Source organism: Schistocerca gregaria, chromosome 9 (genome assembly GCF_023897955.1).
Source record: "Schistocerca gregaria isolate iqSchGreg1 chromosome 9, iqSchGreg1.2, whole genome shotgun sequence".
In the NCBI taxonomy this organism is placed as follows: domain Eukaryota; kingdom Metazoa; phylum Arthropoda; class Insecta; order Orthoptera; family Acrididae; genus Schistocerca; species Schistocerca gregaria.
The window spans coordinates 50,972,562-51,116,740 of record NC_064928.1 but is presented as its reverse complement, the minus strand read 5'-3'; positions in this window follow the sequence as shown (position 1 = coordinate 51,116,740).

The window sequence follows — 144,179 nt, the reverse complement described above, 5'->3', positions numbered from 1 at the left end:
AATGTCCACAGATTACAGAATGCCTCCAGATGTGAATCGGAAACTACTACTGGTCCTCCAGGGAATGATCAAAGCGTAGACTGTTTGCGACATTACTCCCATGGAGGAAAGTGGGCATGGAGACTGTTGTATTCAATCCCGATGCAATTTCTGTGTTTCATCAACACTCAGATAGTCCACAGATTACAGAATGGCTCCAGATGTGCATCGGAAACTACTACTGGTCTTCCAGGGAACGATCAAATCGTAGACTGTTTGCGACATTACTCCCATGGAGGAAAGTGGGCATGGTGACTGTTGTAATCAATCCCGATGCACTTTCTGTGTTTCATCAACACTTTGAAGGTCCACAGATTACAGAATGCCTCCAGATGTGCATCAGAAACTACTACTGGTGTTCCAGGGTACGATCAAAACTTAGACAGTTTGATACATTACTCCCATGGAGGAAAATGCGAATGATGACTGTTGTATTCAATCCCGAGGCATTTTCTGTGCTTCATCAACACTTTGAAGGTCCACAGATAACAGAATGCCTCCAGATGTGCATCGGAAACTACTACTGGTCTTCCAGGGAACGATCAAACCGTAGACTGTTTGAGATATTACTCCCATGGAGGAAAGTGCGCATGGTGACTGTTGTATTCAATCCCGATGCAATTTCTGTGTTTCATCAACACTCCGATAGTCCACAGATTACAAAATGCCTCCAGATGTGCATCAGAAACTACTACAGGTCTTCCAGGGAACGATCAAAGCGTAGACTGTTTGAGACATTACTCCCATGTAGGAAAGTGCGCATGGTGACTGTTGTATTCAATCGCGATGCAATTCCTGTGTTTCATCAACACTTTGAAGGTCCACAGATTACAGAATGACTCCAGATGTGCATCGGAAACTACTACTGGTCTTCCAGGGAACGATCAGAGCGTAGACTGTTTGAGACATTACTCACATGGAGGAAAGTGCGCAAGGTGGCTGTTGTATTCAATCCCGATGCAATTTCTGTGTTTCATCAACACTTTGAAGGTCGACAGGTTACAGAATGCCTCCAGATGTGAATCGGAAACTACTACTGGTCTTCCAGGGAACGATCAAAACGTAGACAGTTTGAGACATCACTCCCATGAAGGAATGTGCGCATGGTAACTTTTGTATTCTATACCGATATAATTTCTGTGTTTCATCAACACTTTGAAGATCCACAGATTACAGAATGCCTCCAGAAGTGCATCGGAAACTACTTCTGGTCTTCCAGGGAACGATCAAAGCGTAGACTGTTTCAGACATTACTCCTATGGAGGAAAGTGCTCATGGTGACTGTTGGATTCAATCTCGATGCAGTTTCTGTGTTTCATCAACACTCTGATAGTCCACAGATTACAGAATGCCTCCAGATGTGCATCGGAAACTACTACTGGTTTTCAAGGGAACGATCAAAGCGTAAACAGTTTGAGACATTACTCCCATGGAGAAAAGCCAGCATGGTGCCTGTTTTATACAATCCCGATGCACGTTCTGTGTTTCATCAACACTTTGAAGATCCACAGATTACAGAATGCCTCCAGAAGTGCATCGGAAACTACTTCTGGTCTTCCAGGGAACGATCAAAGCGTAGACTGTTTGAGACATTACTCCTATGGAGGAAAGTGCGCATGGTCACTGTTGTATTCAATCCCGATGCTATTTCTGTGTTGCATCAACACTCTGATAGTCCACACAATACAGAATGTCAGAAGATGTGCATCGGAAACCACTACTGGTCTTCCAGGGAACGATCAAAGCGTAAACTGTTTGAGACATTACTCCCATGGAGGAAAGTGCGCATGGTGACTGTTGTATTCAATCCCGATGCTATTTCTGTGTTTCATCAACACTCTGATAGTCCACAGATTACAGAATGCCTCCAGATGTGCATCGGAAACTACTACTGGTCTTCCAGGGAACGATCAAAACGTAGACTGTTTGTGACATTACTCATATGGAGGAAAGTGCGCATGGTGACTGTTGTATTCAATCCCGATGCAATTTCTGTGTTTCATCAACACTTTTAAGGTCCACAGATTACAGAATGCCTCCAGATGTGCATCGGAAACTACTACTGGTCTTCCAGGGAACGACCAAAGCGTAAACTGTATGAGACATTACACCAATGGAGGAAAGTGCGCATCGTGACTGTTGTATTCAATCCCGATGCAATTTCTGTGTTTCATCAAGACCCTGATAGTCCACAGATTACAGAATGCCTCCAGATGTGCATCGGAATTTACTACTGGTCTTCCAGGGAACGATCAAAACGTAGACTGTTTGTGACATTACTCATATGGAGGAAAGTGCGCATGGTGACTGTTGTATTCAATCCCGATGCAATTTCTGTGTTTCATCAACACTTTGAAGGTCCACAGATTACAGAATGCCTCCAGATGTGCATCGGAAACCACTACTGGTCTTCCAGGGAACGATCAAAGCGTAAACTGTTTGAGACATTACTCCCATGGAGGAAAGTGCGCATGGTGACTGTTGTATTCAATCCCGATGCTATTTCTGTGTTTCATCAACACTCTGATAGTCCACAGATTACAGAATGCCTCCAGATGTGCATCGGAAACTACTACTGGTCTTCCAGGGAACGATCAAAACGTAGACTGTTTGTGACATTACTCATATGGAGGAAAGTGCGCATGGTGACTGTTGTATTCAATCCCGATGCAATTTCTGTGTTTCATCAACACTTTTAAGGTCCACAGATTACAGAATGCCTCCAGATGTGCATCGGAAACTACTACTGGTCTTCCAGGGAACGATCAAAGCGTAAACTGTTTGAGACATTACACCAATGGAGGAAAGTGCGCATCGTGACTGTTGTATTCAATCCCGATGCAATTTCTGTGTTTCATCAAGACTCTGATAGTCCACAGATTACAGAATGCCTCCAGATGTGCATCGGAAATTACTACTGGTCTTCCAGGGAACGATCAAATCGTAGACTGTTTGTGACATTACTCATATGGAGGAAAGTGCGCATGGTGACTGTTGTATTCAATCCCGATGCTATTTCTGTGTTTCATCAACACTCTGATAGTCCACAGATTACAGAATGCCTCCAGATGTGCATCGGAAACCACTACTGGTGTTCCAGGGAACGATCAAAGCGTAAACTGTTTGAGACACTACTCCCATGGAGGAAAGTGCGCATGGTGACTGTTGTATTTAATCCCGATGCTATTTCTGTGTTTCATCAACACTCTGATAGTCCGCAGATTACAGAATGCCTCCAGATGTGCATCGGAAACTACTACTGGTCTTCCAGGGAACGATCAAAACGTAGAGTGTTTGTGACATTACTCATATGGAGGATAGTGCGCATGGTGACAGTTGCATTCAATCCCGATGCAATTTCTGTGTGTCATCAACACTTTGAAGGTACACAGATTACAGAATGCCTCCAGATGTGCATCGGAAACTACTACTGGTCTTCCAGGGAACGATCAAACCGTAAACTGTTTGAGACATTACCCCAATGGAGGAAAGTGCGCATGGTGACTGTTGTATTCAATCCCGATGCAATTTCTGTGTTTCATCAAGACTCATATAGTCCACAGATTACAGAATGCCTCCAGATGTGCATCGGAAATTACTACAGGTCTTCAGGGAACGATCAAAGCGTAGACTGTTTGAGACATTACTCACATGGAGGATAGTGCGCATGGTGATTGTTGTATTGAATCCCGATGCAATTTCTGTGTTTCATCAACACTTTGAAGGTACACAGATTACAGAATGCCTCCAGATGTGCATCGGAAACTACTACTGGTCTTCCAGGGAACGATCAAAGCGTAGACAGTTTGAGACATTACTCCCACGGAGGAAAGTGCGCACGGTGACTGTTGTATTCCATGCCGATGCAATTTCTGTGATTCATCAACACTTTGAATGTCCACAGATTACAGAATGCCTCCAGATGTGAATCGGAAACTACTACTGGTCCTCCAGGGAATGATCAAAGCGTAGACTGTTTGAGACATTACTCCCATGGAGGAAAGTGGGCATGGTGACTGTTGTAATCAATCCCGATGCACTTTCTGTGTTTCATCAACACTTTGAAGGTCCACAGATTACAGAATGCCTCCAGATGTGCATCAGAAACTACTACTGGTGTTCCAGGGTACGATCAAAACTTAGACAGTTTGATACATTACTCCCATGGAGGAAAATGCGAATGATGACTGTTGTATTCAATCCCGAGGCATTTTCTGTGCTTCATCAACACTTTGAAGGTCCACAGATTACAGAATGCCTCCAGATGTGCATCGGAAACTACTACTGGTCTTCCAGGGAACGATCAAACCGTAGACTGTTTGAGATATTACTCCCATGGAGGAAAGTGCGCATGGTGACTGTTGTATTCAATCCCGATGCAATTTCTGTGTTTCATCAACACTCCGATAGTCCACAGATTACAAAATGCCTCCAGATGTGCATCAGAAACTACTACAGGTCTTCCAGGGAACGATCAAAGCGTAGACTGTTTGAGACATTACTCCCATGTAGGAAAGTGCGCATGGTGACTGTTGTATTCAATCGCGATGCAATTCCTGTGTTTCATCAACACTTTGAAGGTCCACAGATTACAGAATGACTCCAGATGTGCATCGGAAACTACTACTGGTCTTCCAGGGAACGATCAGAGCGTAGACTGTTTGAGACATTACTCACATGGAGGAAAGTGCGCAAGGTGGCTGTTGTATTCAATCCCGATGCAATTTCTGTGTTTCATCAACACTTTGAAGGTCGACAGGTTACAGAATGCCTCCAGATGTGAATCGGAAACTACTACTGGTCTTCCAGGGAACGATCAAAACGTAGACAGTTTGAGACATCACTCCCATGAAGGAAAGTGCGCATGGTAACTTTTGTATTCTATACCGATATAATTTCTGTGTTTTATCAACACTTTGAAGATCCACAGATTACAGAATGCCTCCAGAAGTGCATCGGAAACTACTTCTGGTCTTCCAGGGAACGATCAAAGCGTAGACTGTTTCAGACATTACTTCTATGGAGGAAAGTGCTCATGGTGACTGTTGGATTCAATCTCGATGCAGTTTCTGTGTTTCATCAACACTCTGATAGTCCACAGATTACAGAATGCCTCCAGATGTGCATCGGAAACTATTACATTAACTTCCAGGGAACGATAAAGCGTAGACTGTTTGAGAGATTACTCTCATGGAGCAAATTGCGCATGGTGACTGTTGTGTTCAATCCCGATGCAATTTCTGTGTTTCATCAACACTCTGATAGTCCACAGATTACAGAATGCCTCCAGATGTGCATCGGAAACTACTACTGGTTTTCAAGGGAACGATCAAAGCGTAAACATTTTGAGACATTACTCCCATGGAGAAAAGCCGGCATGGTGCCTGTTTTATACAATCCCGATGCACGTTCTGTGTTTCATCAACACTTTGAAGATCCACAGATTACAGAATGCCTCCAGAAGTGCATCGGAAACTACTTCTGGTCTTCCAGGGAACGATCAAAGCGTAGACTGTTTGAGACATTACTCCTATGGAGGAAAGTGCGCATGGTCACTGTTGTATTCAATCCCGATGCTATTTCTGTGTTGCATCAACACTCTGATAGTCCACACAATACAGAATGTCAGAAGATGTGCATCGGAAACCACTACTGGTCTTCCAGGGAACGATCAAAGCGTAAACTGTTTGAGACATTACTCCCATGGAGGAAAGTGCGCATGGTGACTGTTGTATTCAATCCCGATGCTATTTCTGTGTTTCATCAACACTCTGATAGTCCACAGATTACAGAATGCCTCCAGATGTGCATCGGAAACTACTACTGGTCTTCCAGGGAACGATCAAAACGTTGACTGTTTGTGACATTACTCATATGGAGGAAAGTGCGCATGGTGACTGTTGTATTCAATCCCGATGCAATTTCTGTGTTTCATCAACACTTTTAAGGTCCACAGATTACAGAATGCCTCCAGATGTGAATCGGAAACTACTACTGGTCTTCCAGGGAACGACCAAAGCGTAAACTGTATGAGACATTACACCAATGGAGGAAAGTGCGCATCGTGACTGTTGTATTCAATCCCGATGCAATTTCTGTGTTTCATCAAGACCCTGATAGTCCACAGATTACAGAATGCCTCCAGTTGTGCATCGGAAATTACTACTGGTCTTCCAGGGAACGATCAAAACGTAGACTGTTTGTGACATTACTCATATGGAGGAAAGTGCGCATGGTGACTGTTGTATTCAATCCCGATGCAATTTCTGTGTTTCATCAACACTTTGAAGGTCCACAGATTACAGAATGCCTCCAGATGTGCATCGGAAACCACTACTGGTCTTCCAGGGAACGATCAAAGCGTAAACTGTTTGAGACATTACTCCCATGGAGGAAAGTGCGCATGGTGACTGTTGTATTCAATCCCGATGCTATTTCTGTGTTTCATCAACACTCTGATAGTCCACAGATTACAGAATGCCTCCAGATGTGCATCAGAAACTACTACTGGTCTTCCAGGGAACGATCAAAACGTAGACTGTTTGTGACATTACTCATATGGAGGAAAGTGCGCATGGTGACTGTTGTATTCAATCCCGATGCAATTTCTGTGTTTCATCAACACTTTTAAGGTCCACAGATTACAGAATGCCTCCAGATGTGCATCGGAAACTACTACTGGTCTTCCAGGGAACGATCAAAGCGTAGACTGTTTGAGACATTACTCACATGGAGGATAGTGCGCATGGTGACAGTTGCATTCAATCCCGATGCAATTTCTGTGTTTCATCAACACTTTGAAGGTACACAGATTACAGAATGCCTCCAGATGTGCATCGGAAACTACTACTGGTCTTCCAGGGAACGATCAAACCGTAAACTGTTTGAGACATTACCCCAATGGAGGAAAGTGCGCATGGTGACTGTTGTATTCAATCCCGATGCAATTTCTGTGTTTCATCAAGACTCATATAGTCCACAGATTACAGAATGCCTCCAGATGTGCATCGGAAATTACTACAGGTCTTCAGGGAACGATCAAAGCGTAGACTGTTTGAGACATTACTCACATGGAGGATAGTGCGCATGGTGATTGTTGTATTGAATCCCGATGCAATTTCTGTGTTTCATCAACACTTTGAAGGTACACAGATTACAGAATGCCTCCAGATGTGCATCGGAAACTACTACTGGTCTTCCAGGGAAGGATCAAAGCGTAGACAGTTTGAGACATTACTCCCACGGAGGAAAGTGCGCACGGTGACTGTTGTATTCCATGCCGATGCAATTTCTGTGATTCATCAACACTTTGAAGGTCCACAGATTACAGAATGCCTCCAGATGTGAATCGGAAACTACTACTGGTCCTCCAGGGAATGATCAAAGCGTAGACTGTTTCCGACATTACTCCCATGGAGGAAAGTGGGCATGGAGACTGTTGTATTCAATCCCGATGCAATTTCTGTGTTTCATCAACACTCAGATAGTCCACAGATTACAAAATGCCTCCAGATGTGCATCGGAAACTACTACAGGTCTTCCAGGGAACGATCAAAGCGTAGACTGATTGCGACATTACTCCCATGGAGGAAAGTGGGCATGGTGACTGTTGTAATCAATCCCGATGCACTTTCTGTGTTTCATCAACACTTTGAAGGTCCACAGATTACAGAATGCCTCCAGATGTGCATCAGAAACTACTACTGGTGTTCCAGGGTACGATCAAACCTTAGACAGTTTGATACATTACTCCCATGGAGGAAAATGCGAATGATGACTGTTGTATTCAATCCCGAGGCATTTTCTGTGTTTCATCAACACTTTGAAGGTCCACAGATTACAGAATGCCTCCAGATGTGCATCGGAAACTACTACTGGTCTTCCAAGGAAAGATCAAACCGTAGACTGTTTGAGATATTACTCCCATGGAGGAAAGTGCGCATGGTGACTGTTGTATTCAATCCCGATGCAATTTCTGTGTTTCATCAACACTCCGATAGTCCACAGATTACAAAATGCCTCCAGATGTGCATCGGAAACTACTACAGGTCTTCCAGGGAACGATCAAAGCGTAGACTGTTTGAGACATTACTCCCATGTAGGAAAGTGCGCATGGTGACTGTTGTATTCAATCGCGATGCAAATCTTGTGTTTCATCAAAACTTTGAAGGTCCACAGATTACAGAATGCCTCCAGAAGTGCATCGGAAACTACTTCTGGTCTTCCAGGGAACGATCAAAGCGTAGACTGTTTCAGACATTACTCCTATGGAGGTAAGTGCTCTTGGTGACTGTTGCATTCAATCTCGATGCAATTTCTGTGTCTCATCAAGACTCTGATAGTCCACAGATTACAGAATGCCTCCAGATGTGCATCGGAAACTACTACTGGTCTTCCAGGGAACGATCAAAGCGTCGATTGTTTGCGACATTACTCCCATGGAGGAGAGTTAGCATGGTGACTGTAGTATTCAATCCCGATGCAATTTCTGTGTTTCATCAACACTCTGATAGTCCACAGATTACAGAATGCCTCCAGATGTGCATCGGAAACTACTACTGGTCTTCCAGGGAACGATCAAAGCGTAAACTGTTTGAGACATTACACCCATGGAGGAAAGTGCGCATGGTGACTGTTGTATTCAATCCCGATGCAATTTCTGTGTCTCATCAAGACTCTGATAGTCCACAGATTACAGAATGCCTCCAGATGTGCATCGGAAACTACTACTGGTCTTCCAGGGAACGATAAAAGTGTAAACTGTTTGAGACATTACTCGCATTGCGGAAAGTGCGCATGGTGAGTGTTGTATTCAATCCTGATGCAATTTTTGTGTTTCATCAAAACTCTGATAGTCCACACATTACAGAATGCCTCCAGATGTGCATCGGAAACCACTAGTGGGTTTCCAGGGAACGATCAAAACGTAGATTGTTTGTGACATTACTCATATGGAGGAAAGTGCGCATGGTGACTGTTGTATTCAATCCCGATGCAATTTCTGTGTTTCATCAACACTTTGAAGGTCCACAGATTACTGAATGCCTCCAGATGTGCATCGGAAACTTCTACTGGTCTTCCAGGGAACGATCAAAGCGTAAACTGTTTGAGACATTACATCCATGGAGGAATGTGCGCATGGTGACTGTTGTATTCAATCCCGATGCAATTTCTGTGTCTCATCAAGACTCTGATAGTCCACAGATTACCGAATGCCTCCAGATGTGCATCGGAAACTACTACTGGTCTTCCAGGGAACGATCAAATCGTAAACTGTTTGAGACATTACAACCATGGAGGAAAGTGCGCATGGTGACTGTTGTATTCAATCCCAATGCAATATCTGTGTGTCATTAACACTCTGATAGTCCACAGATTACAGAATGCCTCCAGATGTGCATCGGAAACTACTACTGGTCTTCCAGGGAACGATCAAAGCGTAAACTGTTTGAGACATTACACCAATGGAGGAAAGTGCGCATGGTGACTGTTGTATTCAATCCCGATGCAATTTCTTTGTTTCATCAAGACTCTGATAGTCCACAGATTACAGAATGCCTCCAGATGTGCATCGGAAACTACTACTGGTCTTCCAGGAAACGATCAAAGCGTAGACTGTTTGAGACATTACTCACATGGAGGATAGTGCGCATGGTGACAGTTGCATTCAATCCGGATGCAATTTCTGTGTTTCATCAACACTTTGAAGGTACACAGATTACAGAATGCCTCCAGATGTGCATCGGAAACTACTACTGGTCTTCCAGGGAACGATCAAAGCGTAAACTGTTTGAGACATTACCTCAATGGAGGAAAATGCGCATGGTGACTGTTGTATTCAATCCCGATGCAATTTCTGTGTTTCATCAAGACTCATATAGTCCACAGATTACAGAATGCCTCCAGATGTGCATCGGAAATTACTACTGGTCTTCCAGGGAAAGATCAAAGCGTAGACTGTTTGAGACATTACTCGCGTGGAGGATAGTGCGCATGGTGATTGTTGTATTCAATCCCGATGCAATTTCTGTGTTTCATCAACACTTTGAAGGTACACAGATTACAGAATGCCTCCAGATGTGCATCGGAAACTACTACTGGTCTTCCAGGGAACGATCAAAGCGTAGACAGTTTGAGACATTACTCCCACGGAGGAAAGTGCGCACGGTGACTGTTGTATTCCATGCCGATGCAATTTCTGTGATTCATCAACACTTTGAAGATCCACAGATTACAGAATGCCTCCACATGTGAATCGGAAACTACTACTGGTCTTCCAGGGAATGATCAAAGCGTAGACTGTTTGCGACATTACTCCCATGGAGGAAAGTGGGCATGGAGACTGTTGTATTCATTCCCGATGCAATTTCTGTGTTTCATCAACACTCAGATAGTCCACAGATTACAGAATGGCTCCAGATGTGCATCGGAAACTACTACTGGTCTTCCAGGGATCGATCAAATCGTAGACTGTTTGCGATATTACTCCCATGGAGGAAAGTGGGCATGGTGACTGTTGTAATCAATCCCGATGCACTTTCTGTGTTTCATCAACACTTTGAAGGTCCACAGATTACAGAATGCCTCCAGATGTGCATCAGAAACTACTACTAGTGTTCCAGGGTACGATCAAAACTTAGACAGTTTGATACATTACTCATATGGAGGAAAATGCGAATGATGACTGTTGTATTCAATCCCGAGGCATTTTCTATGTTTCATCAACACTTTGAAGGTCCACAGATTACAGAATGCCTCCAGATGTGCATCGGAAACTACTACTGGTCTTCCAGGGAACGATCAAACCGTAGACCGTTTGAGATATTACTCCCATGGAGGAAAGTGCGCATGGTGACTGTTGTATTCAATCCCGATGCAATTTCTGTGTTTCATCAACACTCTGATAGTCCACAGATTACAAAATGCCTCCAGATGTGCATCGGAAACTACTACAGGTCTTCCAGGGAACGATCGAAGCGTAGACTGTTTGAGACATTACTCATATGTAGGAAAGTGCGCATGGTGACTGTTGTATTCAATCGCGATGCAATTCCTGTGTTTCATCAACACTTTGAAGGTCCACAGATTACAGAATGACTCCAGATGTGCATCGGAAACTACTACTGGTCTTCCAGGGAACGATCAGAGCGTAGACTGTTTGAGACATTACTCACATGGAGGAAAGTGCGCAAGGTGGCTGTTGTATTCAATCCCGATGCAATTTCTGTGTTTCATCAACACTTTGAAGGTCGACAGGTTACACAATGCCTCCAGATGTGCATCGGAAACTATTACATTAACTTCCAGGGAACGATAAAGCGTAGACTGTTTGAGAGATTACTCTCATGGAGGAAATTGCGCATGGTGACTGTTGTATTAAATCCCGATGCAATTTCTGTGTTTCATCAACACTCTGATAGTCCACAGATTACAGAATGCCTCCAGATGTGCATCGGAAACTACTACTGGTTTTCAAGGGAACGATCAAAGCGTAAACTGTTTGAGACATTACTCCTATGGAGGAAAGTGCGCATGGTCACTGTTGTATTCAATCCCGATGCTATTTCTGCGTTGCATCAACACTCTGATAGTCCACACAATACAGAATGTCAGAAGATGTGCATCGGAAACCACTACTGGTCCTCCAGGGAACGATCAAAGCGTAAACTGTTTGAGACATTACTCCCATGGAGGAAAGTGCGCATGGTGACTGTTGTATTCAATCCCGATGCTATTTCTGTGTTTCATCAACACTCTGATAGTCCACAGATTACAGAATGCCTCCAGATGTGCATCGGAAACTAGTACTGGTCTTCCAGGGAGCGATCAAAACGTAGACTGTTTGTGACATTACTCATATGGAGGAAAGTGCGCATGGTGACTGTTGTATTCAATCCCGATGCAATTTCTGTGTTTCATCAACACTTTGAAGGTCCACAGATTACAGAATGCCTCCAGATGTGCATCGGAAACTACTACTGGTCTTCCAGGGAACGATCAAAGCGTCGACTGTTTGCGACATTACTCCCATGGAGGAGACTGGGCATGGTGACTGTAGTATTCAATCCCGATGCAATTTCTGTGTTTCATCAACACTCTGATAGTCCACAGATTACAGAATGCCTCCAGATGTGCATCGGAAACTACTACTGGTCTTCCAGGGAATGATCAAAGCGTAGACTGTTTGCGACATTACTCCCATGGAGGAAAGTGGGCATGGAGACTGTTGTATTCAATCCCGATCCAATTTCTGTGTTTCATCAACACTCAGATAGTCCACAGATTACAGAATGGCTCCAGATGTGCATCGGAAACTACTACTGGTATTCCAGGGATCGATCAAATTGTAGACTGTTTGCGACATTACTCCCATGGAGGAAAGTGCGCATGGTGACTGTTGTATTCAATCCCGATGCAATTTCTGTGTCTCATCAAGACTCTGATAGTCCACAGATTACAGAATGCCTCCAGATGTGCATCGGAAACTACTACTGGTCTTCCAGGGAACGATCAAAGCGTAAACTGTTTGAGACATTACTCGCATTGCGGAAAGTGCGCATGGTGACTGTTGTATTCAATCTTGATTCAATTTCTGTGTTTCATCAACACTCTGATAGTCCACACATTACAGAATGCCTCTAGATGTGCATCGGAAACCACTAGTGGGCTTCCAGGGAACGATCAAAACGTAGATTGTTTGTGACATTACTCATATTTAGGAAAGTGCGCATGGTGACTGTTGTATTCAATCGCGATGCAATTCCTGTGTTTCATCAACACTTTGAAGGTCCACAGATTACAGAATGACTCCAGATGTGCATCGGAAACTACTACTGGTCTTCCAGGGGACGATCAAAGCGTAAACTGTTTGAGACATTACATCCATGGAGGAATGTGCGCATAGTGACTGTTGTATTCAATCCCGATGCAAATTCTGTGTCTCATCAAGACTCTGATAGTCCACAGATTACCGAATGCCTCCAGATGTGCATCGGAAACTACTACTGGTCTTCCAGGGAACGATCAAATCGTAAACTGTTTGAGACATTACAACCATGGAGGAAAGTGCGCATGGTGACTGTTGTAATCAATCCCAATGCAATATCTGTGTTTCATTAACACTCTGATAGTCCACAGTTTACAGAATGCCTCCAGATGTGCATCGGAAACTACTACTGGTCTTCCAGGGAACGATCAGAGCGTAGACTGTTTGAGACATTACTCACATGGAGGAAAGTGCGCAAGGTGGCTGTTGTATTCAATCCCGATGCAATTTCTGTGTTTCATCAACACTTTGAAAGTCGACAGGTTACAGAATGCCTCCAGATGTGCATCGGAAACTATTACATTAACTTCCAGGGAACGATAAAGCGTAGACTGTTTGAGAGATTACTCTCATGGAGGAATTTGCGCATGGTGACTGTTGTATTCAATCCCGATGCAATTTCTGTGTTTCATCAACACTCTGATAGTCCACAGATTACAGTATGCCTCCAGATGTGCATCGGAAACTACTACTGGTTTTCAAAGGAACGATCAAAGCGTAAACTGTTTGAGACATTACTCCCATGGAGAAAACCCTGCATGGTGCCTGTTGTATACAATCCCGATGCACCCTCTGTGTTTCATCAACACTTTGAAGATCCACAGATTACAGAATGCCTCCAGAAGTGCATCGGAAACTACTTCTGGTCTTCCAGGGAACGATCAAAGCGTAGACTGTTTGAGACATTACTCCTACGGAGGAAGGTGCGCATGGTCACTGTTGTATTCAATCCCGATACTATTTCTGTGTTGCATCAACACTCTGATAGTCCACACAATACAGAATGTCAGAAGATGTGCATCGGAAACCACTACTGGTCTTCCAGGGAACGATCAAAGCTTAAACTGTTTGAGACATTACTCCCATGGAGGAAAGTGCGCATGGTGACTGTTGTATTCAATCCCGATGCTATTTCTGTGTTTCATCAACACTCTGATAGTCCACAGATTACAGAATGCCTCCAGATGTGCATCGGAAACTAGTACTGGTCTTCCAGGGAACGATCAAAACGTAGACTGTTTGTGACATTACTCATATGGAGGAAAGTGCGCATGGTGACTGTTGTATTCAATCCCGATGCAATTTCTGTGTTTCATCAACACTTTGAAGGTCCACAGATTACAGAATGCCTCCAGATGTGCATCGGAAACTACTACTGGTCTTCCAGGGAACGATCAAATCGTCGACTGTTTGCGACATTACTCCCATGGAGGAGAGTGGGCATGGTGACTGTAGTATTCAATCCCGATGCAATTTCTGTGTTTCATCAACACTCTGATAGTCCACAGATTACAGAATGCCTCCAGATGTGCATCGGAAACTACTACTGGTCTTCCAGGGAACGATCAAAGCGTAAACTGTTTGAGACATTACACCCATGGAGGAAAGTGGGCATGGAGACTGTTGTATTCAATCCCGATGCAATTTCTGTGTTTCATCAACACTCAGATAGTCCACAGATTACAGAATGGCTCCAGATGTGCATCGGAAACTACTACTGGTATTCCAGGGATCGATCAAATCGTAGACTGTTTGCGACATTACTCCCATGGAGGAAAGTGCGCATGGTGACTGTTGTATTCAATCCCGATGCAATTTCTGTGTCTCATCAAGACTCTGATAGTCCACAGATTACAGAATGCCTCCAGATGTGCATCGGAAACTACTACTGGTTTTCAAGGGAACGATCAAAGCGTAAACTGTTTGAGACATTACTCCTATGGAGGAAAGTGCGCATGGTCACTGTTGTATTCAATCCCGATGCTATTTCTGCGTTGCATCAACACTCTGATAGTCCACACAATACAGAATGTCAGAAGATGTGCATCGGAAACCACTACTGGTCCTCCAGGGAACGATCAAAGCGTAAACTGTTTGAGACATTACTCCCATGGAGGAAAGTGCGCATGGTGACTGTTGTATTCAATCCCGATGCTATTTCTGTGTTTCATCAACACTCTGATAGTCCACAGATTACAGAATGCCTCCAGATGTGCATCGGAAACTAGTACTGGTCTTCCAGGGAGCGATCAAAACGTAGACTGTTTGTGACATTACTCATATGGAGGAAAGTGCGCATGGTGACTGTTGTATTCAATCCCGATGCAATTTCTGTGTTTCATCAACACTTTGAAGGTCCACAGATTACAGAATGCCTCCAGATGTGCATCGGAAACTACTACTGGTCTTCCAGGGAACGATCAAAGCGTCGACTGTTTGCGACATTACTCCCATGGAGGAGACTGGGCATGGTGACTGTAGTATTCAATCCCGATGCAATTTCTGTGTTTCATCAACACTCTGATAGTCCACAGATTACAGAATGCCTCCAGATGTGCATCGGAAACTACTGCTGGTCTTCCAGGGAATGATCAAAGCGTAGACTGTTTGCGACATTACTCCCATGGAGGAAAGTGGGCATGGAGACTGTTGTATTAATCCCGATGCAATTTCTGTGTTTCATCAACACTCAGATAGTCCACAGATTACAGAATGGCTCCAGATGTGCATCGGGAACTACTACTGGTATTCCAGGGATCGATCAAATCGTAGACTGTTTGCGACATTACTCCCATGGAGGAAAGTGCGCATGGTGACTGTTGTATTCTATCCCGATGCAATTTCTGTGTCTCATCAAGACTCTGATAGTCCACAGATTACAGAATGCCTCCAGATGTGCATCGGAAACTACTACTGGTCTTCCAGGGAACGATCAAAGCGTAAACTGTTTGAGACATTACTCGCATTGCGGAAAGTGCGCATGGTGACTGTTGTATTCAATCTTGATTCAATTTCTGTGTTTCATCAACACTCTGATAGTCCACACATTACAGAATGCCTCTAGATGTGCATCGGAAACCACTAGTGGGCTTCCAGGGAACGATCAAAACGTAGATTGTTTGTGACATTACTCATATGGAGGAAAGTGCGCATGGTGACTGTTGTATTCAATCGCGATGCAATTCCTGTGTTTCATCAACACTTTGAAGGTCCACAGATTACAGAATGACTCCAGATGTGCATCGGAAACTACTACTGGTCTTCCAGGGGACGATCAAAGCGTAAACTGTTTGAGACTTTACATCCATGGAGGAATGTGCGCATAGTGACTGTTGTATTCAATCCCGATGCAAATTCTGTGTCTCATCAAGACTCTGATAGTCCACAGATTACCGAATGCCTCCAGATGTGCATCGGAAACTACTACTGGTCTTCCAGGGAACGATCAAATCGTAAACTGTTTGAGACATTACAACCATGGAGGAAAGTGCGCATGGTGACTGTTGTAATCAATCCCAATGCAATATCTGTGTTTCATTAACACTCTGATAGTCCACAGATTACAGAATGCCTCCAGATGTGCATCGGAAACTACTACTGGTCTTCCAGGGAAAGATCAGAGCGTAGACTGTTTGAGACATTACTCACATGGAGGAAAGTGCGCAAGGTGGCTGTTGTATTCAATCCCGATGCAATTTCTGTGTTTCATCAACACTTTGAAAGTCGACAGGTTACAGAATGCCTCCAGATGTGCATCGGAAACTATTACATTAACTTCCAGGGAACGATAAAGCGTAGACTGTTTGAGAGATTACTCTCATGGAGGAATTTGCGCATGGTGACTGTTGTATTCAATCCCGATGCAATTTCTGTGTTTCATCAACACTCTGATAGTCCACAGATTACAGTATACCTCCAGATGTGCATCGGAAACTACTACTGGTTTTCAAGGGAACGATCAAAGCGTAAACTGTTTGAGACATTACTCCCATGGAGAAAAGCCTGCATGGTGCCTGTTGTATACAATCCCGATGCACCCTCTGTGTTTCATCAACACTTTGAAGATCCACAGATTACAGAATGCCTCCAGAAGTGCATCGGAAACTACTTCTGGTCTTCCAGGGAACGATCAAAGCGTAGACTGTTTGAGACATTACTCCTACGGAGGAAAGTGCGCATGGTCACTGTTGTATTCAATCCCGATACTATTTCTGTGTTGCATCAACACTCTGATAGTCCACACAATACAGAATGTCAGAAGATGTGCATCGGAAACCACTACTGGTCTTCCAGGGAACGATCAAAGCTTAAACTGTTTGAGACATTACTCCCATGGAGGAAAGTGCGCATGGTGACTGTTGTATTCAATCCCGATGCTATTTCTGTGTTTCATCAACACTCTGATAGTCCACAGATTACAGAATGCCTCCAGATGTGCATCGGAAACTAGTACTGGTCTTCCAGGGAACGATCAAAACGTAGACTGTTTGTGACATTACTCATATGGAGGAAAGTGCGCATGGTGACTGTTGTATTCAATCCCGATGCAATTTCTGTGTTTCATCAACACTTTGAAGGTCCACAGATTACAGAATGCCTCCAGATGTGCATCGGAAACTACTACTGGTCTTCCAGGGAACGATCAAAGCGTCGACTGTTTGCGACATTACTCCCATGGAGGAGAGTGGGCATGGTGACTGTAGTATTCAATCCCGATGCAATTTCTGTGTTTCATCAACACTCTGATAGCCCACAGATTACAGAATGCCTCCAGATGTGCATCGGAAACTACTACTGGTCTTCCAGGGAACGATCAAAGCGTAAACAGTTTGAGACATTACACCCATGGAGGAAAGTGCGCATGGTGACTGTTGTATTCAATCCCGATGCAATTTCTGTGTCACATCAAGACTCTGATAGTCCACAGATTACAGAATGCCTCCAGATGTGCATCGGAAACTACTACTGGTCTTCCAGGGAACGATCAAAGCGTAAACTGTTTGAGACATTACTCGCATTGCGGAAAGTGCGCATGGTGACTGTTGTATTCAATCCTGATACAATTTCTGTGTTTCATCAACACTCTGACAGTCCACACATTACAGAATGCCTCTAGATGTGCATCGGAAACCACTAGTGGGCTTCCAGGGAACGATCAAAACGTAGATTGTTTGTGACATTACTCATATGGACGAAAGTGCGCATGGTGACTGTTGTATTCAACCCCGATGCAATTTCTGTGTTTCATCAACACTTTGAAGGTCCTCAGAATACTGAATGCCTCCAGATGTGCATCGGAAACTACTACTGGTCTTCCAGGGAAAGATCAAAGCGTAAACTGTTTGAGACATTACATCCATGGAGGAATGTGCCCATAGTGACTGTTGTATTCAATCCCGATGCAAATTCTGTGTCTCATCAAGACTCTGATAGTCCACAGATTACCGAATGCCTCCAGATGTGCATCGGAAACTACTACTGGTCTTCCAGGGAACGATCAAAGCGTAAACTGTTTGAGACATTACACCAATGGGGGGAAGTGCGCATGGTGACTGTTGTATTCAATCGAGATGCAATTTCTGTGTTTCATCACGACTCTGATAGTCCACAGATTACAGAATGCCTCCAGATGTGCATCGGAAACTACTACTGGTCTTCCAGGGAACGATCAAAGCGTAGACAGTTTGAGACATTACTCCCACGGGGGAAAGTGCGCACGGTGACTGTTGTATTCCATGCCGATGCAATTTCTGTGATTCATCAACACTTTGAAGGTCCACAGTTTACAGAATGCCTCCAGATGTGAATCGGAAACTACTACTGGTCTTCCACGAAATGACCAAAGCGTACACTGTTTGCGACATTACTCTAATGGAGGAAAGTGGGCATGGAGACTGTTGTATTCAATCCCGATGCAATTTCTGTGTTTCATCAACACTCAGATAGTCCACAGATTACAGAATGGCTCCAGATGTGCATCGGAAACTTCTACTGGTCTTCCAGGGAACGATCAAATCGTAGACTGTTTGCGACATTACTCCCATGGAGGAAAGTGGGCATGGTGACTGTTGTAATCAATCCCGATGCACTTTCTGTGTTTCATCAACACTTTGAAGGTCCACAGATTACAGAATGCCTCCAGATGTGCATCAGAAACTACTACTGGTGTTCCAGGGTACGATCAAAACTTAGACAGTTTGATACATTACTCCCATGGAGGAAAATGCGAATGATAACTGTTGTATTCAATCCCGAGGCATTTTCTGTGTTTCATCAACGCTTTGAAGGTCCACAGATTACAGAAAGCCTCCTGATGTGCATCGGAAACTACTACTGGTCTTCCAGGGAACGATCAAACCGTAGACTGTTTGAGATATTACTCCCATGTAGGAAAGTGCGCATGGTGACTGTTGTATTCAATCCCGATGCTATTTCTGTGTTTCATCAACACTCTGATAGTCCACAGATTACAAAATGCCTCCAGATGTGCATCAGAAACTACTACAGGTCTTCCAGGGAACGATCAAAGCGTAGACTGTTTGAGACATTACTCCCATGTAGGAAAGTGCGCATGGTGACTGTTGTATTCAATCGCGATGCAATTCCTGTGTTTCATCAACACGTTGAAGGTCCACAGATTACAGAATGACTCCAGATGTGCATCGGAAACTACTACTGGTCTTCCAGGGAACGATCAGAGCGTACACTGTTTGAGACATTACTCACATGGAGGAAAGTGCGCAAGGTGGCTGTTGTATTCAATCCCGATGCAATTTCTGTGTTTCATCAACACTTTGAAGGTCGACAGGTTACAGAATGCCTCCAGATGTGAATCGGGAACTACTACTGGTCTTCCAGGGAACGATCAAAACGTAGACAGTTTGAGACATCACTCCCATTTAGGAAAGTGCTCATGGTACCTTTTGTATTCTATACCGATATAATATCTGTGTTTCATCAACACTTTGAAGATCCACAGATTACAGAATGCCTCCAGATGTGCATCGGAAACTACTTCTGGTCTTCCAGGGAACGATAAAGCGTAGACTGTTTGAGAGATTACTCTCATGGAGGAAATTGCGCATGGTGACTGTTGTATTCAATCAAAATTCAATTTCTGTGTTTCATCTACACTCTCATAGTCCACAGATTACAGAATGCCTCCAGATGTGCATCGGAATCTACTACTGGTCTTCAAGGGATCGATCAAAGCGTAAACCGTTTGAGACATTACCCCCATGGAGAAAAGCCTGCATGGTGCCTGTTGTATACAATCCCGATGCACTTTCTGTGTTTCATCAACACTTTGAAGATCCACAGATTACAGAATGCCTCCAGAAGTGCATCGGAAACTACTTCTGGTCTTCCAGGGAACGATCAAAGCGTAGACTGTTTGACACATTACTCCTATGGAGGAAAGTGCGCATGGTCACTGTTGTATTCAATCCCGATGCTATTTCTGTGTTGCATCAACACTCTGATAGTCCACACAATACAGAATGTCAGAAGATGTGCATCGGAACCCACTACTGGTCTTCCAGGGAACGATCAAAGCGTAAACTGTTTGAGACATTACTCCCATGGAGGAAAGTGCGCATGGTGACTGTTGTATTCAATCCCGATGCTATTTCTGTGTTTCATCAACACTCTGATAGTCCATAGATTACAGAATGCCTCCAGATGTGCATCGGAAACTACTTCTGGTCTTCCAGGGAACGATCAAAACGTAGACTGTTTGTGACATTACTCATATGGAGGAAAGTGCGCATGGTGACTGTTGTATTCAATCCCGATGCTATTTCTGTGTTGCATCAACACTCTGACAGTCCACACAATACAGACTGTCAGAAGATGTGCATCGGGAACCACTACTTTTCTTCCAGGGAACGATCAAAGCGTAAACTGTTTGAGACATTACTCCCATGGAGGAAAGTGCGCATGGTGACTGTTGTATTCTATCCCGATGCTATTTCTGTGTTTCATCAACACTCTGATAATCCACAGATTACAGAATGCCTCCAGATGTGCATCGGAAACTACTACTGGTCTTCCAGGGAACGATCAAAACGTAGACTGTTTGTGACATTACTCATATGGAGGAAAGTGCGCATGGTGACTGTTGTATTCAATCCCGATGCAATTTCTGTGTTTCATCAACAATTTGAAGGTCCACAGATTACAGAATGCCTCCAGATGTGCATCGGAAACTACTACTGGTCTTCCAGGGAACGATCAAAGCGTCGACTGTTTGCGACATTACTACCATGGAGGAGAGTGAGCATGGTGACTGTAGTATTCAATACCGATGCAATTTCTGTGTCTCATCAACACTCTGATAGTCCACAGATTACAGAATGCCTCCAGATGTGCATCGGAAACTACTACTGGTCTTCCAGGGAACGATCAAAGCGTAGACTGTTTGAGACATTACTCCTACGGAGGAAAGTGCGCATGGTCACTGTTGTATTCAATCCCGATACTATTTCTGTGTTGCATCAACACTCTGATAGTCCACACAATACAGAATGTCAGAAGATGTGCATCGGAAACCACTACTGGTCTTCCAGGGAACGATCAAAGCTTAAACTGTTTGAGACATTACTCCCATGGAAGAAGGTGCGCATGGTGACTGTTGTATTCAATCCCGATGCTATTTCTGTGTTTCATCAACACTCTGATAGTCCACAGATTACAGAATGCCTCCAGATGTGCATCGGAAACTACTACTGGTCTTCCAGGGAACGATCAAAGCGTAAACTGTTTGAGACATTACACCCATGGAGGAAAGTGCGCATGGTGACTGTTGTATTCAATCCCGATGCAATTTCTGTGTCACATCAAGACTCTGATAGTCCACAGATTACAGAATGCCTCCAGATGTGCATCGGAAACTACTACTGGTCTTCCAGGGAACGATCAAAGCGTAAACTGTTTGAGACATTACTCGCATTGCGGAAAGTGCGCATGGTGACTGTTGTATTCAATCCTGATGCAATTTCTGTGTTTCATCAACACTCTGACAGTCCACACATTACAGAATGCCTCTAGATGTGCATCGGAAACCACTAGTGGGCTTCCAGGGAACGATCAAAACGTAGATTGTTTGTGACATTACTCATATGGAGGAAAGTGCGCATGGTGACTGTTGTATTCAACCCCGATGCAATTTCTGTGTTTCATCAACACTTTGAAGGTGCTCAGATTACTGAATGCCTCCAGATGTGCATCGGAAACTACTGCTGGTCTTCCAGGGAAAGATCAAAGCGTAAACTGTTTGAGACATTACATCCATGGAGGAATGTGCCCATAGTGACTGTTGTATTCAATCCCGATGCAAATTCTGTGTCTCATCAAGACTCTGATAGTCCACAGATTACCGAATGCCTCCAGATGTGCATCGGAAACTACTACTGGTCTTCCAGGGAACGATCAAATCGTAAACTGTTTGAGACATTACAAGCATGGAGGAAAGTGCGCATGGTGACTGTTGTATTCAATCCCAATGCAATATCTGTGTTTCATTAACACTCTGATAGTCCACAGATTACAGAATGCCTCCAGATGTGCATCGGAAACTACTACTGGTCTTCCAGGGAACGATCAAAGCGTAAACTGTTTGAGACATTACACCAATGGAGGGAAGTGCGCATGGTGACTGTTGTATTCAATCCCGATGCAATTTCTGTGTTTCATCAAGACTCTGATGGTCCACAGATTACAGAATGCCTCCAGATGTGCATCGGAAACTACTACTGGTCTTCCAGGGAACGATCAAAGCGTAGACAGTTTGAGACATTACTCCCACAGAGGAAAGTGCGCACGGTGACTGTTGTATTCCATGCCGATGCAATTTCTGTGATTCATCAACACTTTGAAGGTCCACAGATTACAGAATGCCTCCAGATGTGAATCGGAAACTACTACTGGTCTTCCAGGGAATGACCAAAGCGTACACTGTTTGCGACATTACTCTAATGGAGGAAAGTGGGCATGGAGACTGTTGTATTCAATCCCGATGCAATTTCTGTGTTTCATCAACACTCAGATAGTCCACAGATTACAGAATGGCTCCAGATGTGCATCGGAAACTTCTACTGGTCTTCCAGGGAACGATCAAATCGTAGACTGTTTGCGACATTACTCCCATGTAGGAAAGTGGGCATGGTGACTGTTGTAATCAATCCCGATGCACTTTCTGTGTTTCATCAACTCTTTGAAGGTCCACAGATTACAGAAAGCCTCCAGATGTGCATCGGAAACTACTACTGGTCTTCCAGGGAACGATCAAACCGTAGACTGTTTGAGATATTACTCCCATGTAGGAAAGTGCGCATGGTGACTGTTGTATTCAATCGCGATGCAATTCCTGTGTTTCATCAACACGTTGAAGGTCCACAGATTACAGAATGACTCCAGATGTGCATCGGAAACTACTACTGGTCTTCCAGGGAACGATCAGAGCGTACACTGTTTGAGACATTACTCACATGGAGGAAAGTGCGCAAGGTGGCTGTTGTATTCAATCCCGATGCAATTTCTGTGTTTCATCAACACTTTGAAGGTCGACAGGTTACAGAATGCCTCCAGATGTGAATCGGGAACTACTACTGGTCTTCCAGGGAACGATCAAAACGTAGACAGTTTGAGACATCACTCCCATTTAGGAAAGTGCTCATGGTAACTTTTGTATTCTATACCGATATAATATCTGTGTTTCATCAACACTTTGAAGATCCACAGATTACAGAATGCCTCCAGAAGTGCATCGGAAACTACTTCTGGTCTTCCAGGGAACGATCAAAGCGTAGACTGTTTGAGACATTACTCCTATGGAGGAAAGTGCTCATGGTGATTGTTGTATTCAATCTCGATGCAGTTTCTGTGTTTCATCAACACTCTGATAGTCCACAGATTACAGAATGCCTCCAGATGTGCATCGGAAACTATTACATTAACTTCCAGGGAACGATAAAGCGTAGACTGTTTGAGAGATTACTCTCATGGAGGAAATTGCGCATGGTGACTGTTGTATTCAATCCCAATTCAATTTCTGTGTTTCATCTACACTCTGATAGTCCACAGATTACAGAATGCCTCCAGATGTGCATCGGAATCTACTACTGGTCTTCAAGGGATCGATCAAAGCGTAAACCGTTTGAGACATTACCCCCATGGAGAAAAGCCTGCATGGTGCCTGTTGTATACAATCCCGATGCACTTTCTGTGTTTCATCAACACTTTGAAGATCCACAGATTACAGAATGCCTCCAGAAGTGCATCGGAAACTACTTCTGGTCTTCCAGGGAACGATCAAAGCGTAGACTGTTTGACACATTACTCCTATGGAGGAAAGTGCGCATGGTCACTGTTGTATTCAATCCCGATGCTATTTCTGTGTTGCATCAACACTCTGATAGTCCACACAATACAGAATGTCAGAAGATGTGCATCGGAACCCACTACTGGTCTTCCAGGGAACGATCAAAGCGTAAACTGTTTGAGACATTACTCCCATGGAGGAAAGTGCGCATGGTGACTGTTGTATTCAATCCCGATGCTATTTCTGTGTTTCATCAACACTCTGATAGTCCATAGATTACAGAATGCCTCCAGATGTGCATCGGAAACTATTTCTGGTCTTCCAGGGAACGATCAAAACGTAGACTGTTTGTGACATTACTCATATGGAGGAAAGTGCGCATGGTGACTGTTGTATTCAATCCCGATGCTATTTCTGTGTTGCATCAACACTCTGACAGTCCACACAATACAGACTGTCAGAAGATGTGCATCGGGAACCACTACTTTTCTTCCAGGGAACGATCAAAGCGTAAACTGTTTGTGACATTACTCCCATGGAGGAAAGTGCGCATGGTGACTGTTGTATTCTATCCCGATGCTATTTCTGTGTTTCATCAACACTCTGATAATCCACAGATTACAGAATGCCTCCAGATGTGCATCGGAAACTACTACTGGTCTTCCAGGGAACGATCAAAACGTAGACTGTTTGTGACATTACTCATATGGAGGAAAGTGCGCATGGTGACTGTTGTATTCAATCCCGATGCAATTTCTGTGTTTCATCAACACTTTGAAGGTCCACAGATTACAGAATGCCTCCAGATGTGCATCGGAAACTACTACTGGTCTTCCAGGGAACGATCAAAGCGTCGACTGCTTGCGACATTACTACCATGGAGGAGAGTGAGCATGGTGACTGTAGTATTCAATCCCGATGCAATTTCTGTGTCTCATCAACACTCTGATAGTCCACAGATTACAGAATGCCTCCAGATGTGCATCGGAAACTACTACTGGTCTTCCAGGGAACGATCAAAGCGTACACTGTTTGCGACATTACTCTAATGGAGGAAAGTGGGCATGGAGACTGTTGTATTCAATCCCGATGCAATTTCTGTGTTTCATCAACACTCAGATAGTCCACAGATTACAGAATGGCTCCAGATGTGCATCGGAAACTTCTACTGGTCTTCCAGGGAACGATCAAATCGTAGACTGTTTGCGACATTACTCCCATGTAGGAAAGTGGGCATGGTGACTGTTGTAATCAATCCCGATGCACTTTCTGTGTTTCATCAACTCTTTGAAGGTCCACAGATTACAGAAAGCCTCCAGATGTGCATCGGAAACTACTACTGGTCTTCCAGGGAACGATCAAACCGTAGACTGTTTGAGATATTACTCCCATGTAGGAAAGTGCGCATGGTGACTGTTGTATTCAATCGCGATGCAATTCCTGTGTTTCATCAACACGTTGAAGGTCCACAGATTACAGAATGACTCCAGATGTGCATCGGAAACTACTACTGGTCTTCCAGGAAACGATCAGAGCGTACACTGTTTGAGACATTACTCACATGGAGGAAAGTGCGCAAGGTGGCTGTTGTATTCAATCCCGATGCAATTTCTGTGTTTCATCAACACTTTGAAGGTCGACAGGTTACAGAATGCCTCCAGATGTGAATCGGGAACTACTACTGGTCTTCCAGGGAACGATCAAAACGTAGACAGTTTGAGACATCACTCCCATTTAGGAAAGTGCTCATGGTAACTTTTGTATTCTATACCGATATAATATCTGTGTTTCATCAACACTTTGAAGATCCACAGATTACAGAATGCCTCCAGAAGTGCATCGGAAACTACTTCTGGTCTTCCAGGGAACGATCAAAGCGTAGACTGTTTGAGACATTACTCCTATGGAGGAAAGTGCTCATGGTGATTGTTGTATTCAATCTCGATGCAGTTTCTGTGTTTCATCAACACTCTGATAGTCCACAGATTACAGAATGCCTCCAGATGTGCATCGGAAACTATTACATTAACTTCCAGGGAACGATAAAGCGTAGACTGTTTGAGAGATTACTCTCATGGAGGAAATTGCGCATGGTGACTGTTGTATTCAATCCCAATTCAATTTCTGTGTTTCATCTACACTCTGATAGTCCACAGATTACAGAATGCCTCCAGATGTGCATCGGAATCTACTACTGGTCTTCAAGGGATCGATCAAAGCGTAAACCGTTTGAGACATTACCCCCATGGAGAAAAGCCTGCATGGTGCCTGTTGTATACAATCCCGATGCACTTTCTGTGTTTCATCAACACTTTGAAGATCCACAGATTACAGAATGCCTCCAGAAGTGCATCGGAAACTACTTCTGGTCTTCCAGGGAGCGATCAAAGCGTAGACTGTTTGACACATTACTCCTATGGAGGAAAGTGCGCATGGTCACTGTTGTATTCAATCCCGATGCTATTTCTGTGTTGCATCAACACTCTGATAGTCCACACAATACAGAATGTCAGAAGATGTGCATCGGAACCCACTACTGGTCTTCCAGGGAACGATCAAAGCGTAAACTGTTTGAGACATTACTCCCATGGAGGAAAGTGCGCATGGTGACTGTTGTATTCAATCCCGATGCTATTTCTGTGTTTCATCAACACTCTGATAGTCCATAGATTACAGAATGCCTCCAGATGTGCATCGGAAACTATTTCTGGTCTTCCAGGGAACGATCAAAACGTAGACTGTTTGTGACATTACTCATATGGAGGAAAGTGCGCATGGTGACTGTTGTATTCAATCCCGATGCTATTTCTGTGTTGCATCAACACTCTGACAGTCCACACAATACAGACTGTCAGAAGATGTGCATCGGGAACCACTACTTTTCTTCCAGGGAACGATCAAAGCGTAAACTGTTTGTGACATTACTCCCATGGAGGAAAGTGCGCATGGTGACTGTTGTATTCTATCCCGATGCTATTTCTGTGTTTCATCAACACTCTGATAATCCACAGATTACAGAATGCCTCCAGATGTGCATCGGAAACTACTACTGGTCTTCCAGGGAACGATCAAAACGTAGACTGTTTGTGACATTACTCATATGGAGGAAAGTGCGCATGGTGACTGTTGTATTCAATCCCGATGCAATTTCTGTGTTTCATCAACACTTTGAAGGTCCACAGATTACAGAATGCCTCCAGATGTGCATCGGAAACTACTACTGGTCTTCCAGGGAACGATCAAAGCGTCGACTGCTTGCGACATTACTACCATGGAGGAGAGTGAGCATGGTGACTGTAGTATTCAATCCCGATGCAATTTCTGTGTCTCATCAACACTCTGATAGTCCACAGATTACAGAATGCCTCCAGATGTGCATCGGAAACTACTACTGGTCTTCCAGGGAACGATCAAAGCGTAAACTGTTTGAGACATTACACCCATGGAGGAAAGTGCGCATTGTGACTGTTGTATTCAATCCCGATGCAATTTCTGTGTCTCATCAAGACTCTGATAGTCCACAGATTACAGAATGTCTCCAGATGTGCTTCGGAAACTACTACTGGTCTTCCAGGGAACGATCAAAGCGTAAACTGTTTGAGACATTACACCAATGGAGGTAAGTGCGCATGGTGACTGTTGTATTCAATCCCGATGCAATTTCTGTGTTTCATCAACACACTGATAGTCCACAGATTACAGAATGCCTCCAGATGTGCATCGGAAACTACTACTGGTCTTCCAGGGAACGATCAAAGCGTGGACAGTTTGAGACATTACTCCCATGGCGGAAAGTGCGCATGGTGACTGTTGTATTCAATCCCGAGGCAATTTCTGTGTTTCATCAACACTTTCAAAGTCCACACATTACAGAACGGCTCCAGATGTGCATCGGAAACTACTACTGATCAAGCAGGGAACGATCAAAGCGTAGTCTGTTTGAGACATTACTCCCATGGAGGAAAGTGTTCTTGTTGACTGTTGTATTCAATCCTGATGCAATTTCTGTGTTTCATCAACACTCTGATAGTCCACACATTACGGAATGCCTCCAGATGTGCATCGGAAACTACTACAGGCCTTCCAGGGAACGATCAAAGCGTAGACTGATTGAGACATTACTCCCAAGGAGGAAAGTGCGCATGGTGACTGTTGTATTCAACCCCGAAGCAATTTTTGTGTTTCATCAACACTTTGAAGGTCCACAGATTACAGAATGCCTCCAGATGTGCATCGGAAACTACTACTGGTCTTGCAATGAACGATCAAAGCGTAGACTGTTTGAGACATTACTCCCATGGAGGAAAGTGTGCATGGTGACTGTTGTATTCAATCCCGATGCAATTTCTGTGTTTCATCAACACTCTGATAGTCCACACATTACAGAATGCCCACAGATGTGCATCGGAAACTACTACTGGTCTTCCAGGGAACGATCAAAACGTAAACTGTTTGAGACATTACTCACATTGCGGAAAGTGCGCATGGTGACTGTTGTATTCAATCCTGATGCAATTTCTGTGTTTCATCAACACTCTGATAGTCAACACATTACAGAATGTCAGAAGATGAGAATCGGAAACTACTACTGGTCTTCCAGGGAACGATCAAAGCGTAAACTGTTTGAGACATTACTCCCATGGAGGAAAGTGAGCATGGTGACTGTTGTATTCAATCCCGATGCAATTTCTGTGTTTCATCAACTCTCTGATAGTCCACAAATTACAGAATGCCTCCAGATGTGCATCGGAAACTACTACTGGGCTTCCAGGGAACGATCAAATCGTAGACTGTTTGTGACATTACTCATATGGAGGAAAGTGCGCATGGTGACTGTTGTATTCAATCCCGATGCAATTTCTGTGTTTCATCAACACATTGAAGGTCCACAGATTACTGAATGCCTCCAGATGTGCATCGGAAACTACTACTGGTTTTCCAGGGAACGATCAAAGCGTAAACTGTTTGAGACATTACACATATGGAGGAAAGTGCGCATGGTGACTGTTGTATTCAATCCCGATGCAATTTCTGTGTCTCATCAAGACTCTGATAGTCCACACATTACAGAATGCCCACAGATGTGCATCGAAACTACTACTGGTCTTCCAGGGAACGATCAAAACGTAAACTGTTTGAGACATTACTCGCATTGCGGAAAGTGCGCATGGTGACTGTTGTATTCAATCCTGATGCAATTTCTGTGTTTCATCAACACTCTGATTGTCCACACATTACAGAATGTCAGAAGATGTGCATCGGAAACTACTACTGGTCTTCCAGGGAACGATCAAAGCGTAAACTGTTTGAGACATTCCTCCCATGGAGGAAAGTGAGCATGGTGTCTGTTGTATTCAATCCCGATGCAATTTCTGTGTTTCATCAACACTCTGATAGTCCACATATTACAGAATGCCTCCAGATGTGCATCGGAAACTACTACTGGGCTTCCAGGGAACGATCTAATCTTGGACTGTTTGTGACATTACTCATAATGAGGAAAGTGCGCATGGTGACTGTTGTATTCAATCCCGATGCAATTCCTGTGTTTCATCAACACTTTGAAGGTCCGCAGATTACAGAATGACTCCAGATGTGCATCGGAAACTACTACTGGTCTTCCAGGGAACGATCAGAGCGTAGACTGTTTGAGACACTACTCACATGGAGGAAAGTGCGCAAGGTGGCTGTTGTATTCAATCCCGATGCAATTTCTGTGTTTCATCAACACTTTGAAGGTCGACAGGTTACAGAATGCCTCCAGATGTGAATCGGAAACTACTACTGGTCTTCCAGGGAACGATCAAAACGTAGACAGTTTGAGACATCACTCCCATGGAGGTAAGTGCTCATGGTAACATTTGTATTCTATACCGACATAATTTCTGTGTTTCATCAACACTTTCAAGATCCACAGATTACAGAATGCCTCCAGAAGTGCATCGGAAACTACTTCTGGTCTTCCAGGGAACGATCAAAGCGTAGACTGTTTGAGACATTACTCCTATGGAGGAAGGTGCTCATGGTGACTGTTGTATTCAATCTCGATGCAGTTTCTGTGTTTCATCAACACTCTGATAGTCCACAGATTACAGAATGCCTCCAGATGTGCATCGGAAACTATTACATTAACTTCCAGGGAACGATAAAGCGTAGACTGTTTGAGAGATTACTCTCATGGAGGAAATTGCGCATGGTGACTGTTGTATTCAATCCCGATGCAATTTCTGTGTTGCATCAACACTCTGATAGTCCACAGATTACAGAATGCCTCCAGATGTGCATCGGAAACTACTACTGGTCTTCAAGGGAACGATCAAAGCGTAAACTGTTTGAGACATTACTCCCATGGAGAAAAGCCTGCATGGTGCCTGTTGTATACAATCCCGATGCACTTTCTGTGTTTCATCAACACTTTGAAGATCCACAGATTACAGAATGCCTCCAGAAGTGCATCGGAAACTACTTCTGGTCTTCCAGGGAACGATCAAAGCGTAGACTGTTTGAGACATTACTCCTATGGAGGAAAGTGCGCATGGTCACTGTTGTATTCAATCCCGATGCTATTTCTGTGTTGCATCAACACTCTGATAGTCCACACAATACAGAATGTCAGAAGAAGTGCATCGGAACCCACTACTGGTCTTCCAGGGAACGATCAAAGCGTAAACTGTTTGAAACATTACTCCCATGGAGGAAAGTGCGCATGGTGACTGTTGTATTCAATCCCGATGCTATTTCTGTGTTTTATCAACACTCTGATAGTCCACAGATTACAGAATGCCTCCAGATGTGCATCGGAAACTACTACTGGTCTCCCAGGGAACGGTCAAAACGTAGACTGTTCGTGACATTACTCATATGGAGGAAAGTGCGCATGGTGACTGTTGTATTCAATCCCGATGCAATTTCTGTGTTTCATCAACACTTTGAAGGTCCACAGATTACAGAATGCCTCCAGATGTGCATCGGAAACTACTACTGGTCTTCCAGGGAACGATCAAAGCGTCGACTGTTTGCGACATTACTCCCATGGAGGAGAGTGGGCATGGTGACTGTAGTATTCAATCCCGATGCAATTTCTGTGTTTCATCAACACTCTGATAGTCCACAGATTACAGAATGCCTCCAGATGTTCATCGGAAACTACTACTGGTCTTCCAGGGAACGATCAAAGCGTAAACTGTTTGAGACATTACACCCATGGAGGAAAGTGCGCATGGTGACTGTTGTATTCAATCCCGATGCAATTTCTGTGTCTCATCAAGACTTTGATAGTCCACAGATTGCAGAATGCCTCCAGATTTGCTTCGGAAACTACTACTGGTCTTCCAGAGAACGATCAAAACGTAGACAGTTTGAGACATCACTCCCATGGAGGAAAGTGCGCATGGTAACTGTTGTATTCTATACCGATATAATTTCTGTGTTTCATCAACACTTTGAAGATCCACAGATTACAGAATGCCTCCAGAAGTGCATCGGAAACTACTTCTGGTCTTCCAGGGAACGATCAAAGCGTAGACTGTTTGAGACATTACTCCTATGGAGGAAAGTGCTCATGGTGACTGTTGTATTCAATCTCGAGGCAGTTTCTGTGTTTCATCAACACTCTGATAGTCCACAGATTACAGAATGCCTCCAGATGTGCATCGGAAACTATTACATTAACTTCCAGGGAACGATAAAGCGTAGACTATTTGAGAGATTACTCTCATGGAGGAAATTGCGCATGGTGCCTGTTGTATTCAATCCCGATGCAATTTCTGTGTTTCATAAACACTCTGATAGTCCACAGATTACAGAATGCCTCCAGATGTGCATCGGAAACTAATACTGGTCTTCAAGGGAACGATCAAAGCGTAAACTGTTTGAGACATTACTCCCATGGAGAAAAGCCTGCATGGTGAATGTTGTATACAATCGCGATTTACTTTCTGTGTTTCATCAACACTTTGAAGATCCACAGATTACAGAATGCCTCCAGAAGTGCATCGGAAACTACTTCTGGTCTTCCAGGGAACGATTAAAGCGTAGACTCTTTGATACATTACTCCTATGGAGGAAAGTGTGCATGGTCACTGTTGTATTCAATCCTGATGCAATTTCTGTGTTTCATCAACACTCTGATAGTCCACACATGATAGAATGCCTCCAGATGTGCATCGGAAACTACTACTGGTCTTCCAGGGAACGATCAAAGCGTAAACTGTTTGAGACATTACAACCATGGAGGAAAGTGCGCATGGTGACTGTTGCATTCAATCCCAATGCAATATCTGTGTTTCATCAACACTCTGACAGTCCACAGATTACAGAATGCCTCCAGATGTGCATCGGAAACCACTACTGGTCTTCCAGGGAAGGATCAAAGCGTAAACTGTTGAGACATTACTCCCATGGAGGAAAGTGAGCATGGTGACTGTTCTATTCAATCCCGATGCTATTTCTGTGTTGCATCAACACTCTGATAGTCCACACAATACAGACTGTCAGAAGATGTGCATCGGAAACTACTACTGGTCTTCCAGGGAACGATCAAAACGTAGACTGTTTGTGACATTACTCATATGGAGGAAAGTGCGCATGGTGACTGTTGTATTCAATCCCGATGCAATTTCTGTGTTTCATCAACACTTTGAAGGTCCACAGATTACAGAATGCCTCCAGATGTGCATCGAAAACTACTACTGGTCTTCCAGGGAACGATCAAAGCGTCGACTGTTTGCGACATTACTCCCATGAAGGAGAGTGAGCATGGTGACTGTAGTATTCAATCCCGATGCAATTTCTGTGTCTCATCAACACTCTGATAGTCCACAGCTTACAGAATGCCTCCAGATGTGCATCGGAAACTACTACTGGTCTTCCAGGGAACGATCAAACGTGGACAGTTTGAGACATTACTCCCATGGCGGAAAGTGCGCATGGTGACTGTTGTATTCAATCCCGATGCAATTTTTGTGTTTCATCAACACTTTGAAGGTCCACAGATTACAGAATGCCTCCAGATGTGCATCGGAAACTACTACTGGGCTTCCAGGGAACGATCAAATCGTAGACTGTTTGTGACATTACTCATATGGAGGAAAGTGCGCATGGTGACTGTTGTATTCAATCCCGATGCAATTTCTGTGTTTCATCATCACATTGAAGGTCCACAGATTACTGAATGCCTCCAGATGTGCATCGGAAACTACTACTGGTCTTCCAGGGAACGATCAAAGCGTAAACTGTTTGAGACATTACACATATGGAGGAAAGTGCGCATGGTGACTGTTGTATTCAATCCCGATGCAATATCTGTGTCTCATCGAGACTCTGATAGTCCACAGATTACCGAATGCCTCCAGATGTGCATCGGAAACTACTACTGGTCTTCCAGGGAACGATCAAAGCGTAAACTGTTTGAGACATTACAACCATGGAGGAAAGTGCGCATGGTGACTGTTGTATTCAATCCCAATGCAATATCTGTGTTTCATCAACACTCTGATAGTCCACAGATTACAGAATGCCTCCAGATGTGCATCGGAAACTACTACTGGTCTTCCAGGGAAGCATCAAAGCGTAAACTGTTGAGAGATTACTCCCATGGAGGAAAGTGCGCATGGTGACTGTTGTATTCAATCCCGATCCTATTTCTGTGTTTCATCAACACTCTGATAGTCCACACAATACAGAATATCAGAAGATGTGCATCGGAAACCACTACTGGTCTTCCAGGGAACGATCAAAGCGTAAACTGTTTGAGACATTACTCCCATGGAGAGAAGCCTGCATGGTGCCTGTTGTATACAATCCCGATGCACTTTCTGTGTTTCATCAACACTTTTAAGATCCACAGATTACAGAATGCCTCCAGAAGTGCATCGGAAACTACTTCTGGTCTTCCAGGGAACGATCAAAGCGTAGACTGTTTGAGACATTACTCCTATGGAGGAAAGTGTGCATGGTCACTGTTGTATTCAATCCTGATGCAATTTCTGTGTTTCATCAACACTCTGGTAGTCCACACATTATAGAATGCCTCCAGATGTGCATCGGAAACTACTACTGGTCTTCCAGGGAAGGATCAAAGCGTAAACTGTTTGAGACATTACTCACAAGGAGGAAAGTGCGCATGGTGACTGTTGTATTCAATCCCGATGCTATTTCTTTGTTTCATCAACACTCTGATAGTCCACAGATTTCAGAATGCCTCCAGATGTGCATCGGAAACTACTACTGGTCTTCCAGGGAACGATCAAAACGTAGACTGTTTGTGACATTACTCATATGGAGGAAAGTGCGGATGGTGACTGTTGTATTCAATCCCGATGCAATTTCTGTGTTTCATCAACACTTTGAAGGTCCACAGATTACTGAATGCCTCCAGATGTGCATCGGAAACTACTACTGGTCTTCCAGGGAACGATCAAAGCGTCCACTGTTTGCGACATTACTCCCACGGAGGAGAGTGGGCATGGTGACTGTAGTATTCAATCCCGATGCAATTTCTGTGTTTCATCAACACTCTGATAGTCCACAGATTACAGAATGCCTCCAGATGTGCATCGGAAACTACTACTGGTCTTCCAGGGAACGATCAAAGCGTAAACTGTTTGAGACATTACACCCATGGAGGAAAGTGCGCATGGTGACTGTTGTATTCAATCCCGATGCAATTTCTGTGTCTCATCAAGACACTGATGGTCCACAGATTACAGAATGCCTCCAGATGTGCATCGGAAACAACTACTGTTCTTCCAGGGAACGATCAAAGCGTAAACTGTTTGAGACATTACACCAATGGCGGAAAGTGCGCATGGTGACTGTTGTATTCAATCCCGATGCAATTTCTGTGTTTCATCAACACTCTGATAGTCCACAGATTACAGAATGCCTCCAGATGTGCATCGGAATCTACTACTGGTCTTCCAGGGAACGATCAAAGCGTAGACAGTTTGAGACATTACTCCCATGGCGGAAAGTGCGCATGGTGACTGTTTTATTCAATCCCGAGGCAATTTCTGTGTTTCATCAACACTTTGAAAGTCCACACATTACAGAACGGCTCCAGATGTGCATCGGAAACTACTACTGATCAAGCAGGGAACGATCAAAGCGTAGACTGTTTGAGACATTACTCCCATGGAGGAAAGTGTTCATGTTGACTGTTGTATTCAATCCTGATGCAATTTCTGTGTTTCATCAACACTCTGATAGTCCACACATTATGGAATGCCTCCAGATGTGCATCGGAAACTACTACAGGTCTTCCAGGGAACGATCAAAGCGTAGACTGATTGAGACATTAACCCCATGGAGGAAAGTGCGCATGGTGACTGTTGTATTCAATCCCGATGCAATTTTTGTGTTTCATCAACACTTTGTAGGTCCACAGATTACATAATGCCTCCAGATGTGCATCGGAAACTACTACTGATCTTGCAATGAACGATCAAAGCGTATACTGTTTGAGACATTACTCCCATGGAGGAAAGTGCGCATGGTGACTGTTGTATTCAATCCCGATGCAATTTCTATGTTTCATCAACACTCTGATAGTCCACACATTACAGAATGCCCACAGATGTGCATCGGAAACTACTACTGGTCTTCCAGGGAACGATCAAAGCGTAAACTGTTTGAGACATTACTCGCATTGCGGAAAGTGCGCATGGTGACTGTTGTATTCAATCCTGATGCAATTTCTGTGTTTCATCAACACTCTGATAGTCCACACATTACAGAATGTCAGAAGATGTGCATCGGAAACTACTACTGGTCTTCCAGGGAACGATCAAAGCGTAAACTGTTTGAGACATTACTCCCATGGAGGAAAGTGAGCATGGTGACTGTTGTATTCAATCCCGATGCAATTTCTGTGTTTCATCAACACTCTGATAGTCCACAGATTACAGAATGCCTCCAGATGTGCATCGGGATCTACTACTGGGCTTCCAGGGAACGATCAAAACGTAGACTGTTTGTGACATGACTCATATGGAGGAAAGTGCGCATGGTGACTGTTGTATTCAATCCCGATGCAATTTCTGTGATTCATCAACACATTGAAGGTCCACAGATTACTGAATGCCTCCAGATGTGCATCGGAAACTACTACTGGTCTTCCAGCGAACGATCAAGCGTAAACTGTTTGAGACATTACACCAATGGAGGAATGTGCGCATGGTGACTGTTGTATTCAATCCCGATGCAATTTCTGTGTCTCATCATGACCCTGATAGTCCACAGATGACTGAATTCCTCCAGATGTGCATCGGAAACTACTAATGGTCTTCCAGGGAACGATCAAAGCGTAAACTGTTTGAGACATTACAACCATGGAGGAAAGTGCGCATGGTGACTATTGTATTCAATCCCAATGCAGTATCTGTGTTTCATCAACACTCTGATAGTCCACAGATTACAGAATGCCTCCAGATGTGCATCGGAAACTACTACTGGTCTTCCACGGAAGGATCAAAGCGTAAACTGTTGAGACATTACTCCCATGGAGGAAAGTGCGCATGGCGACATTTGTATTCAATCCCGATCCTTTTTCTGTGTTTCATCAACACTCTGATAGTCCACACAATACAGAATGTCAGAAGTTGTGCATCGGAAACCACTACTGGTCCTTAAGGGAACGATCAAAGCGTAAACTGTTTGAGACATTACTCCCATGGAGGGAAGTGGGCATGGTGACTGTTGTATTCAATCCCGATGCTATTTCTGTGTTTCATCAACACTCTGATAGTCCACAGATTACAGAATGCCTCCAGATGTGCATCGGAAACTACTACTGGTCTTGCAATGAACGATCAAAGCGTATACTGTTTGAGACATTACACCCATGGAGGAAAGTGCGCATGGTGACTGTTGTATTCAATCCCGATGCAATTTCTGTGTCTCATCAAGACTCTGATAGTAAACAGATTACAGAATGCCTCCAGATGTGCATCGGAAGCTACTACTGGTCTTCCAGGGAACGATCAAAACGTAGACTGTTTGTGACATTACTCATATGGAGGAAAGTGCGCATGGTGACAGTTGTATTCAATCCCGATGCAATTTCTGTGTTTCATCAACACTTTGAAGGTCCACAGATTACAGAATGCCTCCAGATGTGCATCGGAATCTACTACTGGTCTTCCAGGGAACGATAAAGCGTCGACTGTTTGCGACATTACTCCCATGGAGGAGATGTGGCATGGTGACTGTAGTGTTCAATCCCGATGCAATTTCTGTGTTTCATCAACACCCTGATAGTCCACAGAATACAGAATGCCTCCAGACGTGCATCGGAAACTACTACTGGTCTTCCAGGTAACGATCAAAGCGTAAACTGTTTGAGACATTACACCCATGGAGGAAAAAGCGCATGGTGACTGTTGTATTCAATCCCGATGCAATTTCTGTGTCTCATCAAGACTTTGATAGTCCACAGATTACAGAATGCCTCCAGATTTGCTTCGGAAACTACTACTGGTCTTCCAGAGAACGATCAAAACGTAGACAGTTTGAGACATCACTCCCATGGAGGAAAGTGCGCATGGTAACTGTTGTATTCTATACCGATATAACTTCTGTGTTTCATCAACACTTTGAAGATCCACAGATTACAGAATGCCTCCAGAAGTGCATCGGAAACTACTTCTGGTCTTCCAGGGAACGATCAAAGCGTAGACTGTGTGAGACATTACTCCTATGGAGGAAAGTGCTCATGGTGACTGTTGTATTCAATCTCGATGCAGTTTCTGTGTTTCATCAACACTCTGATAGTCCACAGATTACAGAATGCCTCCAGATGTGCATCGGAAACTATTACATTAACTTCCAGGGAACGAAAAAGCGTAGACTGTTTGAGAGATTACTCTCATGGAGGAAATTGCGCATGGTGACTGTTGTATTCAATCCCGATGCAATTTCTGTGTTTCATCAACACTCTGATAGTCCACACATGATAGAATGCCTCCAGATGTGCATCGGAAACTACTACTGGTCTTCCAGGGAACGATCAAAGCGTAAACTGTTTGAGACATGACAACCATGGAGGAAAGTGCGCATGTTGACTGTTGTATTCAATCCCAATGCAATATCTGTGTTTCATCAACACTCTGACAGTCCACAGATTACAGAATGCCTCCAGATGTGCATCGGAAACCACTACTGGTCTTCCAGGGAAGGATCAAAGCGTAAACTGTTGAGACATTACTCCCATGGAGGAAAGTGAGCATGGTGACTGTTGTATTCAATCCCGATGCTATTTCTGTGTTGCATCAACACTCTGATAGTCCACACAATACAGACTGTCAGAAGATGTGCATCGGAAACTACTACTGGTCTTCCAGGGAACGATCAAAACGTAGACTGTTTGTGACATTACTCATATGGAGGAAAGTGCGCATGGTGACTGTTGTATTCAATCCCGATGCAATTTCTGTGTTTCATCAACACTTTGAAGGTCCACAGATTACAGAATGCCTCCAGATGTGCATCGAAAACTACTACTGGTCTTCCAGGGAATGATCAAAGCGTCGACTGTTTGCGACATTACTCCCATGAAGGAGAGTGAGCATGGTGACTGTAGTATTCAATCCCGATGCAATTTCTGTGTCTCATCAACACTCTGATAGTCCACAGCTTACAGAATGCCTCCAGATGTGCATCGGAAACTACTACTGGTCTTCCAGGGAACGATCAAAGCGTGGACAGTTTGAGACATTACTCCCATGGCGGAAAGTGCGCATGGTGACTGTTGTATTCAATCCCGATGCAATTTTTGTGTTTCATCAACACTTTGAAGGTCCACAGATTACAGAATGCCTCCAGATGTGCATCGGAAACTACTACTGGGCTTCCAGGGAACGATCAATTCGTAGACTGTTTGTGACATTACTCATATGGAGGAAAGTGCGCATGGTGACTGTTGTATTCAATCCCGATGCAATTTCTGTGTTTCATCAACACATTGAAGGTCCACAGATTACTGAATGCCTCCAGATGTGCATCGGAAACTACTACTGGTCTTCCAGGGAACGATCAAAGCGTAAACTGTTTGAGACATTACACATATGGAGGAAAGTGCGCATGGTGACTGTTGTATTCAATCCCGATGCAATATCTGTGTCTCATCAAGACTCTGATAGTCCACAGATTACCGAATGCCTCCAGATGTGCATCGGAAACTACTACTGGTCTTCCAGGGAACGATCAAAGCGTAAACTGTTTGAGACATTACAACCATGGAGGAAAGTGCGCATGGTGACTGTTGTATTCAATCCCGATCCTATTTCTGTGTTTCATCAACACTCTGATAGTCCACACAATACAGAATGTCAGAAGATGTGCATCGGAAACCACTACTGGTCTTCCAGGGAACGATCAAAGCGTAAACTGTTTGAGACATTACTCCCATGGAGAGAAGCCTGCATGGTGCCTGTTGTATACAATCCCGATGCACTTTCTGTGTTTCATCAACACTTTTAAGATCCACAGATTACAGAATGCCTCCAGAAGTGCATCGGAAACTACTTCTGGTCTTCCAGGGAACGATCAAAGCGTAGACTGTTTGAGACATTACTCACAAGGAGGAAAGTGCGCATGGTGACTGTTGTATTCAATCCCGATGCTATTTCTTTGTTTCATCAACACTCTGATAGTCCACAGATTACAGAATGCCTCCAGATGTGCATCGGAAACTACTACTGGTCTTCCAGGGAACGATCAAAACGTAGACTGTTTGTGACATTACTCATATGGAGGAAAGTGCGGATGGTGACTGTTGTATTCAATCCCGATGCAATTTCTGTGTTTCATCAACACTTTGAAGGTCCACAGATTACTGAATGCCTCCAGATGTGCATCGGAAACTACTACTGGTCTTCCAGGGAACGATCAAAGCGTAAACTGTTTGAGACATTACACCAATGGAGGAAAGTGCGCATGTTGACTGTTGTATTCAATCCCGATGCAATTTCTGTGTTTCATCAACACTCTGATAGTCCACAGATTACAGAATGCCTCCAGATGTGCATCGGAAACTACTACTGGTCTTCCAGGGAACGATCAAAGCGTAGACAGTTTGAGACATTACTCCCATGGCGGAAAGTGCGCATGGTGACTGTTGTATTCAATCCCGAGGCAATTTCTGTGTTTCATCAACACTTTGAAAGTCCACACATTACAGAACGGCTCCAGATGTGCATCGGAAACTACTACTGATCAAGCAGGGAACGATCAAAGCGTAGACTGTTTGAGACATTACTCCCATGGAGGAAAGTGTTCATGTTGACTGTTGTATTCAATCCTGATGCAATTTCTGTGTTTCATCAACACTCTGATAGTCCACACATTATGGAATGCCTCCAGATGTGCATCGGAAACTACTACAGGTATTCCAGGGAACGATCAAAGCGTAGACTGATTGAGACATTACTCCCATGGAGGAAAGTGCGCATGGTGACTGTTGTATTCAATCCCGATGCAATTTTTGTGTTTCATCAACACTTTGTAGGTCCACAGATTACAGAATGCCTCCAGATGTGCATCGGAAACTACTACTGGTCTTGCAATGAACGATCAAAGCGTATACTGTTTGAGACATTACTCCCATGGAGGAAAGTGCGCATGGTGACTGTTGTATTCAATCCCGATGCAATTTCTGTGTTTCATCAACACTCTGATAGTCCACACATTACAGAATGCCCACAGATGTGCATCGGAAACTACTACTGGTCTTCCAGGGAACGATCAAAGCGTAAACTGTTTGAGACATTACTCGCATTGCGGAAAGTGCGCATGGTGACTGTTGTATTCAATCCTGATGCAATTTCTGTGTTTCATCAACACTCTGATAGTCCACACATTACAGAATGTCAGAAGATGTGCATCGGAAACTACTACTGGTCTTCCAGGGAACGATCAAAGCGTAAACTGTTTGAGACATTACTCCCATGGAGGAAAGTGAGCATGGTGACTGTTGTAATCAATCCCGATGCAATTTCTGTGTTTCATCAACACTCTGATAGTCCACAGATTACAGAATGCCTCCAGATGTGCATCGGGAACTACTACTTGGCTTCCAGGGAACGATCAAAACGTAGACTGTTTGTGACATGACTCATATGGAGGAAAGTGCGCATGGTGACTGTTGTATTCAATCCCGATGCAATATCTGTGATTCATCAACACATTGAAGGTCCACAGATTACTGAATGCCTCCAGATGTGCATCGGAAACTACTACTGGTCTTCCAGGGAACGATCAAGCGTAAACTGTTTGAGACATTACACCAATGGAGGAATGTGCGCATGGTGACTGTTGTATTCAATCCCGATGCAATTTCTGTGTCTCATCATGACTCTGATAGTCCACAGATGACCGAATTCCTCCAGATGTGCATCGGAAACTACTAATGGTCTTCCAGGGAACGATCAAAGAGTAAACTGTTTGAGACATTACAACCATGGAGGAAAGTGCGCATGGTGACTATTGTATTCAATCCCAATGCAATATCTGTGTTTCATCAACACTCTGATAGTCCACAGATTACTGAATGCCTCCAGATGTGCATCGGAAACTACTACTGGTCTTCCACGGAAGGATCAAAGCGTAAACTGTTGAGACATTACTCCCATGGAGGAAAGTGCGCATGGCGACATTTGTATTCAATCCCGATCCTTTTTCTGTGTTTCATCAACACTCTGATAGTCCACACAATACAGAATGTCAGAAGTTGTGCATCGGAAACCACTACTGGTACTTAAGGGAACGATCAAAGCGTAAACTGTTTGAGACATTACTCCCATGGAGGAAAGTGGGCATGGTGACTGTTGTATTCAATCCCGATGCTATTTCTGTGTTTCATCAACACTCTGATAGTCCACAGATTACAGAATGCCTCCAGATGTGCATCGGAAACTACTACTTGTCTTGCAATGAACGATCAAAGCGTATACTGTTTGAGACATTACACCCATGGAGGAAAGTGCGCATGGTGACTGTTGTATTCAACCCCGATGCAATTTCTGTGTCTCATCACGACTCTGATAGTCCACAGATTACAGAATGCCTCCAGATGTGCATCGGAAACTACTACTGGTCTTCCAGGGAACGATCAAAACGTAGACTGTTTGTGACATTACTCATATGGAGGAAAGTGCGCATGGTGACAGTTGTATTCAATCCCGATGCAATTTCTGTGTTTCATCAACACTTTGAAGGTCCACAGATTACAGAATGCCTCCAGATGTGCATCGGAAACTACTACTGGTCTTCCAGGGAACGATAAAGCGTCGAATGTTTGCGACATTACTCCCATGGAGGAGATGTGGCATGGTGACTGTAGTGTTCAATCCCGATGCAATTTCTGTGTTTCATCAACACCCTGATAGTCCACAGATTACAGAATGCCTCCAGACGTGCATCGGAAACTACTACTGGTCTTCCAGGTAACGATCAAAGCGTAAACTGTTTGAGACATTACACCCATGGAGGAAAAAGCGCATGGTGACTGTTGTATTCAATCCCGATGCAATTTCTGTGTCTCATCAAGACTCTGATAGTCCACACATTACAGAATGCCTCCTAATGTGCATCGGAAACTACTACTGGTCTTCCAGGGAAAGATCAAAGCGTAAACTCTTTGAGACATTACAACCATGGAGGAAAGTGCGCTAGGTGACTGTTGTATTCAATCCCAATGCCTTATCTGTGTTTCATCGACACTCTGATTGTCCACAGATTGCAGAATGCCTCCAGATGTGCATCGGAAACTACCACTGGTCTTCCAGGGAACGATCAAAGCGTAAACTGTTTGAGACATTACACCAATGGAGGAAAGTGCGCATGGTGACTGTTGTATTCAATCCCGATGCAATTTCTGTGTTTCATCAACACTCTGATAGTCCACAGATTACAGAATGCCTCCAGATGTGCATCGGAAACTACTACTGGTCTTCCAGGGAACGATCAAAGTTTAGACTGTTTGCGCCATTACTCCCGTGGAGGAAAGTGGGCATGGTGACTGTTGTATTCAATCGCGATGCAATTTCTGTGTTTCATCAACATTCTGATAGTCCACAGATTACAGAATGCATCCAGATGTGCATCAGAGACTACTACTGGTCTTCCAGGGAACGATCAAAGCGTAAACTGTTTGAGACATTACACCCATGGAGGAATGTGCGCATGGTGACTGTTGTATTCAGTCCCGATGCAATTTCTGTGTCTCATCAAGACTCTGATAGTCCACAGATTACCGAATGCCTCCAGATGTGCATCGGAAACTACTACTGGTCTTCCAGGGAACGATCAAAGCGTAAACTGTTTGAGACATTACAACCATGGAGGAAAGTGCGCATGTTGACTGTTGTATTCAATCCCAATGCAATATCTGTGTTTCATCAACACTCTGATAGTCCACAGATTACAGAATGCCTCCATATGTGCATCGGAAACTACTACTGGTCTTCCAGGGAAGGATCAAAGCGTAAACTGTTGAGACATTACTCCCATGGAGGAAAGTGCGCATGGTGACTGTTGTATTCAATCCCCATGCTATTTCTGTGTTTCATCAACTCTCTGATAGTCCACACAATACAGAATGTCAGATGATGTGCATCGGAAACCACTACTATTCTTCCTGGGAACGACCAAAGCGTAAACTGATTGAGACATTACTCCCATGGAGGAAAGTGCGCATGGTGACTGTTGTATTCAATCCCGATGCTATTTCTGTGTTTCATCAACACTCTGATAGTCCAAAGATTACAGAATGCCTCCAGATGTGCATCGGAAACTACTACTGGTCTTCCAGGGAACGATCAAAACGTAGACTGTTTGTGACATGACTCATATGGAGGAAAGTGCGCATGGTGACTGTTGTATTCAATCCCGAGGCAATTTCTGTGTTTCATCAACACTTAGAAAGTCCACACATTACAGAACGGCTCCAGATGTGCATCGGAAACTACTACTGATCAAGCAGGGAACGATCAAAGCGTAGACTGTTTGAGACATTACTCCCATGGAGGAAAGTGTTCATGTTGACTGTTGTGTTCAATCCTGATGCAATTTCTGTGTTTCATCAACACTCTGATAGTCCACACATTATGGAATGCCTCCAGATGTGCATCGGAAACTACTACATGTCGTCCAGGGAACGATCAAAGCGTAGACTGATTGAGACATTACTCCCATGGAGGAAAGTGCGCATGGTGACTGTTGTATTCAATCCCGATGCAATTTTTGTGTTTCATCAACACTTTGAAGGTCCACAGATTACAGAATGCCTCCAGATGTGCATCGGAAACTACTACTGGTCTTGCAATGAACGATCAAAGCGTAGACTGTTTGAGACATTACTCCCATGGAGGAAAGTGCGCATGGTGACTGTTGCATTCAATCCCGATGCAATTTCTGTGTTTCATCAACACTCTGATAGTCCACACATTACAGAATGCCCACAGATGTGCATCGGAAACTACTACTGGTCTTCCATTGAACGATCAAAGCGTAAACTGTTTGAGACATTACTCGCATTGCGGAAAGTGCGCATGGTGACTGTTGTATTCAATCCTGATGCAATTTCTGTGTTTCATCAACACTCTGATAGTCCACACATTACAGAATGTCAGAAGATGTGCATCGGAAACTACTACTGGTCTTCCAGGGAACGATCAAAGCGTAAACTGTTTTAGACATTACACCCATGGAGGAAAGTGCGCATGGTGTCTGTTGTATTCAATCCCGATGCAATTTCTTTGTCTCATCAAGACTCTGATAGTCCACAGATTACAGAATGCCTCCAGATGTGCATCGGAAACTACTACTGGTCTTCCTGGGGACGATCAAAGCGTAAACTGTTTGGACATTACAACCATGGAGGAAAGTGCGCATGGTGACTGTTGTATTCAATCCCAATGCAATATCTGTGTTTCATCAACACTCTGATAGTCCACAGATTACAGAATGCCTCCAGATGTGCATCGGAAACTACTACTGGTCTTCCAGGGAACGATCACAGCGTAGACTGTTTGAGACATTACTCCCATGGAGAAAAGTGCGCATGGTGACTGTTGTATTCAATCCCAATGCAATATCTGTGTTTCATCAACACTCTGATTGTCCACACATTACAGAATGCCCAAATATGTGCATCGGAAACTACTACAGGTCTTCCAGGAAACGATCAAAGCGTATACTGATTGAGACATTACTCCCATGGAGGAAAGTGCGCATGGTGACTGTTGTATTCAATCCCGATGTAATTTCTGTGTTCCATCAACACTTTGAAGCTCCACAGATTACAGAATGCCTCTAGATGTGCATCGGAAACTACTACTGGTCTTGCAATGAACGATCAAAGCGTAGACTGTTTGAGACATTACACCCTAGGACGAATGTGCGCGTGGTGACTGTTGTATTCAATCCCGATGCAATTTCTGTGTCTCATCAAGACTCTGATAGTCCACAGATTACAGAATGCCTCCAGATGTGCATCGGAAACTACTACTGGTCTTCCAGGGAACGATCAAAGCGTAAACTGTTTGATACATTACACCCATAGAGAAAAGTGCGCATGGTGACTGTTGTATTCAATCCCGATGCAATTTCTGTGTCTCATCAAGACTCTGATAGTCCACAGATTACAGAATGCCTCCAGATGTGCATCAGAAACTACTACTGGTGTTCCAGGGTACGATCAAAATTTAGACAGTTTGATACATTACTCCCATGGAGGAAAATCCGAATGATGACTGTTGTATCCAATCCCGAGGCATTTTCTGTTTTTCATCAACACTTTGAAGGTCCACAGATTACAGAATGCCTCCAGATGTGCATCGGAAACCACTACTACTGGTCTTCCAGGGAACGATCAAAACGTAGACTGTTTGTGACATTACTCATATGGAGGAAAGTGCGCATTGTGACTGTTGTATTCAATCCCGATGCAAGTTCTGTGTTTCATCAACACTTTGAAGGTCCACAGATTACAGAATGCCTCCAGATGTGCATCGGAAACTACTACTGGTCTTCCAGGGAACGATCAAAGCGTCGACTCTTTGCGACATTACTCCCATGGAGGAGAGTGGGCATGGTGACTGTAGTATTCAATCCCGATGCAATTTCTGTGTTTCATCAACACTCTGATAGTCCACAGATTACTGAATGCCTCCAGATGTGCATCGGAAACTACTACTGGTCTTCCAGGGAACGATCAAAGCGTAAACTGTTTGATACATTACACCCATGGAGGAAAGTGCGCATGGTGATTGTTGTATTCAATCCCGATGCTATTTCTGTGTCTCATCAAGACTCTGATAGTCCACAGATTACAGAATGCCCCCAGATGTGCATCGGAAACTACTACTGGTCTTCCAGGGAACGATCAAAGCGTAAACAGTTTGAGACATTTCACCAATGGAGGAAAGTGCGCATGGTGACTGTTGTATTCAATCCCGATGCAATTTCTGTGTTTCATCAACACTCTGATAGTCCACAGATTACAGAATGCCTCCAGATGTGCATCGGAAACTACTACTGGTCTTCCAGGGAACGATCAAACCATAGACAGTTTGAGACATTACTCCCATGGCGGAAAGTGCGAATGGTGACTGTTGTATTCAATCCCGAGGTAATTTCTGCGTTTCATCAACACTTTGAAAGTCCACACACTACAGAACGGCTCCAGATGTGCATCGGAAACTACTATTGATCAAGCAGGAAACGATCAAAGCGTAGACTGTTTGAGACATTACTCCCATGGAGGAAAGTGTTCATGTAGACTGTTGTATTCAATCCTGATGCAATTTCTGTGTTTCATCTACACTCTGATAGTCCACACATTATGGAATGCCTCCAGATGTGCATCGGAAACTACTACAGGTCTTCCAGGGAACGATCAAAGCGTAGACTGATTGAGACATTACTCCCATGGAGGAAAGTGCGCATGGTGACTGTTGTATTCACTCCCGATGCAATTTTTGTGTTTCATCAACACTTTGAAGGTCCACAGATTACAGAATGCCTCCAGATGTGCATCGGAAACTACTACTGGTCTTGCAATGAACGATCAAAGCGTAGACTGTTTGAGACATTACTCCCATGGAGGAAAGTGCGCATGGTGACTGTTGTATTCAATCCCGATGCAATTTCTGTGTTTCATCAACACTCTGATAGTCCACACATTACAGAATGCCCACAGATGTGCATCGGAAACTACTACTGGTCTTCCATTGAACGATCAAAGCGTAAACTGTTTGAGACATTACTCGCATTGCGGAAAGTGCGCATGGTGACTGTCGTATTCAATCCTGATGCAATTTCTGTGTTTCATCAACACTCTGATAGTCCACACATTACAGAATGTCAGAAGATGTGCATCGGAAACTACTACTGGTCTTCCAGGGAACGATCAAAGCGTAAACTGTTTTAGACATTACACCCATGGAGGAAAGTGCGCATGGTGTCTGTTGTATTCAATCCCGATGCAATTTCTTTGTCTCATCAAGACTCTGATAGTCCACAGATTACAGAATGCCTCCAGATGTGCATCGGAAACTACTACTGGTCTTCCTGGGAACGATCAAAGCGTAAACTGTTTGGACATTACAACCATGGAGGAAAGTGCGCATGGTGACTGTTGTATTCAATCCCAATGCAATATCTGTGTTTCATCAACACTCTGATAGTCCACAGATTACAGAATGCCTCCAGATGTGCATCGGAAACTACTACTGGTCTTCCAGGGAACGATCAAAGCGTAGACAGTTTGAGACATTACTCCCATGGAGGAAAGTGCGCATGGTGACTGTTGTATTCAATACCGAGGCAATTTCTGTGTTTCATCAACACTTTGAAAGTCCACACATTACAGAACGCCTCCAGATGTGCATCGGGAACTACTACTGGTCAAGCAGGGAACGATCACAGCGTAGACTGTTTGAGACATTACTCCCATGGAGAAAAGTGCGCATGGTGACTGTTGTATTCAATCCCAATGCAATATCTGTGTTTCATCAACACTCTGATTGTCCACACATTACAGAATGCCCAAATATGTGCATCGGAAACTACTACAGGTCTTCCAGGAAACGATCAAAGCGTATGCTGATTGAGACATTACTCCCATGGAGGAAAGTGCGCATGGTGACTGTTGTATTCAATCCCGATGTAATTTCTGTGTTCCATCAACACTTTGAAGCTCCACAGATTACAGAATGCCTCTAGATGTGCATCGGAAACTACTACTGGTCTTGCAATGAACGATCAAAGCGTAGACTGTTTGAGACATTACACCCTAGGACGAATGTGCGCGTGGTGACTGTTGTATTCAATCCCGATGCAATTTCTGTGTCTCATCAAGACTCTGATAGTCCACAGATTACAGAATGCCTCCAGATGTGCATCGGAAACTACTACTGGTCTTCCAGGGAACGATCAAAGCGTAAACTGTTTGATACATTACACCCATAGAGAAAAGTGCGCATGGTGACTGTTGTATTCAATCCCGATGCAATTTCTGTGTCTCATCAAGACTCTGATAGTCCACAGATTACAGAATGCCTCCAGATGTGCATCAGAAACTACTACTGGTGTTCCAGGGTACGATCAAAATTTAGACAGTTTGATACATTACTCCCATGGAGGAAAATCCGAATGATGACTGTTGTATCCAATCCCGAGGCATTTTCTGTTTTTCATCAACACTTTGAAGGTCCACAGATTACAGAATTCCTCCAGATGTGCATCGGAAACCACTACTACTGGTCTTCCAGGGAACGATCAAAACGTAGACTGTTTGTGACATTACTCATATGGAGGAAAGTGCGCATTGTGACTGTTGTATTCAATCCCGATGCAAGTTCTGTGTTTCATCAACACTTTGAAGGTCCACAGATTACAGAATGCCTCCAGATGTGCATCGGAAACTACTACTGGTCTTCCAGGGAACGATCAAAGCGTCGACTCTTTGCGACATTACTCCCATGGAGGAGAGTGGGCATGGTGACTGTAGTATTCAATCCCGATGCAATTTCTGTGTTTCATCAACACTCTGATAGTCCACAGATTACAGAATGCCTCCAGATGTGCATCGGAAACTACTACTGGTCTTCCAGGGAACGATCAAAGCGTAAACTGTTTGATACATTACACCCATGGAGGAAAGTGCGCATGGTGATTGTTGTATTCAATCCCGATGCTATTTCTGTGTCTCATCAAGACTCTGATAGTCCACAGATTACAGAATGCCCCCAGATGTGCATCGGAAACTACTACTGGTCTTCCAGGGAACGATCAAAGCGTAAACAGTTTGAGACATTACACCAATGGAGGAAAGTGCGCATGGTGACTGTTGTATTCAATCCCGATGCAATTTCTGTGTTTCATCAACACTCTGATAGTCCACAGATTACAGAATGCCTCCAGATGTGCATCGGAAACAACTACTGGTCTTCCAGGTAACGATCAAACCATAGACAGTTTGAGACATTACTCCCATGGCGGAAAGTGCGCATGGTGACTGTTGTATTCAATCCCGAGGTAATTTCTGCGTTTCATCAACACTTTGAAAGTCCACACACTACAGAACGGCTCCAGATGTGCATCGGAAACTACTATTGATCAAGCAGGAAACGATCAAAGCGTAGACTGTTTGAGACATTACTCCCATGGAGGAAAGTGTTCATGTAGACTGTTGTATTCAATCCTGATGCAATTTCTGTGTTTCATCTACACTCTGATAGTCCACACATTATGGAATGCCTCCAGATGTGCATCGGAAACTACTACAGGTATTCCAGGGAACGATCAAAGCGTAGACTGATTGAGACATTACTCCCATGGAGGAAAGTGCGCATGGTGACTGTTGTATTCACTCCCGATGCAATTTTTGTGTTTCATCAACACTTTGAAGGTCCACAGATTACAGAATGCCTCCAGATGTGCATCGGAAACTACTACTGGTCTTGCAATGAACGATCAAAGCGTAGACTGTTTGAGACATTACTCCCATGGAGGAAAGTGCGCATGGTGACTGTTGTATTCAATCCCGATGCAATTTCTGTGTTTCATCAACACTCTGATAGCCCACACATTACAGAATGCCCACAGATGTGCATCGGAAACTACTACTGGTCTTCCATTGAACGATCAAAGCGTAAACTGTTTGAGACTTTACTCGCATTGCGGAAAGTGCGCATGGTGACTGTTGTATTCAATCCTGATGCAATTTCTGTGTTTCATCAACACTCTGATAGTCCACACATTACAGAATGTCAGAAGATGTGCATCGGAAACTACTACTGGTCTTCCAGGGAACGATCAAAGCGTAAACTGTTTGAGACATTACTCCCATGGAGGAAAGTGAGCATGGTGACTGTTGTATTCAATCCCGATGCAATTTCTATGTTTCATCAACACTCTGATAGTCCACAGATTACAGAATGCCTCCAGATGTGCATCGGAAACTACTACTGGGCTTCCAGGGAACGATCAAAACGTAGACTGTTTGTGACATGACTCATATGGAGGAAAGTGCGCATGGTGACTGTTGTATTCAATCCCGATGCAATTTCTGTGTTTCATCAACACATTGAAGGTCCACAGATTACTGAAGGCCTCCAGATGTGCATCGGAAACTACTACTGGTCTTCCAGGGAACGATCAAGCGTAAACTGTTTGAGACATTACACATATGGAGGAATGTGCGCATGGTGACTGTTGTATTCAATCCCGATGCAATTTCTGTGTCTCATCAAGACTCTGATAGTCCACAGATTACCGAATGCCTCCAGATGTGCATCGGAAACTACTACTGGTCTTCCAGGGAACGATCAAAGCGTAAACTGTTTGAGACATTACAACCATGGTGGAAAGTGCGCATGGTGACAATTGTATTCAATCCCAATGCAATATCTGAGTTTCATCAACACTCTGATAGTCCACAGATTACAGAATGCCTCCAGATGTGCATCGGAAACTACTACTAGTCTTCCAGGGAAGGATCAAAGCGTAAACTGTTGAGACATTACTCCCATGGAGGAAAGTGCGCATGGCGACATTTGTATTCAATCCCGATCCTTTTTCTGTGTTTCATCAACACTCTCATTGTCCACACAATACGGAATGTCAGAAGATGTGCATCGGAAACCACTACTGGTCTTCCAGGGAACGATCAAAGCGTAAACTGTTTGAGACATTACTCCCATGGAGGAAAGTGGGCATGGTTATTGTTGTATTCAATCCCGATGCTATTTCTGTGTTTCATCAACACTCTGATAGCCCACAGATTACAGAATGCCTCCAGATGTGCATCGGAAACTACTACTGGTCTTCCAGGGAACGATCAAAACGTAGACTGTTTATGACATTACTCATATGGAGGAAAGTGCGCATGGTGACTGTTGTATTCAATCCCGATGCAATTTCTGTGTTTCATCAACACTTTGAAGGTCCACAGATTACAGAATGCCACCAGATGTGCATCGGAAACTACTACTGGTCTTCCAGGGATCGATCAAAGCGTCGACTGTTTGCGACATTACTCCCATGGAGGAGGGTGGGCATGGTGACTGTAGTGTTCAATCCCGATGCAATTTCTGTGTTTCATCAACACTCTGATAGTCCACAGATTACAGAATGCCTCCAGACTTGCAACGGAAACTACTACTGGTCTTCCAGGTAACGATCAAAGCGTAAACTGTTTGAGACATTACACCCATGGAGGAAAGTGCGCATGGTGACTGTTGTATTCAATCCCGATGCAATTTCTGTGTCTCATCAAGACTCTGATAGTCCACACATTACAGAATGACTCCAGATGTGCATCGGAAACTACTACTGGTCTTCCAGGGAAAGATCAAAGCGTAAACTGTTTGACACATTACAACCATTTAGGAAAGTGCGCAAGGTGACTGTTGTATTCAATCCCAATGCCTTATCTGTGTTTCATCAACACTCTGATTGTCCACAGATTACAGAATGCCTCCAGATGTGCATCGGAAACTACTACTGGTCTTCCAGGGAACGATCAAAGCGTAAACTGTTTGAGACATTACACCAATGGAGGAAAGTGCGCATGGTGACTGTTGTATTCAATCCCGATGCAATTTCTGTGTTTCATTTACACTCTGATAGTCCACAGATTACAGAATGCCTCCCGATGTGCATCGGAAACTACTACTGGTCTTCCAGGGAACGATCAAAGTTTAGACTGTTTGCGACATTACTCCCGTGGAGGAAAGTGGGCATGGTGACTGTTGTATTCAATCGCGATGCAATTTCTGTGTTTCATCAACACTCTGATAGTCCACAGATTACAGAATGCATCCAGATGTGCATCGGAGACTACTACTGGTCTTCCAGGGAACGATCAAAGCGTAAACTGTTTGAGACATTACACCCATGGAGGAATGTGCTCATGGTGACTGTTGTATTCAATCCCAATGCAATATCTGTGTCTCATCAAGACTCTGATAGTCCACAGATTACAGAATGCCTCCAGACGTGCATCGGAAACTACTACTGGTCTTCCAGGTAACGATCAAAGCGTAAACTGTTTGAGACATTACAACCATGGAGGAAAGTGCGCATGGTGACTGTTGTATTCAATCACGATGCAATTTCTGTGTTTCATCAACACTTTGAAGGTACACAGATTACAGAATGCCTCCTGATGTGCATCGGAAACTACTACTGGTCTTCCAGGGAACGATCAAAGCGTAGACAGTTTGAGACATTACTCCCACGGAGGAAAGTGCGCACGGTGACCGTTGTATTCCATCCCGATGCAATTTCTGTGATTCGTCAACACTTTGAAAGTCCACAGATTACAGAATGCCTCCAGATGTGCATCGGAAACTACTACAGGTCTTCCAGGGAATGATCAAAGCGTAGACTGTTTGCGACATTACTCCCATGGAGGAAAGTGGGCATGGAGACTGTTGTATTCAATCCCGATGCTATTTCTGTGTTTCATCAACACTCAGATAGTCCACAGATTACAGAATGGCTCCAGATGTGCATCGGAAACTACTACTGGTCTTCCAGGGAACGATCAAATCGTAGACTGTTTGCGACATTCCTCCCATGGAGGAAAGTGGGCATGGTGACTGTTGTAATCAATCCCGATGCACTTTCTGTGTTTCATCAACACTTTGAAGGTCCACAGATTACAGAATGCCTCCAGATGTGCATCACAAACTACTACTGGTGTTCCAGGGTACGATCAAAACTTAGACAGCTTGATACATTACTCCCATGGAGGAAAATCCGAATGATGACTGTTGTATCCAATCCCGAGCCATTTTCTGTTTTTCATCAACACTTTGAAGGTCCACAGATTACAGAATGCCTCCAGATGTGCATCGGAAACTACTACTGGTCTTCCAGGGAACGATCAAACCGTAGACTGTTTGAGATTTTACTCCCATGGAGGAAAGTGCGCATGGTGACTGTTGTATTCAATCCCGATGCAATTTCTGTGTTTCATCAACACTCTGATAGTCCATAGATTACAAAATGCCTCCAGATGTGCATCGGAAACTCCTACAGGTCTTCGAGGGAACGATCAAAGCGTAGACTGTTTGAGACATTACTCCCATGTAGGAAAGTGCGCATGGTGACTGTTGTATTCAATCGCGATGCAATTCCTGTGTTTCATCAACACTTTGAAGGTCCACAGATTACAGAATGCCTCCAGATGTGCATCGGAAACTACTAGTGGTCTTCCAGGGAACGATCAAAACGTAGCCACTTTGAGACATCACTCCCATTTAGGAAAGTGCGCATGGTAACTGTTGTATTCTATACCGATATAATTTCTGTGTTTCATCAACACTTAGAAGATCCACAGATTACAGAATGCCTCCAGAAGTGCATCGGAAACTACTTCTGGTCTTCCAGGGAACGATCAAAGCGAAGACTGTTTGAGACATTACTCCTATGGAGGAAAGTGCTCATGGTGACTGTTGTATTCAATCTCGTTGCAGTTTCTGTGTTTCATCAACACTCTGATAGTCCACAGATTACAGAATGCCTCCAGATGTGCATCGGAAACTATTACATTAACTTCCAGGGAACGATAAAGCGTAGACTGTTTGAGACATTACTCCTATGGAGGAAAGTGCTCATGGTGACTGTTGTATTCAATCTCGATGCAGTTTCTGTGTTTCATCAACACTCTGATAGTCCACAGATTACAGAATGCCTCCAGATGTGCATCGGAAACTATTACATTAACTTCCAGGGAACGATAAAGCGTAGACTGTTTGAGAGATTACTCTCATGGAGGAATTTGCGCATGGTGACTGTTGTATTCAATCCCGAAGCAATTTCTGTGTTTCATCAACACTCTGATAGTCCACACTATACAGAATGTCAGAAGATGTGCATCGGAAACCACTACTGGTCTTCCAGGGAACGATCAAAGCGTAAACTGTTTGAGACACTACTCCTATGGAGGAAAGTGCTCATGGTGACTGTTGTATTCAATCCCGATGCAGTTTCTGTGTTTCATCAACACTCAGATAATTCACAGATTACAGAATGCCTCCAGATGTGCATCGGAAACTATTACATTGACTTCCAGGGAATGATCAAAGAGTAGACTGTTTGAGACATTACTCCCATGGAGGAAAGTGGGCATGGAGACTGTTGTATTCAATCCCGATGCAATTTCTGTGTTTCATCAACACTCAGATAGTCCACAGATTACAGAATGGCTCCAGATGTGCATCGGAAACTACTACTGGTCTTCCAGGGAACGATCAAATCGTAGACTGTTTGCGACATTACTCCCTCGGAGGAAAGTGGGCATGGTGACTGTTGTAATCTATCCCGATGCACTTTCTGTGTTTCATCAACACTTTGAAGGTCCACAGATTACAGAATGCCTCCAGATGTGCATCAGAAACTACTACTGGTGTTCCAGGGTACGATCAAAACTTAGACAGTTTGATACATTACTCACATGGAGGAAAATCCGAATGAAGACTGTTGTATCCAATCCCGAGGCATTTTCTGTTTTTCATCAACACTTTGAAGGTCCACAGATTACAGAATGCCTCCAGATGTGCATCGGAAACTACTACTGGTCTGCCAGGGAAAGATCAAACCGTAGACTGTTTGAGATATTACTCCCATGGGGGAAAGTGCGCATGGTGAATGTTGTATTCAATCCCGATGCAAATTCTGTGTTTCATCAACACTCTGATAGTCCACAGATTACAAAATGCCTTCAGATGTGCATCGGAAACTATTACATTAACTTCCAGGGAACGATAATGCGTAGACTGTTTGAGAGATTACTCTCATGGAGGAAATTGCGCATGGTGACTGTTGTATTCAATCCCGAAGCAATTTCTGTGTTTCATCAACACTCTGATAGTCCACACAATACAGAATGTCAGACGATGTGCATCGGAAACCACTACTGGTCTTCCAGGGAACGACCAAAGCGTAAACTGTTTGAGACATTACTCCTATGGAGGAAAGTGCTCATGGTGACTGTTGTATTCAATCCCGATGCAGTTTCTGTGTTTCATCAACACTCAGATAATTCACAGATTACAGAATGCCTCCAGATGTGCATCGGAAACTATTACATTGACTTCCAGTTAACGATCAAAGAGTAGACTGTTTGAGACATTACTCCCATGGAGGAAAGTGGACATGGAGACTGTTGTATTCAATCCCGATGCAATTTCTGTGTTTCATCAACACTCAGATGGTCCACAGATTACAGAATGGCTCCAGATGTGCATCGGAAACTACTACTGGTCTTCCAGGGAACGATCAAATCGTAGACTGTTTGCGACATTACTCCCATGGAGGAAAGTGGGCATGGTGACTGTTGTAATCAATCCCGATGCACTTTCTGTGTTTCATCAACACTTTGAAGGTCCACAGATTACAGAACGGCTCCAGATGTGCATCGGAAACTACTACTGGTCTTCCAGGGAACGATCAAATCGTAGACTGTTTGCGACATTACTCCCATGGAGGAAAGTGGGCATGGTGACTGTTTTAATCAATCCCGATGCATTTTCTGTTTTTCATCAACACTTTGGAGGTCCACAGATTACAGAATGCCTCCAGATGTGCATCGGAAACTACTACTGGTCTTCCAGGGAACGATCAAACCGTAGACTGTTTGAGATATTACTCCCATGGAGGAAAGTGCGCATGGTGACTGTTGTATTCAATCCCGATGCAAATTCTGTGTTTCATCAACACTCTGATAGTCCACAGATTACAAAATGCCTCCAGATGTGCATCGGATACTCCTACAGGTCTTCGAGGGAACGATCAAAGCGTAGACTGTTTGAGACATTACTCCCATGTAGGAAAGTGCGCGTGGTGACTGTTGTATTCAATCGCGATGCAATTCCTGTGTTTCATCAACACTTTGAAGGTCCACATATTACAGAATGCCTCCAGATGTACATCGGAAACTATTACTGGTCTTCCAGGGAACGATCAGAGCGTAGACTGTTTGAGACATTACTCACATGGAGGAAAGTGCGCAAGGTGGCTGTTGTATTCAATCCCGATGCAATTTCTGTGTTTCATCAACACTTTGAAGGTCGACAGGTTTCAGAATGCCTCCAGATGTGAATCGGAAACTACTACTGGTCTTCCAGGGAACGATCAAAGCGAAGACTGTTTGAGACATTACTCCTATGGAGGAAAGTGCTCATGGTGACTGTTGTATTCAATCTCGATGCAGTTTCTGTGTTTCATCAACACTCTGATAGTCCACAGATTACAGAATGCCTCCAGATGTGCATCGGAAACTATTACATTAACTTCCAGGGAACGATAAAGCGTAGACTGTTTGAGAGATTACTCTCATGGAGGAAATTGCGCATGGTGACTGTTGTATTCAATCCCGAAGCAATTTCTGAGTTTCATCAACACTCTGATAGTCCACACAATACAGAATGTCAGAAGATGTGCATCGGAAACCACTACTGGTCTTCCAGGGAACGATCAAAGCGTAAACTGTTTGAGACATTACTCCTATGGAGGAAAGTGCTCATGGTGACTGTTGTATTCAATCCCGATGCAGTTTCTGTGTTTCATCAACACTCAGATAATTCACAGATTACAGAATGCCTCCAGATGTGCATCGGAAACTATTACATTGACTTCCAGGGAACGATCAAAGAGTGGACTGTTTGAGACATTACTCCCATGGAGGAAAGTGGGAATGGAGACTGTTGTATTCAATCCCGATGCAATTTCTGTGTTTCATCAACACTCAGATAGTCCACAGATTACTGAATGGCTCCAGATGTGCATCGGAAACTACTACTGGTCTTCCAGGGAACGATCAAATCGTAGACTGTTTGCGACATTACTCCCATGGAGGAAAGTGGGCATAGTGACTGTTGTAATCAATCCCGATGCACTTTCTGTGTTTCTCAACACTTTGAAGGTCCACAGATTACAGAATGCCTCCAGATGTGCATCAGAAACTACTACTGGTGTTCCAGGGTACGATCAAAACTTAGACAGTTTGATACATTACTCCCATGGAGGGAAATCCGAATGATGACTGTTGTATCCAATCCCGAGGCATTTTCTGTTTTTCATCAACACTTTGAAGGACCACAGATTACAGAATGCCTCCAGATGTGCATCGGAAACTATTACTGGTCTTCCAGGGAACGATCAAAGCGAAGACTGTTTGAGACATTACTCCTATGGAGGAAAGTGCTCATGGTGACTGTTGTATTCAATCTCGATGCAGTTTCTGTGTTTCATCAACACTCTGATAGTCCACAGTTTACAGAATGCCTCCAGATGTGCATCGGAAACTATTACATTAACTTCCAGGGAACGATAATGCGTAGACTGTTTGAGAGATTACTCTCATGGAGGAAATTGCGCATGGTGACTGTTGTATTCAATCCCGAAGCAATTTCTGGGTTTCATCAACACTCTGATAATCCACAGATTACAGAATGCCTCCAGATGTGCATCGGAAACTACTACTGGTGTTCCAGGGAACGATCAAAACGTAGACTGTTTGTGACATTACTCATATGGAGGATAGTGCGCATGGTGACTGTTGTACTCAATCCCGATGCAATTTCTGTGTTTCATCAACACTTTGAAGGTCCACAGATTACAGAATGCCTCCAGATGTGCATCGGAAACTACTACTGGTCTTCCAGGGAACGATCAAAGCGTCGACTGTTTGCGACATTACTCCGATGGAGGGGAGTGGGCATGGTGTCTGTAGTATTCAATCCCGATGCAATTTCTGTGTTTCATCAACATTCTGATAGTCCACAGATTACAGAATGCCTCCAGATGTGCATCGGAAAGTACTACTGGTCTTCCAGGGAACGATCAAAGCGTAAACTGTTTGAGACATTACACCCATGGAGGAAAGTGCGCATGGTGACTGTTGTATTCAATCCCGATGCAATTTCTGTGTCTCATCAAGACTCTGATAGTCCACAGATTACAGAATGCCTCCAGATGTGCATCGGAAACTACTACTGGTCTTCCAGGGAACGATCAAAGCGTAAACTGTTTGAGACTTTACACCAATGGAGGAAAGTGCGCATGGTGACTGTTGTATTCAATCCCGATGCAATTTCTGTGTTTCATCAACACTCTGATAGTCCACAGATTACAGAATGCCTCCAGATGTGCATCGGAAACTACTACTGGTCTTCCAGGGAACGATCAAAGCGTAGACAGTTTGAGACATTACCCCCATGGCGGAATGTAGGCATGGTGACTGTTGTATTCAATCCCGAGGCAATTTCTGTGTCTCATCAAGACTCTGATAGTCCACAGATTACAGAATGCCTCCAGATGTGCATCGGAAACTATTACATTGACTTCCAGGGAACGATCAAAGAGTGGACTGTTTGAGACATTACTCCCATGGAGGAAAGTGGGCATGGAGACTGTTGTATTCAATCCCGATGCAATTTCTGTGTTTCATCAACACTCAGATAGTCCGCAGATTACAGAATGGCTCCAGATGTGCATCGGAAACTACTACTGGTCTTCCAGGGAACGATCAAATCGTAGACTGTTTGAGACATTACTCCCATGGAGGAAAGTGGGCATAGTGACTGTTGTAATCAATCCCGATGCACTTTCTGTGTTTCATCAACACTTTGAAGGTCCACAGATTACAGAATGCCTCCAGATGTGCATCAGAAACTACTACTGGTGTTCCAGGGTACGATCAAAACTTAGACAGTTTGATACATTACTCCCATGGAGGGAAATCCGAATGATGACTGTTGTATCCAATCCCGAGGCATTTTCTGTTTTTCATCAACACTTTGAAGGTCCACAGATTACAGAATGCCTCCAGATGTGCATCGGAAACTCCTACAGGTCTTCGAGGTAACGATCAAAGCGTAGACTGTTTGAGACATTACTCCCATGTAGGAAAGGGCGCATGGTGACTGTTGTATTCAATCGCGATGCAAATCCTGTGTTTCATCAACACTTTGAAGGTCCACAGATTACAGAATGCCTCCAGATGTGCATCGGAAACTATTACTGGTCTTCCAGGGAACGATCAGAGCGTAGACTGTTTGAGACATTACTCACATGGAGGAAAGTGCGCAAGGTGGCTGTTGTATTCAATCCCAATGCAATTTCTGTGTTTCATCAACACTTTGAAGGTCGACAGGTTTCAGAATGCCTCCAGATGTGAATCGGAAACTACTACTGGTCTTCCAGGGAACGATCAAAACGTAGACAGTTTGAGACATCACTCCCATGGAGGAAAGTGCGCATGGTAACTGTTGTATTCAATCTCGATGCAGTTTCTGTGTTTCATCAACACTCTGATAGTCCACAGTTTACAGAATGCCTCCAGATGTGCATCGGAAACTATTACATTAACTTCCAGGGAACGATAATGCGTAGACTGTTTGATAGATTACTCTCATGGAGGAAATTGCGCATGGTGACTGTTGTATTCAATCCCGAAGCAATTTCTGGGTTTCATCAACACTCTGATAATCCACAGATTACAGAATGCCTCCAGATGTGCATCGGAAACTACTACTGGTGTTCCAGGGAACGATCAAAACGTAGACTGTTTGTGACATTACTCATATGGAGGATAGTGCGCATGGTGACTGTTGTACTCAATACCGATGCAATTTCTGTGTTTCATCAACACTTTGAAGGTCCACAGATTACAGAATGCCTCCAGATGTGCATCGGAAACTACTACTGGTCTTCCAGGGAACGATCAAAGCGTCGACTGTTTGCGACATTACTCCGATGGAGGAGAGTGGGCATGGTGTCTGTAGTATTCAATCCCGATGCAATTTCTGTGTTTCATCAACACTCTGATAGTCCACAGATTACAGAATGCCTCCAGATGTGCATCGGAAACTACTACTGGTCTTCCAGGGAACGATCAAAGCGTAAACTGTTTGAGACTTTACACCAATGGAGGAAAGTGCGCATGGTGACTGTTGTATTCAATCCCGATGCAATTTCTGTGTTTCATCAACACTCTGATAGTCCACAGATTACAGAATGCCTCCAGATGTGCATCGGAAACTACTACTGGTCTTCCAGGGAACGATCAAAGCGTAGACAGTTTGAGACATTACCCCCATGGCGGAATGTGCGCATGGTGACTGTTGTATTCAATCCCGAGGCAATTTCTGTGTTTCATCAACACTTTGAAAGTCCACACATTACAGAACGGCTCCAGATGTGCATCGGAAACTACTACTGATCAAGCAGGGAACGATCAAAGCGTAGACTGTTTGAGACATTACTCCCATGGAGGAAAGTGCGCATGGTGACTGTTGTATTCAATCCCGATCCAATTTCTGTGTTTCATCAACACTCTGATAGTCCACACATTACAGAATGCCCACAGATGTGCATCGGAAACTACTACTGGTCTTCCAGGGATCAATCAAAGCGTAAACTGTTTGAGACATTATTCGCATTGCGGAAAGTGCGCATGGTGACTGTTGTATTCAATCCTGATGCAATTTCTGTGTTTCATCAACACTCTGATAGTCCACACATTACAGAATGTCAGAAGATGTGCATCGGAAACTACTACTGTTCTTTCAGGGAACGATCAAAGCGTAAACTGTTTGAGACATTACTCCCATGGAGGAAAGTGAGCATGGTGACTGTTGTATTCAATCCCGATGCAATTTCTGCGTTTCATCAACACTCTGATAGTCCACAGATTACGGAATGCCTCCAGATGTGCATCGCAAACTACTACTGGGCTACGAGGGAACGATCGAAACGTAGACTGTTTGTGACATTACCCATATGGAGGAAAGTGCGCATGGTGACTGTTGTATTCAATCCCGATGCAATTTCTGTGTTTCATCAACACTTTGAAGGTCCACAGATTACTGAATGCCTCCAGATGTGCATCGGAAACTACTACTGGTCTTCCAGGGAACGATCAAAGTGTAAACTGTTTGAGACATTACACCCATGGAGGAATGTGTGCATGGTGACTGTTGTTTTCAATCTTGATGCAATTTCTGTGTCTCATCAAGACTCTGATAGTCCACAGATTACCGAATGCCTCTAGATGTGCATCGGAAACTACTACTGGTCTTCCAGGGAACGATCAAAGCGTAAAGTGTTTGAGACATTACAACCATGGAGGAAAGTGGGCATGGTGACTGTTGTATTCAATCCCAATGCAATATCTGTGTTTCATCAACACTCTGATAGTCCACAGATTGCAGAATGCCTCCAGATGTGCATCGGAAACTCCTACAGGTCTTCGAGGTAACGATCAAAGCGTAGACTGTTTGAGACATTACTCCCATGTAGGAAAGTGCGCATGGTGACTGTTGTATTCAATCGCGATGCAAATCCTGTGCTTCATCAACACTCTGAAGGTCCACAGATTACAGAATGCCTCCAGATGTGCATCGGAAACTATTACTGGTCTTCCAGGGAACGATCAGAGCGTAGACTGTTTGAGACATTACTCACATGGAGGAAAGTGCGCAAGGTGGCTGTTGTATTCAATCCCAATGCAATTTCTGTGTTTCATCAACACTTTGAAGGTCGACAGGTTTCAGAATGCCTCCAGATGTGAATCGGAAACTACTACTGGTCTTCCAGGGAACGATCAAAACGTAGACAGTTTGAGACATCACTCCCATGGAGGAAAGTGCGCATGGTAACTGTTGTATTCTATACCGATATAATTTCTGTGTTTCATCAACACTTTGAAGATCCACAGATTACAGAGTGCCTCCAGATGTGCATCGGAAACTATTACTGGTCTTCCAGGGAACGATCAAAGCGAAGACTGTTTGAGACATTACTCCTATGGAGGAAAGTGCTCATGGTGACTGTTGTATTCAATCTCGATGCAGTTTCTGTGTTTCATCAACACTCTGATAGTCCACAATTTACAGAATGCCTCCAGATGTGCATCGGAAACTATTACATTAACTTCCAGGGAACGATAATGCGTAGACTGTTTGAGAGATTACTCTCATGGAGGAAATTGCGCATGGTGACTGTTGTATTCAATCCCGAAGCAATTTCTGGGTTTCATCAACACTCTGATAGTCCACACGAAACAGAATGTCAGAAGATGTGCATCGGAAACCACTACTGGTCTTCCAGGGAACGATCAAAGCGTAAACTGTTTGAGACATTACTCCCATGGAGGAAAGTGCGCATGGTGACTGTTGTATTCAATCCCGATGCTATTTCTGTGTTTCATCAACACTCTGATAATCCACAGATTACAGAATGCCTCCAGATGTGCATCGGAAACTACTACTGGTCTTCCAGGGAACGATCAAAACGTAGACTGTTTGTGACATTACTCATATGGAGGATAGTGCGCATGGTGACTGTTGTACTCAATCCCGATGCAATTTCTGTGTTTCATCAACGCTTTGAAGGTCCACAGATTACAGAATGCCTCCAGATGTGCATCGGAAACTACTACTGGTCTTCCAGGGAACGATCAAAGCGTCGACTGTTTGCGACATTACTCCGATGGAGGAGAGTGGGCATGGTGTCTGTAGTATTCAATCCCGATGCAATTTCTGTGTTTCATCAACACTCTGATAGTCCACAGATTACAGAATGCCTCCAGATGTGCATCGGAAAGTACTACTGGTCTTCCAGGGAACGATCAAAGCGTAAACTGTTTGAGACATTACACCCATGGAGGAAAGTGCGCATGGTGACTGTTGTATTCAATCCCGATGCAATTTCTGTGTCTCATCAAGACTCTGATAGTCCACAGATTACAGAATGCCTCCAGATGTGCATCGGAAACTACTACTGGTCTTCCAGGGAACGATCAAAGCGTAAACTGTTTGAGACTTTACACCAATGGAGGAAAGTGCGCATGGTGACTGTTGTATTCAATCCCGATGCAATTTCTGTGTTTCATCAACACTCTGATAGTCCACAGATTACAGAATGCCTCCAGATGTGCATCGGAAACTACTACTGGTCTTCCAGGGAACGATCAAAGCGTAGACAGTTTGAGACATTACCCCCATGGCGGAATGTGCGCATGGTGACTGTTGTATTCAATCCCGAGGCAATTTCTGTGTTTCATCAACACTTTGAAAGTCCACACATTACAGAACGGCTCCAGATGTGCATCGGAAACTACTACTGATCAAGCAGGGAACGATCAAAGCGTAGACTGTTTGAGACATTACTCCCATGGAGGAAAGTGCGCATGGTGACTGTTGTATTCAATCCCGATGCAATTTCTGTGTTTCATCAACACTCTGATAGTCCACACATTACAGAATGCCCACAGATGTGCATCGGAAACTACTACTGGTCTTCCAGGGAACAATCAAAGCGTAAACTGTTTGAGACATTATTCGCATTGGGAAAGTGCGCATGGTGACTGTTGTATTCAATCCTGATGCAATTTCTGTGTTTCATCAACACTCTGATAGTCCACACATTACAGAATGTCAGAAGATGTGCATCGGAAACTACTACTGTTCTTTCAGGGAACGATCAAAGCGTAAACTGTTTGAGACATTACTCCCATGGAGGAAAGTGAGCATGGTGACTGTTGTATTCAATCCCGATGCAATTTCTGCGTTTCATCAACACTCTGATAGTCCACAGATTACGGAATGCCTCCAGATGTGCATCGCAAACTACTACTGGGCTACGAGGGAACGATCGAAACGTAGACTGTTTGTGACATTACCCATATGGAGGAAAGTGCGCATGGTGACTGTTGTATTCAATCCCGATGCAATTTCTGTGTTTCATCAACACTTTGAAGGTCCACAGATTACTGAATGCCTCCAGATGTGCATCGGAAACTACTACTGGTCTTCCAGGGAACGATCAAAGTGTAAACTGTTTGAGACATTACACCCATGGAGGAATGTGTGCATGGTGACTGTTGTTTTCAATCCTGATGCAATTTCTGTGTCTCATCAAGACTCTGATAGTCCACAGATTACCGAATGCCTCTAGATGTGCATCGGAAACTACTACTGGTCTTCCAGGGAACGATCAAAGCGTAAACTGTTTGAGACATTACAACCATGGAGGAAAGTGCGCATGGTGACTGTTGTATTCAATCCCAATGCAATATCTGTGTTTCATCAACACTCTGATAGTCCACAGATTGCAGAATGCCTCCAGATGTGCATCGGAAACTACTACTGGTCTTCCTGGGAACGATCAAAGCGTAAACTGTTTGAGACATTACACCAATGGAGGAATGTGCGCATGGTGACTGTTGTATTCAATCCCGATGCAATTTCTGTGTTTCATCAACACTTTGAAGGTCCACAGATTACTGAATGCCTCCAGATGTGCATCGGAACCTACTACAGGTCTTCCAAGGAACGATCAAAGCGTAGACTCTTTGAGACTTTACTCCCATAGAGGAAAGTGCGTATGGTGACTGTTGTATTCAATCCCGATGCAATTTCTGCGTTTCATCAACACTCTGATAGTCCACAGATTACAGAATGCCTCCAGATGTGCATCGCAAACTACTACTGGGCTACCAGGGAACGATCAAAACGTAGACTGTTTGTGACATTACTCATATGGAGGAAAGTGCGCATGGTTACTGTTGTATTCAATCCCGATGCAATTTCCGTGTTTCATCAACACTTTGAAGGTCCACAGATTACTGAATGCCTCCAGATGTGCATCGGAAACTACTACTGGTCTTCCAGGGAACGTTCAAAGCGTAGACTGTTTGAGACATTACTCACATTTGGGATAGTGCGCATGGTGACAGTTGTATTCATCCCGATGCAATTTCTGTGTTTCATCAACACTTTGAAGGTACACAGATTACAGAATGCCTCCAGATGTGCATCGTAAACTACTACTGGTCTTCCAGGGAACGATCAAAGCGTAAACAGTTTGAGACATTACACCAATGGAGAAAAGTGCGCATGGTGATTGTTGTATTCAATCCTGATGCAATTTCTGTGTTTCATCAAGACTCATATAGTCCACAGATTACAGATTGCCTCCAGATGTGCATCGGAAACTACTACTGGTCTCCCAGGGAACGATCAAAGCGTAAACTGTTTGAGACATTACTCCCATGGAGGAAAGTGCGCATGGTGACTGTTGTATTAAATCCCGATGCAATTTCTGTGTTTCATCAACACTTTGAAGGTCCACAGATTACAGAAGGCCTCCAGATGTGCATCGGAAACTACTACTCGTCTTCCAGGGAACGATCAAAGCGTAAACTGTTTGAGACATTACAACCGTGGAGGAAAGTGCGCATGGTGACTGTTGTATTCAATCCCAATGCAATATCTGTGTTACATAAACACTCTGATAGTCCACAGATTACAGAATGCCTCCAGATGTGCATCGGAAACTACTACTGGTCTTCCAGCTAACGATCAAAGCGTAAACTGTTTGAGACATTACAACAATGGAGGAGAGTGCACATGGTGACTGTTGTATTCAATCCCGAGGCAATTTCTGTGTTTCATCAACACTTTGAAAGTCCACACATTACAGAACGCCTCCAGATGTGCATCGGAAACTACTACTGGTCAAGCAGGGAACGATCAAAGCGTAGACTGTTTGAGACATTACTCCCATGGAGGAAAGTGCGCATGGTGTCTGTTGTATTCAATCCCGATGCAATTTCTGTGTTTCATCAACACTCTGATAGTCCACACATTACAGAATGCCCCCATATGTGCTTCGGAAACTAATACTGGTCTTCCAGGGAAGGATCAAAGCGTAAACTGTTGAGACATTACAACCATGGAGGAAAGTGCGCATGTTGACTGTTGTATTCAATCCCAATGCAATATCTGTGTTTCATCAACACTCTGATAGTCCACAGATTACAGAATGCCTCCAGATGTCCATCGGAAACTACTACTGGTCTTCCAGGGAACGATCAAAGCGTAAACTGTTTGAGACATTACAACCATGGAGGAAAGTGCGCATGTTGACTGTTGTATTCAATCCCAATGCAATATCTGTGTTTCACCAACACTCTCATAGTCCACAGATTACAGAATGCCTCCAGATGTGCATCGGAAACTACTACTGGTCTTCCAGGGAGCGATCAAAGCGTAAACTGTTTGAGACATTACACCAATGGAGGAAAGTGCGTATGGTGACGGTTGTATTCAATCCCGATGCAATTTCTGTGTTTCATCAACACTCTGACAGTCCACAGATTATAGAATGCCTCCAGATGTGCATCGGAAACTACTACAGGTCTTCCAGGGAATGATCAAAGCGTAGACTGATTGAGACATTACTGCCATGGAGGAAAGTGCGCATGGTGACTGTTGTATTCAATCCCGATGCAATTTCTGTATTTCATCAACACTTTGAAGGTCCACAGATTACAGAATGCCTCCAGATGTGCATCGGAAACTACTACTGGTCTTCCAGGGAACGATCAAATCGTAGACAGTTTGAGACATTACTCCCATGGAGGATAGTGCGCATGGTGACTGTTGTATTCAATCCCGAGGCAATTTCTGTGTTTCATCAACACTTTGAAAGTCCACACATTACAGAACGCCTCCAGATGTCCATCGGAAACTACTACTGGTCAAGCAGGGAACGATCAAAGCGTAGACTGTTTGAGACATTACTCCCATGGAGGAAAGTGCGCATGGTGACTGTTGTATTCAATCCCGATGCAATTTCTGTGTTTCATCAACACTCTGATAGTCCACAGATTACAGAATGCCTCCAGATGTGCATCGAAAACTACTACTGGTCTTCAAGGGAACGATCAAAGCGTAAACTGTTTGAGACATTACTCCCATGGAGGAAAGTGCGCATGGTGACTGTTGTATTCAATCCCGATGCAATTTCTGTGTTTCATCAACACTCTGATAGTCCACAGATTACAGAATGCCTCCAGATGTGCATCGAAAACTACTACTGGTCTTCAAGGGAACGATCAAAGCGTAAACTGTTTGAGACATTACTCCCATGGAGAAAAGCCTGCATGGTGCCTGTTGTATACAATCCCGTTGCACTTTCTGTGTTTCATCAACACTTTAAAGGTCCACAGATTACAGAATGCCTCCAGATGTGCATCGGAAACTACTATTGGCGTTCCAGGGAACGATCAAAACGTAGACAGTTTTAGACATTACTCCCATGGAGGAAAATGCGAATGATGACTGTTGTATTCAATCCCGATGCAATTTCTGTGTTTCATCAAAACTCTGATAGTCCACAGATTACAGAATGCTTCCAGATGTGCATCGGAAACTACTACTGGTCTTGCAGATAACGATCAAACCGTAGACTGTTTGAGACATTACTCCCATGGAGGAAAGTGCGCATGGTCACTGTTGTATTCAATCCTGATGCAATTTCTGTGTTTCATCAACACTCTGATAGTCCACACATTATAGAATGCCCCTAGATGTGCATCGGAAACTACTACTGGTCTTCCAGGGAACGATAAAATCGTAAACTCTTTGAAACAATACTCCCATGGAGAAAAGTGCACATGGTGACTGTTGTATTCAATCCCGATGCAATTTCTGGGTTTCATCAACACTCTGATAGTCCACAGATTACAAAATGAATCCTGATGTGCATCGGAACCTACTACAGGTCTTCCAAGGAACGATCAAAGCGTAGACTCTTAGAGACTTTACTGCCATGGAGGAAAGTGCGCATGGTGACTGTTGTATTCAATCTTGATGCAATTTCTGTGTTCATCAACACTTTGAAGGTCCACAGATTACAGAATGCCTCCAGATGTGCATCGGAAACTACTACTGGTCTTCCAGGGAACGATCAAAGCGTAAACTGTTTGAGACATTACACCCATATAGGAAAGTGCGCATGGTGACTGTTGTATTCAATCCCGATGCAATTTCTGTGTTTCATCAAGACTCTGATAGTCCACAGATTGCAGAATGCCTCCAGATGTGCATCGGAATCTACTACTGGTCTTCCAGGGAACGATCAAAGCGTAGACTGTTTGAGACATTACTCACATGGAGGGTAGTGCGTATGGTGACTGTTGTATTCAATCGCGATGCAATTTCTGTGTTTCATCAACACTTTGAAGGTCCACAGATTACAGAATGCCTCCAGATGTGCATCGGAAACTACTACTGGTCTTGCAATGAACGATCAAAGCGTAGACTGTTTGAGACATTACTCCCATGGAGGAAAGTGCGCATGGTGACTGTGCTATTCAATGCCGATGCAATTTCTGTGTTTCATCAACACTCTGATACTCCACACATTACAGAATGCCCACAGATGTGCATCGGAAACTACTACTGGTCTCTAAGGGAACGATCAAAGCGTAAACTGTTTGAGACATTACTCCCATGGTGGAAAGTGCGCATGGTGACTGTTGTATTCAATCCTGATGCAATTTCTGTGTTTCATCAACACTCTGATAGTCCACACATTACCGAATGTCAGAAGATGTGCATCGGAAACTACTACTGGTCTTCCAGGGAACGATCAAAGCGTAGACTGTTTGAGACATTACTCCCATGGAGGAAAGTGCGCATGGTGACTGTTGTATTCAATCCAGATGCAATTTCTGTGTTTCATCAACACTCTGATAGTCCACAGACTACAGAATGCCTCCAGATGTGCATCGGAAACTACTACTGGTCTTCCAGGGAAGGAAAAAGCGGAGACAGTTTGAGACATTACTCCCATGGAGGAAAGTGCGCATGGTGACTGTTGTATTCAATCCTGATGCAATTTCTGTGTTTCATCAAGACTCTGATAGTCCACAGATTACAGAATGCCTCCAGATGTGCATCGGAAACTACTACTGGTCTTCCAGGGAACGATCAGAGCGTAGACTGTTTGAGACATTACTCACATGGAGGGTAGTGCGCATGGTGACTGTTGTATTCAATCGCGATGCAATTTCTGTGTTTCATCAACACTTTGAAGGTCCACAGATTACAGAATGCCTCCAGATGTGCATCGGAATCTACTACTGGTCTTGGAATGAACGATCAAAGCGTAGACTGTTTGAGACATTACTCCCATGGAGGAAAGTGCGCATGGTGACTGTTCTATTCAATGTCGATGCAATTACTGTGTTTCATCAACACTCTGATAGTCCACACAATACAGAATGCCCACAGATGTGCATCGGAAACTACTACTGGTCTTCCAGGGAACGATCAAAGCGTAAACTGTTTGAGACATTACTCCCATGGTGGAAAGTGCGCATGGTGACTTTTGTATTCAATCCTGATGCAATTTCTGTGTTTCATCAACACTCTGATAGTCCACACATTACAGAATGTCAGAAGATGTGCATCTGAAACTACTACTGGTCTTAAAGGGAACGATCAAAACGTAAACTGTTTGAGACATTACTCCCCTGGAGGAAAGTGCGCATGGTGACTGTTGTATTCAATCCCGATGCATTTTCTGTGTTTCATCAACACTTTGAAGGTCCACTGATTACAGAATGCCTCCAGATGTGCATCGGAAACTACTACTGGTCTTGCAATGAACGATCAAAGCGTAGACTGTTTGAGACATTACTCCCATGGAGGAAAGTGCGCATGGTGACTGTTGTATTCAATCCCGATGCAATTTCTGTGTTTCATCAACACTCTGATATTCCACACATTACAGAATGTCAGAAGATGTGCATCGGAAGCTACTAGTGGTCTTCCAGGGAACGATCAAAGCGTAAACTCTTTGAGACATTACTCCCATGGAGGAAAGTGCGCATGGTGACTGTTGTATTCAATCCCGAAGCAATTTCTGTGTTTCATCAACACTCTGATAGTCCACAGATTACAGAATGCGTCAGATGTGCATCGGAAACTACTACTGGTCTTCCAGGGAACGATCAAAGCGTAAACTGTTTGAGACATTACACCAATGGAGGAAAGTGCGCATTGTGACTGTTGTATTCAATCCCGATGCAATTTCTGTGTTTCATCAAGACTCATATAGTCCACAGATTCCAGAATGCCTCCAGATGTGCATCGGAAACTACTACTGGTCTTCCAGGGAACGATCAAAGCGTAGACTGTTTGAGACATTACTCACATGGAGGATAGTGCGCATGGTGACTATTGTATTCAATCCCGATGCAATTTCTGTGTTTCAACAACACTTTGAAGGTACACAGATTACAGAATGCCTCCAGATGTGCATCGGAAACTACTAATAGTCTTCCAGGTAACGATCAGAGCGTAGACAGTTTGGGACATTACTCCCACGGAGGAAAGTGCGCATGGTGACTGTTGTATTCCATCCCGATGGAATTTCTGTGTTTCATCAACACTTTGAAGGTCCACAGATTACAGAATGCCTCCAGATGTGCAACGGAAACTACTACTGTTCTTCCAGGGAATGATCAAAGCGTAGACTGTTTGCGACATTACTCCCATGGAGGAAAGTGGGCATGGAGACTGTTGTATTCAATCCCGATGCAATTTCTGTGTTTCATCAACACTCAAATAGTCCACAGACTACAGAATGCCTCCAGATTTGCATCGGAAACTACTACTGGTCTTCAAGGGAACGATCAAAGCGTAAACTGTTTGAGACATTACTCCCATGGAGAAAAGCCTGCATGGTGCCTGTTGTATACAATCCCGATGCACTTTCTGTGTTTCATCAACACTTTGAAAGTCTACAGATTACAGAATGCCTCCATATGTGCATCGGAAACAACTACTGGTGTTCCAGGGAACGATCAAAACGTAGACAGTTTGAGACATTACTCCCATGGAGGAAAGTGCGCATGGTGACTGTCGTATTCAATCCTGATGCAATTTCTGTCTTTCATCAACACTCTGATAGTCCACACATTATAGAATGCCCAAAGACGTGCATCGGAAACTACTACAGGTCTTCCAGGGAACGATCAAAGCGTAGACTGTTTGAGACATTACTCCCATGAAGGAAAGTGTGCAAGGTGGCTGTTGTATTCAATCCCGATGCAATTTCTGTGTTTCATCAACACTTTGAAGGTCGACAGGTTACAGAATGACTCCAGATGTGCATCGGAAACTACTACTGGTCTTCCAGGGAACGATCAAATCGTAGACAGTTTGAGACATTACTCCCATGGAGGAAAGTGCGCATGGTGACTGTTGTATTCCATACCAATGCAATTTCTGTGTTTCATCAACACATTGAAGATCCACAGATTACAGAATGCCTCCAGATGTGCATCGGAAACTACTACTAGTCTTCCAGGGAACGATCAAAGCGTAGACTGTGTGAGTCATTAATCCTATGGAGGAAAGTGCTCATGGTGACTGTTGTATTCAATCCCGATGCAGTTTCTGTGTTTCATCAACACTCAGATAGTTCACAGATTACTGAATGCCTCCAGATGTGCATCGGAAACTATTACATTGACTTCCAGGGAACAATCAAAGCGTAGACTGTTTGAGACTTGACTCCCATGGAGGAAATTGCGCATGGTGACTGTTGTATTCAATCCCGATGCAATTTCTGTGTTACATCATCACTCTGATAGTCAACAGATTACAGAATGCCTCCAGATGTGCATCGGAAACTACTACAGGTCTTCAAGGGAACGATCAAAGCGTAAACTGTTTGAGACATTACTCCCATGGAGAAAAGCCTGCATGGTGCCTGTTGTATACAATCCCGATGCACTTTCTGTGTTTCATCAACACTTTGAAGGTCCACAGATTACAGAATGCCTCCAGATGTGCATCGGAAACTACTACTGGTGTTCCAGGGAACGATCAAAACGTAGACAGTTTGATACATTACTCCCATGGAGGAAAATGCGAATGATGACTGTTGTATTCAATCCCGAGGCAATTTCTGTGTTTCATCAACACTTTGAAGGTTAACAGATTACAGAATGCCTCCAGATATGCATCGGAAACTACGACTGGTCTTCCAGGGAACGACCAAAGCGTAAACTGTTTGAGACATTACTCCCATGGAGAAAAGTGCACATGGTGACTGTTGTATTCAATCCCGATGCAATTTCTGTGTGTCATCAACACTCTGATAGTCCACAGATTACAAAATGCCTCCTGATGTGCATCGGAAATTACTACAGGTCTTCCAGGGAACGATCAAAACGTAGACTGTTTGAGACATTACTCGCATGGAGGAAAGTGCGCATGGTGACTTTTGTATTCAATCTCGATGCAATCTCTGTGTTTCATCAACACTTTGAAGGTCCACAGATTACACAATGCCTCCAGATGTGCATCGGTAACTACTACTGGTCATCCAGGGAACGATCAAAGCGTAGACTGTTAGAGACATTACTCACGTGCAGGAACGTGCGCAAGGTGGCTGTTGTATTCAACCCCGATGCAATTTATGTGTTTCATCAACACTTTGAAGGTCCACAGATTACAGAATGACTCCAGATGTGCATCGGAAACTACTACTGGTGTTCCAGGGTACGATAAAATCTTATACAGTTTGAGACATTACTCCCATGGAGGAAAATGCGAATGATGACTGTTGTATTTAATCCCGAGGCAATTTCTGTGTTTCATCAACACTCTGATAGTCCACAGATTACAAAATGCCTCCAGATGTGCATCGGAAACTATTACATTGTCTTCCAGGGAACGATCAAAGAGTAGACTGTTTGAGAGATTACTCTCATGGAGGAAATTGCGCATGGTGACTGTTGTATTCAATCCCGATGCAATTTCTGTGTTTCATCAACACTCTGATAGTCCACAGATTACAGAATGCCTCCAGATGTGCATCGAAAACTACTACTGGTCTTCAAGGGAACGATCAAAGCGTAAACTGTTTGAGACATTACTCCCATGGAGAAAAGCCTGCATGGTGCCTGTTGTATACAATCCCGATGCACTTTCTGTGTTTCATCAAAACTCTGATAGTCCACAGATTACAGAATGCTTCCAGATGTGCATCGGAAGCTACTACTGGTCTTGCAGGGAACGATCAAACCGTAGACTGTTTGAGACATTACTCCCATGGAGGAAAGTGCGCATGGTCACTGTTGTATTCAATCCTGATGCAATTTCTGTGTTTCATCAACACTCTGATAGTCCACACATTATAGAATGCCCCAGATGTGCATCGGAAACTACTACTGGTCTTCCAGGGAACGATCAAATCGTAAACTCTTTGAGACATTACTCCCATGGAGAAAAGTGCACATGGTGAGTGTTGTTTTCAATCCCGATGCAATTTCTGGGTTTCATCAACACACTGATAGTCCACAGATTACAAAATGCCTCCTGATGTGCTTCGGAACCTACTACAGGTCTTCCAAGGAACGATCAAAGCGTAGACTCTTTGAGACTTTACTCCCATGGAGGAAAGTGCGCATGGTGACTGTTGTATTCAATCTCGATGCAATTTCTGTGTTCATCAACACTTTGAAGGTCCACAGATTACAGAATGCCTCCAGATGTGCATCGGAAACTACTACTGGTCTTCCAGGGAACGATCAAAGCGTAAACCGTTTGAGACATTACACCCATGGAGGAAAGTGCGCATGGTGACTGTTGTGTTCAATCCCGATGCAATTTCTGTGTTTCATCAAGACTCTGATAGTCCACAGATTACAGAATGCCTCCAGATGTGCATCGGAAACTACTACTGGTCTTCCAGGGAATGATCAAAGCGTAGACTGTTTGCGACATTACTCCCATGGAGGAAAGTGCGCATGGTGACTGTTGTATTCAATCCAGACGCAATTTCTGTTTTTCATCAACACTCTGATAGTCCACAGATTACAGAATGCCTCCAGATGTGCATCGGAAACTACTACTGGTCATCCAGGGAACGATCAAAGCGTAGACAGTTTGAGACATTACTCCCATGGAGGAAAGTGCGCATGGTGACTGTGCTATTCAATGCCGATGCAATTTCTGTGTTTCATCAACACTCTGATACTCCACACATTACAGAATGCCCACAGATGTGCATCGGAAACTACTACTGGTCTCTAAGGGAACGATCAAAGCGTAAACTGTTTGAGACATTACTCCCATGGTGGAAAGTGCGCATGGTGACTGTTGTATTCAATCCTGATGCAATTTCTGTGTTTCATCAACACTCTGATAGTCCACACATTACCGAATGTCAGAAGATGTGCATCGGAAACTACTACTGGTCTTCCAGGGAACGATCAAAGCGTAGACTGTTTGAGACATTACTCCCATGGAGGAAAGTGCGCATGGTGACTGTTGTATTCAATCCAGATGCAATTTCTGTGTTTCATCAACACTCTGATAGTCCACAGATTACAGAATGCCTCCAGATGTGCATCGGAAACTACTACTGGTCTTCCAGGGAACGATCAGAGCGTATACTGTTTGAGACATTACTCACATGGAGGGTAGTGCGCATGGTGACTGTTGTATTCAATCGCGATGCAATTTCTGTGTTTCATCAACACTTTGAAGGTCCACAGATTACAGAATGCCTCCAGATGTGCATCGGAAACTACTACTGGTCTTGGAATGAACGATCAAAGCGTAGACTGTTTGAGACATTACTCCCATGGAGGAAAGTGCGCATGGTGACTGTTCTATTCAATGTCGATGCAATTACTGTGTTTCATCAACACTCTGATAGTCCACACAATACAGAATGCCCACAGATGTGCATCGGAAACTACTACTGGTCTTCCAGGGAACGATCAAAGCGTAAACTGTTTGAGACATTACTCCCATGGTGGAAAGTGCGCATGGTGACTTTTGTATTCAATCCTGATGCAATTTCTGTGTTTAATCAACACTCTGATAGTCCACACATTACAGAATGTCAGAAGATGTGCATCTGAAACTACTACTGGTCTTAAAGGGAACGATCAAAACGTAAACTGTTTGAGACATTACTCCCCTGGAGGAAAGTGCGCATGGTGACTGTTGTATTCAATCCCGATGCAATTTCTGTGTTTCATCAACACTTTGAAGGTCCACAGATTACAGAATGCCTCAAGATGTGCATCGGAAACTACTACTGGTCTTGCAATGAACGATCAAAGCGTAGACTGTTTGAGACATTACTCCCATGGAGGAAAGTGCGCATGGTGACTGTTGTATTCAATCCCGATGCAATTTCTGTGTTTCATCAACACTCTGATATTCCACACATTACAGAATGTCAGAAGATGTGCATCGGAAGCTACTACTGGTCTTCCAGGGAACGATCAAAGCGTAAACTCTTTGAGACATTACTCCCATGGAGGAAAGTGCGCATGGTGACTGTTGTATTCAATCCCGAAGCAATTTCTGTGTTTCATCAAGACTCTGATAGTCCACAGATTGCAGAATGCCTCCAGATGTGCATCGGAATCTACTACTGGTCTTCCAGGGAACGATCAAAGCGTAGACTGTTTGAGACATTACTCACATGGAGGGTAGTGCGTATGGTGACTGTTGTATTCAATCGCGATGCAATTTCTGTGTTTCATCAACACTTTGAAGGTCCACAGATTACAGAATGCCTCCAGATGTGCATCGGAAACTACTACTGGTCTTGCAATGAACGATCAAAGCGTAGACTGTTTGAGACATTACTCCCATGGAGGAAAGTGCGCATGGTGACTGTGCTATTCAATGCCGATGCAATTTCTGTGTTTCATCAACACTCTGATACTCCACACATTACAGAATGCCCACAGATGTGCATCGGAAACTACTACTGGTCTCTAAGGGAACGATCAAAACGTAAACTGTTTGAGACATTACTCCCATGGTGGAAAGTGCGCATGGTGAATGTTGTATTCAATCCTGATGCAATTTCTGTGTTTCATCAACACTCTGATAGTCCACACATTACCGAATGTCAGAAGATGTGCATCGGAAACTACTACTGGTCTTCCTGGGAACGATCAAAGCGTAGACTGTTTGAGACATTACTCCCATGGAGGAAAGTGCGCATGGTGACTGTTCTATTCAATGTCGATGCAATTACTGTGTTTCATCAACACTCTGATAGTCCACACAATACAGAATGCCCACAGATGTGCATCGGAAACTACTACTGGTCTTCCAGGGAACGATCAAAGCGTAAACTGTTTGAGACATTACTCCCATGGTGGAAAGTGCGCATGGTGACTTTTGTATTCAATCCTGATGCAATTTCTGTGTTTCATCAACACTCTGATAGTCCACACATTACAGAATGTCAGAAGATGTGCATCTGAAACTACTACTGGTCTTAAAGGGAACGATCAAAACGTAAACTGTTTGAGACATTACTCCCCTGGAGGAAAGTGCGCATGGTGACTGTTGTATTCAATCCCGATGCAATTTCTGTGTTTCATCAACACTTTGAAGGTCCACAGATTACAGAATGAATCCAGATGTGCATCGGAAACTACTACTGGTCTTGCAATGAACGATCAAATCGTAGACTGTTTGAGACATTACTCCCATGGAGGAAAGTGCGCATGGTGACTGTTGTATTCAATCCCGATGCAATTTCTGTGTTTCATCAACACTCTGATATTCCACACATTACAGAATGTCAGAAGATGTGCATCGGAAGCTACTACTGGTCTTCCAGGGAACGATCAAAGCGTAAACCCTTTGAGACATTACTCCCATGGAGGAAAGTGCGCATGGTGACTGTTGTATTCAATCCCGAAGCAATTTCTGTGTTTCATCAACACTCTGATAGTCCACAGATTACAGAATGCGTCAGATGTGCATCGGAAACTACTACTGGTCTTCCAGGGAACGATCAAAGCGTAAACTGTTTGAGACATTACACCAATGGAGGAAAGTGCGCATTGTGACTGTTGTAATCAATCCCGATGCAATTTCTGTGTTTCATCAAGACTCATATAGTCCACAGATTCCAGAATGCCTCCAGATGTGCATCGGAAACTACTACTGGTCTTCCAGGGAACGATCAAAGCGTAGACTGTTTGAGACATTACTCACATGGAGGATAGTGCGCATGGTGACTATTGTATTCAATCCCGATGCAATTTCTGTGTTTCAACAACACTTTGAAGGTACACAGATTACAGAATGCCTCCAGATGTGCATCGGAAACTACTACTAGTCTTCCAGGTAACGATCAGAGCGTAGACAGTTTGGGACATTACTCCCACGGAGGAAAGTGCGCATGGTGACTGTTGTATTCCATCCCGATGGAATTTCTGTGTTTCATCAACACTTTGAAGGTCCACAGATTACAGAATGCCTCCAGATGTGCAACGGAAACTACTACTGTTCTTCCAGGGAATGATCAAAGCGTAGACTGTTTGCGACATTACTCCCATGGAGGAAAGTGGGCATGGAGACTGTTGTATTCAATCCCGATGCAATTTCTGTGTTTCATCAACACTTAAATAGTCCACAGACTACAGAATGCCTCCAGATTTGCATCGGAAACTACTACTGGTCTTCAAGGGAACGATCAAAGCGTAAACTGTTTGAGACATTACTCCCATGGAGAAAAGCCTGCATGGTGCCTGTTGTATACAATCCCGATGCACTTTCTGTGTTTCATCAACACTTTGAAAGTCTACAGATTACAGAATGCCTCCATATGTGCATCGGAAACAACTACTGGTGTTCCAGGGAACGATCAAAACGTAGACAGTTTGAGACATTACTCCCATGGAGGAAAGTGCGCATGGTGACTGTCGTATTCAATCCTGATGCAATTTCTGTCTTTCATCAACACTCTGATAGTCCACACATTATAGAATGCCCAAAGACGTGCATCGGAAACTACTACAGGTCTTCCAGGGAACGATCAAAGCGTAGACTGTTTGAGACATTACTCCCATGAAGGAAAGTGTGCAAAGTGGCTGTTGTATTCAATCCCGATGCAATTTCTGTGTTTCATCAACACTTTGAAGGTCGACAGGTTACAGAATGACTCCAGATGTGCATCGGAAACTACTACTAGTCTTCCAGGGAACGATCAAAGCGTAGACTGTGTGAGTCATTAATCCTATGGAGGAAAGTGCTCATGGTGACTGTTGTATTCAATCCCGATGCAGTTTCTGTGTTTCATCAACACTCAGATAGTTCACAGATTACTGAATGCCTCCAGATGTGCATCGGAAACTATTACATTGACTTCCAGGGAACGATCAAAGCGTAGACTGTTTGAGACTTGACTCCCATGGAGGAAATTGCGCATGGTGACTGTTGTATTCAATCCCGATGCAATTTCTGTGTTACATCATCACTCTGATAGTCAACAGATTACAGAATGCCTCCAGATGTGCATCGCAAACTACTACTGGTCTTCAAGGGAACGATCAAAGCGTAAACTGTTTGAGACATTACTCCCATGGAGAAAAGCCTGCATGGTGCCTGTTGTATACAATCCCGATGCACTTTCTGTGTTTCATCAACACTTTGAAGGTCCACAGATTACAGAATGCCTCCAGATGTGCATCGGAAACTACTACTGGTGTTCCAGGGAACGATCAAAACGTAGACAGTTTGATACATTACTCCCATGGAGGAAAATGCGAATGATGACTGTTGTATTCAATCCCGAGGCAATTTCTGTGTTTCATCAACACTTTGAAGGTTAACAGATTACAGAATGCCTCCAGATATGCATCGGAAACTACGACTGGTCTTCCAGGGAACGACCAAAGCGTAAACTGTTTGAGACATTACTCCCATGGAGAAAAGTGCACATGGTGACTGTTGTATTCAATCCCGATGCAATTTCTGTGTGTCATCAACACTCTGATAGTCCACAGATTACAAAATGCCTCCTGATGTGCATCGGAAATTACTACAGGTCTTCCAGGGAACGATCAAAACGTAGACTGTTTGAGACATTACTCGCATGGAGGAAAGTGCGCATGGTGACTTTTGTATTCAATCTCGATGCAATCTCTGTGTTTCATCAACACTTTGAAGGTCCACAGATTACAGAATGCCTCCAGATGTGCATCGGTAACTACTACTGGTCATCCAGGGAACGATCAAAGCGTAGACTGTTTGAGACATTACTCACGTGCAGGAACGTGCGCAAGGTGGCTGTTGTATTCAACCCCGATGCAATTTATGTGTTTCATCAACACTTTGAAGGTCCACAGATTACAGAATGACTCCAGATGTGCATCGGAAACTGCTACTGGTGTTCCAGGGTACGATAAAATCTTATACAGTTTGAGACATTACTCCCATGGAGGAAAATGCGAATGATGACTGTTGTATTTAATCCCGAGGCAATTTCTGTGTTTCATCAACACTCTGATAGTCCACAGATTACAAAATGCCTCCAGATGTGCATCGGAAACTATTACATTGACTTCCAGGGAACGATCAAAGAGTAGACTGTTTGAGAGATTACTCTCATGGAGGAAATTGCGCATGGTGACTGTTGTATTCAATCCCGATGCAATTTCTGTGTTTCATCAACACTCTGATAGTCCACAGATTACAGAATGCCTCCAGATGTGCATCGAAAACTACTACTGGTCTTCAAGGGAACGATCAAAGCGTAAACTGTTTGAGACATTACTCCCATGGAGAAAAGCCTGCATGGTGCCTGTTGTATACAATCCCGATGCACTTTCTGTGTTTCATCAAAACTCTGATAGTCCACAGATTACAGAATGCTTCCAGATGTGCATCGGAAGCTACTACTGGTCTTGCAGGGAACGATCAAACCGTAGACTGTTTGAGACATTACTCCCATGGAGGAAAGTGCGCATGGTCACTGTTGTATTCAATCCTGATGCAATTTCTGTGTTTCATCAACACTCTGATAGTCCACACATTATAGAATGCCCCAGATGTGCATCGGAAACTACTACTGGTCTTCCAGGGAACGATCAAATCGTAAACTCTTTGAGACATTACTCCCATGGAGAAAAGTGCACATGGTGAGTGTTGTTTTCAATCCCGATGCAATTTCTGGGTTTCATCAACACTCTGATAGTCCACAGATTACAAAATGCCTCCTGATGTGCTTCGGAACCTACTACAGGTCTTCCAAGGAACGATCAAAGCGTAGACTCTTTGAGACTTTACTCCCATGGAGGAAAGTGCGCATGGTGACTGTTGTATTCAATCTCGATGCAATTTCTGTGTTCATCAACACTTTGAAGGTCCACAGATTACAGAATGCCTCCAGATGTGCATCGGAAACTACTACTGGTCTTCCAGGGAACGATCAAAGCGTAAACTGTTTGAGACATTACACCCATGGAGGAAAGTGCGCATGGTGACTGTTGTGTTCAATCCCGATGCAATTTCTGTGTTTCATCAAGACTCTGATAGTCCACAGATTACAGAATGCCTCCAGATGTGCATCGGAAACTACTACTGGTCTTCCAGGGAATGATCAAAGCGTAGACTGTTTGCGACATTACTCCCATGGAGGAAAGTGCGCATGGTGACTGTTGTATTCAATCCAGACGCAATTTCTGTGTTTCATCAACACTCTGATAGTCCACAGATTACAGAATGCCTCCAGATGTGCATCGGAAACTACTACTGGTCATCCAGGGAACGATCAAAGCGTAGACAGTTGGAGACATTACTCCCATGGAGGAAAGTGCGCATGGTGACTGTTGTATTCAATCCTGATGCAATATCTGTGTTTCATCAAGACTCTGATAGTCCACAGATTACAGAATGCCTCCAGATGTGCATCGGAAACTACTACTGGTCTTCCAGGGAACGATCAAAGCGTAGACTGTTTGAGACATTACTCACATGGAAGGTAGTGCGCATGGTGACTGTTGTATTCAATCGCGATGCAATTTCTGTGTTTCATCAACACTTTGAAGGTCCACAGATTACAGAATGCCTCCAGATGTGCATCGGAAACTACTACTGGTCTTGCAATGAACGATCAAAGCGTAGACTGTTTGAGACATTACTCCCATGGAGGAAAGTGCGCATGGTGACTGTTCTATTCAATGCCGATGCAATTTCTGTGTTTCATCAACACTCTGATAGTCCACACATTACAGAATGCCCACAGATGTGCATCGGAAACTACTACTGGTCTCTAAGGGAACGATCAAAGCGTAAACTGCTTGAGACATTACTCCCATGGTGGAAAGTGCGCATGGTGATTGTTGTATTCAATCCTGATGCAATTTCTGTGTTTCATCAACACTCTGATAGTCCACACATTACAGAATGTCAGAAGATGTGCATCGGAAACTACTACTGGTCTTCCAGGGAACGATCAAAGCGTAAACTGTTTGAGACATTACTCCCATGGAGGAAAGTGCGCATGGTGACTGTTGTATTCAATCCAGACGCAATTTCTGTGTTTCATCAACACTCTGATAGTCCACAGATTACAGGATGCCTCCAGATGTGCATCGGAAACTACTACTGGACATCCAGGGAACGATCAAAGCGTAGACAGTTTGAGACATTACTCCCATGGAGGAAAGTGCGCATGGTGACTGTTGTATTCAATCCTGATGCAATATCTGTATTTCAACAAGTCTCTGATAGTCCACAGATTACAGAATGCCTCCAGATGTGCATCGGAAACTACTACTGGTCTTCCAGGGAACGATCAAAGCGTAGACTGTTTGAGACATTACTCACATGGAAGGTAGTGCGCATGGTGACTGTTGTATTCAATCGCGATGCAATTTCTGTGTTTCATCAACACTCTGATAGTCCACAGATTACAGAATGCCTCCAGATGTGCATCGGAAACTACTACTGGTCTTGCAATGACGATCAAACCGTAGACTGTTTGAGACATTACTCCCATGGAGGAAAGTGCGCATGGTTACTGTTGTATTCAATCCCGATGCATTTTCTGTGTTTCATCAACACTCTGATAGTCAACAGATTACAGAATGCCTCCAGATGTGCATCGGAAACTACTACTGGTCTTCAAGGGAACGATCAAAGCATAAACTGTTTGAGACATTACTCCCATGGAGAAAAGCCTGCATGGTGCCTGTTGTATACAATCCCGATGCACTTTCTGTGTTTCATCAACACTTTGAAGGTCCACAGGTTACAGAATGCCTCCAGATGTGCATCGGAAACTACTACTAGTCTTCCAGGTAACGATCAGAGCGTAGACAGTTTGAGACATTACTCCCACGGAGGAAAGTGCGCATGGTGACTGTTGTATTCCATACCGATGCAATTTCTGTGTTTCATCAACACATTGAAGATCCACAGATTACAGAATGCCTCCAGATGTGCATCGGAAACTACTACTGGTCTTGCAATGACGATCAAAGCGTAGACTGTTTGAGACATTACTCCCATGGAGGAAAGTGCGCATGGTTACTGTTGTATTCAATCCCGATGCATTTTCTGTGTTTCATCAACACTCTGATAGTCAACAGATTACAGAATGCCTCCAGATGTGCATCGGAAACTACTACTGGTCTTCAAGGGAACGATCAAAGCATAAACTGTTTGAGACATTACTCCCATGGAGAAAAGCCTGCATGGTGCCTGTTGTATACAATCCCGATGCACTTTCTGTGTTTCATCAACACTTTGAAGGTCCACAGATTACTGAATGCCTCCAGATGTGCATCGGAAACTATTACATTGACTTCCAGGGAACGATCAAAGCGTAGACTGTTTGAGACATAACTCCCATGGAGGAAATTGCGCATGGTGACTGTTGTATTCAATCCCGATGCAATTTCTGTGTTACATCATCACTCTGATAGTCAACAGATTACAGAATGCCTCCAGATGTGCATCGGAAACTACTACTGGTCTTCAAGGGAACGATCAAAGCATAAACTGTTTGAGACATTACTCCCATGGAGAAAAGCCTGCATGGTGCCTGTTGTATACAATCCCGATGCACTTTCTGTGTTTCATCAACACTTTGAAGGTCCACAGGTTACAGAATGCCTCCAGATGTGCATCGGAAACTACTACTGGTGTTCCAGGGAACGATCAAAGCGTAGACATTTTGATACATTACTCCCATGGAGGAAAATGCGAATGATGACTGTTGTATTCAATCCCGAGGCAATTTCTGTGTTTCATCAACACTTTGAAGGTTAACAGATTACAGAATGCCTCCAGATGTGCATCGGAAACTACTACTGGTCTTGCAGGGAACGATCAAACCGTAGACTGTTTGAGACATTACTCCCATGGAGGAAAGTACGCATGGTCACTGTTGTATACAATCCTGATGCAATTTCTGTGTTTCATCGACACTCTGATAGTCCACACATTATAGAATGCCCCCAGATGTGCATCGGAAACTACGACTGGTCTTCCAGGGAAAGTTCAAAGCGTAAACTGTCTGAGATATTACTCCCATGGAGAAAAGTGCACATGGTGACTGTTGTATTCATTCTGGATGCAATTTCTGTGTGTCATCAACACTCTGATAGTCCACAGATTACAAAATGCCTCCTGATGTTCATCGGAAATTACTACAGGTCTTCCAGGGAACGATCAAAACGTAGACTGTTTGAGATATTACTCACGTGCAGGAACGTGCGCAAGGTGGCTGTTGTTTTCAACCCCGATGCAATTTCCGTGTTTCATCAACACTTTGAAGGTCCACAGATTACAGAATGCCTCCAGATGTGCATCGGTAACTACTACTGGTCTTCCAGGGAACGATCAAAGCGTAGACTGCTTGAGACATTACTCCTATGGAGGAAAGTGCTCATGTAGACTGTTGTATTCAATCCCGATGCAGTTTCTGTGTTTCATCAACACTCTGAAGGTCCACAGATTACAGAATGCCTCCAGATGTGCATCGGAAACTATTACATTGACTTCCAGGGAACGATCAATGCGTAGACTGTTTGAGACATTACTCCCATGGAGGAAATTGTGCATGGTGACTGTTGTATTCAATCCCAGTGCAATATCTGTGTTTCATCAACACTCTGATAGTCCACAAATTACAGAATCCCTCCAGATGAGAATCGGAAACTACTACTGGTCTTCCAGGGAACCATCAAAGCATAGACTGTTTGAGACATTACTCCCATGGAGGAAAGGGCTCATGGTAACTGTTGTATTCAATCCCAATGCAATTTCTGTGTTTCATCAACACTCAGATAGTCCACAGATTACAGGATGCCTCCAGATGTGCATCGGAAACTACTACTGGTCTTCCAGGGAACGATCAAAGCGTAGACTGTTTGAGACATTACTCCCATGGAGGAAAGTGCGCATTGTGGCTGTTGTATTCAATCCTGATGCAATTTCTGTGTTTCATCAACACTTTGAAGGTACACAGATTACAGAATGCATCCAGATGTGCATCGGAAACTACTACTAGTCTTCCAGGTTACGATCAAAGCGTAGACAGTTTGAGACATTACTCCCATGGAGGAAAGTGGGCATGGAGACTGTTGTATTAAATCCCGATGCAATTTCTGTGTTTCATCAACACTCTGATAGTACACAGATTACAGAATGCCTCCAGATGTGCATCGGAAACTACTACTGGTCTTCAAGGGAACGATCAAAGCGTAAACTGTTTGAGACATTACTCCCACGGAGAAAAGCCTGCATGGTGCCTGTTGTATACAATCCCGATGCACTTTCTGTGTTTCATCAACACTTTGAAGGTCCGCAGATTACAGAATGCCTCCAGATGTGCATCGGAAACTACTACTGGTCTTCCAGGGAACGATCAAAGCGTCGACTGTTTGCGACATTACTCCCATGGAGGAGAGGGGGCATGGTGACTGTAGTATTCAATCCCGATGCAATTTCTGTGTTTCATCAACACTCTGATAGTCCACAGATTACAGAATGCCTCCAGATGTGCATCGGAAACTACTACTGGTCTTCTAGGAACGATCAAAGCGTAGACTGTTTGAGACATTACTCCCATGGAGGAAATTGTGCATGGTGACTGTTGTATTCAATCCCGATGCAATTTCTGTGTTTCATCAACACTCAGATAGTCCACAAATTACAGAATCCCTCCAGATGAGAATCGGAAACTACTACTGGTCTTCCAGGGAACCATCAAAGCATAGACTGTTTGAGACATTACTCCCATGGAGGAAAGGGCTCATGGTAACTGTTGTATTCAATCCCGATGCAATTTCTGTGTTTCATCAACACTCAGATAGTCCACAGATTACAGGATGCCTCCAGATGTGCATCGGAAACTACTACTGGTCTTCTAGGAACGATCAAAGCGTAGACTGTTTGAGACATTACTCACATGGAGGGTAGTGCGCATGGTGAAATGGTTCAAATGGCTCTGAGCACTATGGGACTTAACTGCTGTGGTCATTTGTCCCCTAGAACTTAGAACTACTTAAACCTAACTAACCTAAGGACATCACACACATCCATGCCCGAGGCAGGATTCGAACCTGCGACTGTAGCAGTCGCACGGTTCCGGACTGCGCGCCTAGAACCGCGAGACCACCGCGGCCGGCCGCGCATGGTGACTGTGTATTCAATCACGATGCAATTTCCGTGTTTCATCAACACTTTGAAGGTCCACAGTTTACAGAATGCCTCCATATGTGCATCGGAAACAACTACTGGTGTTCCAGGGAACGATCAAAACGTAGACAGTTTGAGACATTACTCCCATGGAGGAAAGTGCGCATGGTGACTGTCGTATTCAATCCTGATGCAATTTCTGTGTTTCATCAACACTTTGATAGTCCACACATTATAGAATGCCCAAAGATGTGCATCGGAAACTACTACTGGTCTTCCAGGGAACAATCAAAGCGTAGACTGTTTGAGACATTACTCCCATGAAGGAAAGTGCGCATGGTGAATGTTGTATTCAATCCCGATGCAATTTCTGTTTTACATCAACACTCTGATAGTCCACAGATTACAGAATGGCTCCAGATGTGCATCGGAAACTACTACTGGTTTCCAGGGAACGATCAAAGCGTAGACTGTTTGAGACATTACTCACATGGAGGAAAGTGTGCAAGGTGGCTGTTGTATTCAATCCCGATGCAATTTCTGTGTTTCATCAACACTTTGAAGGTCGACAGGTTACAGAATGCTTCCAGATGTGCATCGGAAACTACTACTGGTCTTCCAGGGAACGATCAAATCGTACACAGTTTGAGACATTACTCCCATGGAGGAAAGTGCGCATGGTGACTGTTGTATTCCATACCGATGCAATTTCTGTGTTTCATCAACACATTGAAGATCCACAGATTACAGAATACCTCCAGATGTGCATCGGAAACTGCTACTAGTCTTCCAGGGAACGATCAAAGCGTAGACTGTCTGAGTCATTAATCCTATGGAGGAAAGTGCTCATGGTGACTGATGTATTCAATCCCGATGCAGTTTCTGTGTTTCATCAACACTCAGATAGTCCACAGATTACAGAATGCCTCCAGATGTGCATCGGAAACTACTACTGGTCTTCTAGGAACGATCAAAGCGTAGACTGTTTGAGACATTACTCACATGGAGGGTAGTGCGCATGGTGACTGTGTATTCAATCACGATGCAATTTCCGTGTTTCATCAACACTTTGAAGGTCCACAGTTTACAGAATGCCTCCATATGTGCATCGGAAACTACTACTGGTGTTCCAGTTAACGATCAAAACGTAGACAGTTTGAGACATTACTCCCATGGAGGAAAGTGCGCATGGTGACTGTCGTATTCTATCCTGATGCAATTTCTGTGTTTCATCAACACTTTGATAGTCCACACATTATAGAATGCCCAAAGATGTGCATCGGAAACTACTACTGGTCTTCCAGGGAACAATCAAAGCGTAGACTGTTTGAGACATTACTCCCATGAAGGAAAGTGCGCATGGTGACTGTTGTATTCAATCCCGATGCAATTTCTGTTTTACATCAACACTCTGATAGTCCACAGATTACAGAATGGCTCCAGATGTGCATCGGAAACTACTACTGGTTTCCAGGGAACGATCAAAGCGTAGACTGTTTGAGACATTACTCACATGGAGGAAAGTGTGCAAGGTGGCTGTTGTATTCAATCCCGATGCAATTTCTGTGTTTCATCAACACTTTGAAGGTCGACAGGTTACAGAATGCCTCCAGATGTGCATCGGAAACTACTACTGGTCTTCCAGGGAACGATCAAATCGTAGACAGTTTGAGACATTACTCCCATGGAGGAAAGTGCGCATGGTGACTGTTGTATTCCATACCGATGCAATTTCTGTGTTTCATCAACACATTGAAGATCCACAGATTACAGAATACCTCCAGATGTGCATCGGAAACTGCTACTAGTCTTCCAGGGAACGATCAAAGCGTAGACTGTTTGAGTCATTAATCCTATGGAGGAAAGTGCTCATGGTGACTGTTGTATTCAATCCCGATGCAGTTTCTGTGTTTCATCAACACTCAGATAGTTCACAGATTACTGAATGCCTCCAGATGTGCATCGGAAACTATTACATTGACTTCCAGGGAACGATCAAAGCGTAGACTGTTTGAGACATAACTCCCATGGAGGAAATTGCGCATGGTGACTGTTGTATTCAATCCCGATGCAATTTCTGTGTTACATCATCACTCTGATAGTCAACAGATTACAGAATGCCTCCAGATGTGCATCGGAAACTACTACTGGTCTTCAAGGGAACGATCAAAGCATAAACTGTTTGAGACATTACTCCCATGGAGAAAAGCCTGCATGGTGCCTGTTGTATACAATCCCGATGCAATTTCTGTGTTTCATCAACACTTTGAAGGTCGACAGGTTACAGAATGCCTCCAGATGTGCATCGGAAACTACTACTGGTGTTCCAGGGAACGATCAAAGCGTAGACAGTTTGATACATTACTCCCATGGAGGAAAATGCGAATGATGACTGTTGTATTCAATCCCGAGGCAATTTCTGTGTTTCATCAACACTTTGAAGGTTAACAGATTACAGAATGCCTCCAGATGTGCATCGGAAACTACTACTGGTCTTGCAGGGAACGATCAAACCGTAGACTGTTTGAGACATTACTCCCATGGAGGAAAGTACGCATGGTTACTGTTGTATACAATCCTGATGCAATTTCTGTGTTTCATCGACACTCTGATAGTCCACACATTATAGAATGCCCCCAGATGTGCATCGGAAACTACGACTGGTCTTCCAGGGAAAGATCAAAGCGTAAACTGTCTGAGACATTACTCCCATGGAGAAAAGTGCACATGGTGACTGTTGTATTCATTCTGGATGCAATTTCTGTGTGTCATCAACACTCTGATAGTCCACAGATTACAAAATGCCTCCTGATGTGCATCGGAAATTACTACAGGTCTTCCAGGGAACGATCAAAACGTAGACTGTTTGAGACATTACTCACGTGCAGGAACGTGCGCAAGGTGGCTGTTGTTTTCAACCCCGATGCAATTTCCGTGTTTCATCAACACTTTGAAGGTCCACAGATTACAGAATGCCTCCAGATGTGCATCGGTAACTACTACTGGTCTTCCAGGGAACGATCAAAGCGTAGACTGCTTGAGACATTACTCCTATGGAGGAAAGTGCTCATGTAGACTGTTGTATTCAATCCCGATGCAGTTTCTGTGTTTCATCAACACTCTGAAGGTCCACAGATTACAGAATGCCTCCAGATGTGCATCGGAAACTATTACATTGACTTCCAGGGAACGATCAAAGCGTAGACTGTTTGAGACATTACTCCCATGGAGGAAATTGTGCATGGTGACTGTTGTATTCAATCCCAGTGCAATATCTGTGTTTCATCAACACTCTGATAGTCCACAAATTACAGAATCCCTCCAGATGAGAATCGGAAACTACTACTGGTCTTCCAGGGAACGATCAAAGCGTAGACTGTTTGAGACATTACTCACATGGAGGGTAGTGCGCATGGTGACTGTGTATTCAATCACGATGCAATTTCTGTGTTTCATCAACACTTTGAAGGTAGACAGATTACAGAATGCCTCCAGATGTGCATCGGAAACTATTACTGGTCTTGCAATGAACGATCAAAGTGTAGACTGTTTGAGACATTACTCCCATGGAGGGTAGTGCGCATGGTGACTGTGTATTCAATCACGATTCAATTTCCGTGTTTCATCAACACTTTGAAGGTCCACAGATTACAGAATGCCTCCATATGTGCATCGGAAACTACTACTGGTGTTCCAGGGAACGATCAAAACGTAGACAGTTTGAGACATTACTCCCATGGAGGAAAGTGCGCATGGTGACTGTCGTATTCAATCCTGATGCAATTTCTGTGTTTCATCAACACTTTGATAGTCCACACATTATAGAATGCCCAAAGATGTGCATCGAAAACTACTACTGGTCTGCCAGGGAACAATCAAAGCGTAGACTGTTTGAGACATTACTCCCATGGAGGAAAGTGCGCATGGTGACTGTTGTATACAATCCCGATGCAATTTCTGTTTTACATCAACACTCTGATAGTCCACAGATTACAGAATGCCTCCAGATGTGCATCGGAAACTACTACTGGTCTTCCAGGGAACGATCAAAGCGTAGACTGTTTGAGACATTACTCACATGGAGGAAAGTGTGCAAGGTGGCTGTTGTATTCAATCCCGATGCAATTTCTGTGTTTCATCAACACTTTGAAGGTCGACAGGTTACAGAATGCCTCCAGATGTGCATCGGAAACTACTACTGGTCTTCCAGGGAACGATCAAATCGTAGACAGTTTGAGACATTACTCCCATGGAGGAAAGTGCGCATGGTGACTGTTGTATTCCATACCGATGCAATTTCTGTGTTTCATCAACACATTGAAGATCCACAGATTACAGAATACCTCCAGATGTGCATCGGAAACTGCTACTAGTCTTCCAGGGAACGATCAAAGCGTAGACTGTTTGAGTCATTAATCCTATGGAGGAAAGTGCTCATGGTGACTGTTGTATTCAATCCCGATGCAGTTTCTGTGTTTCATCAACACTCAGATAGTTCACAGATTACTGAATGCCTCCAGATGTGCATCGGAAACTATTACATTGACTTCCAGGGAACGATCAAAGCGTAGACTGTTTGAGACATAACTCCCATGGAGGAAATTGCGCATGGTGACTGTTGTATTCAATCCCGATGCAATTTCTGTGTTACATCATCACTCTGATAGTCAACAGATTACAGAATGCCTCCAGATGTGCATCGGAAACTACAACTGGTCTTCAAGGGAACGATCAAAGCATAAACTGTTTGAGACATTACTCCCATGGAGAAAAGCCTGCATGGTGCCTGTTGTATACAATCCCGATGCACTTTCTGTGTTTCATCAACACTTTGAAGGTCCACAGGTTACAGAATGTCTCCAGATGTGCATCGGAAACTACTACTGGTGTTCCAGGGAACGATCAAAGCGTAGACAGTTTGATACATTACTCCCATGGAGGAAAATGCGAATGATGACTGTTGTATTCAATCCCGAGGCAATTTCTGTGTTTCATCAACACTTTGAAGGTTAACAGATTACAGAATGCCTCCAGATGTGCATCGGAAACTACTACTGGTCTTGCAGGGAACGATCAAACCGTAGACTGTTTGAGACATTACTCCCATGGAGGAAAGTACGCATGGTCACTGTTGTATACAATCCTGATGCAATTTCTGTGTTTCATCGATACTCTGATAGTCCACACATTATAGAATGCCCCCAGATGTGCATCGGAAACTACGACTGGTCTTCCAGGGAAAGATCAAAGCGTAAACTGTCTGAGACATTACTCCCATGGAGAAAAGTGCACATGGTGACTGTTGTATTCATTCTGGATGCAATTTCTGTGTGTCATCAACACTCTGATAGTCCACAGATTACAAAATGCCTCCTGATGTGCATCGGAAATTACTACAGGTCTTCCAGGGAACGATCAAAACGTAGACTGTTTGAGACATTACTCACGTGCAGGAATGTGCGCAAGGTGGCTGTTGTTTTCAACCCCGATGCAATTTCCGTGTTTCATCAACACTCAGATAGTCCACAGATTACAGGATGCCTCCAGATGTGCATCGGAAACTATTACATTGACTTCCAGGGAACGATCAAAGCGTAGACTGTTTGAGACATTACTCCCATGGAGGAAATTGTGCATGGTGACTGTTGTATTCAATCCCAGTGCAATATCTGTGTTTCATCAACACTCTGATAGTCCACAAATTACAGAATCCCTCCAGATGAGAATCGGAAACTACTACTGGTCTTCCAGGGAACCATCAAAGCATAGACTGTTTGAGACATTACTCCCATGGAGGAAAGGGCTCATGGTAACTGTTGTATTCAATCCCGATGCAATTTCTGTGTTTCATCAACACTCAGATAGTCCACAGATTACAGGATGCCTCCAGATGTGCATCGGAAACTACTACTGGTCTTCCAGGGAACGATCAAAGCGTAGACTGTTTGAGACATTACTCACATGGAGGGTAGTGCGCATGGTGACTGTGTATTCAATCACGATGCAATTTCTGTGTTTCATCAACACTTTGAAGGTCCACAGATTACAGAATGCCTCCAGATGTGCATCGGAAACTACTACTGGTCTTCAAGGGAACGATCAAAGCGTAGACTGTTTGAGACATTACTCACATGGAGGGTAGTGCGGATGGTGACTGTGTATTCAATCACGATGCAATTTCTGTGTTTCATCAACACTTTGAAGGTCCACAGATTACAGAATGCCTCCAGATGTGCATCGGAAACTATTACTGGTCTTGCAATGAACGATCAAAGTGTAGACTGTTTGAGACATTACTCCCATGGAGGAAAGTGCGCATTGTGGCTGTTGTATTCAATCCTGATGCAATTTCTGTGTTTCATCAACACTTTGAAGGTACACAGATTACAGAATGCATCCAGATGTGCATCGGAAACTACTACTAGTCTTCCAGGTTACGATCAAAGCGTAGACAGTTTGAGACATTACTCCCATGGAGGAATGTGGGCATGGAGACTGTTGTATTCAATCCCGATGCAATTTCTGTGTTTCATCAACACTCTGATAGTCCACAGATTACAGAATGCCTCCAGATGTGCATCGGAAACTACTACTGGTCTTCAAGGGAACGATCAAAGCGTAAACTGTTTGAGACATTACTCCCACGGAGAAAAGCCTGCATGGTGCCTGTTGTATACAATCCCGATGCACTTTCTGTGTTTCATCAACACTTTGAAGGTCCGCAGATTACAGAATGCCTCCAGATGTGCATCGGAAACTACTACTGGTGTTCCAGGGAACGATCGAAGCGTCGACTGTTTGCGACATTACTCCCATGGAGGAGAGGGGGCATGGTGACTGTAGTATTCAATCCCGATGCAATTTCTGTGTTTCATCAACACTCTGATAGTCCACAGATTACAGAATGCCTCCAGATGTGCTTCGGAAACTACTACTGGTCTTCTAGGAACGATCAAAGCGTAGACTGTTTGAGACATTACTCCCATGGAGGAAATTGTGCATGGTGACTGTTGTATTAAATCCCGATGCAATTTCTGTGTTTCATCAACACTCTGATAGTCCACAAATTACAGAATCCCTCCAGATGAGAATCGGAAACTACTACTGGTCTTCCAGGGAACCATCAAAGCATAGACTGTTTGAGACATTACTCCCATGGAGGAAAGGGCTCATGGTAACTGTTGTATTCAATCCCGATGCAATTTCTGTGTTTCATCAACACTCAGATAGTCCACAGATTACAGGATGCCTCCGGATGTGCATCGGAAACTACTACTGGTCTTCCAGGGAACGATCAAAGCGTAGACTGTTTGAGACATTACTCACATGGAGGGTAGTGCGCATGGTGACTGTGTATTCAATCACGATGCAATTTCCGTGTTTCATCAACACTTTGAAGGTCCACAGATTACAGAATGCCTCCAGATGTGCATCGGAAACTATTACTGGTCTTGCAATGAACGATCAAAGCGTAGACTGTTTGAGACATTACTCCCATGGAGGAAAGTGCGCATTGTGGCTGTTGTATTCAATCCTGATGCAATTTCTGTGTTTCATCAACACTTTGAAGGTACACAGATTACAGAATGCATCCAGATGTGCATCGGAAACTACTACTAGTCTTCCAGGTTACGATCAAAGCGTAGACAGTTTGAGACATTACTCCCACGGAGGACAGTGCGCATGGTGACTGTTGTATTCCATCCCGATGCAATTTCTGTGTTTCATCAACACTCAGATAGTCCACAGATTACAGGATGCCTCCAGATGTGCATCGGAAACTACTACTGGTCTTCCAGGGAACGATCAAAGCGTAGACTGTTTGAGACATTACTCACATGGAGGGTAGTGCGCATGGTGACTGTGTATTCAATCACGATGCAATTTCTGTGTTTCATCAACACCTTGAAGGTCCACAGATTACAGAATGCCTCCAGATGTGCATCGGAAACTATTACTGGTCTTGCAATGAACGATCAAAGTGTAGACTGTTTGAGACATTACTCCCATGGAGGAAAGTGCGCATTGTGGCTGTTGTATTCAATCCTGATGCAATTTCTGTGTTTCATCAACACTTTGAAGGTACACAGATTACAGAATGCATCCAGATGTGCATCGGAAACTACTACTAGTGTTCCAGGTTACGATCAAAGCGTAGACAGTTTGAGACATTACTCCCATGGAGGAAAGTGGGCATGGAGACTGTTGTATTCAATCCCGATGCAATTTCTGTGTTTCATCAACACTCTGATAGTCCACAGATTACAGAATGCCTCCAGATGTGCATCGGAAACTACTACTGGTCTTCAAGGGAACGATCAAAGCGTAAACTGTTTGAGACATTACTCCCACGGAGAAAAACCTGCATGGTGCCTTTTGTATACAATCCCGATGCACTTTCTGTGTTTCATCAACACTTTGAAGGTCCGCAGATTACAGAATGCCTCCAGATGTGCATCGGAAACTACTACTGGTCTTCCAGGGAACGATCAAAGCGTCGACTGTTTGCGACATTACTCCCATGGAGGAGAGGGGGCATGGTGACTGTAGTATTCAATCCCGATGCAATTTCTGTGTTTCATCAACACTCTGATAGTCCACAGATTACAGAATGCCTCCAGATGTGCATCGGAAACTACTACTGGTCTTCCAGGGAACGATCAAAGCGTAGACTGTTTGAGACATTACTCCCATGGAGGAAATTGTGCATGGTGACTGTTGTATTAAATCCCGATGCAATATCTGTGTTTCATCAACACTCTGATAGTCCACAAATTACAGAATCCCTCCAGATGAGAATCGGAAACTACTACTGGTCTTCCAGGGAACCATCAAAGCATAGACAGTTTGAGACATTACTCCCATGGAGGAAAGGGCTCATGGTAACTGTTGTATTCAATCCCGATGCAATTTCTGTGTTTCATCAACACTCAGATTGTCTACAGATTACAGGATGCCTCCAGATGTGCATCGGAAACTACTACTGGTCTTCCAGGGAACGATCAAAGCGTAGACTGTTTGAGACATTACTCCCATGGAGGAAAGTGCGCATTGTGGCTGTTGTATTCAATCCTGATGCAATTTCTGTGTTTCATCAACACTTTGAAGGTACACAGATTACAGAATGCATCCAGATGTGCATCGGAAACTACTACTAGTCTTCCAGGTTACGATCAAAGCGTAGACAGTTTGAGACATTACTCCCACGGAGGACAGTGCGCATGGTGACTGTTGTATTCCATCCCGATGCAATTTCTGTGTTTCATCAACACTTTGAAGGTCCACAGATTACAGAATGCCTCCAGATGTGCATCGGAAACTACTACTGGTCTTCCAGGGAACGATAAAAGCGTAGACTGTTTGAGGCATTACTCACATGGAGGAAAGTGCGCAAGGTGGCTGTTGTATTCAATCACGATGCAATTTCTGTGTTTCATCAACACTTTGAAGGTCCACAGATTACAGAATGCATCTAGATGTGCATCGGAAACTACTACTGGTCTTCCAGGGAACGATCAAAGCTTAGAATGTTGGTGACATTACTCACGTGCAGGAACGTGCGCAAGGTGGCTGTTGTATTCAACCCCGATGCAATTTATGTGTTTCATCAACACTTTGAAGGTCCACAGATTACAGAATGCCTCCAGATGTGCATCGGAATCTATTACATTGACTTCCATAGAACGATCAAAGCGTAGACTGTTTGAGACATTACTCCCATGGAGGAAATTGTGCATGGTGACTGTTGTATTCAATCCCGATGCAATATCTGTGTTTCATCAACACTCTGATAGTCCACAAATTACAGATTCCCTCCAGATGAGAATCGGGAACTACTACTGGTCTTCCAGGGAACCATCAAAGCATAAACTGTTTGAGACATTACTCCCATGGAGGAAAGTGCGCATGGTAACTGTTGTATTCAATCCCGATGCAATTTCTGTGTTTCATCAACACTCAGATATTCCACAGATTACAGGATGCCTCCAGATGTGCATCGGAAACTACTACTGGTCTTCCAGGGAACGATCAAAGCGTAGACTGTTTGAGACATTACTCACGAGCAGGAACGTGCGCAAGGTGGCTGTTGTATTCAATCCCGATGCAATTTATGTGTTTCATCAACACTTTGAAGGTCCACAGATTACAGAATGCCTCCAGATGTGCATCGGAAACTACTACTGGTCTTCCAGGGAGCGGTCAAAGCGTAGACTGCTTGAGAAATTACTCCTATGGAGGAAAGTGCTCATGGTGACTGTTGTATTCAATCCCGATGCAGTCTCTGTGTTTCATCAACACTTTGAAGGTCCACAGTTTATAGAATGCCTCTAGATGTGCATCGGAAACTACTACTGTTCTTCCAGGGAATGATCAAAGCGTAGACTGTTTGCGACATTACTCCCATGGAGGAAAGTGGGCATGGAGACTGTTGTATTCAATCCCGATGCAATTTCTGTGTTTCATCAACACTCAGATAGTCCACAGATTACAGAATGCCTCCAGATGTTAATCGGAAACTACTACTGGTCTTCCAGGGAACGATCAAATCGTAGACTGTTTGCGACATTACTCCCATGGAGGAAAGTGGGCATGGTGACTGTTGTATTCAATCCCGATGCAATTTCTGTGTTTCATCAACACTCTGATAGTCCACAGATTACAGAATGCCTCCAGATGTGCATCGGAAACTACTACTGGTCTTCAAGGGAACGATCAAAGCGTAGACTGTTTGAGACATTACTCACATGGAGGGTAGTGCGGATGGTGACTGTGTATTCAATCACGATGCAATTTCTGTGTTTCATCAACACTTTGAAGGTCCACAGATTACAGAATGCCTCCAGATGTGCATCGGAAACTATTACTGGTCTTGCAATGAACGATCAAAGCGTAGACTGTCTGAGACATTACTCCCATGGAGGAAAGTGCGCATTGTGGCTGTTGTATTCAATCCTGATGCAATTTCTGTGTTTCATCAACACTCTGATAGTCCACAGATTACAGAATGCCTCCTGATGTGCATCGGAAACTACTACTGGTCTTGAAGGGAACGATCAAAGCGTAAACTGTTTGAGACATTACTCCCATGGAGAAAAGCCTGCATGGTGCCTGTTGTATACAATCCCGATGCACTTTCTGTGTTTCATCAACACTTTGAAGGTCCACAGATTACAGAATGCCTCCAGATGTGCATCGGAAACTACTACTGGTCTTCCAGGGAACGATCAAAGCGTCGACTGTATGCGACATTACTCCCATGGAGGAGAGTGGGCATGGTGACAGTAGTATTCCACCCCGATGCAATTTCTGTGTTTCATCAACACTCTGATAGTCCACAGATTACAGAATGCCTCCAGATGTGCATCGGAAACTACTACTGGTCTTCCAGGGAACGATCAAAGCGTAGACTGTTTGAGACATTACTCCCATGGAGGAAAGTGCGAATGGTGACTGTTGTATTCAATCGCGATGCAATTTCTATGTTTCATCAACACTTTGAAGGTCCACAGATTACAGAATGCCTCCAGATGTGCATCGGAAACTACTACTGGTCTTCCAGGGAACGATAAAAGCGTAGACTGTTTGAGGCATTACTCACATGGAGGAAAGTGCGCAAGGTGGCTGTTGTATTCAATCACGATGCAATTTCTGTGTTTCATCAACACTTTGAAGGTCCACAGATTACAGAATGCATCTAGATGTGCATCGGAAACTACTACTGGTCTTCCAGGGAACGATCAAAGCGTAGAATGTTTATGACATTACTCACGTGCAGGAACGTGCGCAAGGTGGCTGTTGTATTCAACCCCGATGCAATTTATGTGTTTCATCAACACTTTGAAGGTCCACAGATTACAGAATGCCTCCAGATGTGCATCGGAAACTACTACTGGCCTTCCAGGGAACGATCAAATCGTAGACTGCTTGAGACATTACTCCTATGGAGGAAAGTGCTCTTGGTGACTGTTGTATTCAATCCCGATGCAGTTTCTGTGTTTCATCAACACTCTGAAGGTCCACAGATTACAGAATGCCTCCAGATGTGCATCGGAATCTATTACATTGTCTTCCATAGAACGATCAAAGCGTAGACTGTTTGAGACATTACTCCCATGGAGGAAATTGTGCGTGGTGACTGTTGTATTCAATCCCGATGCAATATCTGTGTTTCATCAACACTCTGATAGTCCACAAATTACAGATTCCCTCCAGATGAGAATCGGAAACTACTACTGGTCTTCCAGGGAACCATCAAAGCATAAACTGTTTGAGACATTACTCCCATGGAGGAAAGTGCGCATGGTAACTGTTGTATTCAATCCCGATGCAATTTCTGTGTTTCATCAACACTCAGATATTCCACAGATTACAGGATGCCTCCAGATGTGCATCGGAAACTACTACTGGTCTTCCAGGGAACGATCAAAGCGTAGACTGTTTGAGACATTACTCACGAGCAGGAACGTGCGCAAGGTGGCTGTTGTATTCAATCCCGATGCAATTTATGTGTTTCATCAACACTTTGAAGGTCCACAGATTACAGAATGCCTCCAGATGTGCATCGGAAACTACTACTGGTCTTCCAGGGAACGGTCAAAGCGTAGACTGCTTGAGAAATTACTCCTATGGAGGAAAGTGCTCATGGTGACTGTTGTATTCAATCCCGATGCAATTTCTGGGTGTCATCAACACTCTGATAGTAAACAGATTACAGAATGCCTCCAGATGTTAATCGGAAGCTACTACTGGTCTTCCAGGGAACGATCAAATCGTAGACTGTTTGCTACATTACTCCCATGGAGGAAAGTGGGCATGGTGACTGTTGTATTCAATCCCGATGCAATTTCAGTGTTTCATCAACTCTCTGATAGTCCACAGATTACAGAATGCCTCCAGATGTGCATCGGAAACTACTACTGGTTTCCAGGGAACGATCAAAGCGTAGGCTGTTTGAGACATTACTCCTATGGAGGAAAGTGCTCATGGTGACTGTTGTATTCAATCCCGATGCCGTTTCTGTGTTTCATCAACACTCAGATAGTTCACAGACTGCAGAATGCCTCCAGATGTGCATCGGAAACTATTACATTGACTTCCAGGGAACGATCAAAGCGTAGACTGTTTGAGACATTACTCCCATGGAGGAAATTGCGCACTGTGACTGTTGTATTCAATCCCTATGCAATTTCTGTGTTACATCAACACTCTGATAGTCCACAGATTACAGAATGCATCCAGATGTGCATCGGAAACTAATACTGGTCTTCCAGGGAACGATCAAAGCGTAGACTGTTTGAGACATTACTCACGTGCAGGAACGTGCGCAAGATGGCTGTTGTATTCAATCCCGATGCAATTTATGTGTTTCATCAACACTTTGAAGGTCCACAGATTACAGAATGCCTCCAGATGTGCATCGGAAACTACTACTGGTCTTCCAGGGAACGATCAAAGCGTAGACTGCCTGAGAAATTACTCCTATGGATGAAAGTGCTCATGGTGACTGTTATTTCAATCCCCATGCAGTCTCTGTGTTTCATCAATACTCTGAAGGTCCACAGATTACAGAATGCCTCCAGATGTGCATCGGAAACTATTACATTGTCTTCCAGGGAACGATCAAAGCGTAGACTGCCTGAGAAATTACTCCTATGGAGGAAAGTGCTCTTGGTGACTGTTGTATTCAATCCCGATGCAGTTTCTGTGTTTCATCAACACTCTGAAGGTCCACAGATTACAGAATGCCTCCACATGTGCATCGGAAACTATTACATTGACTTCTATAGAACGATCAAAGCGTAGACTGTTTGAGACATTACTCCCATGGAGGAAATTGTGCATGGTGACTGTTGTATTCAATCCCGATGCAATATCTGTGTTTCATCAACACTCTGATAGTCCACAAATTACAGATTCCCTCCAGATGAGAATCGGAAACTACTACTGGTCTTCCAGGGAACCATCAAAGCATAAGCTGTTTGAGACATTACTCCCATGGAGGAAAGTGCGCATGGTAACTGTTGTATTCAATCCCGATGCAATTTCTGTGTTTCATCAACACTCAATTAGTCCACAGATTACAGGATGCCTCCAGATGTGCCACGGAAACTACTACTGGTCTTCCAGGGAACGATCAAAGCGTAGACTGTTTGAGACATTACTCACATGGAGGGTAGTGCGCATGGTGACTGTGTATTCAATCACGATGCAATATCTGTGTTTCATCAACACTTTGAAGGTCCACAGATTACAGAATGCCTCCAGACGTGAATCGGAAACTACTACTGGTCTTGCAATGAACGATCAAAGCGTAGACTGTTTGAGACATTACTCCCATGGAGGAAAGTGCGCATGGTGACTGTTGTATTCAATCCTGATGCAATTTATGTGTTTCATCAACACTTTGTAGGTCCACAGATTACAGAATGCCTCCAGATGTGCATCGGAAACTACTACTGTTCTTCCAGGGAATGATCAAAACGTAGACTGTTTGCGACATTACTCCCATGGAGGAAAGTGGGCATGGAGACTGTTGTATTCAATCCCGATGCCATTTCTGTGTTTCATCAACACTCAGATAGTCCACAGACTACAGAATGCCTCCAGATGTTCATCGGAAACTACTACTGGTCTTCCAGGGAACGATCAAATCGTAGACTGTTTGCTACATTACTCCCATGGAGGAAAGTGGGCATGTTGACTGTTGTATTCAATCCCGATGCAATTTCTGTGTTTCATCAACACGCTGATAGTCCGAAGATTACAGAATGCCTCCAGATGTGCAACGGAAACTACTACTGGTCTTCAAGGGAACGATCAAAGCGTAAACTGTTTGAGACATTACTCCCATGGAGAAAAGCCTGCATGAAGCCGGTTGTATATAATCCCGATGCACTTTCTGTGTTTCATCAACACTTTGAAGGTCCACATATTACAGAATGCCTCCAGATGTGCATCGGAAACTACTACTGGTCTTCAAGGGAACGATCAAAGCGTAAACTGTTTGAGACATTACTCCCATGGAGAAAAGCCTGCATGGTGCCTGTTGTATATAATCCCGATGCACTTTCTGTGTTTCATCAACACTTTCAAGGTCCACAGATTACAGAATGCCTCCAGATGTGCATCGGAAACTACTACTGGTGTTCCAGGGAACGATCAAAACGTAGACAGTTTGAGACATTACTCCCATGGAGGAAAATGCGAATGATGACTGTTGTATTCAATCCCGATGTAATTTCTGGGTGTCATCAACACTCTGATAGTAAACAGATTACAAAATGCCTCCTGATGTGCATCAGAAACTACTACAGGTCTTCCAGGGAACGATCAAAACGTAGACTGTTTGAGACATTACTCCCATGGAGGAAAGTGCGCATGGTGACTGTTCTATTCAATCTCGATGCAATTTCTGTGTTTCATCAACACTTTGAAGGTCCACAGATTACAGAATGCATCCAGATGTGCATCGGAAACTAATACTGGTCTTCCAGGGAACGATCAAAGCGTAGACTGTTTGAGACATTACTCACGTGCAGGAACGTGCGCAAGATGGCTGTTGTATTCAATCCCGATGCAATTTATGTGTTTCATCAACACTTTGAAGGTCCACAGATTACAGAATGCCTCCAGATGTGCATCGGAAACTACTACTGGTCTTCCAGGGAACGATCAAAGCGTAGACTGCCTGAGAAATTACTCCTATGGAGGAAAGTGCTCATGGTGACTGTTGTATTCAATCCCCATGCAGTCTCTGTGTTTCATCAACACTCTGAAGGTCCACAGTTTACAGAATGCCTCCAGATGTGCATCGGAAACTATTACATTGTCTTCCAGGGAACGATCAAAGCGTAGACTGCCTGAGAAATTACTCCTATGGAGGAAAGTGATCTTGGTGACTGTTGTATTCAATCCCGATGTAGTTTCTGTGTTTCATCAACACTCTGAAGGTCCACAGATTACAGAATGCCTCCAGATGTGCATCGGAAACTATTACATTGACTTCCATAGAACGATCAAAGCGTAGACTGTTTGAGACAATACTCCCATGGAGGAAATTGTGCATGGTGACTGTTGTATTCAATCCCGATGCAATATCTGTGTTTCATCAACACTCTGATTGTCCACAAATTACAGATTCCCTCCAGATGAGAATCGGAAACTACTACTGGTCTTCCAGGGAACCATCAAAGCATAAACTGTTTGAGACATTACTCCCATGGAGGAAAGTGCGCGTGGTAACTGTTGTATTCAATCCCGATGCAATTTCTGTGTTTCATCAACACTCAATTAGTCCACAGATTACAGGATGCCTCCAGATGTGCCACGGAAACTACTACTGGTCTTCCAGGGAACGATCAAAGCGTAGACTGTTTGAGACATTACTCACATGGAGGTTAGTGCGCATGGTGACTGTGTATTCAATCACGATGCAATATCTGTGTTTCATCAACACTTTGAAGGTCCACAGATTACAGAAAGCCTCCAGATGTGCATCGGAAACTACTACTGGTCTTGCAATGAACGATCAAAGCGTAGACTCTTTGAGACATTACTCCCATGGAGGAAAGTGCGCATGGTGACTGTTGTATTCAATACTGATGCAATTTCTGTGTTTCATCAACACTTTGAAGGTCCACAGATTACAGAATGCCTCCAGATGTGCATCGGAAACTACTACTGTTCTTCCAGGGAATGATCAAAACGTAGACTGTTTGCGACATTACTCCCATGGAGGAAAGTGGGCATGGAGACTGTTGTATTCAATCCCGATGCAATTTCTGGGTTTCACCAACACTCAGATAGTCCACAGACTACAGAATGCCTCCAGATGTTCATCGGAAACTACTACTGGTCTTCCAGGGAACGATCAAATCGTAGACTGTTTGCTACATTACTCCCATGGAGGAAAGTGGGCATGTTGACTGTTGTATTCAATCCCGATGCAATTTCTGTGTTTCATCAACACGCTGATAGTCCGAAGATTACAGAATGCCTCCAGATGTGCAACGGAAACTACTACTGGTCTTCAAGGGAACGATCAAAGCGTAAACTGTTTGAGACATTACTCCCATGGAGAAAAGCCTGCATGAAGCCTGTTGTATATAATCCCGATGCACTTTCTGTGTTTCATCAACACTTTGAAGGTCCACAGATTACAGAATGCCTCCAGATGTGCATCGGAAACTACTACTGGTCTTCAAGGGAACGATCAAAGCGTAAACTGTTTGAGACATTACTCCCATGGAGAAAAGCCTGCATGGTGCCTGTTGTATATAATCCCGATGCACTTTCTGTGTTTCATCAACACTTTCAAGGTCAACAGATTACAGAATGCCTCCAGATGTGCATCGGAAACTACTACTGGTGTTCCAGGGAACGATCAAAACGTAGCCAGTTTGAGACATTACTCCCATGGAGGAAAATGCGAATGATGACTGTTGTATTCAATCCCGATGTAATTTCTGGGTGTCATCAACACTCTGATAGTAAACAGATTACAAAATGCCTCCTGATGTGCATCAGAAACTACTACAGGTCTTCCAGGGAACGATCAAAACGTAGACTGTTTGAGACATTACTCCCATGGAGGAAAGTGCGCATGGTGACTGTTCTATTCAATCTCGATGCAATTTCTGTGTTTCATCAACACTTTGAAGGTCCACAGATTACAGAATGCATCCAGATGTGCATCGGAAACTAATACTGGTCTTCCAGGGAACGATCAAAGCGTAGACTGTTTGAGACATTACTCACGTGCAGGAACGTGCGCAAGATGGCTGTTGTATTCAATCCCGATGCAATTTATGTGTTTCATCAACACTTTGAAGGTCCACAGATTACAGAATGCCTCCAGATGTGCATCGGAAACTACTACTGGTCTTCCAGGGAACGATCAAAGCGTAGACTGCCTGAGAAATTACTCCTATGGAGGAAAGTGCTCATGGTGACTGTTGTATTCAATCCCCATGCAGTCTCTGTGTTTCATCAACACTCTGAAGGTCCACAGTTTACAGAATGCCTCCAGATGTGCATCGGAAACTATTACATTGTCTTCCAGGGAACGATCAAAGCGTAGACTGCCTGAGAAATTACTCCTATGGAGGAAAGTGATCTTGGTGACTGTTGTATTCAATCCCGATGTAGTTTCTGTGTTTCATCAACACTCTGAAGGTCCACAGATTACAGAATGCCTCCAGATGTGCATCGGAAACTATTACATTGACTTCCATAGAACGATCAAAGCGTAGACTGTTTGAGACATTACTCCCATGGAGGAAATTGTGCATGGTGACTGTTGTATTCAATCCCGATGCAATATCTGTGTTTCATCAACACTCTGATTGTCCACAAATTACAGATTCCCTCCAGATGAGAATCGGAAACTACTACTGGTCTTCCAGGGAACCATCAAAGCATAAACTGTTTGAGACATTACTCCCATGGAGGAAACTGCGCGTGGTAACTGTTGTATTCAATCCCGATGCAATTTCTGTGTTTCATCAACACTCAATTAGTCCACAGATTACAGGATGCCTCCAGATGTGCCACGGAAACTACTACTGGTCTTCCAGGGAACGATCAAAGCGTAGACTGTTTGAGACATTACTCACATGGAGGTTAGTGCGCATGGTGACTGTGTATTCAATCACGATGCAATATCTGTGTTTCATCAACACTTTGAAGGTCCACAGATTTCAGAAAGCCTCCAGATGTGCATCGGAAACTACTACTGGTCTTGCAATGAACGATCAAAGCGTAGACTCTTTGAGACATTACTCCCATGGAGGAAAGTGCGCATGGTGACTGTTGTATTCAATACTGATGCAATTTCTGTGTTTCATCAACACTTTGAAGGTCCACAGATTACAGAATGCCTCCAGATGTGCATCGGAAACTACTACTGTTCTTCCAGGGAATGATCAAAACGTAGACTGTTTGCGACATTACTCCCATGGAGGAAAGTGGGCATGGAGACTGTTGTATTCAATCCCGATGCAATTTCTGGGTTTCACCAACACTCAGATAGTCCACAGACTACAGAATGCCTCCAGATGTTCATCGGAAACTACTACTGGTCTTCCAGGGAACGATCAAATCGTAGACTGTTTGCTACATTACTCCCATGGAGGAAAGTGGGCATGTTGACTGTTGTATTCAATCCCGATGCAATTTCTGTGTTTCATCAACACGCTGATAGTCCGAAGATTACAGAATGCCTCCAGATGTGCAACGGAAACTACTACTGGTCTTCAAGGGAACGATCAAAGCGTAAACTGTTTGAGACATTACTCCCATGGAGAAAAGCCTGCATGAAGCCTGTTGTATATAATCCCGATGCACTTTCTGTGTTTCATCAACACTTTGAAGGTCCACAGATTACAGAATGCCTCCAGATGTGCATCGGAAACTACTACTGGTCTTCAAGGGAACGATCAAAGCGTAAACTGTTTGAGACATTACTCCCATGGAGAAAAGCCTGCATGGTGCCTGTTGTATATAATCCCGATGCACTTTCTGTGTTTCATCAACACTTTCAAGGTCCACAGATTACAGAATGCCTCCAGATGTGCATCGGAAACTACTACTGGTGTTCCAGGGAACGATCAAAACGTAGACAGTTTGAGACATTACTCCCATGGAGGAAAATGCGAATGATGACTGTTGTATTCAATCCCGATGTAATTTCTGGGTGTCATCAACACTCTGATAGTAAACAGATTACAAAATGCCTCCTGATGTGCATCAGAAACTACTACAGGTCTTCCAGGGAACGATCAAAACGTAGACTGTTTGAGACATTACTCCCATGGAGGAAAGTGCGCATGGTGACTGTTGTATTCAATCTCGATGCAATTTCTGTGTTTCATCAACACTTTGAAGGTCCACAGATTACAGAATGCATCCAGATGTGCATCGGAAACTAATACTGGTCTTCCAGGGAACGATCAAAACGTAGACTGTTTGAGACATTACTCACGTGCAGGAACGTGCGCAAGATGGCTGTTGTATTCAATCCCGATGCAATTTATGTGTTTCATCAACACTTTGAAGGTCCACAGATTACAGAATGCCTCCAGATGTGCATCGGAAACTACTACTGGTCTTCCAGGGAACGATCAAAGCGTAGACTGCCTGAGAAATTACTCCAATGGAGGAAAGTGCTCATGGTGACTGTTGTATTCAATCCCCATGCAGTCTCTGTGTTTCATCAACACTCTGAAGGTCCACAGTTTACAGAATGCCTCCAGATGTGCATCGGAAACTATTACATTGTCTTCCAGGGAACGATCAAAGCGTAGACTGCCTGAGAAATTACTCCTATGGAGGAAAGTGATCTTGGTGACTGTTGTATTCAATCCCGATGTAGTTTCTGTGTTTCATCAACACTCTGAAGGTCCACAGATTACAGAATGCCTCCAGATGTGCATCGGAAACTATTACATTGACTTCCATAGAACGATCAAAGCGTAGACTGTTTGAGACATTACTCCCATGGAGGAAATTGTGCATGGTGACTGTTGTATTCAATCCCGATGCAATATCTGTGTTTCATCAACACTCTGATTGTCCACAAATTACAGATTCCCTCCAGATGAGAATCGGAAACTACTACTGGTCTTCCAGGGAACCATCAAAGCATAAACTGTTTGAGACATTACTCCCATGGAGGAAAGTGCGCATGGTAACTGTTGTATTCAATCCCGATGCAATTTCTGTGTTTCATCAACACTCAATTAGTCCACAGATTACAGGATGCCTCCAGATGTGCCACGGAAACTACTACTGGTCTTCGAGGGAACGATCAAAGCGTAGACTGTTTGAGACATTACTCACATGGAGGTTAGTGCGCATGGTGACTGTGTATTCAATCACGATGCAATATCTGTGTTTCATCAAAACTTTGAAGGTCCACAGATTACAGAAAGCCTCCAGATGTGCATCGGAAACTACTACTGGTCTTGCAATGAACGATCAAAGCGTAGACTCTTTGAGACATTACTCCCATGGAGGAAAGTGCGCATGGTGACTGTTGTATTCAATACTGATGCAATTTCTGTGTTTCATCAACACTTTGAAGGTCCACAGATTACAGAATGCCTCCAGATGTGCATCGGAAACTACTACTGTTCTTCCAGGGAATGATCAAAACGTAGACTGTTTGCGACATTACTCCCATGGAGGAAAGTGGGCATGGAGACTGTTGTATTCAATCCCGATGCAATTTCTGGGTTTCATCAACACTCAGATAGTCCACAGACTACAGAATGCCTCCAGATGTTCATCGGAAACTACTACTGGTCTTCCAGGGAACGATCAAATCGTAGACTGTTTGCTACATTACTCCCATGGAGGAAAGTGGGCATGGTGACTGTTGTATTCAATCCCGATGCAATTTCTGTGTTTCATCAACACACTGATAGTCCGAAAATTACAGAATGCCTCCAGATGTGCAACGGAAACTACTACTGGTCTTCAAGGGAACGATCAAAGCGTAAACTGTTTGAGACATTACTCCCATTGAGAAAAGCCTGCATGAAGCCTGTTGTATATAATCCCGATGCACTTTCTGTGTTTCATCAACACTTTGAAGGTCCACAGATTACAGAATGCCTCCAGATGTGCATCGGAAACTACTACTGGAGTTCCAGGGAACGATCAAAACGTAGACAGTTTGAGACACTACTCCCATGGAGGAAAATGTGAATGATGACTGTTGTATTCAATCCCGATGCAATTTCTGGGTGTCATCAACACTCTGATAGTAAACATATTACAAAATGCCTCCTGATGTGCATCAGAAACTACTACAGGTCTTCCAGGGAACGATCAAAACGTAGACTGTTTGAGACTTTACTCCCATGGAGGAAAGTGCGCATGGTGACTGTTGTATTCAATCTCGATGCAATTTCTGTGTTTCATCAACACTTTGAAGGTCCACAGATTACAGAATGCCTCCAGATGTGCATCGGAAACTACTACTGGTCTTCCAGGGAACGATCAAAGCGTAGACTGTTTGAGACATTACTCACGTGCAGGAACGTGCGCAAGGTGGCTGTTGTATTCAATCCCGATGCAATTTATGTGTTTCATCAACACTTTGAAGGTCCACAGATTACAGAATGCCTCCAGATGTGCATCGGAAACTACTACTGGTCTTCCAGGGAACGATCAAAGCGTAGACTGCTTGAGAAATTACTCCTATGGAGGAAAGTGCTCATGGTGACTGTTGTATTCAATCCCGATGCAGTCTCTGTGTTTCATCAACACTTTGAATGTCCACAGATTACAGAATGCCTCCAGATGTGCATCGGAAACTACTACTGTTCTTCCAGGGAATGATCAAAGCGTAGACTGTTTGCGACATTACTCCCATGGAGGAAAGTGGGCATGGAGACTGTTGTATTCAATCCCGATGCAATTTCTGTGTTTCATCAACACTCAGATAGTCCACAGATTACAGAATGCCTTCCAGATGTTAATCGGAAGCTACTACTGGTCTTCCAGGGAACGATCAAATCGTAGACTGTTTGAGACATTACTCCCATGGAGGAAAGCGCGCATGGTGACTGTTGTATTCAATCCCGATGCAATTTCTGGGTGTCATCAACACTCTGATAGTCCACAGATTACAAAATGCCTCCTGATGTGCATCGGAAACTACTACAGGTCTTCCAGGGAACGATCAAAGCGTAGACTGATTGAGACATTACTCCCATGGAGGAAAGTGCGCATGGTGACTGTTGTATTCAATCTCGATGCAATTTCTGTGTTTCATCAACACTTTGAAGGTCCACAGATTACAGAATGCCTCCAGATGTGCATCGGGAACTACTACTGGTCTTCCAGGGAACGATCAAATCGTAGACAGTATGAGACATTACTCCCATGGAGGAAAGTGCGCATGGTGACTGTTGTATTCAATCCCGATGCAATTTCTGTGTTTCATCAACACTTTGAAGATCCACAGATTAGAGAATGCCTCCAGATGTGCATCGGAAACTACTACTGGTCTTCCAGGGAACGATCAAAGCGTAGACTGTTTGAGACATTACTCCTATGGAGAAAAGTGCTCATGGTGACTGTTGTATTCAATCCCGATGCAGTTTCTGTGTCTCATCAACAGTCAGATAATTCACAGATTACAGAATGCCTCCAGATGTGCATCGGAAACTTTTACATTGACTTCCAGGGAACGATCAAAGAGTAGACTGTTTGAGACATTACTCCCATGGAGGAAATTGCGCATGGTGACTGTTGTATTCAATCCCGATGCAATTTCTGTGTTACATCAACACTCTGATAGTCCACAGATTACAGAATGCCTACAGATGTGCATCGGAAACTACTACTGGTCTTCAAGGGAACGATCAAAGCGTAAACTGTTTGAGACATTACTCCCATGGAGAAAAGCCTGCATGGTGCCTGTTGTATACAATCCCGATGCACTTTTTGTGTTTCATCAACACTTTGAAGGTCCACAGATTACAGAATGCCTCCAGATGTGCATCGGAAACTACTACCGGTATTCCAGGGGACGATCAAAACGCAGACAGTTTGAGATATTACTCCCATGGAGGAAAATGCGAATGAAGACTGTTGTATTTAATCCCGATGCAGTTTCTGTGTTTCATCAACACTCAGATAATTCACAGATTACAGAATGCCTCCAGATGTGCATCGGAAACTACTACAGATCTTCCAGGGAACGATCAAAGCGTAGACTGATTGAGACTTTACTCCCATGGAGGAAAGTGCGAATGGTGACTGTTGTATTCCATCCCGATGAAATTTCTGTGTTTCATCAACACTTTGAAGGTCCACAGATTACAGAATGCCTCCAGATGTGCATCGGAAACTACGACTGGTCTTCCAGGGAACGATCAAAGCGTAAACGGTTTGAGACATTACTACCATGGAGAAAAGTGCACATGGTGACTGTTGTATTCAATCGCGATGCAATTTCTGGGTGTCATTCATCAACACTCTGATAGTCCACAGATTACAAAATGCCTCCTGATGAGCATTGGAAACTACAACAGGTCTTCCAGGGAACGATCAAAACGTAGACTGTTTGAGACATTACTCCCATGGAGGGTAGTGCGCATGGTGACTGTTGTATTCAATCTCGATGCAATTTCTGTGTTTCATCAACACTTTGAAGGTGCACAGATTACAGAATGCCTCCAGATGTGCATCGGAAACTACTACTGGTCTTCCAGGGAACGATCAAAGCGTAGACTGCTTGAGACATTACTCCTATGGAGGAAAGTGCTCATGGTGACTGTTGTATTCAATCTCGATGCAGTTTCTGTGTTTCATCAACACTCTGAAGGTCCACAGATTACAGAATGCCTCCAGATGTGCATCGGAAACTATTACATTGACTTCCAGGGAACGATCAAAGCGTAGACTGTTTGAGACATTACTCCCATGGAGGAAATTGCGCATGGTGACTGTTGTATTCAATCCCGATGCAATATCTGTGTTTCACCACACATTACGGAATGTCAGAAGATGTGCATCGGAAACTACTACTGGTCTTCATGGGAACGATCAAAGCGTAAACTGTTTGAGACATTACTCCCATGGAGGAAAGTGCGCATGGTGACTGTTGTATTCAATCCCGAGGCAATTTCTGTGTTTCATCAACACTTTGAAGGTCCACAGATTACAGAATGCCTCCAGATGTGCATCGGAAACTACGACTGGTCTTCCAGGGAACGATCAAAGCGTAAACGGTTTGAGACATTACTCCCATGGAGAAAAGTGCACATGGTGAGTGTTGTATTCAATCCCGATGCAATTTCTGGGTGTCATTCATCAACACTCTGATAGTCCACAGATGACAAAATGCCTCCTGATGTGCATTGGAAACTACTACAGGTCTTCCAGGGAACGATCAAAACGTAGACTGTTTGAGACATTACTCCCATGGAGGGTAGTGCGCATGGTGACTGTTGTATTCAATCTCGATGCAATTTCTGTGTTTCATCAACACTTTGAAGGTCCACAGATTACAGAATGCCTCCAGATGTGCATCGGAAACTACGACTGGTCTTCCAGGGAACGATCAAAGCGTAAACGGTTTGAGACATTACTCCCATGGAGAAAAGTGCACATGGTGACTGTTGTATTCAATCCCGATGCAATTTCTGGCTGTCATTCATCAACACTCTGATACTCCACAGATTACAAAATGCCTCCTGATGTGCATTGGAAACTACTACAGGTCTTCCAGGGAACGATCAAAACGTAGACTGTTTGAGACATTACTCCCATGGAGGGTAGTGCGCATGGTGACTGTTGTATTCAATCCCGATGCAATTTCTGTGTTTCATCAACACTCAGATAGTCCACAGATTACAGAATGCCTCAAGATGTGCATCGGACACAACTACTGGTCTTGCAATGAACGATCAAAGCGTAGACTGTTTGAGACATTACTCCCATGGAGGAAAGTGCGCGTGGTGACTGTTGTATTCAATCCTGATGCAATTTCTGTGTTTCATCACACATTACGGAATGTCAGAAGATGTGCATCGGAAACTACTACTGGTCTTCATGGGAACGATCAAAGCGTAAACTGTCTGAGACATTACTCCCATGGAGGAAAGTGCGCATGGTGACTGTTGTATTCAATCCCGAGGCAATTTCTGTGTTTCATCAACACTTTGAAGATCCACAGATAACAGAGTGCCTCCAGATGTGCATCGGAAACTACTACTGGTCTTCCAGGGAACGATCAAAGCGTAGACTGTTTGAGACATTACTCACATGGAGGTTAGTGCGCATGGTGACTGTGTATTCAATCACGATGCAATATCTGTGTTTCATCAACACTTTGAAGGTCCACAGATTACAGAAAGCCTCCAGATGTGCATCGGAAACTACTACTGGTCTTGCAATGAACGATCAAAGCGTAGACTCTTTGAGACATTACTCCCATGGAGGAAAGTGCGCATGGTGACTGTTGTATTCAATACTGATGCAATTTCTGTGTTTCATCAACACTTTGAAGGTCCACAGATTACAGAATGCCTCCAGATGTGCATCGGAAACTACTACTGTTCTTCCAGGGAATGATCAAAACGTAGACTGTTTGCGACATTACTCCCATGGAGGAAAGTGGGCATGGAGACTGTTGTATTCAATCCCGATGCAATTTCTGGGTTTCATCAACACTCAGATAGTCCACAGACTACAGAATGCCTCCAGATGTTCATCGGAAACTACTACTGGTCTTCCAGGGAACGATCAAATCGTAGACTGTTTGCTACATTACTCCCATGGAGGAAAGTGGGCATGGTGACTGTTGTATTCAATCCCGATGCAATTTCTGTGTTTCATCAACACACTGATAGTCCGAAGATTACAGAATGCCTCCAGATGTGCAACGGAAACTACTACTGGTCTTCAAGGGAACGATCAAAGCGTAAACTGTTTGAGACATTACTCCCATGGAGAAAAGCCTGCATGAAGCCTGTTGTATATAATCCCGATGCACTTTCTGTGTTTCATCAACACTTTGAAGGTCCACAGATTACAGAATGCCTCCAGATGTGCATCGGAAACTACTACTGGAGTTCCAGGGAACGATCAAAACGTAGACAGTTTGAGACACTACTCCCATGGAGGAAAATGTGAATGATGACTGTTGTATTCAATCCCGATGCAATTTCTGGGTGTCATCAACACTCTGATAGTAAACATATTACAAAATGCCTCCTGATGTGCATCAGAAACTACTACAGGTCTTCCAGGGAACGATCAAAACGTAGACTGTTTGAGACTTTACTCCCATGGAGGAAAGTGCGCATGGTGACTGTTGTATTCAATCTCGATGCAATTTCTGTGTTTCATCAACACTTTGAAGGTCCACAGATTACAGAATGCCTCCAGATGTGCATCGGAAACTACTACTGGTCTTCCAGGGAACGATCAAATCGTAGACAGTATGAGACATTACTCCCATGGAGGAAAGTGCGCATGGTGACTGTTGTATTCAATCCCGATGCAATTTCTGTGTTTCATCAACACTTTGAAGATCCACAGATTAGAGAATGCCTCCAGATGTGCATCGGAAACTACTACTGGTCTTCCAGGGAACGATCAAAGCGTAGACTGTTTGAGACATTACTCCTATGGAGAAAAGTGCTCATGGTGACTGTTGTATTCAATCCCGATGCAGTTTCTGTGTCTCATCAACAGTCAGATAATTCAAAGATTACAGAATGCCTCCAGATGTGCATCGGAAACTTTTACATTGACTTCCAGGGAACGATCAAAGAGTAGACTGTTTGAGACATTACTCCCATGGAGGAAATTGCGCATGGTGACTGTTGTATTCAATCCCGATGCAATTTCTGTGTTACATCAACACTCTGATAGTCCACAGATTACAGAATGCCTCCAGATGTGCATCGGAAACTACTACTGGTCTTCAAGGGAACGATCAAAGCGTAAACTGTTTGAGACATTACTCCCATGGAGAAAAGCCTGCATGGTGCCTGTTGTATACAATCCCGATGCACTTTTTGTGTTTCATCAACACTTTGAAGGTCCACAGATTACAGAATGCCTCCAGATGTGCATCGGAAACTACTACCGGTATTCCAGGGGACGATCAAAACGCAGACAGTTTGAGATATTACTCCCATGGAGGAAAATGCGAATGAAGACTGTTGTATTTAATCCCGATGCAGTTTCTGTGTTTCATCAACACTCAGATAATTCACAGATTACAGAATGCCTCCAGATGAGCATCGGAAACTACTACAGATCTTCCAGGGAACGATCAAAGCGTAGACTGATTGAGACATTACTCCCATGGAGGAAAGTGCGAATGGTGACTGTTGTATTCCATCCCGATGAAATTTCTGTGTTTCATCAACACTTTGAAGGTCCACAGATTACAGAATGCCTCCAGATGTGCATCGGAAACTACGACTGGTCTTCCAGGGAACGATCAAAGCGTAAACGGTTTGAGACATTACTACCATGGAGAAAAGTGCACATGGTGACTGTTGTATTCAATCGCGATGCAATTTCTGGGTGTCATTCATCAACACTCTGATAGTCCACAGATTACAAAATGCCTCCTGATGTGCATTGGAAACTACAACAGGTCTTCCAGGGAACGATCAAAACGTAGTCTGTTTGAGACATTACTCCCATGGAGGGTAGTGCGCATGGTGACTGTTGTATTCAATCTCGATGCAATTTCTGTGTTTCATCAACACTTTGAAGGTGCACAGATTACAGAATGCCTCCAGATGTGCATCGGAAACTACTACTGGTCTTCCAGGGAACGATCAAAGCGTAGACTGCTTGAGACATTACTCCTATGGAGGAAAGTGCTCATGGTGACTGTTGTATTCAATCCCGATGCAGTTTCTGTGTTTCATCAACACTTTGAAGGTCCACAGATTACAGAATGCCTCCAGATGTGCATCGGAAACTATTACATTGACTTCCAGGGAACGATCAAAGCGTAGACTGTTTGAGACATTACTCCCATGGAGGAAATTGCGCATGGTGACTGTTGTATTCAATCCCGATGCAATATCTGTGTTTCACCACACATTACGGAATGTCAGAGGATGTGCATCGGAAACTACTACTGGTCTTCATGGGAACGATCAAAGCGTAAACTGTTTGAGACATTACTCCCATGGAGGAAAGTGCGCATGGTGACTGTTGTATTCAATCCCGAGGCAATTTCTGTGTTTCATCAACACTTTGAAGGTCCACAGATTACAGAATGCCTCCAGATGTGCATCGGAAACTACGACTGGTCTTCCAGGGAACGATCAAAGCGTAAACGGTTTGAGACATTACTCCCATGGAGAAAAGTGCACATGGTGACTGTTGTATTCAATCCCGATGCAATTTCTGGGTGTCATTCATCAACACTCTGATAGTCCACAGATTACAAAATGCCTCCTGATGTGCATTGGAAACTACTACAGGTCTTCCAGGGAACGATCAAAACGTAGACTGTTTGAGACATTACTCCCATGGAGGGTAGTGCGCATGGTGACTGTTGTATTCAATCTCGATGCAATTTCTGTGTTTCATCAACACTTTGAAGGTCCACAGATTACAGAATGCCTCCAGATGTGCATCGGAAACTACGACTGGTCTTCCAGGGAACGATCAAAGCGTAAACGGTTTGAGACATTACTCCCATGGAGAAAAGTGCACATGGTGACTGTTGTATTCAATCCCGATGCAATTTCTGGCTGTCATTCATCAACACTCTGATAGTCCACAGATTACAAAATGCCTCCTGATGTGCATTGGAAACTACTACAGGTCTTCCAGGGAACGATCAAAACGTAGACTGTTTGAGACATTACTCCCATGGAGGGTAGTGCGCATGGTGACTGTTGTATTCAATCCCGATGCAATTTCTGTGTTTCATCAACACTCAGATAGTCCACAGATTACAGAATGCCTCAAGATGTGCATCGGACACAACTACTGGTCTTGCAATGAACGATCAAAGCGTAGACTGTTTGAGACATTACTCCCATGGAGGAAAGTGCGCGTGGTGACTGTTGTATTCAATCCTGATGCAATTTCTGTGTTTCATCACACATTACGGAATGTCAGAAGATGTGCATCGGAAACTACTACTGGTCTTCATGGGAACGATCAAAGCGTAAACTGTCTGAGACATTACTCCCGTGGAGGAAAGTGCGCATGGTGACTGTTGTATTCAATCCCGAGGCAATTTCTGTAATTCATCAACACTTTGAAGATCCACAGATAACAGAGTGCCTCCAGATGTGCATCGGAAACTACTACTGGTCTTCCAGGGAACGATCAAAGCGTAGACTGTTTGAGACATTACTCCTATGGAGGAAAGTGCTCATGGTGACTGTTGTATTCAATCCCGATGCAATTTCTGTGTTTCATCAACACTCAGATAATTCACAGATTACAGAATGCCTCCAGATGTGCATCGGAAACTATTACATTGACTTCCAGGGAACGATCAAGGAGTAGACTGTTTGAGACATTACTCCCATGGAGGAAATTGCGCATGGTGACTGTTGTATTCAATCCCGATGCAATATCTGTGTTACATCAACACTCTGATAGTCCACAGATCACAGAATGCCTCCTGATGTGCATCGCAAACTACTACTTGTCTTGCAATGAACGATCAAACCGTAGACTGTTTGGGACATTACTCGCATGGAGGAAAGTGTGCATGGTCACTGTTGTATTCAATCCTGATGCAATTTCTGTGTTTCATCAACACTCTGATAGTCCACACATTATAGAATGCCCCCAGATGTGCATCGGTAACTACGACTGGTCTTCCAGGGAACGATCAAAGCGTAAACTGTTTGAGACATTACTCCCATGGAGAACAGTGCACATGGTGACTGTTGTATTCAATCCCGATGCAATTTCTGGGTGTCATCAACACTCTGATAGTCCACAGATTACAAAATGCCTCCTGATGTGCATCGGAAACTACTACAGGTCTTCCAGGGAACGATGAAAACGTAGACTGTTTGAGACATTACTCCCATGGAGGAAAGTGCGCATGGTGACTGTTGTATTCAATCTCGATGCAATTTCTGTGTTTCATCAACACTTTGAAGGTCCACAGATTACAGAATGCCTCCAGATGTGCATCGGAAAGTACTACTGGTCTTCCAGGGAACCATCAAAGCGTAGACTGTTTGAGACATTACTCCCATGGAGGAAAGTGAGCATGGTGACTGTTGTATTCAATCCCGATGCAATTTCTGTGTTTCGTCAACACTCAGATAGTCCACAGATTACAGGATGCCTCCAGATGTGCATCGGAAACTACTACTGGTCTTCCAGGGAACGATCAAAGCGTAGACTGTTTGAGACATTACTCACATGGAGGGTAGTGCGCATGGTGTCTGTTGTATTCAATCCCGATGCAATTTCTGTGTTTCGTCAACACTCTGATAGTCCACACATTACAGAATGAACCCATATGTGCATCGGAAACTAATACTGGACTTCCAGGGAAGGATCAAAGCGTAAAATGTTGAGACATTACTCCCATGGAGCAAAGTGCGCATGGTGACTGTTGTATTCAATCCCGATGCAATTTCTGTGTTTCATCAACACTCAGATAGTCCACAGATTACAGAATGCCTCAAGATGTGCATCGGACACAACTACTGGTCTTGCAATGAACGATCAAAGCGTAGACTGTTTGAGACATTACTCCCATGGAGGAAAGTGCGCGTGGTGACTCTTGTATTCAATCCTGATGCAATTTCTGTGTTTCATCACACATTACAGAATGTCAGAAGATGTGCATCCGAAACTACTACTAGTCTTCCAGGGAACGATCAAAGCGTAAACTGTTTGAGACATTACTCCTATGGTGGAAAGTGTTCATGGTGACTGTTGTATTCAATCCCGATGCAGTTTCTGTGTTTCATCAACACTCAGATAATTCACAGATTACAGAATGCCTCCAGATGTGCAACGGAAACTATTACATTGACTTCCAGGGAACGATCAAAGAGTTGACTGTTTGAGACATTACTCCCATGGAGGAAATTGCGCATGGTGACTGTTGTATTCAATCCCGATGCAATATCTGTGTTACATCAACACTCTGATAGTCCACAGATTACAGAATGCCTCCAGATGTGCATCGGAAACTACTACTGGTCTTCAAGGGAACGATCAAAGCGTAAACTGTATGAGACATTACTCCCATGGAGAAAAGCCTACATGGTGCCTGTTGTATACAATCCCGATGCACTTTCTGTGTTTCATCAACACTTTGAAGGTCCACAGATTACAGAATGCCTCCAGATGTGCATCGGAAACTACTACTGGTGTTCCAGGGACCGATCAAAACGTAGACAGTTTGAGACATTACTCCCATGGAGGAAAATGCGTATGATGACTGTTGTATTCAGTCCCGAGGCAATTTCTGTGTTTCATCAACACTTTGAAGGTCCACAGATTACAGAATGCCTCCAGATGTGCATCGCAAACTACTACTTGTCTTGCAATGAACGATCAAACCGTAGACTGTTTGAGACATTACTCGCATGGAGGAAAGTGTGCATGGTCACTGTTGTATTCAATCCTGATGCAATTTCTGTGTTTCATCAACACTCTGATAGTCCACACATTATAGAATGCCCCCAGATGTGCATCGGAAACTACGACTGGCCTTCCAGGGAACGTCCAAAGCGTAAACTGTTTGAGACATTACTCCCATGGAGAACAGTGCACATGGTGACTGTTGTATTCAATCCCGATGCAATTTCTGGGTGTCATCAACACTCTGATAGTCCACAGATCACAAAATGCCTCCTGATGTGCATCGGAAACTACTACAGGTCTTCCAGTGAACGATGAAAACGTAGACTGTTTGAGACATTACTCCCATGGAGGGAAGTGCGCATGGTGACTGTTGTATTCAATCTCGATGCAATGTCTGTGTTTCATCAACACTTTGAAGGTCCACAGATTACAGAATGCCTCCAGATGTGCATCGGAAACTATTACTGGTCTTCCAGGGAACGATCAAAACGTAGACAGCTTGAGACATTACTCCTATGGAGGAAAGTGCTCATGGTGACTGTTGTATTCAATCCCGATGCAGTTTCTGTGTTTCATCAACACTCTGAAGGTCCACAGATTACAGAATGCCTCCAGATGTGCATCGGAAACTATTACATTGACTTCCAGGGAACGATCGAAGCGAAGACTGTTTGAGACATTACTCGAATGGAGGAAATTACGCATGGTGACTGTTGTATTCAATCCCGATGCAATTTCTGTGTTTCATCAACACTCAGATAGTCCACAGATTACAGGATGCCTCCAGATGTGCATCGGAAACTACTACTGGTCTTCCAGGGAACGATCAAAGCGTAAACGGTTTGAGACATTACTCCCATGGAGAAAAGTGCACATGGTGACTGTTGTATTCAATCCCGATGCAATTTCTGGCTGTCATTCATCAACACTCTGATAGTCCACAGATTACAAAATGCCTCCTGATGTGCATTGGAAACTACTACAGGTCTTCCAGGGAACGATCAAAACGTACACTGTTTGAGACATTACTCCCATGGAGGGTAGTGCGCATGGTGACTGTTGTATTCAATCCCGATGCAATTTCTGTGTTTCATCAACACTCAGATAGTCCACAGATTACAGAATGTCTCAAGATGTGCATCGGACACAACTACTGGTCTTGCAATGAACGATCAAAGCGTAGACTGTTTGAGACATTACTCCCATGGAGGAAAGTGCGCGTGGTGACTGTTGTATTCAATCCTGATGCAATTTCTGTGTTTCATCACACATTACGGAATGTCAGAAGATGTGCATCGGAAACTACTACTGGTCTTCATGGGAACGATCAAAGCGTAAACTGTCTGAGACATTACTCCCATGGAGGAAAGTGCGCATGGTGACTGTTGTATTCAATCCCGAGGCAATTTCTGTGTTTCATCAACACTTTGAAGATCCACAGATAACAGAGTGCCTCCAGATGTGCATCGGAAACTACTACTGGTCTTCCAGGGAACGATCAAAGCGTTAACTGTATGAGACATTACTCCCATGGAGAAAAGCCTGCATGGTGCCTGTTGTATACAATCCCGATGCACTTTCTGTGTTTCATCAACACTTTGAAGGTCCACAGATTACAGAATGCCTCCAGATGTGCATCGGAAACTACTACTGGTGTTTCAGGGAACGATCAAAACGTAGACAGTTTGAGACATTACTCCCATGGAGGAAAATGCGAATGATGACTGTTGTATTCAATCCCGAGGCAATTTCTGTGTTTCATCAACACTTTGAAGGTCCACAGATTACAGAATGCCTCCAGATGTGCATCGCAAACTACTACTTGTCTTGCAATGAACGATCAAACCGTAGACTGTTTGGGACATTACTCGCATGGAGGAAAGTGTGCATGGTCACTGTTGTATTCAATCCTGAAGCAATTTCTGTGTTTCATCAACACTCTGATAGTCCACACATTATAGAATGCCCCCAGATGTGCATCGGAAACTACGACTGGTCTTCCAGGGAACGATCAAAGCGTAAACTGTTTGAGACATTACTCCCATGGAGAACAGTGCACATGGTGACTGTTGTATTCTATCCCGATGCAATTTCTGGGTGTCATCAACACTCTGATAGTCCACAGATTACAAAATGCCTCCTGATGTGCATCGGAAACTACTACAGGTCTTCCAGGGAACGATGAAAACGTAGACTGTTTGAGACATTACTCCCATGGAGGAAAGTGCGCATGGTGACTGTTGTATTCAATCTCGATGCAATTTCTGTGTTTCATCAACACTTTGAAGGTCCACAGATTACAGAATGCCTCCAGATGTGCATCGGAAACTACTACTGGTCTTCCAGGGAACCATCAAAGCGTAGACTGTTTGAGACATTACTCCCATGGAGGAAAGTGAGCATGGTGACTGTTGTATTCAATCCCGATGCAATTTCTGTGTTTCATCAACACTCAGATAGTCCACAGATTACAGGATGCCTCCCGATGTGCATCGGAAACTACTACTGGTCTTCCAGGGAACGATCAAAGCGTAGACTGTTTGAGACATTACTCACATGGAGGGTAGTGCGCATGGTGTCTGTTGTATTCAATCCCGTTACAATTTCTGTGTTTCATCAACACTCTGATAGTCCACACATTACAGAATCAACCCATATGTGCATCGGAAACTAATACTGGACTTCCAGGGAAGGCTCAAAGCGTAAAATGTTGAGACATTACTCCCATGGAGCAAAGTGCGCATGGTGACTGTTGTATTCAATCCCGATGCAATTTCTGTGTTTCATCAACACTCAGATAGTCCACAGATTACAGAATGCCTCAAGATGTGCATCGGACACTACTACTGGTCTTGCAATGAACGATCAAAGCGTAGACTGTTTGAGACATTTCTCCCATGGAGGAAAGTGCGCGTGGTGACTCTTGTATTCAATCCTGATGCAATTTCTGTGTTTCATCACTCATTACAGAATGTCAGAAGATGTGCATCCGAAACTACTACTAGTCTTCCAGGGAACGATCAAAGCGTAAACTGTTTGAGACATTACTCCTATGGAGGAAAGTGCTCATGGTGACTGTTGTATTCAATCCCGATGCAGTTTCTGTGTTTCATCAACACTCAGATAATTCACAGATTACAGAATGCCTCCAGATGTGCATTGGAAACTATTACATTGACTTCCAGGGAACGATCAAAGAGTTGACTGTTTGAGACATTACTCCCATGGAGGAAATTGCGCATGGTGACTGTTGTATTCAATCCCGATGCAATATCTGTGTTACATCAACACTCTGATAGTCCACAGATTACAGAATGCCTCCAGATGTGCATCGGAAACTACTACTGGTCTTCAAGGGAACGATCAAAGCGTAAACTGTATGAGACATTACTCCCATGGAGAAAAGCCTGCATGGTGCCTGTTGTATACAATCCCGATGCACTTTCTGTGTTTCATCAACACTTTGAAGGTCCACAGATTACAGATTGCCTCCAGATGTGCATCGGAAGCTACTACTGGTGTTCCAGGGAACGATCAAAACGTAGACAGTTTGAGACATTACTCCCATGGAGGAAAATGCGAATGATGACTGTTGTATTCAATCCCGAGGCAATTTCTGTGTTTCATCAACACTTTGAAGGTCCACAGATTACAGAATGCCTCCAGATGTGCATCGCAAACTACTACTTGTCTTGCAATGAACGATCAAACCGTAGACTGTTTGAGACATTACTCGCATGGAGGAAAGTGTGCATGGTCACTGTTGTATTCAATCCTGATGCAATTTCTGTGTTTCATCAACACTCTGATAGTCCACACATTATAGAATGCCCCCAGATGTGCATCGGAAACTACGACTGGTCTTCCAGGGAACGATCAAAGCGTAAACTGTTTGAGACATTACTCCCATGGAGAACAGTGCACATGGTGACTGTTGTATTCAATCCCGATGCAATTTCTGGGTGTCATCAACACTCTGATAGTCCACAGATTACAAAATGCCTCCTGATGTGCATCGGAAACTACTACAGGTCTTCCAGTGAACGATGAAAACGTAGACTGTTTGAGACATTACTCCCTTGGAGGAAAGTGCGCATGGTGACTGTTGTATTCAATCTCGATGCAATTTCTGTGTTTCATCAACACTTTGAAGGTCCACAGATTACAGAATGCCTCCAGATGTGCATCGGAAACTATTACTGGTCTTCCAGGGAACGATCAAAGCGTAGACAGCTTGAGACATTACTCCTATGGAGGAAAGTGCTCATGGTGACTGTTGTATTCAATCCCGATGCAGTTTCTGTGTTTCATCAACACTCTGAAGGTCCACAGATTACAGAATGCCTCCAGATGTGCATCGGAAACTACTACATTGACTTCCAGGGAACGATCGAAGCGAAGACTGTTTGAGACATTACTCGAATGGAGGAAATTGCGCATGGTGACTGTTGTATTCAATCCCGATGCAATATCCGTGTTTCATCAACACTGTGATAGTCCACAGATTACAGAATGCCTCCAGATGAGAATCGGAAACTACTACTGGTCTTCCAGGGAACCATCAAAGCGTAGACTGTTTGAGACATTACTCCCATGGAGGAAAGTGCGCATGGTGACTGTTGTATTCAATCCCGATGCAATTTCTGTGTTTCATCAACACTCAGATAGTCCACAGATTACAGGATGCCTCCAGATGTGCATCGGAAACTACTACTGGTCTTCCAGGGAACGATCAAAGCGTAGACTGTTTGAGACATTACTCACATGGAGGATAGTGCGCATTGTGACTGTTGTATTCAATCCCGATACAATTTCTGTGTTTCATCAACACTTTGAAGGTCCACAGATTACAGAATGCCTCAAGATGTGCATCGGACACAACTACTGGTCTTGCAATGAACGATCAAAGCGTAGACTGTTTGAGACATTACTCCCATGGAGGAAAGTGCGCATGGTGACGGTTGTATTCAATCCTGATGCAATTTCTGTGTTTCATCAACACTCTGATAGTCCACAGATTACAGAATGCCTCCATATGTGCATCGGAAACTAATACTGGTCTTCCATGGAAGGATTAAAGCGTAAACTGTTTGAGACAATACTCCCATGGAGGAAAGTGCACATGGTGACTGTTGTATTCAATCCCGATGCTATTTCTGTGTTTCATTAACACTCTGATAGTCCCCAGATTACAGAATGCCTCCAGATGTGCATCGGAAACTACTACTGGTCTTCCAGGGAACGATCAAAGCGTAGACAGTTTGAGACATAACTCCCATGGAGGAAAGTGCGCATGGTGACTGTTGTATTCAATCCCGATGCAATTCCTGTGTTTCATCAACACTCTGATAGTCCACAGATTACAGAATGCCTCCATATGTGCATCGGAAACTAATACTGGTCTTCCATGGAAGGATTAAAGCGTAAAATGTTGAGACATTACTCCCATGGAGGAAAGTGCGCATGGTGACTGTTGTATTCAATCCCGAAGCAATTTCTGTGTTTCATCAAAATTTTGAAGGTACACAGATTACAGAATGCCTCCAGATGTGCATCGGAAACTACTACTGGTCAAGCAGGGAACGATCAAAGCGTAGACTGTTTGAGACATTACTCCCATGGAGGGAAGTGTGCATGGTGTCTGTTGTATTCAATCCCGATGCAATTTCTGTGTTTCATCAATACTCTGATAGTCCACACATTACAGAATGCCCCCATATGTGCATCGGAAACTAATACTGGTCTTCCAGGAAAGGATCAAAGCGTAAAATGTTGAGACATTACTCCCATGGAGGAAAGTGCGCATGGTGACTGTTGTATTCAATCCCGATGCAATTTCTGTGTTTCATCAACACTCTGATAGTCCACAGATTACAGAATGCCTCCAGATGTGCATCGGAAACTACTACAGGTCTTCCAGGGAACGATCAAAGCGTAGACTGTTTGAGACATTAGTCACATGGAGGGTAGTGCGCATGGTGACTGTTGTATTCAATCCCGATGCAATTTCTGTGTTTCATCAACACTTTGAAGGTCCACAGATTACAGAATGCCTCAAGATGTGCATAGGACACAACTACTGGTCTTGCAATGAACGATCAAAGCGTAGACTGTTTGAGACATTACTCCAATGGAGGAAAGTGGGCATGGTGACTGTTGTATTCAATCCTGATGCAATTTCTGTGTTTCATCAACACTCTGATAGTCCACACATTACGGAATGTCAGAAGATGTGCATCGGACACTACTACTGGTCTTCCAGGGAACGATCAAAGCGTAAACTTTTTGAGGCATTACTCCCATGGAGGAAAGTGCGCATGGTGACTGTTCTATTCAATCCCGACTCAATTTCTATGTTTCATCAACACTTTGAAAGTCCACACATTACAGAACGCCTCCAGATGTGCATCGGAAACTACTACTGGTCAAGCAGGGAACGATCAAAGCGTAGACTGTTTGAGACATTACTCCCATGGAGGGAAGTGTGCATGGTGTCTGTTGTATTCAATCCCGATGCAATTTCTGTGTTTCATCAACACTCTGATAGTCCACACATTACAGAATGCCCCCATATGTGCATCGGAAACTAATACTGGTCTTCCAGGAAAGGATCAAAGCGTAAAATGTTGAGACATTACTTTCATGGAGGAAAGTGCGCATGGTGACTGTTGTATTCAATCCCGATGCAATTTCTGTGTTTCATCAACACTCTGATAGTCCACAGATTACAGAATGCCTCCAGATGTGCATCGGAAACTACTACAGGTCTTCCAGGGAACGATCAAAGCGTAGACTGTTTGAGACATTACTCACATGGAGGTTAGTGCGCATGGTGAATGTTGTATTCAATCCCTAAGCAATTTCTGTGTTTCATCAACCCTTTGAAGGTCCACAGATTACTGAATGCCCCAAGATGTGCATCGGACACAACTACTGGTCTTGCAATGAACGATCAAAGCGTAGACTGTTTGAGACATTACTCTTATGGAGGAAAGTGCGCGTTGTGACTGTTGTATTCAATCCTGATGCAATTTCTGTGTTTCTTCAACACTCTGATAGTCCACACATTACGGAATGTCAGAAGATGTGCATCGGAAACTACTACTGGTCTTCCAGGGAACGATCAAAGCGTAAACTGTTTGAGACATTACTCACATTGAGGAAAGTGCGCATGGTGACTGTTGTATACAATCCCGAGGCAATTTCTGTGTTTCATCAACACTTTGAAAGTCCACACATTACAGAACGCCTCCAGATGTGCATCGGAAACTACTACTGGTCAAGCAGGGAACGATCAAAACGTAGACTGTTTGAGACATTACTCCCATGGAGGGAAGTGCGCATGGTGTCTGTTGTATTCAATCCCGATGCAATTTCTGTGTTTCATCAACACTCTGATAGTCCACACATTACAGAATGCCCCCATATGTTCATCGGAAACTAATACTGGTCTTCCAGGGAAGGATCAAAGCGTAAAATGTTGAGACATTACTCCCATGGAGGAAAGTGCGCATGGTGACTGTTGTATTCAATCCCGATGCAATTTCTGTGTTTGAGCAAAACTCTGATAGTTTACAGATTACAGACTCCCTTCAGATGTGCATCGGAAACTACTACTGGTCTTGCAGCGAACGATCAAACCGTACACTGTTTGAGACATTTCTCCCATGGAGGAAAGTGCGCATGGTGACTGTTGTATTCAATCCTGATGCAATTTCTGTGTTTCATCAACACTCTGATAGTCCACACATTATAGAATGCCCCCAGATGTGCATCGGAAACTACTACTCGTCTTCCAATGAACGATCAAAGCGTAAACTGTTTGAGACATTACTCCCATGGAGAAAAGTGCACATGGTTACTGTTGTATTCAATCCCGATGCAATTTCTGTGTTTCATCAACACTCTGATAGTCCACAGATTACAGAATGCCTCCAGATGTGCATGGGAAACTACTACAGGACTTCCAGGGAACGATCAAATCGTAGACTGATTGAGACATTACTCCCATGGAGGAAAGTGTGCATGGTCACTGTTGTATTCAATCCTGATGCAATTCCTGTGTTTCATCAACACTCTGATAGTCCACACATTACAGAATGCCCCCATATGTTCATCGGAAACTAATACTGGTCTTCCAGGGAATGATCAAAACGTAAAATGTTGAGACGTTACTCCCATGGAGGAAAGTGCGCATGGTGACTGTTGTATTCAATCCCGATGCAATTTCTGTGTTTCATCAACACTCTGATAGTCCTTACATTACAGAATGTCAGAAAATGTGCATCGGAAACTACTACTGGTCTTCCAGGGAACGATCAAAGCGTAAACTCTTTGAGACATTACTAGCATGGAGGAAAGTGCGCATGGTGACTGTTGTATTCCATACCGATGCAATTTCTGTGTTTCATCAACACTTTGAAGATCCACAGATTACAGAGTGCCTCCAGATGTGCATCGGAAACTACTACTGATCTTCCAGGGAACGATCAAAGCGTAGACTGTTTGAGACATTACTCCTATGGAGGAAAGTGCTCATGGTGACTGTTGTATTCAATCCCGATGCAGTTTCTGTGTTTCATTAACACTCAGATAATTCACAGATTACAGAATGCCTCCAGATGTGCATAGGAAACTATTACATTGACTTCCAGGGAACGATCAAAGAGTAGACTGTTTGAGACATTACTCCCATGGAGGAAATTGCGCATGGTGACTGTTGTATTCAATCCCGATACAATTTCTGTGTTACATCAACACTCTGATAATCCACAGATTACAGAATGCCTCCAGATGTGCATCGGAAACTGCTACTGGTCTTCAAGGGAACGATCAAAGCGTAAACTGTTTGAGACATTACTCCCATGGAGAAAAGCCTGCATGTTGCCTGTTGTATACAATCCCGATGCACTTTCTGTGTTTCATCAACACTTTGAAGGTCCACAGATTACAGAATGCCTCCAGATGTGCATCGGAAACTACTACTGGTGTTCCAGGGAACGATCAAAACGTAGACCGTTTGAGACATTACTCCCATGGAGGAAAATGCGAATGATGACTGTTGTATTCAATCCCGAGGCAATTTCTGTGTTTCATCAACACTTTGAAGGTCCACAGATTACAGAATGCCTCCAGATGTGCATCGGAAACTACAACTTTTCTTGCAATGAACGATCAAACCGTAGACTGTTTGCGACATTACTCCCATGGAGGAAAGAGTGCATGGTCACTGTTGTATTCAATCCTGATGCAATTTCTGTGTTTCATCAACACTCTGATAGTCCACACATTATAGAATGCCCCCATATGTGCATCGGAACTACGACTGGTCTTCCAGGGAACGATCAAAGCGTAAACTGTTTGAGACATTACTCACATTGAGGAAAGTGCGCATGGTGACTGTTGTATACAATCCCGAGGCAATTTCTGTGTTTCATCAACACTTTGAAAGTCCACACATTACAGAACGCCTCCAGATGTGCATCGGAAACTACTACTGGTCAAGCAGGGAACGATCAAAACGTAGACTGTTTGAGACATTACTCCCATGGAGGGAAGTGCGCATGGTGTCTGTTGTATTCAATCCCGATGCAATTTCTGTGTTTCATCAACACTCTGATAGTCCACACATTACAGAATGCCCCCATATGTTCATCGGAAACTAATACTGGTCTTCCAGGGAAGGATCAAAGCGTAAAATGTTGAGACATTACTCCCATGGAGGAAAGTGCGCATGGTGACTGTTGTATTCAATCCCGATGCAATTTCTGTGTTTGAGCAAAACTCTGATAGTTTACAGATTACAGACTCCCTTCAGATGTGCATCGGAAACTACTACTGGTCTTGCAGCGAACGATCAAACCGTACACTGTTTGAGACATTTCTCCCATGGAGGAAAGTGCGCATGGTGACTGTTGTATTCAATCCTGATGCAATTTCTGTGTTTCATCAACACTCTGATAGTCCACACATTATAGAATGCCCCCAGATGTGCATCGGAAACTACTACTCGTCTTCCAATGAACGATCAAAGCGTAAACTGTTTGAGACATTACTCCCATGGAGAAAAGTGCACATGGTTACTGTTGTATTCAATCCCGATGCAATTTCTGTGTTTCATCAACACTCTGATAGTCCACAGATTACAGAATGCCTCCAGATGTGCATGGGAAACTACTACAGGACTTCCAGGGAACGATCAAATCGTAGACTGATTGAGACATTACTCCCATGGAGGAAAGTGTGCATGGTCACTGTTGTATTCAATCCTGATGCAATTTCTGTGTTTCATCAACACTCTGACAGTCCACACATTACAGAATGCCCCCATATGTTCATCGGAAACTAATACTGGTCTTCCAGGGAATGATCAAAACGTAAAATGTTGAGACGTTACTCCCATGGAGGAAAGTGCGCATGGTGACTGTTGTATTCAATCCCGATGCAATTTCTGTGTTTCATCAACACTCTGATAGTCCTTACATTACAGAATGTCAGAAAATGTGCATCGGAAACTACTACTGGTCTTCCAGGGAACGATCAAAGCGTAAACTCTTTGAGACATTACTAGCATGGAGGAAAGTGCGCATGGTGACTGTTGTATTCCATACCGATGCAATTTCTGTGTTTCATCAACACTTTGAAGATCCACAGATTACAGAGTGCCTCCAGATGTGCATCGGAAACAACTACTGATCTTCCAGGGAACGATCAAAGCGTAGACTGTTTGAGACATTACTCCAATGGAGGAAAGTGCTCATGGTGACTGTTGTATTCAATCCCGATGCAGTTTCTGTGTTTCATTAACACTCAGATAATTCACAGATTACAGAATGCCTCCAGATGTGCATAGGAAACTATTACATTGACTTCCAGGGAACGATCAAAGAGTAGACTGTTTGAGACATTACTCCCATGGAGGAAATTGCGCATGGTGACTGTTGTATTCAATCCCGATACAATTTCTGTGTTACATCAACACTCTGATAATCCACAGATTACAGAATGCCTCCAGATGTGCATCGGAAACTGCTACTGGTCTTCAAGGGAACGATCAAAGCGTAAACTGTTTGAGACATTACTCCCATGGAGAAAAGCCTGCATGTTGCCTGTTGTATACAATCCCGATGCACTTTCTGTGTTTCATCAACACTTTGAAGGTCCACAGATTACAGAATGCCTCCAGATGTGCATCGGAAACTACTACTGGTGTTCCAGGGAACGATCAAAACGTAGACCGTTTGAGACATTACTCCCATGGAGGAAAATGCGAATGATGACTGTTGTATTCAATCCCGAGGCAATTTCTGTGTTTCATCAACACTTTGAAGGTCCACAGATTACAGAATGCCTCCAGATGTGCATCGGAAACTACAACTTTTCTTGCAATGAACGATCAAACCGTAGACTGTTTGAGACATTACTCCCATGGAGGAAAGAGTGCATGGTCACTGTTGTATTCAATCCTGATGCAATTTCTGTGTTTCATCAACACTCTGATAGTCCACACATTATAGAATGCCCCCATATGTGCATCGGAACTACGACTGGTCTTCCAGGGAACGATCAAAGCGTAAACTGTTTGAGACATTACTTCATGGAGAACAGTGCACATGGTGACTGTTGTATTCAATCCCGATGCAATTTCTGGGTGTCATCAACACTCTGATAGTCCACAGATTACAAAATGCCTAATGATGTGCATCGGAAACTACTACAGGTCTTCCAGGGAACGATAAAAACGTAGACTGTTAGAGACATTACTCCCATGGAGAACAGTGCACATGGTGACTGTTGTATTCAATCCCGATGCAATTTCTGGGTGTCATCAACACTCTGATAGTCCACAGATTACAAAATGCCTCCTGATGTGCATCGGAAACTACTACAGGTCTTCCAGGGAACGATAAAAACGTAGACTGTTTGAGACATTACTCCCATGGAGGAAAGTGCGCATGGTGACTGTTGTATTCAATATCGATGCAATTTCTGTGTTTAATCAACACTTTGAAGGTCCACAGATTACAGAGAGCCTCCAGATGTGCATCGAAAACTACTACTGGTCTTCCAGGGAACGATCAAAGCGTAGACTGCTTGAGACATTACACCTATGGAGGAAAGTGCTTATGGTGACTGTTGTATTCAATCCCGATGCAGTTTCTGTGTTTCATCAACACTCTGAAGGTCCACAGATTACAGAATGCCACCAGATGTGCATCGGAAACTATTACATTGACTTCCAGGGAACGATCGAAGCGTAGACTGTTTGAGACATTACTCGAATGGAGAAAATTGCGCATGGTGACGGTTGTATTCAATCCCGATGCAATATCTGTGTTTCATCAACACTCTGATAGTCCACAGATTACAGAATGCCTCCAGATGAGAATCGGAAACTACTACTGGTCTTCCAGGGAACCATCAAAGCGTAGACTGTTTGAGACATTACTCCCATGGAGGAAAGTGCGCATGGTGACTGTTGTATACAATCCCGATGCAATTTCTGTGTTTCATCAACACTCAGATAGTTCACAGATTACAGGATGCCTCCAGATGTGCATCGGAAACTACTACTGGTCTTCGAGGGAACGATCAAAGCGTAGACTGTTTGAGACATAACTCACATGGAGGAAAGTGCGCATGGTGACAGTTGTATTCAATCCCGAGGCAATTTCTGTGTTTCATCAACACTTTGAAAGTCCACACATTACAGAACGCCTCCAGATATGCATCGGAAACTACTACTGGTCAAGCAGGGAACGATCAAATCGTAGACTGTTTGAGACATTACTCCCATGGAGGAAAGTGCGCATGGTGACTGTTGTATTCAATCCTTATGCAATTTCTATGTTTCATCAACACTCTGATAGTCCACACATTACGGAATGTCAGAAGATGTGCATCGGAAACTACTACTGGTCTTCCACGCAACGATCAAAGCGTAAACTGTTTGAGACATTACTCCCATGGAGGAAAGTGCGCATGGTGACTGTTGTATTCAATCCCGAGGCAATTTCTGTGTTTCGTCAACACTTTGAAAGTCCACACATTACAGAACGCCTCCAGATGTGCATCGGAAACTACTACTGGTCAAGCAGGGAACGATCAAAGCGTAGACTGTTTGAGACATTACTCCCATGAAGGGAAGTGCGCATGATGACTGTTGTATTAAATCCCGATGCAATTTCTGTGTTTCATCAACACTCTGATAGTCCACACATTACAGAATGTCAGAAAATGTGCATCGGAAACTACTACTGGTCTTCCAGGGAACGATCAAAGCGTAAACTGTTTGAGACATTACTCCCATGGAGAAAAGCCTGCATGGTGCCTGTTGTATACAATCCCGATGCACTTTTTGTGTTTCATCAACACTGTGAATGTCCACAGAATACAGAATGACTCCAGATGTGCATCGGAAACTACTACTGGTGTTCCAGGGAACGATCAAAACGTAGACAGTTTGAGACATTACTCCCATGGAGGAAAATGCGAATGATGACTGTTGTATTCAATCCCGAGGCAATTTCTGTGTTTTATCAACACTTTGAAGGTCCACAGATTACAGAATGCCTCCAGATGTGCATCGGAAACTACTACTTGTCTTGCAATGAACGATCAAACCGTAGACTGTTTGAGACATTACTCCCATGGAGGAAAGTGTGCATGGTCACTGTTGTATTCAATCCTGATGCAATTTCTGTGTTTCATCAACACTCTGATAGTCCACACATTATAGAAAGCCCCCAGATGTGCATCGGAAACTACGACTGGTCTTCCAGGGAACGATCAAAGCGTAAACTGTTTGAAACATTACTCCCATGGAGAACAGTGCACATGGTGACTGTTGTATTCAATCCCGATGCAATTTCTGGGTGTCATCAACACTCTGATAGTCCACAGATTACAAAATGCCTCCTGATGTGCATCGGAAAGTACTACAGGTCTTCCAGGGAACGATCAAACCGTAGACTGTTTGAGACATTACTCCCATGGAGGAAAGTGCGCATGGTGACTGTTGTATTCAATCTCGATGCAATTTCTGTGTTTCATCAACACTTTGAAGGTCCACAGATTACAGAATGCCTCCAGATGTGCATCGGAAACTACTACTGGTCTTCCAGGGAACGATAAAAACGTAGACTGTTTGAGACATTACTCCCATGGAGGAAAGTGCGCATGGTGACTGTTGTATTCAATCTCGATGCAATTTCTGTGTTTAATCAACACTTTGAAGGTCCACAGATTACAGAGAGCCTCCAGATGTGCATCGGAAACTACTACTGGTCTTCCAGGGAACGATCAAAGCGTAGACTGCTTGAGACATTACACCCATGGAGGGAAGTGCTTATGGTGACTGTTGTATTCAATCCCGATGCAGTTTCTGTGTTTCATCAACACTCTGAAGGTCCACAGATTACAGAATGCCTCCAGATGTGCATCGGAAACTATTACATTGACTTCCAGGGAACGATCGAAGCGTAGACTGTTTGAGACATTACTCGAATGGAGAAAATTGCGCATGGTGACTGTTGTATTCAATCCCGATGCAATTTCTGTGTTTCATCAACACTTTGAAAGTCCACACATTACAGAACGCCTCCAGATGTGCATCGGAAACTACTACTGGTCAAGCAGGGAACGATCAAAGCGTAGACTGTTTGAGACATTACTCCCATGGAGGAAAGTGCGCATGGTGACAGTTGTATTCAATCCCGAGGCAATTTCTGTGTTTCATCAACACTTTGAAAGTCCACACATTACAGAACGCCTCCAGATGTGCATCGGAAACTACTACTGGTCAAGCAGGGAACGATCAAAGCGTAGACTGTTTGAGACATTACTCCCATGGAGGAAAGTGCGCATGGTGACAGTTGTATTCAAGCCCGAGGCAATTTCTGTGTTTCATCAACACTTTGAAAGTCCACACATTACAGAACGCCTCCAGATGTGCATCGGAAACTACTACTGGTCAAGCAGGGAACGATCAAAGCGTATCCTGTTTGAGACATTACTCACATGGAGGGTAGTGAGCATGGTGACTGTTGTATTCAATACCCGATGCAATTTCAGTGTTTCATCAACACTTTGAAGGTCCACAGATTAAAGAATGCCTCAAGATGTGCATCGGACACAACTACTGGTCTTGCAATGAACGATCAAAGCGTAGACTGTTTGAGACATTACTCCCATGGAGGAAAGTGCGCATGGTGACTGTTGTATTCAATCCTGATGCAATTTCTATGTTTCATCAACACTCTGATAGTCCACACATTACGGAATGTCAGAAGATGTGCATCGGAAACTACTACTGGTCTTCCAGGGAACGATCAAAGCGTAAACTGTTTGAGACATTACTCCCATGGAGGAAAGTGCGCATGGTGACTGTTGTATTCAATCCCGAGGCAATTTCTGTGTTTCATCAACACTTTGAAAGTCCACACATTACAGAACGCCTCCAGATGTGCATCGGAAACTACTACTGGTAAAGCAGGGAACGATCAAAGCGTAGACTGTTTGAGACAATACTCCCATGGTGGAAAGTGCGCATGGTGACTGTTGTATTAAATCCCGATGCAATTTCTGTGTTTCATCAACACTCTGATAGTCCACACATTACAGAGTGTCAGAAAATGTGCATCGGAAACTACTACTGGTCTTCCAGGGAACGATCAAAGCGTAAACTGTTTGAGACATTACTCCCATGGAGAAAAGCCTGCATGGTGCCTGTTGTATACAATCCCGATGCACTTTCTGTGTTTCATCAACACTGTGAATGTCCACAGAATACAGAATGCCTCCAGATGTGCATCGGAAACTACTACTGGTGTTCCAGGGAACGATCAAAACGTAGACAGTTTGAGACATTACTCCCATGGAGGAAAATGCGAATGATGACTGTTGTATTCAATCCCGAGGCAATTTCTGTGTTTTATCAACACTTTGAAGGTCCACAGATTACAGAATGCCTCCAGATGTGCATCGGAAACTACTACTTGTCTTGCAATGAACGATCAAACCGTAGACTGTTTGAGACATTACTCCCATGGAGGAAAGTGTGCATTGTCACTGTTGTATTCAATCCTGATGCAATTTCTGTGTTTCATCGACACTCTGATAGTCCACACATTATAGAATGCCCCCAGATGTGCATCGGAAACTACGACTGGTCTTCCAGGGAACGATCAAAGCGTAAACTGTTTGAAACATTACTCCCATGGAGAACAGTGCACATGGTGCTGTTGTATTCAATCCCGATGCAATTTCTGGGTGTCATCAACACTCTGATAGTCCACAGATTACAAAATGCCTCCTGATGTGCATCGGAAAGTACTACAGGTCTTCCAGGGAACGATCAAACCGTAGACTGTTTGAGACATTACTCCCATGGAGGAAAGTACGCATGGTGACTGTTGTATTCAATCTCGATGCAATTTCTGTGTTTCATCAACACTTTGAAGGTCCACAGATTACAGAATGCCTCCAGATGTGCATCGGAAACTACTACTGGTCTTCCAGGGAACGATCAAAGCGTAGACTGTTTGAGACATTACTCACATGCAGGAACGTGCGCAAGGTGGCTGTTGTATTCAATCCCGATGCAATTTCTGTGTTTCATCAACACTTTGAAGTCCACAGATTACAGAATGCCTCCAGATGTGCATCGGAAACTACTACTGGTCTTCCAGGGAACGATGAAAGCGTAAACTGCTTGAGACATTACTCCTATGGAGGAAAGTGCTCATGGTGACTGTTGTATTCAATCCCGATGCAGTTTCTGTGTTTCATCAACACTCTGAAAGTCCACAGATTACAGAATGCCTCCAGATGTGTATCGGAAACTATTACATTGACTTCCAGGGAACGATCAAAGCGTAGACTTTTTGAGACATTACTCCCATGGAGGAAATTGCGCGTGGTGACTGTTATATTCAATCCCGATGCAATTTTTGTGTTTCATCAACACTCAGATAGTCCACAGATTGCAGGATGCCTCCAGATGTGCATCGGAAACTACTACTGGTCTTCCAGGGAACGATCAACGCGTAGACTGTTTGAGACATTACTCACATGGAGGGTAGTGCGCATGGTGACTGTTGTATTCAATCCCGATACAATTTCTGTGGTTCATCATCACTTTGAAGGTCCACAGATTACAGAATGCCTCAAGATGTGCATCGGACACAACTACTGGTCTTGCAATGAACGATCAAAGCGTAGACTGTTTGAGACATTACTCCCATGGAGGTTAGTGCGCATGGTGACTGCTGTATTCAATCCTGATGCAATTTCTGTGTTTCATCAACACTCTGATAGACCACACATTACGGAATGTCAGAAGATGTGCATCGGAAACTACTACTGGTCTTCCTGGGAACGATCAAATCGTAAACTGTTTGAGACATTACTCCCATGGTGGAAAGTGCTCATGGTGACTGTTGTATTCAATCCCGATGCAATTTCTGTGTTTCATTAACACTCTGATAGTCCACAGATTACAGAATGCCTCCAGATATGCATCGGAAACTACTACTGGTTTTCCAGGGAACGATCAAAACGTAGACTGTTTGAGACATTACTCCCATGGAGGAAAGTGCGCATGGTGACTGTTGTATTCAATCTCGATGCAATTTCTGTGTTTCATCAACACTTTGAAGGTCCACAGATTACGGAATGCCTCCAGATGTGCATCGGAAACTACTACTGGTCTTCCAGGGAATGATCAAAGCGTAGACTGTTTGAGACATTACTCACATGCAGGAACGTGCGCAAGGTGGCTGTTGTATTCAATCCCGATGCAATTTCTGTGTTTCATCAACACTTTGAAGGTCCACAGATTACAGAATGCCTCCAGATGTGCATCGGAAACTGTTACATTGACTTCCAGGGAACGATCAAAGCGTAGACTGTTTGAGACATTACTCCCACGGAGGAAATTGCGCATGGTGACTGTTATATTCAATCCCGATGCAATATCTGTGTTTCATCAACAGTCTGATAGTCCACAGATTACAGAATGCCTCCAGATGAGAATCGGAAACTACTACTGGTCTTCCAGGGAACCATCAAAGCGTAGACTGTTTGAGACATTACTCCCATGGAGGAAATTGCGCATGGTGACTGTTGTATTCAATCCCGATGCAATTTCTGTGTTTCATCAACACTCAGATAGTCCACAGATTACAGGATGCCTCCAGATGTGTATCGGAAACTACTACTGGTCTTCCAGGGAACGATCAAAGCGTAGACTGTTTGAGACATTACTCACATGGAGGGTAGTGCGCATGGTGACTGTTGCATTCAATCCTGATACAATTTCTTTGGTTCATCAACACTTTGAAGGTCCACAGATTACAGAATGCCTCAAGATGTGCATCGGACACAACTACTGGTCTTGCAATGAACGATCAAAGCGTAGACTGTTTGAGACATTACTCCCATGGAGGAAAGTGCGCATGGTGACTGTTGTATTCAATCCTGATGCAATTTCTGTGTTTCATCAACACTCTGATATTCCACACATTACGGAATGTCAGAAGATGTGCATCGGAAACTACTACTAGTCAAGCAGGGAACGATCAAAGCGTAGACTGTTTGAGACATTACTCCCATGGAGAAAAGTGCGCATGGTGTCTGTTGTATTGAATCCCGATGCAATTTCTGTGTTTCATCAACACTCTGATAGTCCACACATTACCGAATGCCCCCATATGTGCATCGGAAACTAATACTGGTCTTCCAGGGAAGGATCAAAGCGTAAAATGTTGAGACATTACTCCCATGGAGGAAAGTGCGCATGGTGACTGTTGCATTCAATCCCGATGCAATTTCTGTGTTTGAGCAAAACTCTGATAGTTTACAGATTACAGAATGCATCCAGATGTGCATCGGAAACTACTACTGGTGTTGCAGGGAACGATCAAACCGTAGACTGTTTGAGACATTACTCCCATGGAGGAAAGTGCGCATGGTGACTGTTGTATTCAATCCTGATGCAATTTCTGTGTTTCATCAACACTATGATAGTCCACACATTATAGAATGCCCCCAGATGTGCATCGGAAACTACTACTAGTCTTCCAATAAACGATCAAAGCGTAAACTGTTTGAGACATTACTCATATGGAGGAAAGTGCACATGGTGACTGTTGAATTCAATCCCGATGAAATTTCTGTGTTTCATCAACACTCTGATAGTCCACAGATTACAGAATGCCTCCAGATGTTCTTCGGAAACTACTACAGGTCTTCCAGTTAACGATCAAAGCGTAGACTGATTGAGACATTTTTCCCATGGAGGAAAGTGCGAATGGTGACTGTTGTATTCCATCCCGATGAAATTTCTGTGTTTCATCAACACTTTGAAGGTCCACAGATTACAGAATGCCTCCAGATGTGCATCGGAAACTAGTACTGGTCTTGCAATGAACGATCAAAGCGTATACTGTTTGAGACATTACTCGCATGGAGGAAAGTGCGCATGGTGACTGTTGTATTCAATCCCGATGCAATTTCTGTGTTTCATCAACACTCTGATAGTCCACACATTACAGAATGTCAGAAAATGTGCATCCGAAACTACTACTGGTCTTCCAGGGAACGATCAAAGCGTAGACTGTTTGAGACATTACACCAATGGAGGAAAGTGTGCATGGTTTCTGTTGTATTCAATCCCGATGCAATTTCTGTGTTTCATCAAGACTCTGATAGTCCACAGATTACAGAATGCCTCCAGATGTGCATCGGAAACTATTACTGGTCTTCCAGGGAACGATCAAAGCGTAGACTGTTTGAGACATTACCCACATGGAGGATAGTGCTCATGGTGACTGTTGTATTCAATCCCGATGCAATTTCTGTGTTTCATCAACACTTTGAAGGTACACAGATTACAGAATGCCTCCAGATGTGCATCGGAAACTACTACTGGTCTTCCAGGGAACGATCAAAGCGTAAACTGTTTGAGACATTACCCCATGGAATAAAGTGCGCATGGTGACTGTTGTATTCAATCCCGATGCAATTTCTGTGTTTCATCAAGACTCATATAGTCCACAGACTACAGAATACCTCCAGACGTGCATCGGAAACTACTACTGGTCTTCCAGGGAACGATCAAAGCGTAGACTGTTTGAGACATTACTCACATGGAGGATAGTGCGCATGGTGACAGTTGTATTCAATCCCGATGCAATTTCTGTGTTTCATCAACACTCAGATAGTCCACAGATTACAGGATGCCTCCAGATGTGTATCGGAAACTACTACTGGTCTTCCAGGGAACGATCAAAGCGTAGACTCTTTGAGACATTACTCACATGGAGGATAGTGCGCATGGTGACTGTTGTATTCAATCCTGATACAATTTCTGTGGTTCATCAACACTTTGAAGGTCCACAGATTACAGAATGCCTCAAGATGTGCATCGGACACAACTACTGGTCTTGCAATGAACGATCAAAGCGTAGACTGTTTGAGACATTACTCCCATGGAGGAAAGAGCGCATGGTGACTGTTGTATTCAATCCTGATGCAATTTCTGTGTTTCATCAACACTCTGATAGTCCACACATTACGGAATGTCAGAAGATGTGCATCGGAAACTACTACTGGTCCTCCAGGGAACGATCAAAGCGTAAACTGTTGAGACATTTCTCCAGTGGAGGAAAGTGCACATGGTGACTGTTGTATTCAATCCCGATGCAATTTCTGTGTTTCATTAACACTCTGATAGTCCACAGATTACAGAATGCCTCCAGATGTGCATCGGAAACTACTACTGGTCTTCCAGGGAACGATCAAAGCGTAGACAGTTTGAGACATTACTCCCATGGAGGAAAGTGCACATGGTGACTGTTGTATTCAATCCCGAGGCAGTTTCTGTGTTTCATCAACACTTTGAAAGTCCACACATTACAGAACGCCTTCAGATGTGCATCGGAACCTACTACTAGTCAAGCAGGGAACGATCAAAGCGTAGACTGTTTGAGACATTACTCCCATGGAGGAAAGTGCGCATGGTGTCTGTTGTATTGAATCCCGATGCAATTTCTGTGTTTCATCAACACTCTGATAGTCCACACATTACCGAATGCCCACATATGTGCATCGGAAACTAATACTGGTCTTCCAGGGAAGGATCAAAGCGTAAAATGTTGAGACATTACTCCCATGGAGGAAAGTGCGCATGGTGACTCTTGTATTCAATCCCGATGCAATTTCTGTGTTTGAGCGAAACTCTGATAGTTTACAGATTACAGAATGCCTCCAGATGTGCATCGGAAACTACTACTGGTGTTGCAGGGAACGATCAAACCGTAGACTGTTTGAGACATTACTCCCATGGAGGAAAGTGCGCATGGTGACTGTTGTATTCAATCCTGATGCAATTTCTGTGTTACATCAACACTATGATAGTCCAGACATTATAGAATGCCCCCAGATGTGCATCGGAAACTTCTACTAGTCTTCCAATAAACGATCAAAGCGTAAACTGTTTGAGACATTACTCCCATGGAGGAAAGTGCACATGGTGACTGTTGAATTCAATCCCGATGAAATTTCTGTGTTTCATCAACACTCTGATAGTCCACAGATTACAGAATGCCTCCAGATGTTCATCGGAAACTACTACAGGTCTTCCAGATAACGATCAAAGCGTAGACTGATTGAGACATTTTTCTCATGGAGGAAAGTGCGAATGGTGGCTGTTGTATTCCATCCCGATGCATTTTCTGTGTTTCATCAACACTCTGATAGTCCACAGATTACAGAATGCCTCCAGATGTGCAACGGAAATTACTACTGGTCTTCCAGGGAACGATCAAAGCGTCGACTGTTTGCGACATTACTCCCATGGAGGAAAGTGGGCATGGTGACTGTAGTATTCAATCCCGATGCATTTTCTGTGTTTCATCAACACTCTGATAGTCCACAGATTACAGTATGCCTCCAGATGTGAATCGGAGACTATTACTGGTCTTCCAGGGAACGATCAAAGCGTAAACTGTTTGAGACATTACACCCTTGGAGGAAAGTGCGCATGGTGACTGTTGTATTCAATCCCGATCCTATTTCTGTGTCTCATCAAGACTCTGATAGTCCACAGATTACAGAATGCCTCCAGATGTGCATCGGAAACTACTACTGGTCTTCCAGGGAACGATCAAAGCGTAAACTGTTTGAGACATTACAACCATGGAGGAAAGTGCGCATGGTGACTGTTGTATTCAATCCCAATGCAATATCTGTGTTTCATCAACACCCTGATAGTCCACAGATTACAGAATGCCTCCAGATGTGCATCGGAAACTACTACTGGTCTTCCAGGGAACGATCAAAGCGTAAACTGTTTGAGACATTACACCAATGGAGGAAAGTGTGCATGGTGACTGTTGTATTCAATCCCGATGCAATTTCTGTGTTTCATCAAGACTCTGATAGTCCACAGATTACAGAATGCCTCCAGATGTGCATCGGAAACTATTACTGGTCTTCCAGGGAACGATCAAAGCGTAGACTGTTTGAGACATTACCCACATGGAGGATAGTGCGCATGGTGACAGTTGTATTCAATCCCGATGCAATTTCTGTGTTTCATCAACACTTTGAAGGTACACAGATTACAGAATGCCTCCAGATGTGCATCGGAAACTACTACTGGTCTTCCAGGGAACGATCAAAGCGTAAACTGTTTGAGACATTACCCCATGGAGGAAAGTACGCATGGTGACTGTTGTATTCAATCCCGATGCATTTTCTGTGTTTCATCAACACTCAGATAGTCCACAGATTACAAAATGCCTCCTGATGTGCATCGGAAACTACTACAGGTCTTCCAGGGAACGATCAAACCGTAGACTGTTTGAGACATTACTCCCATGGAGGAAAGTGCGCATGGTGACTGTTGTATTCAATCCCGATGCAATTTCTGTGTTTCATCAACACTTTGAAGGTCCACAGATTACAGAATGCCTCCAGATGTGCAACGGAAATTACTACTGGTCTTCCAGGGAACGATCAAAGCGTCGACTGTTTGCGACATTACTCCCATGGAGGAAAGTGGGCATGGTGACTGTAGTATTCAATCCCGATGCATTTTCTGTGTTTCATCAACACTCTGATAGTCCACAGATTACAGTATGCCTCCAGATGTGAATCGGAGACTATTACTGGTCTTCCAGGGAACGATCAAAGCGTAAACTGTTTGAGACATTACACCCTTGGAGGAAAGTGCGCATGGTGACTGTTGTATTCAATCCCGATCCTATTTCTGTGTCTCATCAAGACTCTGATAGTCCACAGATTACAGAATGCCTCCAGATGTGCATCGGAAACTACTACTGGTCTTCCAGGGAACGATCAAAGCGTAAACTGTTTGAGACATTACAACCATGGAGGAAAGTGCGCATGGTGACTGTTGTATTCAATCCCAATGCAATATCTGTGTTTCATCAACACCCTGATAGTCCACAGATTACAGAATGCCTCCAGATGTGCATCGGAAACTACTACTGGTCTTCCAGGGAACGATCAAAGCGTAAACTGTTTGAGACATTACACCAATGGAGGAAAGTGTGCATGGTGACTGTTGTATTCAATCCCGATGCAATTTCTGTGTTTCATCAAGACTCTGATAGTCCACAGATTACAGAATGCCTCCAGATGTGCATCGGAAACTATTACTGGTCTTCCAGGGAACGATCAAAGCGTAGACTGTTTGAGACATTACCCACATGGAGGATAGTGCGCATGGTGACAGTTGTATTCAATCCCGATGCAATTTCTGTGTTTCATCAACACTTTGAAGGTACACAGATTACAGAATGCCTCCAGATGTGCATCGGAAACTACTACTGGTCTTCCAGGGAACGATCAAAGCGTAAACTGTTTGAGACATTACCCCATGGAGGAAAGTACGCATGGTGACTGTTGTATTCAATCCCGATGCATTTTCTGTGTTTCATCAACACTCAGATAGTCCACAGATTACAAAATGCCTCCTGATGTGCATCGGAAACTACTACAGGTCTTCCAGGGAACGATCAAACCGTAGACTGTTTGAGACATTACTCCCATGGAGGAAAGTGCGCATGGTGACTGTTGTATTCAATCTCGATGCAATTTCTGTGTTTCGTCAACACTTTGAAGGTCCACAGATTACAGAATGCCTCCAGATGTGCTTCGGAAACTACTACTGGTATTCCAGGGAACGATCAAAGCGTAGACTGTTTGAGACATTACTCACATGCAGGAACGTCCGCAAGGTGGCAGTTGTATTCAATCCCGATGCAATATCTGTGTTTCATCAACACTTTGAAGGTCCACAGATTACAGAATGCGTCCAGATGTGCACCGGAAACTACTACTGGTCTTCCAGGGAACGATCAAAGCGTAGACTGCTTGAGACATTACTCCTTTGGAGGAAACTGCTCATGGTGGCTGTTGTATTCAATCCCGATGCAGTTTCTGTGTTTCATCAAAACTCTGAAGGTCCACAGATTACAGAATGCCTCCACATGAGAATCGGAAACTACTACTGGTCTTCCAGGGAACCATCAAAGCGTAGACTGTTTGAGACATTACTCAAATGGAGGAAAGTGCGCATGGTGACTGTTGTATTCAATCCCGATGCATTTTCTGTGTTTCATCAACACTCAGATAGTCCACAGATTACAGGATGCCACCAGATGTGCATCGGAAACTACTACTGGTCTTCCAGGGAACGATCAAAGCGTAGACTGATTGAGACATTACTCTCATGGAGGAAAGTGCGCATAGTGACTGTTGTATTCAATCCCGATGCAACTTCTGTGTTTTATCAACACTTTGAAGATCTAGAGCTAACAGAATGCCCCCAGATGTACATCGGAAACTACTACAGGTCTTCCAGGGAACGATTAAAGCGTAAACTGTTTGAGACATTACTTACACGGAAGAAAGTTCACATGGTGAATGCTGTATACAATCCCGATGCAATTTCTGTGTTTCTTCAACACTTTGAAGGTCCACAGATTACAGAATGCATCCAGATGTGCATCGGAAATTACTACTGGTGTTCCAGGGAACGATCAAATCGTAGACAGTTTGAGACATTACTCCCATGCTGGAAAATGCGAATGATGACTGTTGTATTCAATCCCGAGGCAATTTCTGTGTTTCATCAACACTCTAATAGTCCACACATTATAGAATGCCCCCAGATGTGCATCGGAAACTACGACTTGTCTTCCAGGGAACGATCAAAGCGTAAACTGTTTGAGACATTACTCCCATGGAGAAAAGTGCACATGGTGACTGTTGTATTCAATCCCGATGCAATTTCTGTGTTTCATCAACCCTCTGATAATCCACAGATTACAGAATGATTCCAGATGTGCATCGGAAACTACTACTGGTCTTCCAGGGAACGATCAAAGCGTAGAGTGTTTGAGACATTACTCACATGCAGGAACGTGCGCAAGGTGGCTGTTGTATTCAATCCCGATGCAATTTCTGTGTTTCATCAACACTTTGAAGGTCCACAGATTACAGAATGCCTCCAGATGTGCATCGGAAACTACTACTGGTCTTCCAGGGAACGATCAAAGCGTAAACTGTTTGAGACATTACAACCATGGAGGAAAGTGCGCATGGTGACTGTTGTATTCAATCCCAATGCAATATCTGTGTTTCATAAACACCCTGATAGTCCACAGATTACAGAATGCCTCCAGATGTGCATCGGAAACTACTACTGGTCTTCCAGGAAACGATCAAAGCGTAAACTGTTTGAGACATTACACCAATGGAGGAAAGTGCGCATGGTGACTGTTGTATTCAATCCCGATGCAATTTCTGTGTTTCATCAAGACTCTGATAGTCCACAGATTACAGAATGCCTCCAGATGTGCATCGGAAACTATTACTGGTCTTCCAGGGAACGATCAAAGCGTAGACTGTTTGAGACATTACTCACATGGAGGATAGTGCGCATGGTGACAGTTGTATTCAATCCCGATGCAATTTCTGTGTTTCATCAACACTTTGAAGGTACACAGATTACAGAATGCCTCCAGATGTGCATCAGAAACTACTACTGGTCTTCCAGGGAACGATCAAAGCGTAAACTGTTTGAGACATTACACCA